This window comes from Panicum virgatum, chromosome 2N (assembly GCF_016808335.1).
Source record: "Panicum virgatum strain AP13 chromosome 2N, P.virgatum_v5, whole genome shotgun sequence".
In the NCBI taxonomy this organism is placed as follows: Eukaryota; Viridiplantae; Streptophyta; class Magnoliopsida; order Poales; family Poaceae; genus Panicum; species Panicum virgatum.
Genome location: NC_053146.1, coordinates 11,309,056 through 11,451,186, shown reverse-complemented (window position 1 = coordinate 11,451,186; position 142,131 = coordinate 11,309,056). Strand labels below are relative to the sequence as shown.

General features: G+C 46.9%; 7 protein-coding genes, 1 long non-coding RNA gene and 3 pseudogenes across 10 annotated transcripts; 5 read left to right on the top strand and 6 right to left on the bottom strand.

The window, feature by feature from the left end:
* Window positions 1-23,995: 23,995 nt before the first annotated feature.
* LOC120662389 lies at window positions 23,996-39,286 on the bottom strand (annotated as a pseudogene).
* Window positions 39,287-43,256: 3,970 nt separating this feature from the next.
* On the bottom strand, window positions 43,257-46,054 carry LOC120658717 (protein LURP-one-related 15-like). The gene is made up of 3 exons (XM_039936944.1): window positions 45,731-46,054; window positions 43,786-44,001; window positions 43,257-43,672 (listed from the first exon to the last, which is right to left on the bottom strand). Exons 1-3 carry the CDS (start codon window positions 45,977-45,979, stop codon window positions 43,538-43,540), a joined length of 600 nt encoding a protein of 199 aa, XP_039792878.1. The 5' UTR covers window positions 45,980-46,054; the 3' UTR covers window positions 43,257-43,537.
* A 3,903-nt stretch (window positions 46,055-49,957) lies between these two features.
* On the bottom strand, window positions 49,958-58,536 carry LOC120658716 (annotated as a pseudogene).
* A 6,091-nt stretch (window positions 58,537-64,627) lies between these two features.
* On the top strand, window positions 64,628-67,715 carry LOC120659734 (amino acid transporter ANT1-like). Its single transcript, XM_039937959.1, has 3 exons — window positions 64,628-65,103; window positions 65,958-66,602; window positions 66,999-67,715. Exons 1-3 carry the CDS (start codon window positions 64,885-64,887, stop codon window positions 67,389-67,391), a joined length of 1,257 nt encoding a protein of 418 aa, XP_039793893.1. The 5' UTR covers window positions 64,628-64,884; the 3' UTR covers window positions 67,392-67,715.
* Window positions 67,716-74,256: 6,541 nt separating this feature from the next.
* Window positions 74,257-76,498, top strand: LOC120659733. Its single transcript, XM_039937957.1, has 2 exons — window positions 74,257-75,616; window positions 75,711-76,498. Exons 1-2 carry the CDS (start codon window positions 74,742-74,744, stop codon window positions 76,282-76,284), a joined length of 1,449 nt encoding a protein of 482 aa, XP_039793891.1. The 5' UTR covers window positions 74,257-74,741; the 3' UTR covers window positions 76,285-76,498.
* Window positions 76,499-79,516: 3,018 nt separating this feature from the next.
* Window positions 79,517-83,679, top strand: LOC120659732 (cadmium/zinc-transporting ATPase HMA3-like). The gene is made up of 6 exons (XM_039937956.1): window positions 79,517-80,181; window positions 80,277-80,891; window positions 80,988-81,125; window positions 81,240-81,567; window positions 82,234-82,436; window positions 82,535-83,679. Exons 1-6 carry the CDS (start codon window positions 79,890-79,892, stop codon window positions 83,377-83,379), a joined length of 2,421 nt encoding a protein of 806 aa, XP_039793890.1. The 5' UTR covers window positions 79,517-79,889; the 3' UTR covers window positions 83,380-83,679.
* An 11,752-nt stretch (window positions 83,680-95,431) lies between these two features.
* On the top strand, window positions 95,432-98,687 carry LOC120659731 (annotated as a pseudogene).
* Window positions 98,688-100,273: 1,586 nt separating this feature from the next.
* Window positions 100,274-105,174, bottom strand: LOC120659730 (zinc transporter 8-like). Its single transcript, XM_039937955.1, has 3 exons — window positions 104,399-105,174; window positions 103,847-103,996; window positions 100,274-100,713 (listed from the first exon to the last, which is right to left on the bottom strand). Exons 1-3 carry the CDS (start codon window positions 105,104-105,106, stop codon window positions 100,408-100,410), a joined length of 1,164 nt encoding a protein of 387 aa, XP_039793889.1. The 5' UTR covers window positions 105,107-105,174; the 3' UTR covers window positions 100,274-100,407.
* Window positions 105,175-116,803: 11,629 nt separating this feature from the next.
* LOC120659729 (cytochrome b5 domain-containing protein RLF-like) lies at window positions 116,804-120,834 on the bottom strand. 2 transcript variants are annotated; one of them, XM_039937953.1, is made up of 6 exons: window positions 120,693-120,834; window positions 120,342-120,414; window positions 119,316-119,664; window positions 117,697-117,831; window positions 117,503-117,553; window positions 116,804-117,147 (listed from the first exon to the last, which is right to left on the bottom strand). In XM_039937953.1, the coding sequence occupies exons 2-6, from the start codon at window positions 120,378-120,380 to the stop codon at window positions 116,987-116,989; spliced, it is 735 nt and encodes a 244-aa protein (XP_039793887.1). In that variant the 5' UTR covers window positions 120,381-120,414; window positions 120,693-120,834; the 3' UTR covers window positions 116,804-116,986. The 2 variants fall into 2 exon arrangements, with proteins under 2 accessions (XP_039793887.1, XP_039793888.1); XM_039937954.1 differs by having other exon boundaries at window positions 116,838-117,224.
* Window positions 120,835-121,589: 755 nt separating this feature from the next.
* On the top strand, window positions 121,590-123,582 carry LOC120659728. Its single transcript, XR_005669154.1, has 3 exons — window positions 121,590-121,662; window positions 121,740-121,849; window positions 123,272-123,582. It is a non-coding gene; the product is annotated as an uncharacterized LOC120659728 (long non-coding RNA).
* A 4,663-nt stretch (window positions 123,583-128,245) lies between these two features.
* On the bottom strand, window positions 128,246-132,323 carry LOC120659727 (PHD finger protein ALFIN-LIKE 2-like). Of its 2 annotated transcripts, XM_039937952.1 has the most exons (5): window positions 132,139-132,323; window positions 131,979-132,011; window positions 131,650-131,872; window positions 129,149-129,269; window positions 128,247-128,861 (listed from the first exon to the last, which is right to left on the bottom strand). In XM_039937952.1, exons 1-5 carry the CDS (start codon window positions 132,239-132,241, stop codon window positions 128,616-128,618), a joined length of 726 nt encoding a protein of 241 aa, XP_039793886.1. In that variant the 5' UTR covers window positions 132,242-132,323; the 3' UTR covers window positions 128,247-128,615. The 2 variants fall into 2 exon arrangements, with proteins under 2 accessions (XP_039793885.1, XP_039793886.1); XM_039937951.1 differs by having other exon boundaries at window positions 128,246-128,861; window positions 131,650-132,011; window positions 132,139-132,294.
* Between the last annotated feature and the right edge of the window lie 9,808 nt (window positions 132,324-142,131).

The following is a 142,131-nucleotide window of genomic DNA, read 5'->3' as shown; positions in this document are numbered from 1 at the left end:
TCAAGAAGGAGCGAGGAGGCCTAGTCAAGAGGGTCGGGGAGTTCGTGATGCCATCGTTCAAGTTAAACCAAGACAAGGTCGAGGTACTTCCTAATGATCCCTCTGAATTAGTTAGGCAATTCTCTCTCATGGTAGATTCGAAAATATCTGCTGCGCAAGTAGCTTCGGGAGAGACTCTTGCTGGGCTTAATGATGAAATTGCAGCGCTCAAAAAAGGTAAAACTGTCGAGGGTGGCGCTCAATTCACGGAATCAAATTCGGCTAGCACATCTTTTACCCAAGATCAATTCTATGGGATGCCACCGAACTCGTTTCCAGGGCAATCTCCATTGCCGTCTAGTGTTCATGCGCCACCGGTCCCACCGGTCACCTCGACCGGTCAGACCGGTGCAGGCGGTCAGACCGGTAACTCGACCGGTCAGACCGGTATGACAGGACAGCAACTAGTGTCCTCTGTACTGTACACGTCTAACCCTAGTTCGGCCGTCCCTAGCCGAACTAATGAGATGGTGATGTATACAGGGCCTCATGCTACGTCACAGCAGGGATCTGGACCTCATCGAGGGCCGATTTCTAACACTAACATGGCTTACTCCGGTCCTACCATGCAACGTGTTTCATCTTCTCTGAATACTTCAGCCAGTGGTGCTTATCAGGCCGATTTTAGTAGATTTAAAGAAGATTTAGCCGGTTACTTAAATCTAAACTTGGGATTGATATGGGTGGGTCGCGTTTATATCAAAAGCCATATCCTCCTGAGTTTGATTTTATTTCATATCCTGTTGGTTGGCGTATTCTCGAGTTTGTCAAATTCAATGGTGAAGATTCTCGTACGACTTGGGAGCATGTTAGCCAATATGTCTCGCAATTGGGATAAGCGGGTCTTAATGATGCCTTGCGGGTTCGTTTGTTTTCTTTGTCTTTGACTAGAACCGCTTTCTCTTGGTTTTCCTCACTTGCGCCGGGATCTATTTTAAATTGGAATCAATTAGAGCGCAAATTTCATGATCACTTCTATAGTGGGGAAGTCGAAGTTCGATTGCTAGACTTGACATCGATTAAACAAACTCGAGATGAAACAGTTTTGGATTACTTTCAAAAATTTAAAGCTTTGAAAAATCGGTGTTTTAATTCATCTCTTTCAGGAAAGGATTTGGCGGATTTAGCGTTTAATGGCTTGCGTTCTTACTTGAAGGAAAAAACTTGAAGGTTTTGATTATATTACGGTTAATCATTTGCAAATGCGAGCTATTGGCACCGAATTTAAGTATAAAAATCTTAAAAATACTTTCAAGCCTCATCAGTCCAACACATATGTTCTTGATCCTGATTCGGATGGTTTGGACGATGATAGTAAGGAAGTATATGCCGCTGAATTTGTTTGGCAGGCAAAGGCCAAACCCGGTTCGGTCCCGTCTCTCAAGCCGATTCAAAAGAATCGGCAAGAGGAGCCGAAATTTACTTTTGATGTTTCTAAGTGTGATCGGATTTTTGATGAATTGCTTAAGAATGGTAACATCCGATTGTAACATGCTATCCCATCTCCCGACGAACTTAGACGTCATGCATATTGTAAGTGGCATAACTCTACATCTCATGCTACTAATGATTGTAATGTTTTTCATCGACAGGTACAATCGGCCATTAATGAAGGACGATTGGTACTTTCTGAGATGTAAATTGACAAAGCTCCTTTCCCTGTTCATACACTGGAATTGAACAATCCAAAGGTGCTCATTCGGCCGGAACAAGCCGAAGGAGCTAAGGGGAAGCATGTTGTCATCGGTGATCCAAGACCGATGGATACAAGTGATAAAATCCTTGCTCGTGAAGTTGTCAAAGAAAAAACTGATGATGGCAAGGATACTTTGAAGATCATTGTCAGAAATCCCAGACTTGGGGGGCAAGGAAGCTCTCCACCAGAAAATCGGTCTGCTGATCAGGCATGACCGGTCAGACCGGTGTCTGCGACCGGCCAGACCGGTCCGACCGGTCATACCGGTTCTTCCAACCGGTCATACCGCCCTGGTGACCGTCCCCGGACCTTCAAGCCAAAACGACCGGAAGTGGGTACTTGGAAGACCAACGAAGTGAAGGTGCAGGGAAGAACTGCTAATCAGAAGCCCACCTTCAACCAGTTGTTGAACAAGTACACAAAGGCCGTTCAAAACGATCGGCCGTTAAAAAAGAGACCGCGTTCACCACCGCGTCAAGATCGTCCAGTGTCCCCAAGGAGGGAATCCGGCAGGCGCAGAGGTGATGTTATCACGTTATATCCTCCTCAGAAGATGTATGCTACCATGTCGTGGATGCCACCAGCTTCAAATGCAGCAAATCCGGCATGGGAGCATGAGGGGATATGGATGCAGTGTTTCCTGATGCCTTATCCTCCACATTATCAAGGGGAAAGCTCCAAGATGCCAGTTCATGACCGATTGGGACCACACCAATCCGGTCCAGTGCAGCAGGTTGCACCGGTCAGACCGGTACACACTGACCGGTCAGACCGGTCTCATCAGAAGCCGGGTCAAGCTCTTGTTCCAAGGTTTGAGTATCGCGTCAAAGAAAAGAGGGGGAGCAGAAGACCGTGGTTGATTCAGAAAAGCCCAAAGCCGATGTTATTCAAATCAGTGAAATCGAAGTGCCCATAAGAGATACGGGCAAGAGACCAATGGATGTAGATACATCGGTTGATGTTCCTTCACAAAAGCCTGTCATGTCCAATGATCATGAGGCCGGTAGCAGCAAGGGTGCAGCGGATAAGTACCATCAGCCTAGATGGTGCCCTTCGGGATTAACTCATACTCAAAAAAGAAAATTGCAGCGCCTCCGCAACAAAGAAAAGAAGGAACAGGAGAAGGAGAAGATGAGGGACGAGGAATTCAACAGATACAGGCCTATATTCCCTCAAAGCAAGGTGTGGAAAGCTAAGACAGCTGACCAGCCAGACAGATTGGTCGGACCGCCACAGCTGACCGGTCAGACAGGTCAAGAGGACCGGTCAGACCGCTCTGATTAACCGGTCAGACCAGTCGAGTCCAGTGCAGGGGCAACAGCCAAATCGGTGCCGCCCGTTTCGGTTCCTTCTGTTGATGAAGCCCCAGCAGTTCCTCCGACAGCTAAAGACGAGGAATTGGTAGACTACGAAGTGTCTCCAGAGCGCACCAATATGGAGATCAATGTGGTACACTTATCTTCGGATTACTTCGTGGTTCCGGAGGAGGATTTGGCTCATCTTCAGTTCGGGCCCCGTGAAGCTGTGTTCCAGAATCCAAGCGAGAAAGGCAATCATTTGAAGGCTCTTTATATGAGGAGACACATCAACGGGAAGCCAGTGACTCGCATGCTAATAGATGGTGGGGCCATTGTAAATCTTATGCCCTACTCGCTGTACACAAAGCTCGGTGGCCAAGACGAAGACCTGATCAAGACGAACATGACCGTCAGTGGTGTTGGAGGGAGCGAGCCCCTTAGCGCCAAAGGAGTTGCTTCCATGGAGCTCACCATTGGAAGTAAGACGCTTGCTACAGCTTTCTTCATCGCGGAGGTGCAAGGTAACTACAATTTGATTCTTGGGAGGGATTGGATTCATGCAAATCAGTGTGTTCCTTCTACCTTGCATCAGTTTCTTGTTCAGTGGATCGGCGATGAGGTTGAGATTGTCCATGGGGACCCTTCATCCTTTGTTGCTTTAGCCGAATCGGATTCCATTAGTGCACACGACAACGTCAAGTGTTTATCGGTCGTGCACCTGTCCGATTATGATTTGATCAGTTGCACTAAGGATGGTTTTGTTTCTACTGTACTAAAGCCGATGGATAATCGGCTAAATCATTTAATGTAAATCAGATGAGTACGACAGAAGCTCCAGAAGAGACCAGTCGGACCGCCCGTGCCGACCGGTCAGACCGGTCCTGTCCTGTTCGGCGCACAGGGCCGACCGGTCAGACCGGACACCCCTACCGGTCAGACCGGTCCAATGCAGAGTGGCTGCAGCAGAGGCTAGATCAATATCGGGCGCGCACGAACGATATGTGTGAAGCCATTGAAGATTCTGATGATCTAGATAAGCTGGGTCAAGGGTTTACATCGGCCGATCCTTTAGATATTGGTGATGGAACTATTCCTAGGCTGACTTTTGTAAACAAAAATTTATCGGATGAATATAAAGCCGATTTGGTTAATTTATTGAAGGAATATGTTGATTGTTTTGCTTGGGAGTATCATGAAATGCCTGGTTTGAGTCGTGATCTTGTTGAGCATCGTTTACCAATTAAAGCCGGTTTTAGACCATATAAACAACCAGTTAGGCGTTTCAATACCATTATTTATGACCGAATTAAAACTGAAATTAATCATTTACTTGATGCTGGATTTATTCGGTCTTGTCGTTATGCTGATTGGATCTCTAATATTGTGCCTGTTGAGAAAAAGGATTCGGGGAAAATTAGAGTGTGCATTGATTTTAGAGATCTTAATAAAGCTACTCCCAAAGATGAATATCCTATGCCTATAGCCGATATGTTGATTAATGAGGCTTCCGGACATCATGTCATTAGTTTTCTTGATGGTAACGCCGGTTACAATCAAATATTCATGGCCGAAGAAGATATATCTAAAACGGCCTTTAGATGTCCGGGATTTGTCGGCTTATTTGAGTGGGTGGTTATGACTTTTGGTTTGAAAAATGCGGGTGCTACTTATCAAAGAGCTATGAATTTAATCTTTCATGATTTGATTGGTGTCATCTTGGAAGTGTACATTGATGATATTGTCATTAAATCGGCCGGTTTAGATCATCATTTAGCCGATTTGAGACTTGCTCTTGAGAGGATGCGCCGGTATGGTTTAAAGATGAATCCACTCAAATGTGCTTTTGGTGTATCGGCTGGAAAGTTTCTTGGCTTCATTATTCATGAGAAGGGAATAGAGATTGATCCTAAGAGAGTTGAAGCCATGAAGAAGGTTGAAGCCCCTACATGCAAGAAAGATTTACAGAAGTTCTTGGGCAAGGTAAATTTCTTGAGAAGATTTATATCTAACTTGTCCGGGAAGATTGACGCTTTTACTCCTATTCTTCGGTTAAAAGATGAAACCGAATTTACTTGGGGGGCAAAACAGCAAGAAGCATTTGAGAAGATCAAGATTTATTTGTCTTCACCACCCGTACTCAAAGCACCTAGGAGAGGGGTACCTTTCAGACTTTATGTGGCTGCTGAAGATAATGTTATTGGGGCTGTTTTGACTCAAGAGACCGAAGGGAAGGAATATATTGTTACATATTTAAGCCGACGACTTATTGATGCGGAGACGAGGTATACATTTATTGAAAAGTTATGTTTGTCTCTTTATTAAGCTTGTACCAAATTGAGACATTATCTATTATCTAATACTTGCATAGTAGTATGTCAAACCGATGTGATCAAACATATGTTACAGAAACCGATTTTGAGTGGTAGAATCGGTAAATGGGCTTATGCTTTGGTTGAGTATGATTTGTCTTGTGAACCTTTAAAATCTATGAGAGACCAAATTGTAGCCGATTTTATTGTTAAGCATCGGATTAATGACAAGCATGATTTAGAAGTCGGCTATATTACTTGCACACCGTGGAAGTTGTACTTTGATGGATCGGTTTGTGATGATGGTCAAGGGATTGGTGCTGTTCTTATTTCTCCGAATGGTGCTGTTTTTGAATTTTCAAACCGATTGGAAGAAGAGTGCACAAATAACCAAGTTGAATATGAGGCTCTTCTATTTGGCTTGGAATTCTTGCAATCCATGGGCGTGAAGCATGTTGAAGTCTTTGGAGATTCTCTTCAGGTGGTGCAGCAAGTATCTAAGGTATGCCAGTGTTATAATGGTTCTCTAAATGCATATCTTGATAAATGCCTCGATATTATTTCTTCTTTCGATGAATTTATTATCAAACATATTCCGAGGGAGGAGAATGGAAAGGCAAATACTCTGGCGTAACAAGCATCTGGCTCTAATGTTACGAAAAAATATTTCAACATTCGCAAGCCGATACAAACGAAAGCCGAGTGTCTGGTTCTGGACGCACCGGTCCGACCGGTCAGCGAAACCGGTCTGACCGCCCAGACCGGTCAAACCGGTCCCTGGACCGGTCTGACCGGTGATGCTATTGTTGGTTCTAATTCGGCCAAAAAAGATGATTTAATTGTCTCGGCCAAAGCCCAGGATTGGAGAGTTCCTCTTATGTCGTATTTGAGAAATCCTGGTCGTGGCGCAGAGAGGAATATTCGGCGTTTGGCTTTCAAGTATGTTTTAATTGACGATGAACTTTATCGTCGGACTGCCGAAGATTTGCTCCTCAAATGTTTAGACTCGGATCAGGCTCGAGTTGCTATGGGTGAGGTTCATGAAGATATTTGTGGTACTCACCAATCGGCTCGAGCTGGTTTCTATTGGCCCACTATGATGTCCGATTGTTTTAGATACTATAAAGGGTGTGAAGAATGTCAGCGATTTGGTGATTTGCAATTGGTGCCTGCTGCGTTGATGCATCCTATTATTAAACCATGGTCGTTCCGAGGTTGGGGGTTGGATTTCATTGGACAAATTAATCCTCCATCTTCAAAGGGGCATCGTTTCATGTTGGTTGCTACAGATTATTTCACTAAATGGACCGAAGCGGTTCCTTTGAAGAATATGACGCATAAAGAGGTAATTGAGTTTATTACTGATCATATTATTCATAGATTCGGCATTCCACAAACTTTGACGACGGATCAATGTACTTCATTTATATCAAAAGAGGTGCGTGCCTTTGCCGAATCTTACAAGATTAAATTGCTCAATTCATCTCCATACTATGCTCAGGCCAATGGGTAGGCTGAGTCTAGTAATAAGATTTTGATCAAACTTGTTAAGAAGAAGATAGAAGAAAATCCTAGGAGGTGGCATGAAGTGTTATCCGAAGCATTATGGGCTCATCGTATATCTAGACATGGTGATACTAAGGTTACTCCTTTTGAGCTTGTGTATGGTCAAGAGGCCGTTTTACCCGTTGAGGTGAATCTGGACGCATATAGATTAGCAAAACAAAATGATCTCTCCGCTGTTGATTATCATGATATGATGATGGATAATATTGATGAGGTGACCGACAAGCGTTTGAAGGCTTTGAAGGAAATTGAGAAGGACAAGCTTCGGGTGGCTAGAGCTTACAACAAGAAGGTAAAACTTAAATCTTTTCAGGTTAGAGATCTAGTTTGGAAGACAATTTTGCCTCTTGGGATGAAAAGCAACAAGTTTGGCAAATGGTCGCCAAGTTGGGAGGGTCCCTATAAGATTATCAAGGTTATCTAGAGGGTCCCTATAAGATTATCAAGGTTATCTCCGGTAATTCATATATGATGGAGACGGTGCAAGGTGAGCGTTTACCTAGAGCTATCAACGGGAGGTACTTGAAGAAATTTTATCCTAGCATATGGCAAAGTGCATGAAGATAAAGACGGTCGGTATTATATATCGCCCTTAGTTTTGTTTTAGGACTTGTATGCTCTGTGTAAAACATGTACATCAGGATAGTTCTTACTTTTTGGCTTGTGAAACTCACCAAAAAGCAAGGGGGCATATGTTGACAGGCAAATTTGGCATATGCTGAGGCCGACCGGTCAGACCGATCGGGTCTGTACAGTCCGAGTAGAATTAGGTTTTTTGTAAAGAGTGCTCATGTAATCCTACTCGTGAAGGGGTACGTCTTCCCCGGCCTATAAATATAAAGGATAAGGCCGATTGAGGTTATTCCCAATCGAATCAATACAAAAAATCGCATTACTTTTATCTCTCAAACCCTAGCCTTTTCCAACCCTAGATTGCTTTCTTCCTTCGTCCCGGCGGCGTTTGAAGACGTTCTGAGTGGCCTGCCGACCTCAGAGCAACCCTATGATCACGAGCTCCGACGGGGTCCCTCCCGAGCTCGCTATTCTAGGTTTCCAGCGAGCTCCTGCCTGCACCGGTCAGACCGGTCAGCGAAACCGGTCAGACCGGTCCGCCCAAGATTTCGCGGGTGTTGATCGTTTTGACGATCGTTCGTGCGTTCTAGCGCACTCGAGTGTGTTGGCGCGATTCTGTGTCAACACTGTGTACTTGCTTATGCTTTGGTCGTCGATCAGTCTCTTTCACCCGTGTGAATCTCGTGTAGCATCACAGCAAGAGCCGCGACGAACACGTAGTCGACGTTCGGGGACACGGTGACACTGATCCTGTCCTTCCCGAGCAGTACGCCCGCGGCAGAAATCTGACGGCGCATCTGCACACACGCATCACCAGATGATGCATTCATCATCACTGACGGAAAAAAAAAGTTCTCCAAACCAGATCATAAACAGGAGAAAAGATTCTTGGACTGTTCTCACCTGAGCAATTTTGGTGTTGGAGCTGCCAAGATAAACGTCGCAAGACCTGTCGTCGTAGCTGCACTTCATCTTGAGATCACAGGCGGCCTGCCGTGCCGTGTTTGGGGCCAGGAACACACCCACCTGCGTCCTCACCAGGAAGGCTGCAGATCTCCTGGCGGTGAAGAGCAGGTCCCTCGCGTCCGAGCTGGCCCCTCTGAATGCTTCCCATCCGTTCTGCAAGTTCAATGCCTGAGCCTGACAGATGCAGACCGTACCAAGTACCTGAATCAGCTAAAGATCGATTCGAGATTGATATGAGTGGTGATGCGATACCTTGCCTTTCTCTGCACGGTGAGGAGGGGCCAGCCGGCGACGTCGGCGAGGACGAAGCGGTGGAGGAACCGGGGGAGGGGGACGTCCACTCGCAGCACGACGGCGCCGCCGGCGTCGGTCCAATGGCGCCGCTGCCATTGGGATCAGCCGAGATCCTCCGGCGAACGGCGATGTGGTGTTGGGTGTTTGCTCTCGCGGTGCGCGGTTTGGGGCGTCCTGGGAGAGGGGGGGTTTTTTTTCTTGGGAGATACGTGAAGGAAATTGTTGGATTGCCCGCAAGAAATAAAAAAAATGTGGATGATGAATAAGGTTTCGGAGTTTGAAGTTCTGGTTTTTGCTACGTCATGCGGCTAGCTTTCTGACTTGTCAAAATAGCCGACTTTCTCACTTTGGGCCATTCGTGACAGTTTTATTGACCAATTTTCTCCAAGAGTTCCGAGTCCTCCTCCCTAATTACTCTCTCTGCCTTAAAATATAAAATGTGGCCTGACTTGGTATTACGCTCTCAAAAACAAAGACTTTTTTGGTCAAAGATCAAACCTCAATCTTGAACGCTGGAGTTGAGACAAAATGTTTATTTCCCTTTTCTCTTTTTGTCAAATCAAGATTTTATCTGCTTAGCTACGTACCTTCAAAGCAGTGACACATGTCAACCACTAGATTAGTAGATTATGAAGATGTTTCAAAGTACTACATTCGGATTTCATGTTCCTAGAAGTTTTCATTTCTTTTCCATGTCAATGGCGAAATGAACTCTACTGCTGGCAACATGTCTACTTGCTTTTTGCACTTCGCCAAATTTGGGTGCAAAGACTGACTTCTGTGAGCGCTGTGCGCCAACTTTAGTAAATAACTGGATTTTGTGCCTTGGAACTATACAAAATGAAGGTGAACAAGTATACTGCTCAACTGCTCAAGGCAGCCTGCCACACACAAATTACTAAAACATAATTATCAGTGGCTGGAACCGAAACAGAGAATATGAGGAGGCGAAAGTGATTTGCAATTGCAAGCTTGGAATCAGAGGCTTGGAGAAGAAGCAATCAATATAGAGCTATTGGGTCTAGCTTACTTCTAAATTATCCATATTTGTAAATTAATTTAAAATAACCTAAAATATTGCTATTGGATCTAGTTTACTGAGGACCATTGGCGGTCAACCCCGGATGATGAGTGATTAATAGCGTTGAGTGAATTTGATGTCTCTTGGCTCGTGATATGTAGGCGCAGAATGTGACGTAGCGGTCGACGGATGGGGTAAAGATCAAGCGAAAAGTTCGTGTCGATGAACCAAGAGCGGTCGAACGCGAGTAGATTTGGACTGAGGGACCCGAAGAATCCGGGTGAAGTAACGGGCGATCCATGTGGTGAGAGTGCATGGACGGACGAAGATGGCGTCGGTCAAGTGAAGCGACAGAGGCGTTACAGGCTTAGCGGTGACTAGACATGCGTTGACATTGTGAAGGTCACGTGGCGGTCTAGTGAATATGGACGGTTTATGTGGTTTGAGCCTCAAAACCACCATGTAGATAGTTTTTCGATTTGTGGCTCAAAACTAGGGGAGCGCCTGGTGCAGCCTGATGGTGGAAATGGAGGACACGTGGTGCTATCACGAAGGTTGCATCGAGGCGAAGCATAGGCGGCGTGTCCGTCGGATGCTTCTACAAAAGGACCATTTTGCCCCTATGTGAGTGTGTATCGTAGTTATTAGCGTAGAGGTATTCTCGCCATTTGCCAGAGATCTTATATGGATAGGCTTGTTTAGTTGGAGGGTATCTCTCTAACCCTAGCTTCATTTTCTTCTCAATTTTTTCTTATTTTCGGATTAGAGTTTGTGCTAATATTTTGCTTGTGCTCGACTCGGGTTTTTGGGGGCGAACGAACACTTTCGAGGTCAGTGCACAGCGGCAGCATCCAGGTGCGACTCGGCACGCTTGGACAGCAGCGACCGGGGTGCACAGCAGCGCGGCGACAGCAACAAACAAATGTTAGGAGTCACACATGTGACTAGCAGTTAAATCATCACACTAGGTGGAATAATTTTTTATTGCTGGAACAATTGAAAATTTATTCCGAACAAAAAAATTGTTCCAGCAACAAATCCAATTGATCCGTACATATAGGCCGGTTTGTTGGGCTGGTTTTAGGCCTAAAACACGGAATCCTGAAGGGTGGGCTTGGATATTAGAGTTTAGAGGCAGGTCCACTTGGGGTCACACGTGTGACTCGTGCAAGACCCGCAGCAACGGGGGCTCTTATACATCTTGTGGAAGATGGTTAAGCAACTCACCTACAAAACTCGCCAAGACCCAGTTAATGGTACATTGAACATTACATATGAAAAGAATGTTCAAGCAGCATTTCAAAAATGTTGAAACAATATTTTGAAAATGTTGAAACAATATTTTGGAAATATTGAAATATTTTCAAAATGTTGAAACAACCTTCTTCTCCGTTCTCGCGGCGCGCACGGCTGGCACCAATGTTAACCTAAATGTTAAACGGTAAACGATCGGTCACCCACCGTTTAGCAAATAGTCGGAATACACGGCCTTTTAACAGTCGAAATGATTTTACACGACTATTCGGCCTACACGGCTACTAATCAAATAGCGTTTACACACCATGTAAACGGTGTAAATAGCCGTGTCAGCGAACATTGGCTGGCATAGACGGCCGCGGCGCTGCGGGGCACGCCAACCGGCCGACCGACCGTGGGAGAGGTGGCAGCGCGGGAAGAGCCGTAGCATCGGCGGCGCAGGGCAGGGGAGCGCTGGAGCAGGGCGATGCGCGTGGCGGAGCAACCGCGGCGGGTGCAAGGCCGACAGCGGCGAGGGCCTGCGCTGGGCGGCGGCGGGGCACGACAGAGGTGATGCGAGGGGGAGAGGGTGAGGGTTAGAGTTTGAGGATGTTGATCCAAAAATTATAGGTGATAAATTATAGGTGATTGTGCGAATCTCAAACGTTGGAAAAATCTTTCAAAAGATGTATGATTGGCCCGCGGCAACACCCACCTCGCATCGCATAGCGCCTGAGCCAGCTCTCAGCTAGCTAAGTAGCACGGCCCAAGTGGAGCGGTCCGTGCGGCTCATGAGCAACCCAGGTGAGCGGGCGCTTTTTTCTTTTTTATATTTTTAAAAAATAAAAATTTCAAAAATATATGTCCGTTTTGAAATATTTCAAAAATACCCCTGGTCGCTCCCTCATAGGACGACAGGCCTTAAGTGTATTTTTTTTCTTCAAATTCGCAACGATGTCCTTGGAAAAAAAGGGGGCCTGTCGCCCGTTGGGGGGGCGACAGGGTCCCCTCCCCTATACACCCTGGCCGCCATATGCCGCCATTCCCTTTGTCATTTGAGCCAAAAAATCGGGAAAAAATAGAGGGGTGAGGAGAAGAAAAATGACGAAGCTCTGCCGAATTGCGTACTTGTGATCTACCGGTAACTTCCGTATGAATCCATTGATATTGTATAACAATTAAATTTAATTAGCGGATTAGCTAAATTAGATTTCGTGCTTTAGAACACTCGTTTAGTATTACAATTTTAGTAGTATCATGCGAAAAAAATCGCAAGAACTTCCCTTATTTCACGAGCATTATGGAACCCACAAACATAATAAGTTTACATCAATAGTATGTATAGAAATAAATGACAAGTAAACTAGCACAATCATAAACATCGGATACAAATAAGCGGTCCACAGCTATCTCATTACAAATAAACATCAGAGATACAAACATCAGATATATCTAACCACCCCAGTCATCAGTGCTGTGTATCATTATCAATTCCCATAAATCACTTTCTACCTCCCAATTAACAAGAGACTGGACGGTGATCACATGTGTCAACGGATCAACACGGAACCCACGCTGCAGCCACTTACATATGGAACCAAAACTCGTTTCCAGAGGTTTATCTATGACGCTAGATGTGCACTTAAAGGCAGAAAGATCTACTCCATTTGGCCCATACAAAATATTGTAGTCACCATAAAATACTTGAAACTGCATCTTGCTCGACATATCTTTATATCACAGAATACTTATCGAGTTATACTCTTTACTTCACTATCTTATTCAATAATCCGTAAAAACTAAGTATGGAATTCAACTACAACGTATAAGTATTCATAACTACGTGATGACACTCAAATTCTATACTGCATATGCCAAATTCTATTCTAAATCGTAATTAATTTATAAACGCGTCTCTAATAGTACTGCAATTGTAATAATAAATGCGTAGTACTAATTTTCTAAACTAAAAACTAAAATATCATTAAACTCCTACTTAAATGGTTCTACTATAGCACTAATTAAATTAAATTACTCACCCCTACTTAAATTACTCCTACTTAAATGTGTAGTACTTAAATAAAAAATTATATAGACTAAATGTATTAACCTGCAGATCACAAGTGCTGAATCCGGCATGGCTTCGCCGCTTCCCTTCTCCTCACCTCTCTTTTTTCTGAATTTTTGGTGGAATTTTCGGGCTCAAATGAGAATGGAAGGGGGGGTTGGAGCTTATATAGGGGGCGGTGCCCCGGTCGCCCGTGGGGGGGGCGACAGGCCCCCCTGCCGCGCCCGTGGGCCGGGCCCAGCAGTCGCCCGTGGGGGGGCGACAGGCCCCCTTTTTTTTTCCAGGGACATCGTTGCAAATTTGAAGAAAAAAATTACACTTAAGACCTGTCGCCCTATGGGGGCGACCGGGGGTATTTTTGAAATATTTCAAAACGGACATATATTTTTGAAATTTTTATTATTTAAAAATATAAAAAAGAAAAAATTCCGGTGAGCGGCTGGCGAGCTCGCGCGGTCCAGCGCGCAGACGTCCGGCCCAGCGCAGTCCAGCGCGGCCCAAGGAGCGATCCGGTGGGGGCGCAAGCGCCACGCCAGCCCACGCCACCTTTCAGGTTCCCAGGCCCAAGATGCGCGTGCGCACAGGCGGCCCAGGAAGGCAGCGCAGGGGAACCTGGCCGACGGGGTGCTGCCGGCCCAAGGCAGAGCAAGCGGACCAGCCCGGTGAGAATTTTCCTTTTCCTACTAGAAAGGCTGGCGCGGCTTTGCCGTGCCCTCTCTTGGAGCTAGTGAATGATGTTCATGACCTTGATACGTGGTCATTGGAGCCGGCAAAGCCTTGGAAATCTGCATAGGTCTCTTGACCTTGAGTTGCTAGTGGTACAACTGGCATTCTTCTGACTGCTGTAATTCTAGGTGGGGCAATGATTTGTACAACTTAAACCATTAGTACAATAAGAAATTTTATTATGCTACCATAGCATAGGAGATTTAGGTATGAACATTCAAAGGAAGGAAAATTTTGTTTTAGAAGCTGAATACAATAGCTACATCTGAGCTGCCTCCAAGCAAAGTCATGTTCATTTGTTTAAGATTACAGACCGCTGGATAATTGCATGCAAGTTTGTCTATGCATGGGTCACCGTCATCACCAAACTGATGACCGAACTCTTTGACCTGAAAGCTGCAAAAGAATTTAACTGGTTGTTGCGTCTGCTCCATAGTTCATCATTGATCACCAATAGAAGCAAGAGTGACAAATTTGTCAGTTGTCACACCTGAAACGCATCTTACTTACTTTGTATTCGATAATTACAAATCATTAAATAGTTAGTAATTAGAGAATTTATTGGTCATCCTGAGTCTTCTCTTTAAATCGAGGACAATTTCATGGCTAAGTACATGGTGCCTTCCTTCTGGAAGAGCTAATTTGTTCCCCCAAGGCTTGCTCTTCTTGGGACATCTTCTACTTCCACTGTAGATTTTAACTCATCTCAAGACATGTCACAATTGATGAAACACGATTTGCATTTGAACATGGAAAGTTTCTGGATCTGAATAAAATACAATTTCACGGATTCATACCAAACAACTGTGTAAACATATGAAATCAACTTCCGCCATTACATATAGTATATGCTATAATGGCATCCTTCTAGGATTAATATTAAGTAAATCATCTAGTATCAAGCAGATCAGGCAACATTCATACAAATGTGCAGATCAACAAGTAGCACCTGGTAATGAACTGACAAAGAATTGCTGCATCCGTCACATGAGGCCGAATATTGATGGAACCCAGGCCAAGGATCAGGCACCAATCTCACGAATTTCAGAGATCAACGAAGAACACTCATGAACTCTGAACTCACTCTGTACTCGAGAGAACAGAGGAACACAGAAAGCGCTTTTTGGGTGCAGTCTAACCGAGCTGCTTTTCTCATTATATATCTCAACAAAGCTTACAACCGAAGGAAGCAAAAGAATCCAGAACGAGTGAAACACGGACGACATGCGCCACTCAGCTCCCATGCTGTCAGAACCCATGCTGTCTCTGTTCTTGAACAGAGCACACTGCTCACACAAAAGCAGAGGAGACTTTTCTCTAACTAGCACACACAAGTCAAAGCTAGATTACAAGTTAACTACTCCCCGATCATGTGCCAACAGTCATGCCATCCCACGACCGCACATTACGGATCAAAACGCACGCACCTACGCACTCTTCTGCCCTGAAGACTCGGGCCTGGTGCTTATCCGAATAAAACTGAAGATGCTATTCTCTGAAAACGCCTTTCCAAACAAAACGGCTTCCCGCCTCTTGCTTCTGCACTTTCTGAACATTCAGACAAACATCGGCTTGAACATTCAGAGGCCGCCAACATCAAGATTAATCCAACATACTCCTCCTTAATCTTGGTGTGGCTCAAAATCACGTACACCCATCAAGTGTCGCATGGTTGCTAGCTTCACCACCGGCAACGCTTTAGTTAGAGCATCTGCTCGCTGATCTTCAGACCTGACGAACTCAACTACTATCTCACCCTTCTCCACACATTCTCTGATAAAGTGGTACTTAGTGTCAATGTGTTTGCTCCTCCCATGGAACACCGGGTTCTTCATCAAAGCAATGGCTGATTTGTTATCCACAAACACAGTGATTGGCTTGGGTTCTCTGCAGGTAACCTCTGCAATCAAATTTCTTAGCCATTTGGCCTGACAAGCTGCAGCTGCTGCTGCCATGAACTCTGCCTCACAGGAAGACAGAGCAACTGTCTTTTGCTTCTGAGAACACCATGTAATCAAACTGCCATTGAGAAAGAAGGCCATCCCCCTAGTGCTCCTCCTGTCATTCACATCTCCTGCCAAGTCACTATCTGAAAATCCAAAGATTTCTTCTTCCTTCTGCTGTTTTGGGTAGAACAAACCATAGTGTGTTGTTCCCTTCACATAACGCAGAATATGCTTGACAACTTTCAGGTGTGCTATGGTAGGTTTCTCCATGAACCTACTTGCAACTCCCACTGAGAATGACAGGTCTGGTCTTGTATGCAGTAAGTATCTCAGGCAACCAATTACCCTTCTGTACTCAGTGTCATCCACTGTTTCACCTTCAGCATCCTTGTGGAGTTGCATCCTTGGCTCCATTGGAGTCTTAACTGAGTTACAGTCAGTCATGCCAAACTGAGTAAGTATCTTACTTGCATAACCTGTTTGCTTAAGACTGATCCCAGTACTCTGCTGTTCTACCTCAATGCCAAGGTAGTAAGTGAGTAATCCTAGATCACTCATCTCAAACTCATGCATCATCTGGTGCTTAAAAGCTCCAATCTGCTCTGTGTTGGCACCTGTGACAATTAGATCATCAACATAAACACCCACAATGATTCCATTACTGCTGTCTCCCCTCATGTAGACTGCTGGCTCTTGTGAGCATTTCTGAAAATTTAGAGACTTCAAACTTTTGTCAAGTCTTGTATTCCATGCCCTTGGTGCTTGTCTAAGCCCATACAAAGCTTTACTAAGCTTGTACACTTTGTCTTTCATGCCTTTTACCCTGAATCCCTCAGGTTGTGAAACATACACCTCCTCTTTCAAGTCACCATGCAGAAAAGCTGACTTAACATCCAAATGGTGAATCTGCCAACCTCGATTTGCAGCCAAAGCTAACAATAATCTCACTGTGTCTAATCTAGCCACAGGTGCAAAGACCTCATCAAAGTCCACTCCATGTTTTTGCACATAACCCTTTGCTACAAGTCGAGCTTTATGCTTTAGCACTTCACCATTTGAGTCTCTTTTCAGCTTGTACACCCACTTTAATCCAATAGGTCTGTGGCCAGCTGGGAGTGTAGTGAGTGTCCATGTTTGATTCTTTTCAATGGACTGAATTTCCTTCTCCATTGCATCCTGCCAAGCCTTCTGCCCAGCTGCCTCTGCATAACTGAATGGTTCATCAGTTTCAGCAAAGAAGGCATCCTCATCATCACCATCAAAGTTCAATTCAACTGTTGGTGCTTCCCTGAGAATATCTGAAAGCCTCCTGTACCTTGCTGGAGCTTCATCTGTGCTGGACTGACTGGAAGGTGATGCACCTTGTGCTGACTGCACTCCACTTGGCTGATTGCTTATTGGGTCCAAGTGTGTTGCTGAGCCACTCAATGCAGGTGATAAACCAGCACCTGTTGGTACTGGCGTGACTGAAATTGCACCTTCAGGTGACCCCTCAGCAGCTGCTTCAATAATCACTGGTGCTTCTTCTTGCACTGTTGCCCTCTGGCCATGCCCAACTGCACCTCCAATAGTGCCATCTCCACTGCCTCCAGGTGACTCAGCATAGAACCAATCCTCAACCATGAACTCATCAGGTTCAGGCTCACCTCCTCCAGCATTCCATTGCCACTGTAATTTTTCTTCAAACACCACATCACGGCTTACAACCAGTCTTGCTCTCTGTGGATCAAATAAACGATGTGCTTTGCTCCCTTCCTCCACTCCTAGGTACACCATAGGCTGACTTCTTGCATCCAACTTCTTCAGATGAGAGCCCACTGTCCTCACATGTGCAGTGCACCCAAAGACTCTCAAATGTGCCAAATGAGGCTTCCTCCCCTTCCAAGCTTCAAACGGGGTCTGATCGCCCATTGCTTTTGTTGGCAATCGGTTCAACAAATAGACAGTATGCCTCACTGCCTCTCCCCAGAACTTGGCTGGCACATTCATTGACTTGAGTAGAGACCGAGCCATTTCCATGACAGTGCGGTTTCTTCGCTCAACAACACCGTTCTGCTGTGGTGTATACGGTGCTGTACATTGCCTTGTGATCCCAGCTGCAATACACACCTCAGCGAACTCTGATGACAGGAATTCACCACCTCGATCTGTGCGAAGCACCTTGATCCGGCGATCACACTCATTTTCTGCTAATGCTTTGAATCTGACAAAAGCCGAGCAGGCCTGATCCTTTGTCTTGAGTGTGTAGATCCACATCCACCTGGTACAATCATCAACAATTAACAGAAAGTACTTGTTGCCTGCAATTGTCGAAGGAGTGATCGGCCCACACAAATCTGCATGTAGCAGTTGAAGTGGCTCATCAGCTCGGTAGTCTGTTACTGCAGGAAAAGGCATCCTTGCCTGCTTTGCCACTAAACAACCGTGGCACACTTTGTTAGGATGAGAAATGAGTGGTACCCCAGCAGCCATTTTCTTCTCTGCCAACTTCTTTACTGACTGAAAATTAACATGCCCCAACCGTGCATGCCAGAGCCAAGCCGGGTCTTCCATTTCAGCCAGCAAGCAAACAGGTGATCCCAATCTCAGTTGTATTTGGTAGAGACGATTCTCAGAGTGCTGAACCCTCATAATGAGTTGCCATGGTTCCTTCTGAAACACCTCCAACTTCTCCTCATCCATCACAACCTTGTGACCACACTCGGTCAACTGCCCAAGGCTGAGTAGATTACTACAAAGACTGGGTATGAAATACACCTGATGAAGTAGCCACTGCCCACCATTCTTACAGGCAAAAAGAATTGAGCCCTTTCCTTTGATGTGCACTCTGGAGCCATCACCAAATCGCACACTGCCTGTGATGCTCTCATCAAGCTCGAGAAAATTCCCTTTGTCTCCAGTCATATGGTTACTTGCACCATTGTCAAGATACCATCCGCCTGCATCATACACATCTTGCTTCACCTGATGCAGTTCAGGACTGAACTTTTCTTCATTTAGGAACACTGCTTCCTGCCTGTCATGGTGCTCCTCCTCCAGCACTGCAAGCATCAGTGCTGGCTCTGCACCTTTAGTTTCTGCCATGTGAGCTTCGGCTTTCTTCTTCAGCTCTTTACACTGATTGGCGTAATGGCCGTATTCTTTGCAATTGAAACACTTTATGTGGCTTTTGTCTCGTTGTTTACCTCCTGTGTTCCTGCCACCCTGATGCTCACCACGACCACCCCGGCCGCGCCCTCTTCCACGGTAGCCGCGTCCACGACCGCGTCCACCTCCATCAGAACCGCTTTGCTTGCCGGAGCTCTCGCCGCCCTCCTTCTTGTGCTGACCATCCGCGAGGAGAAGATGCCCATCGCCTGCAGCACCGCCTCCACCGCCAGCCGACACGCCACGAGTGCGCTCGTCGTAGGCCTTCAACCGGCCCACCGCCTCCTCAAACTGCATAGTTTTGAGGTCACAAAACTGCTCCATCCCGGCGATGCAGTGGATGAATCGCACGGGGACAGAGTCAAGCAGCTTCTTCACCAAAGCCGCATTCTCCCATTCTCCAAGGTGCCGCCGAGATTGCTATAACGCACCGCCATCCCGGCGATGCGCCCGGCGAGCTGATCCAGCGACTCACCGTCCTTCATGCGCATGGCGTCGAACTCGCCCTTCAAGGTCTGTAACCGTGCCTCCTTCACTCGATCGGCGCCGACGAACCTCGTCTTGAGGCTCTCCCACACCTCTTGCGCCGTCTTCTTCCCGGCAACCTCCATGAGAAGATCCTCCGGGAGTGCCTGAAGCAGACACGACCTCGCCTTCTTGTTTTTCTTCACGTCGATCGCCAACCCCGCCTCCGGTTCAATCGCCTCCCACACATCCTCCGCATCGAGCATGGCCTGCATCCTGATCGACCACGCCGTGTAGTTCGACCAGTTGAGCTGCGGGTACTGGAACGGCACACCACCGCCTCCTCCGCCGCCGCCGCTGCTTCCGCCTGTGCTGCTTCCGCCGGCGCCTCCTGCCGTGACGACCGACATGGGATGGAACTGAGGATACTTTGGCATAAACCTGAGGCTCTGGTACCAAATGATGGAACCCAGGCCAAGGATCAGGCACCAATCTCATGAATTTCAGAGATCAACGAAGAACACTCATGAACTCTGAACTCACTCTGTACTCGAGAGAACAGAGGAACACAGAAAGCGTTTTTTGGGTGCAGTCTCTAACCGAGCTGCTTTTCTCATTATATATCTCAACAAAGCTTACAACCGAAGGAAGCAAAAGAATCCAGAACGAGTGAAACACGGACGACATGCGCCACTCAGCTCCCATGCCGTCAGAACCCATGCTGTCTCTGTTCTTGAACAGAGCACACTGCTCACACAAAAGCAGAGGAGACTTTTCTCTAACTAGCACACACAAGTCAAAGCTAGATTACAAGTTAACTACTCCCCGATCATGTGCCAACAGTCGGGCCATCCCATGACCGCACATTACGGATCAAAACGCACGCACCTACGCACTCTTCTGCCCTAAAGACTCGGGCCTGGTGCTTATCCGAATAAAACTGAAGATGCTATTCTCTGAAAACGCCTTTCCAAACAAAACGGCTTCCCGCCTCTTGCTTCTGCACTTTCTGAACATTCAGACAAACATCGGCTTGAACATTCAGAGGCCGCCAACATCAAGATTAATCCAACAAATATACTAAAAACTGAAATGTCTAGTGACACCAGCAGTTTAGCAATTTGTTTTTACCATGTATACATCATGAAAATGAAAGATATTGCCATTGGTTGCTACCACTCTTTGATTCAGAACTGTTTGGTTACCTATGGCAAACTGATTGTTTTGTTGCAATTCTGTTATATTAGTTGATATGATTATTTTAGATAGCTCTTTAAATTAAATATATATTTCAAGGAATAAATTATTGAAATACTATTTGATCTAGTTGAGTCCTATGGAAAACTGTGGTGGCAGCCTCTAGCTAAATTTACACAAGACAATGTTGGTATTTGATCTAGTTTGTATTTCAGTAATTTATTCCTTGAAATATATATAGTTCATATGTATGTCAGGCATGCTTCCCTTCAATATTATCTAATTTTTATTGTTGTTTGTTGTATCCTAAGTATGCTAACTTGGCATGCCTGTTTTGTTTTTGAACTGAGGCAGCAACTTCAATTTATTGGTTAGCCAGTGATAATGTCATGTGGTATTGTGTTTGTGGCCAACCATAGCACCACAGTGCCGAGCCTGACATTTGCGGCATTGTTGGATACTCAAATTTAAAGGGAAAAGGATATCTGCAATTTGCTTGCAACAAATCGGAGGAGGAATAAATTATATATGGAGATGGAGGATTGAAGATTTGAAGCACACTGTTTGTACTTGTCGGCTCAAGCATTTGGGATAATGATGGAGCACACATTAGCATGATTGAGTTGGGGAGTCAGCGGCTTGGGAAGGGAGGAGCAGCATCGATGTCTGGCTCATAGTCATACACATCCACTCATGGTGCCGGCGTATGTACTCATATATTCAGATAAACAAGAAGAGGCAAGCAGCGGCATCCGATGCTTACCATATCCACGGGCTTCATGCTGGCTGGAGGTCGACTGTTGGTGAGCGAGTCGGGGTTAGGCCGACGGCAAGGTAGCCGATGGGAAAGCCTGGTGGAGGTCTAGCCCACGCCCGCACCGGGGTCGCCGTGGCTGCTGGGGTCCCCGCCCGTGCCGTGATGGCCGGGACTGGAGCGGCCGCCGGCCGGGTTCGACGTGCACGCACCTCGTATGCGCCAGGGTTGCCGGGGACGCTGGAGCCATCACCCGCGCGGCCGCGTCGGGATGGCTGAGAACGCAGCGCCTGCGGTGGCGATGCCGCGCCGAGAGGACTGAGGAGGGAGGGGGGGTCAGGGCGACGACAGTTGTTTATCTCAGGCACATGGACTTCCATTTGATCGACGGCAGCTGAAAATTTTGATGTCGTGGCCCAATGACATCTTGCGGAATAACCCAGATTTCGATTCTTAAAGATAAGATAAGGGACCGTTTAATTCCCAAACTGAAATTTTTTGGACGTCAAATCAACTGTTTGACCAGATGTCGGGATGGTTTTTCGAACACTAATTAAAAAACTAATTTCAGAACTCACCTAGAAACCGCGAGACGAATATTTTGAGGTCTTTGACCGCATCATTAACACATGTGGGTTACTGTAGCACTTATAGCTAATCATGCACTAATTAGGCTTAAAAGATTCATCTTGTCGTGTACATCCAAACTGTGCAATTAGTTTTGTTGTTTACCTATATTTAATACTCTATACATGTGTCTAAAGGGAGAGGCAAAAAAATTTGGTCAAAAAATTTTGGGAACTAAACGGCCCCTAAGATATGCATACCTGTTGCAGAAAGCTGGGATCACTTTGATCTCGGTAAGTGGCCGGCGGAGAGGCGTGAAAGGGTCGCCGGTTGGCACGGCAATGTGAAGCAGATGGCGAATGCGTACGTGACGGCGGGGTTGGCGTCGCAGGCCCCTTCGACGAAGACGACGGCGGGGTTGGCGTGACCGCCGGCTGCGTCACCTGCGATGAGATCAAATGTATGGGCCCTCGTCACCAGCGAAGAAATTTCTGTGTGGATTCATGGGCATGTTTGGTTTATAGCGTGCTATTGAATAGTGATATTTTGATTGTTAATTACAGTGTCAAATAATATCAGCTTACAAAACCAACTTTAGAACCCCCGCGCTAGTGACCGTGAAGAATCTAATAAGCTCTTTGACCGCGTAATTAGAGGATGGCTACTGTAGCATCACTGTAGCAAATTATTGATTAATAACCGTCATTAGATTCGTCGTGAAAAGTTACACCCATCCCTGAAAAAGTTTTGCAAATAAACTTCATTCAGTATACTATGCATGTAAGATTCTTTTGTAGAATGGAATAGCACGGAAATAAACAAAGGCCAAAAAGTGCGTTAATGGTGCGGTCTTGTGGTAGGCGAAGTGTATCTGAGATTTGTGGAAGAACTGTGGTGGAAAAGGATACCGGACCAACGGAAGATATTTAGCTTGTGTTCCAGCTTGCCGTCGGCATGGCTCGTTCTGCGCTCGAAAAATTTCTAGCGATTCAGAAGAGGAAGGGTCGTGAGTTTCCTTGCTGGAGTACTAAGCGCGTTCAGGAAGATTCTTGTCTCCCATATGTGCGTTCAGGAAGCTAACCTATATACGCTAGCTTTTCTCCAGCCGTTGGTTCAGAATCCAATGGACTAAAATTGTTGTAGACGTGGCGCTACGTGGGATCAATTTTCACCCTAGTGCAGGGTCAGGTTTCGTCTATTAAAGAAGATTAGATTCTTCTAACGTTTGGTTAATTTCTGTTGTAGTTCTTTAATTATTTAATTAGCATTTAATCTTGCTAATAGTTTTAAATCCTTGCTTGGTTAGTTAAATAATTTTAATTAGTTTTTGGTTCTTGCTAATATTAGTTAACCCTTGCTAGCTTAATTAAAAATGCTTTGATTAATGCTTTTTATTGGAGAGTCCTGATACTTTTTCGATAAATTGTTGCCTTAATTTTTGGTTAATATTTGCTTCCGTTTTGCGTCAAGATTTTCTTAAGTGTTCTTAGGGTGAGCTTATCACGAGTTGGCGAGTGTCATCTTAGCGATTAGAAGATTAGAAGAGAGATATTTAGGTACTGAATTGAAGTTGGTTTTTTGGAGATATTTTTATTGGCTTCCATTCATTTTTTTCTGGTCGTCCGTTCTGGTCCAACACTTACTTTTAAATTGAAGGGACAGAGGGGCTTTCGTGCTTGAGAGCCTTGGCTAAACACGTGCTCCAACTGAGAAATGTAGATGAGCGATATTGCTCTAGCGCTTTAGTTCTGATAATTAAATCTTTTCAATATATAATTGAATCTTTTAATACGAGAACAATTCTTTAGTGAAGATTGCTAGCACTTATGGGCCCAGGTTGAGGGGCTAGTTTTAAAAGTGCCTCCTGAAAAGTTTCATATTCAGATTTCATAACTCCATCTAACAGAGATTTCTGTCTAAACCTCTTGTGATTGGCTAACGTTAGAACTTTTTCCAATATGAAGGTGTGAATTGAATAACGAATCACCCAGGCAGCAAAGCATCTGCCTTTGTATATTCAAGCAGTAAGGAAACCAGCATTGGAGCAAGCAGTTACTGAATAATGACCAACCAAATCTAGAATATGCATCGAGGTAAATCAGCAATTAATTCAGCATAATTAGTAAATGAGTTTGAACTAATTAATCTTTGTCGAATTGTTCTCCACATGCAATCCTGGATCAAATTACACTAATAAAAAAAAGAAACAATACGCAACTCGATGCATGAAAGCTTGGATCACCCTGGGCTCTTCAATCATTTTTATCCGTGTGAAGCTCCTGTAGAATCACAACAAGAGCTGAAATGAACACGTAGTCAACATTTGGAAACACGGTAAGACTGTAGTGGTCTGTTCCCATCACCACGCTTGTGGCAGTATGCTGACGGTGCATCTGCAGAACCAGATGGTACACGTTAAACAAACTTAGCTTTCTAACAAGTCTTCTTCAAGCATAATCAGAAGTATTTCTGTACTCACTTGAGTGTGACCGAATCGCCAAATTAAAATTCTAATTAAGCGTAATGGCCGTCATTTGAACACATCGGGCTCATTAGCTTAACGGCTTAATTTGGCGATCCTTTCTCAACCCACGTCCCGATCGAAACATCACCGATAGTCCCACGCGAAGGTGGGCGCAGATGGTACAAGCACAACACATAATTGAAAATACAACAAAAATATATAATACCTTTGTTGACGCCTTTCAGGATCAACACACGAACCAACTCGCTGCGGCGCGAAGAGGCAGCTCGCTGCAGCGCCTCCTGCGTAGACCGGTCCCTTGGAGCGGTCAGACCGGTCGCCGCCGGCAGAACGGTGACGAAGCCTACGAACGTTAGCCCGGGAAGACCCGTTGGGGCAGGCGCACGTAGGGTTGTTCTAGGGTCGGTAGGCCACCTAGAACGCCCTCAATCGACGTAGAGACGACGGAGGAACAACAAATAGTAGATTGGAAAAACTAGGGCAAGAGAAAAGTAAAAAGATAAACATTGTATTGATTTGATCGATTGGATACCCTAATCGGCCGTGACCCTTTATATTTATAGGGTGGGGTGGACTTATCCCGCAAAAAATCCTATTACAGATCTAAATCTACAAAGAGTTCTAGTTGTACTCGGATTCCAGGTAGACCGGTCTGACCGGTCAGACCCACCGGTCAGACCGGTCGGTGTTGCCAGACCGGCTACATGGTCCAGACCGGTCAGACCGCTCAAAATCACCGGTCAGACCGGTCTGTTCGACCAGTGCCAATTTTGGTAGTCAACATATGCCCCCCTGTTTTTTGGTGATGCTGGCATGCCAAAAAACAAGCCTCTGGACTAAAATTGTCTAAGGACGATGATAAATATGCATCGGCCATATTTTGTTCTAAGGGCGATAAATTCTATCGGCCATATCGTGCTTCTTTTTCAAGCTGGTGACGAAACAACTTGCTTAGGCCTCCATACCTGCTTCATGGTCGCCGACCTTGCTGGTACAACCTCCACTTGCTGTTCCATAGACTCCTTCTTGCGCATCCACTGCAGCCTTCTCTTTTGGGTGTGAGAAAAGCCTGAAGGGCACCACCTCGGCTGTAAATACTTGTCGTCTTGTTTTATATCTTTCTCACCCTCCTTGCTGCAATCAGGTTTGCTTTTGACCAGATTATTGCTAGCAACAATCGGTCTTTTAGAGGTACCATAACTTGGATATATAGAAGAATATTGAATAAAATATAGATGCATATACATTCTATTATAATCCATAGGTGTGTAATAGTAAGGATACGACCAGAACCATGGAGCAATCGGCCCACCAAATGAATATGGCGCAAAAACATTATTACCTTACTGCACATGAGAAGCCGATTGCTCACGATGCTCCGATGATGGATTTGTATCTTTAGCTTGATCTGGTCGCTTCTTCTGTTTCTGAGTAGCTCCTTTCTCCTCATACTTGGGCAAGAGTTGATTGAAACTCCGTCTCTTCTTTTTGTTGTTTCTGGAATTTTTTTTAGAAATTCCAGATGGACCGGTCGGACCGGTCTCCAGACCGGTCAAACCGATCTGAGCAGATCTGGCATCCTTCTTCTGTTCTTGCCCCCCGAGCGCTGAATTCTTCGATGAATCTTCAAGGACCTTCTTTGCTGGAGCTTCCTGATGAGATTTCGAAGGCTCAGACCTTTCTTCACCGATAATTATATTTTTTTCCTTTTGTTGACTCGGCTTGATTTGACCGAATTAACACTTTAGGATTACTCAATTCAAGCACATGTGTATGCGCAGGGAAAGGATTCTGATCCACCTGCATTTGTGGAACAATTATTCGGCCTTCGTTAACAGCCGATTGAATTTGCCTTCGAAGCACATTGCAATCATTAGTCGCATGAGAGAAAGTATTATGAAATTTGCAATAAGCTTGCCGCTTTAATTCTTCAAGCGGCGGTATGACATGCGACATCTTGATGTACCCATTCTTATATAATTCATCAAATATCCCCTCACATTTGGATACATCAAAAGTAAATCTTTCTTGCCGATCTTCATGAATCGGCTTAAGAGAACCGCAAACGCAAGGTTTATCATTAGAGGACCAAACAAATTCAGCGGTATAAACATCTTTACCTTCATCGTCCGAACAATTGGAATCACACCCGAGCACATAAACAGGACGATTAGGTTTTTCATTGGACTTTTGAGAATCTCTAGCTTCTTTAGCTCGGCTTTCATTAGCCAGAGCCTTTTGTAAGACTTGACTAACATCTAGAAATTCTTGTCCCTCTATCTTTGCTTTATGAAAATCAAGTAAACCAGCAAAAGCTAGATCAGCTAAATCTCTATCAGAAATTGTTAAACTATAACATCGGTTTCTAGTATCTCTAAATTTTCTAATATACTCAGAAACACCTTCATGTATCTTTTGCTTAACCGATGTGAGATGTGACAATTTCAATTCAGTTTCACCACTAAAGAAATAATCATGAAATTTTTGCTCTAAATCAGCAAAAGTGAAAACTGAATTGGGTGGCAATGAAATAAACCATGTAAATGCAGCACCCGATAGAGACAAAGGAAATAACCTCAATTTGTAAATATCATTAGTGCTAGCTTCACCACATTGTATAATAAATTGACATATATGCTCCAATGTAGTTCTACTATCATCACCAGTGAATTTAACAAATTCAGAAATTTTAAACCCTTGAGGATATACAACATAATCGTAATTCTCAGGGTATGGCCTTTGATAAGATCGGCATTTGGCTTTAGGCTCTATACCAAAAGTTTGCCGAAATATCTTAATCACCTCCTCTTTGATACTACCTGATCCAACATCATCGGCGTTAAGATGATTTGTGATCGGTGTAGTATTAGATTGAGCAAAGTTCGGCGGTGTGGAATGTCGCAACGAACTTGCTGCCCCATATGGCACATTGGCATGAGGTGATGCATTATAATTAATTCGGCTTTGCTGATTAGCCGAATTAGTCACAATAGCATTATTAGTTGGAATTATCGAACCACGAATTGTCTTATCGGTATTAGATGTAGATGCATTACTACCGACAGACTTCATACCAAGATGTATTTCAATTCGGCTAAAACGGTCATCAAACATATCATGCATATTTTGACCAATAAACTCCAACTTATTATTCACATGAGAAGAAACAGCATCATCTATAGCATTACCTATTTCAGAATTAAGGACAGGCTGCTTATTCTCATCGAAATTTATCTCAAACTGTGAAGCATCGAAGCTGGCATCCGTCATGACCTTCCCTTGTCGGTCGAAGGAGAAGTGCGAGATGTACTGCTTCATGGTTTCTTCCTCCAGCTTCTGTATCTCCTTCTCCTTCTCCTCTCTGATCTTCTTCTGGATGTCATTGAGAGCCTTCTGTTGTTCGGCCGAAAGTTGCTGAACAGTCGGCCTTTGGATGTTGGCGGCATCAACATCGCTAGGTTTAGGAATTTTACCGGATATGGCAGCCGATTGATTCTTTCCCCAGCGGAGTCGCCAAAAAATATGTTGACGCCTTTCGGGATCAACACATGAACGCACTCGAACGTGCGGCGCGAAGAGGCAGCTCGCTGCAGCGCCTCCTGTGTAGACCGGTCAGACCGGTCCCTTGGAGCGGTCAGACCGGTCGCCGCCGGCAGAACAGTGACGAAGCCTACGAATGTTAGCCCGGGAAGACCCGTCGGGGCAGGCGCACGTAGGGTTGTTCTATGGTCGGTAGGTCACCTAGAACGCCCTCAATCGACGTAGAGACGACGGAGGAACAGCAAATAGTAGATTGGAAAAGCTAGGGCAAGAGAAAAGTAAAAAGATAAAAGTTGTATTGATTTGATCGATTGGATACCCTAATTGGCCGTGACCCTTTATATTTATACGGTGGGGTGGACTTATTCAGCAAGAAATCCTATTACAGATCTAAATCTACAAAGAGTTCTAGTTGAACACGGATTCCAGGTAGACCGGTCTGACCGGTCAGACCCACCGGTCAGACCGGTCAGTGTTGCCAGACCGGCTACATGATCCAGACCGGTCAGACCGCTCAAAAGCAACGGTTAGACCGCTCAAATGCACCGGTCAGACCGGTCTGTTCGACCAGTGCCTACATTAAGTTTTACAAACCAAGTGCGAATAAATACATAATTTACAAACTTTGCATTACTGAAATCCGGGTTCATCTAGAGGAAAGGGGGTCTACGACAAACAAAAGTGTGCCCTAGGGAGATCCCTAACTAAGCGTCTGGCTCCACAACCTCCCATCCCTCTACATCCCGGCTGATGAACTTGGCGTAGCAGGGACAGAAGTCTACGTCTGCGTGTCCTGAAATAATTGTGGCAACAAACCCTGAGTATTCTAATACTCAGCAAGGCTTACGCGACCAGTGGGTATAACTTAGCCCACATATCTAGACATGCAAGGCTTTTGGCTGGGGGTTATTTTGCAGAAAACAGCGACTAAAGTTATTCCTCACTTTCCTTATTTTAGCCCAAGTTCTATATAGATTAACATAGTCTAATATTTGCATAACCAAATCTAGAGCAAACATAGTGGAACAAAAAGTAATAATTTCATATGTTCATCAATCTGGGTATAACTATATATTCCATCTCAACACTACGGTGCGACGCAGTGACCAAGGTGCCCATATCCGAGAGCGACTGACGGCGAATCGATTCGATTTAACCTTGCAAGGTGGACCTAACCAACACGGCACGCAAAAGCCCCGTCGGACCCCACGCACCAACCTTTCCCCTCCCTGCCTCGAACTAAAGGAACCAGCCCAACGACATATGGTCAGCCGAGCTCAATGTGAGACCACCAAAAGTAAACATATGCATCCCAATTCTCCGCGACTACTCGACTCGCCCCACTCGACTCGCCCCAGGAGTTGGGTGCGGGTTCCTGTACTTTTGAAGTAAAGCAGTACTCGGCTTACCGGTTTCGACTACCTCCTACTCCCGGCATGCGGTTAGTACCGTTTAAACATGATCAGCAGGGCCAACAACGGCTCGGTCCTTAACCGACACAGGCAGAACTACACTTCTCCCGCCCGGTCTCAGATTCTATTATTTCTTTCATTCCAAGACCTTCATCCAACAAAAATTAGTAACTCGTATCTAGAAACATAAAAAGGATCCTAATCTCGCGAGTAACCAAGAATTACTCGACTTCTACTGAGCCCTATCTATCATAGCATTTCTATCGCCCTATACATACTAGTACAACTTAAGGACACCTAGGGTTCATGCAACTAATGTTTCAAATAACTCCTAAACGTAATGCATAAGTAACAAATACACATATATAGGTGTCATAATTTAAATTAATAGGATGTGCACCGGGGCTTGCCTTGCGCCTGTTGCTCAACACTAGGATCAACCGGGCCTTGGGTCGGGTGCTCACACCTCTCCTCCTGGGCTTGCGTCGGCTGCTCCTGCGGTGCCGCAATCATCTCAAATACGGCGCCCTCAGCTGCGAATGCTACACGTATGCATATGAAATAAATGAGTGCAACTCAATGATGTAACTATTTTACTTTAACTGGAACGCCCTGCGGACTGTCCGCTCCCAAGTGGCGGACCGTCCGCCGTACTATTCTACCGACCCACCAGAGACACAACGTCTCTGGAACAATTTCTAATTCTACCTGCGGACTGTCCGGCCCCCCTTGGCGGACCGTCCGCAGTTCACGTATTCAATCCACCAGAGACGGCAATGTCTCTGGACAAAAATCCCAAACTCTACTGCGGACTGTTCGCGCCCAAGTGGCGGACTGTCCGCAGTTCATACATGCGAACTCCCACCAGAGACATCGTCTCTGGACGAACCTCAAGCTTCAACGGCGGACCGTCCACTCCCCTATAGCGGACTGTCCGCAATTTAACTCTGCTAACTACCAGAGATTACATCGCCTCTGGACGAAACGTAATCTGACCGGCGGATTGTCCGCGCCTCCCAGGCGGACTGTCCGCGATACCTAACTTCTGACCCGCGCCGCAAGCGACAGCAAGTGCAGCGACTACGGCGGCGGCTGTTCACCGGCGCCGGCGACTCACCACGGAAAGGGAAAAAAGACCGGGAAGCACAAGGAACTCACCACGAATCCATTCCCGCGGTCGGTTCGAGTGGAGGACGACCGGAGAAGCGGATCGACGTGGAGCAAAGCTTCAAGCACCTCCAATGGTGACCGGTGGTGGTGGGGGATGATTCCGGCCGTAAGAAGCCAGTCTAGGGGTTGGGAAAGGTGGAGGAGATGCCGAGGAAGGTTCCCGCGCGAGGAATCGAGGTTTGGTGGCCAGAGGAGGGAGATCGACGGAAGAGGGACGACGACGGTGCGAGAGCTCGAGCTCCGCTCGGCTCTAGACGAAGTGAGGAGGAAGAGAGGAATGACGGGTGGGTCCCACATCCATCCAGATAAATATCTGGTCGATGCCTGGTGGACTGTCCGCCGATCCCGCACGGACTGTCTGCGAGGTAGGTGTTACAATCCTACCCCCTAAAAGAAATCTCGTCCCGAGATTTAGTGAATGGCTAAAGGGAGTGTTAGAAATTGGTGTGTACCTTGATAGGCTTGTAGCAATTCCGGGCATTTAGTCTGAACAAATTCTTCCGTCTCCCAAGTAGCTTCCCGCTCGGAGTGATTACTCCATTGAACCTTATAGAAGTCACTGGTCTGATTCCGAGTGACCCTAGTCTTGTGATCCACAATTTTGATTGGGTACTCCGGATAGACAAGATCGGGCTCCAGTTGCAATTTTTCTATATCAATCACCTTTTCTGGAACACGAAGGCATTTCCGGAGCTGAGAGACATGGAAAATATTGTGAACCGCGGATATTTGGGCAGGAAGTTCCAGGCGACATGCTACCGGCCCACACCGCTCAATGATAGGAAAAGGCCCAACATAGCGAGGGGCGAGCTTTCCCTTCACTCCGAATCGCTGGACTCCTTTCATTGGAGATACCCACAAATATACATGGTCTCCCACTTGGAAGGTGACGGATTGACGTTTCTTGTCCGCATAATTTTTCTGTCGAGACTGGGCTATTTTCAAATTATCTTGTATGAATCGGACTTGTTCTTCTGCCTCATTGACCATCTCAGGGCCGAACACGCTTCTTTCCGCGGCTTCTGACCAATTCACTGGAGTTCTACACCTCCGCTCATACAACGCCTCAAAAGGAGCCATCTTGATGCTTTCCTGATAACTGTTGTTATAAGAGAATTCCGCTAGAGGTAGGCATTCATCCCATTTCTTGTTATAAGAGAGCACACAGGCTCTAAGCATATCTTCCAAAATTTAGTTGATTTGCTCAGTTTGACCATCGGTCTGAGGATGATAGGCTGAGCTGCGAATAAGTTGAGTACCCAGAGATGCATGCAACTATTCCCAGAAACGGGCAACAAACTGTGTGCCTCTGTCGGAAATAATTGTCTTGGGTACACCATGAAGACTCACAATCCGAGCCATATATAGCTTAGCATATTGATGGGAGGAATAACGTGTCTTGACTAGAAGAAAATGAGCGGACTTAGTGAGGCGGTCGACGATAACCCAAACAGAATTATATCCCTTCGACGTGGGAGGCAAACCAATGATGAAATCCATACTAATATCCTCCCACTTCTACGAAGGAATATACAAAGGCTGTAGCATACCAGCAGGTTTGAGATGACTTGCCTTGACTCTTCGGCAGATATCACACTCGGACACGTATCTGGCGACCTCACGTTTCATCCTGGGCCACCAGAACCATTGCCTGAGATCTTGATACATTTTGTTACTGCCCGGGTGAATTGAATACCTAGAAAGGTGAGCCTCATCAAGAATTTGTTTCCGGAGCTCAAAGTTCTTAGGTACTACTAACCGATCTTTAAACCAAAGAACCCCCTCACTGTCTTGATGGAAGCATTGCACCTGAGGATCATCCTCATTGAGCCGTTGCCTGATCTTATTCATGCCCACATCATTCTTCTGAGCAGCAATAATCTGATCTCGAAGTGCAGGTGCGAGGGTAATATTGGCAAGTGTGCCCTCAGACACAATAGCCAAGTTCATCTTCTCCATCTCTTGGCACAAGGTTTCATGCAGAACTGTAGCGGACACACAGCTACAACTTGCCTTGCGACTTAAGGCATCGGCTACAACGTTAGCCTTGCCCGGGTGATAATGAATCTCCAAATCATAATCTTTGATCAATTCTAACCACCGTCTCTGGCACAAATTCAGCTCGCTCTGGGTAAAAATATACTTGAGACTCTTGTGGTCTGAGTATATGTGCACTGGATTTCCCAGAAGGTAATGGCGCCAAATCTTTAATGCATGCACCACTGCTGCTAATTCCAGACCATGAGTAGCATAATTCTCTTCATGCCGTCTGAGGGCTCTAGAGGCATAGGCAATCACTCGCTGATCCTGCATAAGGACGCAGCCTAGACCCGTACCTGATGCATTACAACAAGTATTAATGGCCGAATAATATCCGGCGAAGACAAACAGGGATGAGAATACAGCCGAGACCCGTACCTGATGCATCACAATACACATCAAAAGGCCGGTTAATATCTGGCTGAGCAAGGACAGGGGCAGACGTCAGAAGCCTTCTCAAAGTCCGAAAGGCCTGCTCACATTTGTCGTCCCAACTAAATCTCACCCCTTTCTTGAGTAACTCAGTCATGGGCCTAGCAATTTGAGAGAACTCCGGTACAAACCAACGATAATAGCCTGCTAGCCCAAGGAAACTCCGGATCTCTGAAACAGACTCTGGAGTATTCTAATTCAGGACATCCAGAATCTTGCTAGGATCAACAGAAATCCCCTTGTCTGAGATAATGTGGTCCAAGAACTGGACTTCCTTGAGCCAGAAATCACATTTACTGAATTTGGCGTATAGCTTGTGCTCCCGCAGGCGCTGAAGCACAATGCGGAGATGCTCTGCATGTTCTTCTTCATTCTTGGAAAATATCAGAATGTCGTCAATGAAAATCACGACGAACTTATCTAGATCAGGCATGAACACCGAGTTCATGAGATACATGAAATGAGCAGGGGCATTTGTTAGCCTGAAAGACATGACCAGATATTCAAAAAGTTTGTATCTGGTGGAAAAAGCCGTCTTAGGAATATCCTCAGCTCTAATCTTTATCTGATAATAGCCCGAGCGGAGATCAATTTTTAAAAATACCTTGGCCCCGAATAGCTGATCAAACAGAATGTCAATCCGGGGAAGGGGATATTTATTTTTGATTGTGACGGCATTCAAAAGCCTATAGTCCACACACAACCTGAGGCTTTCATCTTTCTTTTTCACAAAGAGTGCAGAACAGCCCCAAGGTGACGTGCTAGGACGAATATAGCCCTTATCCAGCAATTCCTGCAATTGTTTCTTTAACTCCGTCAGCTCATTGGGTGGCATCCGGTAAGGCCTCCTAGAAATCAGTGCCGTATCCGGTTGCAATTCAATGGTAAACTCCACGTCACGATCAGGCGGCATTCCAGGTAAATCATTCGGAATGACGTCCGGATATTCACACACCACTAGTATATCTTCTAGCTTCTTACCCTCAACCTGATTCACCGTAGGTGTCAAAGACATATGGTCTTTCAAATGTAAAGGCATACACCCATGAATGGACGATTTGATGTGCACAGATTATGAGGTCGTGTCCAGACTAACTCCCTGACCCTCCATCTAGTTCATACCCAATATAATATCTATCCTTTGGGTTGGTAACATTATCAAGGCCGTAGGAAAAATTTCTCCTTGCAATTGTAGGGGTACTTGCTTGACAAATTGATTGGTGATTAACTTTTCCCCAGGTGAGTGAATATGGTACAGCTTGGGCATGCTTTCTATTTTTAATCCTAGTCTAACAACACACCCCTTGCTAATAAAGGTATGAGACGCCCCGAAATCAAATAATAATGTAACAGGTTGTTCATTTACTAAGAACGTACCCGCCATCACTGGAGCTCCCTCAGGAATACCCTCGAGGGTGGTGTAGTGCACTTGCCCCGGCTTGAAGTGAGCCACTTGCTGCTTCTAGTTCTGCTGGCTCGACTGCTGGCCTTGCTTAGGCGGCATTGGGCAGTTGCGAGCGAAGTGTCCCGATTGCCCACAGTTGTAACAAGGGAACAAATTGGGGCGCACCCCCGGCTGCTGCACCCAGGCTTTCTGCTCATTCTACTGAGGGCCAGGAGGCCTGACCGTCTCCTGTGGCTTAGTGTACTGAGGTGCCCGATAACTCCACTGCTGCTGTGGCTGGTGCTGAAAAGGAGCTCGCTGTGGGCTCGACTACACCAGGCGGAACCTCTAAGGAGCACTGCTAGAAGACCCCACAGCCGATGACTTTCTCTTCTTTTCTGCTTTATGAGCTAGATGGGCATCCTCTTGAATGATAGCCCCATTAACTAGCTCACTAAAAGTGTTGAACTTGAACATTGCCAGGCGATCCTGGAGCTTGCTGCTAAGCCCTTGCCTGAAACACGCCTGCTTCTTTTCATCAGTATCCACATGATAACCGGCGTACTGTGAGAGTGTGTTGAAGTTCTGGGCATATTGCATCACATTGTTGTTGCCCTGCTTTAGGGCCAAAAACTCAGTGAGCTTCCTGCGAATGACCCCTACAGGAATATGGTGTGCTCTAAAAGCTTCCTTGAACTCATTCCAAGAAAACCGGGTGCCAGCAGGAAACATAGCCACGTGGTTGTCCCACCACGTACGTGCGAGGCCCCTGAGCTGCTGTGCTGCAAATGACGCCTTGTCATTGTCATTGTAGGGGTACAGCGTGAACTTGGACTCTATGGTCTTAAGCCAGCTGTCGGCCTCCAACGGATCGTCGGCCTTATGAAACAGTGGCGGCCGGGTCCCCAGGAACTCCTGGTATCCAGGAACAGGTGCCTGGTGGTGAGGCTAAGGCCGCAGCGCTCTGCCCTGCTGCACGAGCTCACGAAGGAGTGCGGTCTGCTCGTCGCGCCCGGTGAGCATGGCTGTAATGGCCTGGGCCAACTCAGGAGGGTTCGGTGGTTCTCCCATTCTGCATTCAACCATGACGAGGTTAGTTCCATCATTCAGATAAATTAAGACAAAACCGATAGCAACTAATCCTTTCTATTCATGGCACAATGCAGAATGTAGAGCTTCAAAACAATTCTGAATGATTCTTGCAGGCGGGGCCAGGCGATCCATCGGCGCAACCAGTCGGTCTGACCGATCTGCCCTGGTCCAGCCGAAAATGGTATGGCGGACCGTCTGCAGTACATGGGCGGACTGTCCCCCGTACCAAAATCCAGCTAACCGGACCGTCCGCTGTGATTGGGCGGACCGTCTGCTGTACAAAATGTCCACCCAACTCAGTTTTACAAACCAAGTGCGAATAAATACATAATTTACAAACTTTGCATTACTGAAATCCGGGTTCATCTAGAGGAAAGGGGGCCTACGACTAACAAAAGTGTGCCCTAGAGAGATCCCTAACTAAACGTCTGGCTCCACAACCTCCCATCCCTCTGCATCCCGGCGGATGAACTTGGCGCAGCAGGGATAGAAGTCTACGTCTGCGTATCCTGAAATAATTGTGGCAACAAACCCTGAGTATTCTAATACTCAGCAAGGCTTACCCAACCAGTGGGTATAACTTAGCCCACATATCTAGACATTCAAGGCTTTTGGCTGGGGGTTATTTTGCAGAAAACAGCGACTAAAGTTATTCCTCACTTTCCTTATTTTAGCCCAAGTTCTATATAGATTAACATAGTCTAATATTTGCATAACCAAATCTAGAGCAAATATAGTGGAACAAAAAGTAATAATTTCATATGTTCATCAATCTGGGTATAACTATATATTCCATCTCAACACTACGCTGCGACGCAGTGACCAAGGTGCCCATATCCGAGAGTGACTGACGGCGAATCGATTCGATTTAACCTTGCAAGGTGGACCTAACCAACACGGCACACAAAAGCCCCGTCGGACCCCACGCACCAACCTTTCCCCTCCCCGCCTCGAACTACAGGAACCAGCCCAACGACATATGGTCAGCCGAGCTCAATGTGAGACCACCAAAAGTAAACATATGCATCACAATTCTCCGCGACTACTCGACTCGCCCCAGGAGTTGGGTGCAGGTTCCTGTACTTTCGAAGTAAAGCAGTACTCGGCTTACCGGTTTCGACTACCTCCTACTCCCGGCATGCGGTTAGTACCGTTCAAACATGATCAGCAGGGTCAACAACGGCTCGGTCCTTAACCGACACAGGCGGAACTACACTTCTCCCGCCCGGTCTCAGATTCTATCCTTTCTTTCATTCCAAGACCTTCATCCAACAAAAATTAGTAACTCATATCTAGAAACATAAAAAGGATCCTAATCTCGCGAGTAACCAAGAATTACTCGACTTCTACCGAGCCCTATCTAGCATATCATTTCTATCGCCCTATACATACTAGTACAATTTAAGGACACCTAGGGTTCATGCAACTAATATTTCAAACAACTCCTAAACGTAATGCATAAGTAACAAATACACATATATAGGTGTCATAATTTAAATTAATAGGATGTGCACCGGGGCTTGCCTTGCGACTGTTGCTCAACACTAGGATCAACCGGGCCTTGGGCCGGGTGCTCACACCTCTCCTCCTGGGCTTGCGTCGGCTGCTCCTGCGGTGCCGCAATCACCTCAAATACGGCGCCCTCAGCTGCAGATGCTACACGTATGCATATGAAATAAATGAGTGCAACTCAATGATGTAACTATTTTAATTTAACTAGAATGCCCAGCGGACTGTCCGCTCCCAAGCGGCGGACCGTCCGCCGTACTATTCTACCGACCCACCAAAGACACAACGTCTCTGGAACAATTTCTAATTCTACCTGTGGACTGTCCGGCCCCCCTTGGCGGACCGTCCGCAGTTCACGTATTCAATCCACCAGAGACGGCAATGTCTCTGGACAAAAATCCCAAACTCTACTGCGGACTGTTCGCGCCCAAGTGGCGGACTGTCCGCAGTTCATTCATGCGAACTCCCACCATAGACACCGTCTCTGGACAAACCTCAAGCTTCAACGGCGGACCGTCCGCTCCCCTATAGCGGACTGTCCGCAATTTAACTCTGCTAACTACCAGAGACAACATCGTCTCTGGACGAAACGTAATATGGCCAGCGGACTGTCCGCGCCTCCCAGGCGGACCGTCCGCGATACCTAACTTCTAACCCGCGCCGCAAGTGACAGCAAGTGCAGCGACTATGGCGGCGGCCGTTCACCGGCGCCGGCGACTCACCACGGAAAGGGAAAAAAGACCGGGAAGCACAAGGAACTCACCACGAATCCATTCCCGCGGTCGGTTCGAGTGGAGGACGACCGGAGAAGCGGATCGACGTGGAGCAAAGCTTCAAGCACCTCCAATGGTGACCGATGGTGGTGGGGGATGATTCCGGCCGTAAGAAGCTGGTCTAGGGGTTGGGAAAGGTGGAGGAGGTGCCGAGGAAGGTTCCCGCGCGAGGAATCGAGGTTTGGTGGCCAGAGGAGGGAGATCGACGGAAGAGGGACGACGACGGTGCGAGAGCTCGAGCTCCGCTCGGCTCTGGACGAAGTGAGGAGGAAGAGAGGAATGACGGGTGGGTCCCACATCCATCCAGATAAATATCTGGTCGATGCCTGGCGGACTGTCCGCCGATCCCGCGCGGACTGTCCGTGAGGCAGGTGTTACATTGAGCAATTAAGGTGTTGGTATTACCAAGGTAGAAAGAACAAGCTCTCTCATTGAAGCTACCATTCATCTTGAAGTCGCAGACCTCATGTGAAGTGTTCGAAGCCAAGTAGATATACATCTCTGTTTTAAACGGTTGGATGATTGAAGATTTCTTGACGGTGAAGAGCAAATCACTTGATTTTGTGCTGTCCCCTCTGTACACTTACCAATTAACAGAGACAGTTGAAATATAGTGTTGTGCTGACAAATTAATTCAGAATTAGGAATCTCCTGAGAAGGAAAAACAAATAAAACTATCTGAAATGATTAAGCGAGGACCTTAGCAATGGGTTTTTACTCTCGTCCGCTATATTCACTACTACAATAAATATTTTCTAAGGCGGTCAAAAACCATTAACAGAGATGGTCAACCCCAACCTCTTCTCAGAAAACATTACAGTAAATGAGGTATTTTCTGAGACAGTTACCTGGCCGCCTCAGTTAATTGAATAGAAAAAATAAAAAAAGGAAAGCCTGCCTAAAGGCCCGCATTAACAGAGACGGTTATTTTTTCTGACCGCTTCAGAGGTGCTAAAAAATGGTCGCAGTAAATTATTTTTTGTAGCAGTGATTTTTGCATATATTCACCAACAATGCGCCACTTTACATGCTTCATCGGCGCTGGGAGCTCACATGGTGCGTTTGGGACCTAGAATAGATCTCTTCAAATAGTTTGGGATCCAAATATGCATTTTAAGAGTTTGGAATCCACCTGACACAACACTATAAATTTGGAGACCCGAGCTGCATTTTTACTCTATCTTTTTAATCCTTCTTTCTATAGCTAGGGATCCATCTCCATGGATCTACTCCCATCAAGCGAATCTACGAAGTGATCGGAAGAGTAGAGAGATACATGGATGGCCTTCTGATTAAATTGCTGTCTACCTTCTCGCGCATGCAGAGGAGGGGATTGCCGCAGGCGTCGAAGAAGGTGCGGCGGTTGTGGATGCTGATGAAGGCGCCTTTGACCGTGATCACGACGGCGCCGTTGGCGTCGGTGATGAGGAAGTCGCCCTCCCGGAGGCCGATCTGCTCCTGCACGTTCAGCTGCACCACGTAGGGCGCGCAGAAATGCGGCGCCACCACCGGCAACCGGCCGACAAGGCCTCCGCTGGGCTGCGGCGGCGGAGGCGCTGGGAACGGCGGCGGTGCCGCCATCGAGATCTCACCGGCCGGTTCAAAGCAGGCAGTGCTCTCGCTTGGTCGCCGTCTCGTTCTCGTTCTCGCCGTACGTGCAAGGATCAACGAGCTTTCTGCGACAGCGATCGCTATGGGGTCTTCTCTTATATTCGTTTTCCAAATATAGGGCTTTGCATTGGTGGCTCACCACCACCAAGTGAGCTGATCCACAGTTTTAACATTTTCGTGATACATAGATCAATCTAACGTGATGTGTGTGCAGTGTGGTTAACTATTTTTTTCTGCACCTTCACATGAAGCCTTGAGGAAAAACAAGTTTGGTAAAAGGCATGTAAAACTAGTTCCATATAGCTTGGGGAAAACAAGCCTGAAACGGTTTCAGTATCTGCTCCTTTTTCTCAAGGTCTGCTAGCTCAATCTCTAAAAGGCATTTTATAGAGGTTTGTACTGTATTTAAAAAATCTATAATCACTACCGGAGACCACGAGTTCGCCGTGTGCCCGAGGCACACGGCGAAGACCCGTAGGCACACGGCGAAGACTTCGCCGATGGTGGCCGACGGTAAAGCGCCGACGGCAGCCACGGGGACGGCAAAGACCTTGTTTGCCGTGTGCCACACTCAAGACTTTAGGGCCAGTACGCGTGCAATAGCATCGAACTGAGAAACATTGGTATGCTGGTGAAGTGGTTTCTGTGCCGCAAACAACATGTCGTAATACTGCTTTGCCGTAGGCTCTGGCGGTTCCTCTCTAGGTCCTTCTTCGAAGTGTTCTTCATGAAAGTCAGCTAACATGTCTGCGCAACCGGCATCAGCATCATAAACATCGATGCGTTGTCTGACTACCTCTTCTCTCGCACGATGGGCTTCACCATGGCAGATCCACCGGGTATAGTTTTCCAAAAACCCATTTGTGATAATATGTTTACCCATAGTGAGTTGTGATTGCTGTATCCTATTTTGACAGTTGGTGCATGGACACGGCATTCTACTCTGTCCTCTATCAAATGCCTTTTCCAAAAAGTCATTGACCTTTAGAGCAAACTCAATATACTCTTGTTCGCTCTGCCAGCCCTTGTACATCCACTCACGGTCATCCATCCTTTAACATACGAGCGAGAAATTTAAAAATCGATTTCATATACACGATATCTAACAAACTCTAATATGTGAAGATAGGTCCTAATCCCACCCGAGGATGCGTAGATATGGTTGGTTTCCATGATCCACTCCTAGCCGAGACAGAATTTCGGCAGCACCTCCCCGCTGCTCTCCAAATACACGTCCTGTCAAGAAGATTGTGTATCCGGAGAACAACAGGGAGGTGATGCCGAAACTCTGGCACGGATCGGAGTTGACCATGAAAACTAACCATATCTACGCATCCTTGGGCTGTCCAAATGACGTGGACAATTCGAAACACATACGGTTCCATATATGCAAAGAGCTGCATATTTCGAACCGTATCTCTTTCGAACAGGAGACGACTAAGTTACGTGATCTATGGGCTTATGCCGCTCACCTATGGGCTTATGCATAACACGGAAAGAGAGGTTGCTTATGCCGCTCACCTATGGGCTTGACGACGTGCGCGGCGTGGCCTCCTTTTCCTTGTCCTCCTCTCTCCTCCATCAATTACAACATAAGTATAGGTCAAATTGTCCAATCTAATTCCATCAATTACAACATAAGTATAGGTCAAATTTTCAATGTCATGACTAAAAAAAAAATTAACACCCGACGCTTACTCAAGCAGTATGAAATCCATTTAGATTTAGCATCCAAAGACAATGGTAGCGTGAGCTTGCTGGCCTCACAAATGGTCCCTGGAGTAAAGAATTTGATATTGAACTTAGATATAAACCTAAATTGTAAGTCACTATCCTTGAATTATATTTCAATCACATCCACTATATTGATCATCTTTAATTGTATTTGCCTTGTTACAAAGCAAAGTGGCGATAGATAACTGTCTTTGTAGTTTGTACTTAAATACTTGCTAAGCACAACGAAAGATGACAGGACAAATAGTTCTCTCTGAAATATGTTCTCAATTCAAAATCCATTTTCCTACTGGAGCTTATGACTCTGAGTTTCAGCGTTTCGTCTTCTGCTTAACCAGCACATGGTAAATTTTATCCTAGCAAATCCAGGAAAAAAAACACATACAGAGCGCTAGAATGAATGCCTAAATAAGACTTTGGACCTATCGATTCCAGCCTAAAAAAGGCAAGCCATGCCACGGGACTATTTACTGCAAGCTTTAGAGTGTGATTCTGATAGTGGCAATACCGAGCACAGCCATCAGTGGAAATAATCATAACGCATAGCAAAATGTAGTAGTGGATTAAATTAGTCTCACAGATAATGAGGAAATTTCATTTAGATTAATCAATGGAAATTAGAATATCCAGGTTCAATTATTCAGTAATTGAATTCATAAAACAAATTTAGTTCAGAAAACAATGGGGAGAGAGATTGATGCGTACCTCCTCACGGACGGTGGCGTGCCAGTACGAGAGCCTGGGCCTGGCGGTGCTGGACCTCCTCGCGGGATGGCGTGGCAGGAGGGGCTGGAGATGGCGCCGGAGGTCAGGCGCAGGAGACGGCGGCGGGCGACACGGGACCTCCTCGCGCGGGCTCCAGCAGCGACGGCGAGCGGTGCGGGACCTCCAGCAGGGCCGGCTCCTGCAGGTCGACGGCGAGTGCGGTGGGGCGGGGACGGGGAGGGAGAGCCGGGGCGGGGTGGGGCTCGGGCGGCGACGGGGCGGGCCCGCGCCGGCGAGGCAGAGCCGGGGCAGGGCCGCGGGGGCGGCGCGGCGCCGGGGCGGAGGGGCGGGGCGGCTGCGGGACGGCGCTACTCGTCACGCAACGGCGGCGGGGCGGGGCCGGGCCGGCGCGGAGGGGCGGCGGCGTGGCGGCGGTGGGGAGCGAGTGAGAGAGAGTTGAGAGAGAGCTGAGAGAGAGAGCGAGAGTGAGCCAGAGAGCTAATAAGTGCGCAGGAGTTCGCCGTGTGTCTGATCTAGGACACATGGCAAATATTTTTTTCTTTTTTTTGTTTTCAAATTCATCTTTGCCGCGTGCCACAGATCTTGGCACACAACAAACATATAAACTTCGCCGTGTGCCTAAACCTGGACACACTGCAAAGACTGGAAAATGAATTTCTGTTATTTCATGTAGTCAACTAATTTGTTTTCAAAACATGTTTCACTAAATTTAATGAAATGTATATTGAAAAATATTACCAAACTCTCTAAACATTGCATATGAAATGCTTCTTTAAAAAATTTTCATTATTTTATGCATATATAGCTCAATTTCATTATTTTCATATGAAATGCCTAACGGAGGCACACGGCAAAATATGACGGCGTTGACCGGCCGTGAACGTCGGGCCACGTGGCGCTTTCTTTGCCATGTGCCGGTTTGTGGCAAACGGCAAAGAAATAGGTTTGCCGTGTGCTGAGGTTAGGGCACACGGCGAAGCCTCCTTTCGCCGTGTGCTTTGTTTTGGCCGTGTGTTCTGTATTTGACCCACGGCAAAAAGCTCTATTCGCCGTGTGCCCGATGATTTGCGCACGGCGAACTCTTAGGCACACGGCGAGTTACCAGTTTCTCGTAGTGAATGTACTTATTGGATGCATGCATGTTTGATGATTACATTCAATTCCTATCATCCAGGCATATACTACTACTACAGAATGACACTCATCCCAAATGTCTCGTGTTACGATCCGATGGTGATAGGTCCTATCATCCAGTGCTGACGATTTTTTTTTCTAACATGCAGCAGCGCAACGCCATCCTATCACCGCCGATCCTAACCCAACCGATGACCGAACCGGTAGTGATGCTGTTTTCGACCCCAAGGTTATGGGGTTCTGTACTAGTGTACATCTTGAAAGGGAGATATATAATTTGAGATAATAGTATTTAAGTATCGAAAAGAAAACTCGACGTGTCTCTTTTTGGTTAGCAATATTCAACTATTCAAAAGCTTGAATCAAACAAGCATATGCATTTCAGAAAGCAATCACATGAAAGTGCTCTGTTTTCTTACAATTTCTTTTTCGAACCAAGGATAGTGCTCTATTATTGAAAAGCAAATCAATATACAATACTGTGTGCATCATCAGCATACACGAAACGAAGTTCAGTAGCTGATCTCACTAGCATAATTTGGAGAAATTTGCACATAACAACTTGTGATAACATATGACAGGCGTCGAACTCGATGGAAGCTTGCTGGTATAGGTGTGTGTGGATCATCAGTAGTTTCGATCCCTGCTGTGGACCTCATCCAGAACCACCACAAGAGCCGCGACGAACACATGGTCAACGCCCGGGACATTGAACGTGTCCTTTCCCAGCAGCACATTGGAGGCAGTGTACTTCCGGCTAATCTGCAGCAGCACCAAACGGCCAACAGGTTGGCTACAGTTACTATGCTAACTGCTATCTGAATATTCTGCAAAAACTCCCAAACCAAAGCGTGGTTGTTAGAAGTAGAGCTCACCTGAGCGATCATGGTGTCAGAGTCGCCGAGGTAGAAGACGAAGTAGCTGCCCTTGATCTTGAAGTCGCAGGCCTGCTTCGCGGTGTTCCCGGCCAAGAAGACATCCATCTCCGTCCTCAGCTGCAGGAGCGTCGACCTCTTCACGGTGAAGAGCAGGTCGCTCGCGCTCGAGCTGTCACCTCTGAACACCTCCCATGTGTTGTGCATACTAAGTATCTGGTAATGATGATGATCTGTAGTCAGGTCTCAGATGATGTTGGATTTGCTCACTCATTCTACTTATTAGTAAGCAGATCATGCCCCCCAAAAAAAGGAAACGAAGAAGAGAAATGGATGGCTGATCGATCTTGGTCGGTGTTGTAACGAACATGGCCCCATTTAGGCCATTTCGAGTGATTTTGGTGATTGAGTGACAACGCAATTAATAGGACTAATAGGTTTGCAAGATCATATTTGTAGGATTTGTTAGGTCCCTTGGATGAAGTCCAAACCACCGACGAGACGTCCAATTCACCGTCGAGACGTCCAAACCACCATCGAGACGTCCAACTCAACGTCGAGGCGTCCAAACCACCGTCGAGACACAAGTCGCAGGGAAAAAGTAGAGATAGAATATATTTGAAGTGTCCAAATGACCGCTGCGACGAGTTGGACAAATGCAACAAGAAAACAGAAAAAACACAGTGAGATCGGACTATCCGACGGGTCGTCGGACTATCCGACAACCCCACCGTCGGACTAACCGACGCAGGTCGTCGGACTAATTCTGACAGGATACAGGACTCAGTGCAGAAACTTCTGTGCAACCGGATGATCCGACGTGTGAAGACAAGAAGCGTCGGACTAATCGTCGGAGTATTCTGCAGAGAGCATGTTTGGGGATCAAGGCGTTCTCTTCAGGACCGGTTGATCCGACGCACCGTCGGACTAATGCGCCAGACTAATGACGTCAGCATTACAGGCGGAGAAGAAGAAAACTCTTCAGGACCGGATGATCCGACGCCCCATCGGAGTAACGCCTCGGACTATCCAGTGCCTGCTACGTCAGTTGTCAGAAGCTCAACGGATACATCAGTGCTCAGAGAGACCGGATGATCCGACGCCCTACGCAGAAAAAGAATTAACTGCTCTAAACGACTAGTTCAACTTGGAGGGCTATATATATGGGTTCCCCGGTCATTTGAAGTTTGCTGGAGTTCAGAGAAGACCCACACACATCCAAGAACATCTCCAAGCCAACTAAAGAGTAAATTGATCACATCCTTAGGTTTAGTGCTAGTTTAGTTCTTGAGTGAGTGAGTGAGTAAGGTTTGTGCCTTGTGCCTTGGTTCTGTGAGAGGACCACCTCTTGTACTCGGTGTGCTGGCCCCTTGGAGTCTTGGTGGCTCGCCGGCAACGTCTTCGACCCTCCGGCTTGGTGTGCAGCGGCGACAACACTCTTTGTGTGGGGGATGTGGAGACCCCATTCTTAATGGAGAAGCTTCTTAGTTGAACCCGGGGCCAAGGTGACCGTGGTGACTTTCAAGCCTTGGTGGCAACGTAAGGAGAGACCCGGAAGAGACTTGGTGGCTGAGAAGTGATACTCTTGATAGAGTGCTTTAACAACGTGGATGTAGGTGTGGTTTAGTGCCTAGCCGAACCAGAGGATAAATCTCGTGTCAAGAGTTTGCTCTCTCTCATCTCTATTTAAATTTCCGCATTTACTTATTGCAATCTATATGTGCCTTACTTAGAGTAGTATCTTGCAAGGTTTGGCTATAAGTTATATAACTCTTTTGGGATGAGGGTTTCTACATTAGATGAACACTAGTTGCACATCTAGATAGCATATTTTAGATTAATTTATATGAAAAATAGTTGGAGCGTGAGGTTAAGTTTTTAGTTTGTCTAATTCACCCCTCCCCTCTTAGGCTACGAGCATCCGATTTCTTTCAAGTGTGCTTACCTTCTCGTGCATGGAGAGGATGGGCTGCCCGGCGGCGTCGAGGAGCACGCGGCGGTTGCGGACGCTCCAGACGCTGCCCTTGAACTGCAGCACGACGGCGCCGTTGGAGTCGGTGACGGTGAAGTCGCCGCCGCTGAGACTCGCGACTTTCTTGGTCACCGTCAGCGGCACCACGTCCGGCGCGCAGAACTGCGGCGACACCACCACCACCGGCGGCTGAAGAGGTTCGTAGCCGAAGGGTGACGCCATGGATCGCCGCTGGTAGGCCTCCTTGACGCCGGTGCTGGGAGCTGATCGCTTGCTCGATGGACTTGATGATCGGCGGGCACATTGGTTCCTATGCTATCCTTGCAGACCTGCTGTCGTTGGAGTTTATATAACAGTCGAGTTGACAAGAGGACGTATAGCCGCGTACTGGGCTACTGGCTGTGGACCGTTGACTGTGGAAAAATCTTCTGTGGTGGGGCCCACGAAGCATAAATAATTGGAGTGCAGAACAGGTCAAGGCATAATCTATTGTCACCACAAATCAAGTATTTTAGATTTTTTTCTCTTGAAAAGTTAATACTTATAGTTTAATACGGGCAACATCAAGTTTTGAATGATGCATGGGAATTTTGAATAAAGCTATTTTCTTTGGCAACAATGTGCATTCTTAGTGTCCTTGATATTTTCTTGTTGTCTATCATTGGAGTACACAGATCCTTGATATTATTAAGAGGGTGGGGGTGGGGGGTTGCTGCCAAATTAACAATTTTGATTGAATGTGAGTTATATTGGCAGTTGAATGACGAATTGGAATTTTAATGTTTTCTGCCTTTTGGGATTATCAATATTGTGTAATGGACTTGTAACCTCCCACAAATAACAATTATTTAAGTAGTCATATTAAACCGAGAAAAGTAGCCTAGTTTTGATTTTGTCAATTTCCCTATTGAATGTTTCAAATAGTTGGAGGCAGATTGGAAGTGGATGGATAGGGTGGCGGTAATCAATTAGGGCAAGTTTGGGAGAAGGGGAGACGGGAACCCAATGAAGGCAACCCTCTAGGGAGATTTTTCCATACATATTTCTTTCCCTGGGGAGCCTCTTCCCCCGGGGGGTTTGTTTCCTTATACCATTTTGGGAAATAGGGAGGAGATATTCAGAAAATAATAATTTTTTCGAAAATTTCAGGAAAAGAACAGAAAATATCAATAATAGAACATCTCATAATTGTCAATGCAAGCATCCTCACAAGATGACGAAGGACTAGAAAATGTCTCTCTTCAATAAACAAATACTAGAGTAGTCGAGACACGCACGCACACGGAGACAGGGGCAACTGAGTGAATGTAAGGAACATGCCCCATTTGGTCATTGTTTATCATTTTAGTAATTGAGTGATACCACAATTAATGGGACTAATGAGTTTGTCAAGTGAATATTTCTAGATCCCAGGGATGAAATAAAAGGCCAAGCAAAACAAAACACGAAGAAAGAACTCAAAAAAATATCGAATTGGACGAGTTCTACACAAAACAATTGCACCGATCTAACCGGTGACTAAGCACCGGTCTAACCGGTAGGCTCCAGATACAACGGTGCCCTATCACCGGTGCAATGCCCAGCCAAGTGAAGAAGTCTAAGCAGCACCGGTTGAACCGGTGGTGTCAAGTTGAGGCATCGGTGTAAGCACCATACTATCCTTCAAAGACGATGTCAAGCAAGGAAGAGCAGTTTCTTCAGCACCGGATGAACCGATGGGACACCGGAGCAAGACAGATCCCTTCAGGACCGGTTGAATCAGTGCACCACTGGTACAACTCACCGGCCTAACCGGTGACAGCCAAGTCAGCTGTCAGGGAAGCCAACGGCTAGTGCCAAGACGTGAGTGACCGGTTACACTGGTGCTCTATCACCGGTCTAACTGGTGCCCTACGCAGAAAAAGCCCAACGGCTAGTAACGGCTCTATGGACTTGGTGGGCTATATATATGCCATCCCCCGGGTATTTGAAGATTGCTGGAGTTCAGGAACATCACAGCCACATCCAAAAACATCTCCAAGTCATCCAAGAGCTTAGTGATTATATATTTAGTCCTTAGCACACATTTGAAAGTGTTGTGAAAGGTTAGCTCTTTAGAGAGTGAGAGAGCAAGGCTTTGTACCCTTGTACTGTGGTTCTTTAGTGAACCAAAAGAAGAACTCGGTGCGCCAACCCCTTGGAGCCGTGTTGGCTCATTGGCAACATCAACGACCCTCCGACTTGGTGTGAAGCGGCGTCGACATCTTTGTGCGGGGGGCGTGGAGACCTCCACCTTCTTGGTGAAGCTCCTTAGTGAAAAATGGGATCAAGGTGACCGTGATTGTGTTCACGGAAGAGACTTGATTACCGTGAAGCGATACTCTTAATGAGTGCTTCGACAACGTGGATGTAGGTGTGCCTTTGTGGCTAACCGAACCACGGGATAAACACCCACGTCGAGAGTTTACTTCCTCCTATCCCGCTCTTTACGTTTCCACATTTTATACTAGCTTCTTTGTGTGCCTTTACTTTCGTAGAGTAGTATCTTGATAGGAAAGACTATAGGTTGCTAAACTCTTTTGGGATATGGGTTTCACACTAGCAAAATCATAGTTGCATATATAGATAGCATGTTTTAGTTTAATATTGTGCAAATTGTTTGGAACCATAGGTTAAGATTTTAAGTGGCCTAATTCACCTCCTCCCCCTCTTAGGTTAGAGCATCCGATCCGAGCTTTCATTGAACCACAGAAGTTAAAACATCAGGATGATGTACGTCTTTCCACAATCAACGGTGGTCCATATATAATCCACGTGCTTTATAATTTTTTTTTAGAATCACACAGTACAACGAAGACGTCCACAACACGCACGCACACTCACTCCCTATGAACACACGTACGCAAACTCTACCCCTATGAGCACCTCCAAAGGACTGAGCACCGGCAGATCTGGAGATTCCCAAGGTCACCACTGGCGTCTCGTTGTCGACGGAAACATCGCTTACCATTTAAAGCATAACACTGGTAAATTCTAGAAAAATTCCAGAAAAAAATGTGAGTGCCAGAATTTAAACCCTGGTGGGTAGCGTCCCACTGGACCGTCCTACTATTGTACTACAAGCCAATTTGCACGCGCTTCATAAATGGAACGAAACGAGACGCCGATTCGGGCTCATTCAATTCGCGTGCCTTTCATTCGCTCATGGCGTGGGACGACAAGGCTCGATCATACAGCCTTTCCTTCGTCAACATCAGGTGCGGTGGACGCTAGCTACTTGTTACGGAAAGATCGTCAACACGCAGCCACAGGATCCACACGTACATGCTGCCGCCGTACGTCGGGCATCGGCAACAGTGAAGTCGCCGGCTGGCTAGCCTTCTTTGGGGTTCTCGGCCGTGTGCCGCGCGCCACCGTGGGCGTGTTCTCCTCCCATGTTGCATAGCTTCTCTCTGCCCGTGCCGCACTCGATTTTCTCTGGTCTTGCTCGCCGCGTTTGCTATGCATGTGTGGATATATCCTCTAGCTAGAGAAATGCAATGCATGTGCGTACTAGACCCGCAGCACGACGGCGCCGTTGGCGTCGGTGACGGTGAAGTCGCCGTCGGAGAGGCTGATGGCCTTCTTGGTCACCGTCAGCGGCACCACGTACGGCGCGCAGAACTGCGGGGACACCACCGCCACCGCCGCGGCCGCCGGCGCCGGAGGAGGGGCTCCGTAGCCGTAGGGCGCCGCCATCGGATCAAGGTCGCCGCTCCTCTCCAGCGGCGGTGGCTTAGCTTGCTCGGTGGATTCGATGATTCGATCGGCACCGGTGATGAGCAGCTAGCTTGCGCGTGCCGTCGTACTCTAGTTGACTTGTCGGAGTCCAACGCGCCCGCGGTTTATCTTTGCCCACGCCGCCGACAAAAGGTGGTGGAGATAGCAAAGGAACCGCGGCGTCTGTGGGCCCACCGAACTGATGCCAGAATGTCAGATATTTTTGGATTTAGCATTATAATTTAATTTGTATTAAAATGGCAAATCTTTGTTTTCTAAACAGTAAAAGAAGAATTTTGTATGAAAACGGTAAAACGTTGTTTTTTTTATTTGATTAAAATGGTAAGAGGATTTTGAAGGAAAACAAGGACATTGCATGACATCATCCCACGATGAGCACACACCCATTGTTAACATAACACAGTTGAACAACTCATTTCAGTGACACAATCATACATGCAACAATGAACCACATAACACTACTGGTAATAACAAGGAACGTTGTGGCAATATCATCAAGGCCATTGCTTGCTTGATCGAACTCGATGGAAGCTTGTGATGGGTGTGCATGGTCGACCGTTAGTCGAATCGCTCCCTATGAATCTCATCTAGGATCACAACAAGAGCCGCGATGAACACGTAGTCAACATGAGGGAACACGGTGACAATGAAGGTGTCCTTCCCGAGCAGCACGTTTGAGGCCGTGTACTTGCGGTTGATCTGCAGCACCGAATAAAATCACTGATAAATATTTATAAATTTCCATCAAGTATAGAGAAGATTAGAAGTCAACAGAGCAAAAGTTTGCACAGACTTGAGCGATCATGGCGTCGGAGTTGCCGAGGTAGAAGCCGCATGATCTCTCGAAGTAGCTACCCTTGATCTTGAAGTCGCAGGCTTGCTGCGCGGTGTTCCCGGCCAGGAAGACATCCACATCGGTCTTCAGCTGGAACACTGAAGCTTTCTTCACAGTGAAGAGCAGATCGCTTGTGTTCGTGCTGTCCCCCCTGAACACTTCCCATCTGTTGACTGTTGTGCATGCTAAATACCTGATAAAAGTGCACCGTTACTTTTTTTTTCGAGAATGGGGGGGGGGGGGGCGAGTTGCCCCACCTTTTCATTGATCGAAGAAACTTGGCACAGGGCCAAAGCAGAGGTTTAAGGGGGGAGCACATGTTTGTCCAGACTGGACAAGCTGCTCCAAAAAAGGAAAAGAATGGCGAGCCATTAGGGCACTCAAAACATGAGAGCGCCAGGTACATAGGTGTAGTTTAAGAGTAGGATCACGGAAGCGGTGCGACCATGTGTCAATGTCAGTCGCAATAAGCCGGAGATTCGCCGCCGTAGAGGTTTGCAGGGACCTGAAAACTACATCATTGCGGCGGTTCCAGATACGCCACAGGATAATAAGAAGTACATCATCCCAAACGCCAGCCGCAAGGTGCTGGGGGTAATGGCACATCCAAGGGGAGGCAGTCGTAGCCAGGGATTTTTTTACCGACCGTTGAGTACGAACCGCCGGCGCCCGGTTCCGGCTAACCGGTCCGGTTTGACCGGTTAGCCAGTAAAAATCGGTTAAACTCATATTTGAATTCAAAACCCGCAGTTATACCGGTTTCGAACGGCTAACCGGCCGGTTAGACCGGTTTACCGGTCCGGTTTGACCGGTTACCGGTCGGTTTGAGTGGTAACCGGTCAGTTTGAGCGGTAACTGACCAAATTCAATTTTTTTTAGTTTAAATTCAAATGCCCGCAAAGTATACTAAATGAATGTTTGTATAATATGTTTTAGCCTAAATGAACCCTCCAACCCTTTTTTGTACTACTTTTACATTGTATTTGTATACTTTTGTATGCACGTTTTTTTTTTAACTTCAAATGCTCGCAAAGTATACTAAATGAACGAATATTTGAAAAAATTTGACACCATTAGATTCGTCGCAACTTGAAGTATTTTTAAGAATTTTTTGGGATTTTTCCATTTTTTGGAATTCAAATTTAAAATTTGAATTTGGCCCGGTTTCTAACCGCCCGGATCCGGAACCGGGCCGGGCCGGTTAGACCGGTAACCGCGGTAACCGGTCCGGTTCCGAGCGGTTTTTTTAACCCTGGTCGTAGCACCCGTCATCCCTATGGAGAGCACCAACCAAATGTCTAGGGCACTGCCGCACTTCTAGAAGAGATGTTCTGCAGATTCAGTCGGGGTCGAGCAGGAAGGGCAGGATGCGTCTTTGTCATGCAGAATGTGCTTGTAGAGGAGGTTGGCTCGAGTCGGCAGCCGGTCGTTGCAGAACAGCCAAGCGAAGAACTTCACCTTGGATGGAATCTTTGTCGCCCAAATACGCTCACCATTGGCATCGAGTTCTCTAGCTGCAGCCAGGTACCTGTAAGCAGAAGAAGAAAAGGTCGCGTCTTCGCGATCCCAGGTCATGACATGTGCATCCGTTTCAGCAGTGAGAGTTAGGCCAGCAATGAGCCCCCTCAGGGAGGCGAGTTCAAGGCTAGCCACAGTACTGAGCCGTGGTCGAAGCTTGAGGTTCAGGGATGGTTGAAGAGCAGAAGCCACAGAGTAAAAAGGACGGACCACATGGGAGAAGAGAGCAGGGAAATGGAGGAAGAGTGGACCATCAGGGAGCCAATTGTCAAACCAGAAAGAGGTGGAGGTGCCGTTACCCACGAGAACACGGGTAAACGCACGGTATCGCTGGAGCTCGGCAACCACGAGGTGTCGGAGGAAGGAGTCATCTGGGAGACCATCCCCAAGGTCACAGTTGATGTCACGAAGAATCCAGTCGCGCCACGGTAAAGGATCTGAGAGGTGGAGCTTGTGGACAAATTTGAGAAGCAAACAATGATTTTGGGTAGCTAATTCTTTAATTCCGAGCCCACCTTCAATCTTAGGCAGGCAAACTTTGTCCCAAGCGATAAGGCAACGAGCACCCGAGCAGGTTTCCTCGCTGGTCCAGAGGAAGGCGCGGCGACGGCGGTCAATGGCATCAATGATGCCTTTTGGGAGTAGCAGGGAGGACATCCAGTAGATAGGGAGGCTGCTAAGGACATCATTGATGAGCACGAGTCGGCCACCAGTGGGAAGCAATTTTCTTTTCCATCCTGCGAGGTACTTGTCGCATTTCGCAATAAGCGGATGGAAATCAGCATTGCGCAGTTTGGTAGGTGAGAGGGGGAGCCCAAGATAGGGCTGAGGGAAGGAGGATATTGGGCAGCCTAGGATGTCAGCAACGGCAGTGAAGTCGCTCTCGTCCATGTGCATGGGAATGAAAGTGGACTTGTGGTAATTAATGTGCCGCCCAGTGGCAGCGGCAAAGTCATCAAGGACACCCTTGAGGATAGAAGCAGCAGGAGGACTACCACGGAGAAGAATCAGTGTATCGTCTGCGTACTGAAGGACAGGACAGGGAAGGGAGGGAACGAGCGGATGATTTAGCACGGCTGATTTGGCAGCAATGAGTTTTTTTTTAAAACATCAGCTACTATGATGAAGAGGTATGGTGAGAGTGGGTCGCCTTGACGGAGGCCACGTTTGCACTTGAACCAACGGCCAGGGATATTGTTCAAAAGAATTGAGGTGCGACCAGTGGAGAGGAGTGAGTTGATCCAAAGATGCCAACGATCGTCAAAGCCGCGGATTTGAAGGATTTTGTCGAGGCTCTCCCAACAAATTGAGTCGAAAGCTTTTTGGAAATCGAGTTTGAGAACAATGGTGGGGGATTTGCGATGGTGGCAACAGCTAAGAAGCTCGGCGGCATACACAAAGTTTTCGAAGATGCAACGCCCTTTGATAAAACCTGTCTGATTAGGGCCGACGAGGAGGGGGACAAAAGGTTGCAGTCTGTTAGTGAGAACTTTTGCAAAGGATTTCACAAGAGTGGTTTGGAGTGAGATTGGACGGAAGTTTGCAGCTGAGCGGGCCCCATCTTTTTTGGGGAGGAGGATGTTTGATGATTATTTATGCTAAAAATATAATAATAATAATGTGTGACAAAGTATGTACACACATTATGTATTTGATGAGTTATTTTGAAAGCCCACATACATGTTAGCAAGGTTGAGCATATGACATATGGGCCCGGTGGTTGTAACGGCCCAGGGTTTTAAATAGCCAATTTAGGGTAATTAGAATCAAATTATGCATCATGTGCTTGAATTGCTTGAAAAAGGATCTTTTTGTAAATATAAAGGTTATATGTGTAATTATGATTTTATGCAAGGTCCTTTCTTTAGTTATGTTGAATAGGTTGCGTAATTTTAACTTTTGTGGAGGGTGTTTTTGCAAAATTCAGTGCATTTATTGCATGGCAGCAAACTTTGCTTTTAAATCTAAATTTGAAGTGAAATTGCTTTGAAAAAGACAAAATTCCTGGAATTCAAAATCCCTCTTATGTTTTAAAAATTAGCTCTTGAATCTTTGATCAAATAAATTTTTGCACAACATCAAAGTTGTAGATCTTGAAAAATTGAACAACTTTCATGTTGGGCACTTTTTCATTTGAGCTCTATTTTAAAAGTTATCGCTAGTTTACAGAATGGTCCCTGGAGTTTTTGGAAATTTCGTTTGGGTCCTTTTCCCCTTCCTCCAGCTCCTCTGCTCTCTCCCGCCGCCGACCGACGGCGCCACGCCGCGCGCCGCCGCTCTGGGCCGGCCGTAGGCCAACTCCATCTTCGCCTTCGCTTCACGTGGCACTTCCACATGCTTCTGGACCCATCCCCCTCGTGCTGGTACCTCCTCCACTTGCCACGCGCCCGCGCCGAGCTTCGCGCGGCTGCCACGGTGCCACCTCGCCGCCGCCAGTGCCGTGCGCCGCCCGCCCGCCGTGGAGGGCCGCCCCCACGCCACCTCCTGCTTGCCTGGTAGCTTCTACGCGTCGCGCTGCACCTTCACCGCCCTCCTTTGCCTTGAGCTGGAGCCTCCATCTCGCGCCACGCGCCCAGTGAGGCCACCGCCGGCCGCCACCGCAATCCGCCGTGGCTAGCCCGACGCAGTGCTCCAACCCCTCTCCTCTCGTGCGCATCAAAACCAGGAGGACCCCCTCCTTCTTTTCCCTTCGCGCTTTTGCCAGTTCCTCCACCCCACGCCCCGGAACGCCGCCGCCGTTCCACCGAACGCCGGCGAGCCTCAAGCCCGCCGTCGAGCCGCGCCTCCACAGCCGCTCCGCCCAAATCGACCCCACATCTAGCTTCGCCTCGACCCCGCGAAGCTCACCCACCCCTCCTCCTCGCCCAGTCCTCACCGGAGCGCCGCCTCCGCCGTCCTCCTCCGCCGCCGGAGCAACTGCTCCGCGGGGAACATCCAATCCGACCACCCCGAGCCCCAAGAAGACCACCATTGGGTTCGCCTTGGCCTGCTCTCCATTTCCCCCAACCCCACCCTCGCCGCCGGTGACTCCTCTCGCCGGTTTTGGCCGGTCAACCACCGCCCCTCTGCTCTGACCCGGCCGAGGACCTCGGGTGAGAAGAATCAAAAACTCAGGGGGTTATGTGAATAGGGTGTGACTCATTTGAATAGTGCCACTAAGGACTCCTTTGTAATATTTGCAGTAAACTTTGAAATTCCATAGAAAATCGTAGGAAATTCAGAAAAATGTAAAATTGGATGTTTTGGAATCCTTGAGAGTATATCTTTGCAGTAGAATCATAATACGTTAGGCTGTTGTTGAAAGTTTTTGCTGTACAAGTTGTTTTGTGTCACTAGCTTCATAAAGACTAGTTATTTAATCTTTTTCTTATCTGATGATTAAAAGCTTGTCTTGCAGTGAAACTTTTATGGTAGTTTACTCATGTAACACTTGTTTTTCTATAAAAATTTTATGATCAAGTTCTTTGGTGTAGCTATTTATTTGATTAAATCCTTGTTTAGTAGGCTTTAATTATGGTAAATAGTTTCTGTTCATAATAAATCATGAAAATATTTCTGCATGTTCTTCTTGATTATCTTATCTTGTCCAGGAAGTTTGAGCCTCAGTTCATGGCTAGAACAGGAGCTAAAAATGAATATTGATAATCTGTTGTTCTGTTTTGTTTATTTTCTCATAATTAATTCTCTGTAGATAAAATCATGAAAATTTCACAGTAGCTAGTCCTTTTCTGTGTCAACCTCCTGTTAAATTTTGAGCTTCTACTTTTCTCTAGTTTGACCTGTATAATTCAAGCTTGATCTAGGTGTTATTTGAATGAAAGAATTGTTGTGATTAATTGGCTACATGTCTTGGCATGATTTTTGCAGGGTAGCTTAGTCTGTTAATTTTATGTTTAGGGTAATTGTTGCTAAATTTATTGCTATTTTTGATCTGAGTTGTTTATTTAATTAGCAAACCTTGAGTTAAATGCTATAGGAATCAACCACCACTCATTTTATGAAGTTAGTATAACTTGCTTGTGCTGTTGATCATGATGCCTTGTGTAGTTAAATTTGTTATTTAACTACTCTATAAACGATTGCCCATGTATGTTTATAATGTTGTTCTTGCATTACATATAGACACGACTGCCTTATCGGACGGAACGTACGAGCTGATCCCGGAATCTGTCGGAGGTGATCTCGAAGCTCAAGCGAACACTGCTGAACTAACTGAAGCCCCGAACCAAAGTTCGGAAGAGCCTAGAGCTGAAATAGTTAGCAACTACCGAGAAGGCAAGCCCCGGACATAACCTATATTTCAAATTATTATCATTTACTGTTATTATTTACTTGTGCATTTACAGTTCTTAGGATTTGAATTGAAACCCTAGATGCATGATCCTAGGAACCTATGTACTGAACACTAGACTCGAGATCGACTACTTGCTAAGCTTATAGGACCGGTAAAAGTCGAGTGATTGCCTGTCACTCGCGAGCTTTATAGGAATTGTTTGTTTACTTCTGTTATCAATATAAGGACGACGGACGGGGTTGTGATCGATATCATGACTTTATGTGAGACCCCGTCTGTGTTGATGAACTTGCTAAGGTCGCGGGGTGTGGTAGCGGTGGTTAAGTTTTTGAAAGTACTAGCCACATGCCGTAAATATGGTACGCGGCAAGCCTAGTAGCCGATTGGACCGGGGAGTGGATATACCTTTCACTCTCTCTTTAGAGATAGGTTTTTAAATGTTATTGTTGATCAACACTACTGACTTCAAGGGACAAGGGTGGACCGGGCACGGGTGGACCTTGGAGCCCTGTAGTCGGGGAGAGTGACCCTATCCACAAGCCGGAAAGAAAGGTCAACGGTTGCTTAGAAGTGACTCGACGGTGCTTCAAGCGTGTGTGCTAGGTTATCCTTGTAAGGTTGAATTTCGATTCAGAATCGTCCGCCTCGCACGATGAAATGAGACTGCTTGATCCCTTTGCCACACAGAGTAATAAGAGCAACAATATTATTTATTAATCTTGATGTTTGCTTAGTTTTCTACCATGTTTGGATAGTAGTTGCTTACATAGAATGGTTAATCTACTAGAATCTTGAAGGCTAAAACTTGAAAGTAAGGATCTACTCTTTATTGCTTTTCAGCAAAAAGGAAAACCAGAGCCTCACAATCCTTGCATAGTCTAGCTATAGTGGGCTACTTATACCCGTTGACGGTTAAGTCTTGCTGAGTATTAGAATACTCAGCCTTGCTGTTGATACTCTTTTTCAGGTATGAGTCTTGAGGACCAGGTCGCTAGTTTGACCTATCCCTGCTCTTTGCCTCCTGGCTGGTCTGTAGAGTGGGATTCGTCTTCGGCCGGCAATGACCATGACGAGTGATACCTTGCTTGGGCTAGCTTGGTATACTTTTGCGACGTGTTGTAGCCATCGTTGTCTCTTTCCGCTACTTTCAAACTCTGAAGTTAAAGTTATGGTTTGTATAACTGCTTTTTTAAAGTTTGTACTTGTAATAATATTTTAGAACTGGTTTGTAATCATTTTATGCCTGTGTTGCAAAACTTGTGGTTGTAATATCTCTGGACTCGCCTTCGTGCGGGGTATGCTTGTTCGATCCGAGAACCGGTGGTTGTATCGGGACGTTACCCGACAGACCAAGAATTGTTCCGTTTGAAGTGCGTTTGAGCTAGTGTTGTCTTTATGGTGATGCCCTGCGCACTTGAGCCGGGATAATTCAGGTGGTTCTGCCACAGTGGTTAAGGCCTTGGCTGAGCTCTTGCGAGAACACCAAGATTTGAATTATTTAGTCTTCAGTTGTTAGAGATATGGCTTCTAGAAGGAGAGACTAAAAAACAGATCAAAACAATATGAGAGCTGGTTCATCCGCTGGCCCACTTGTCATTGATCATTTAAATTCCCACGAGGTGTGTACGTTCAATTAGTTTAGATACAGGAGATAGAGTCATGCGCTGTTTGGGGATATATTTGAGTTGTTTTTATCGTATCTCCATTAGAGATAAAGATACGCACGCTGGAGATAGAATCCAATTAGTGTAAACAAGCTCCTACACGGGCTGCAGCTCTATCTCAACAAATACGTGCAGAGTCCGGCTGATTTAGTAATCAAGCTGGCCCACCTGTCATTGCGTATAGGAGTCAAATCAAGTGTGTATCATACGGCGGCTGGTCAGTTTGATTTACTTAGATACTTTGAGATAAAGATATGCTTGTGCTTGCCGTTAGTAGAGATAAAAGCCTTGGAGATAAAGATGAGCACGTAACAGATAGAGGCTAGTTCTCTTTAAACGTTTGCTTGCCGGGGGTCAAAGTCCCGGCCTCTCTGTCCATGGGCTTGCTTATTATTACCTTCTCCCGCATGGAGGCTAACTCTATCCATGGGCTTGCTTATTATTACCTTCTCCCGCATGGAGACGAGGGGCTGGCCGGCGGCGTCGCGGAGGACGCGGCGGTCGTGGATGCTGAAGACGGCGCCCTTGACCCGGAGCATCTCGGCGCCGTTGGCGTCGGTGACGACGAAGTCGCCGCCGGAGAGGCTGATGGCTTTCTTGACCACCGTCAGCGGCACCGCGTGCGGCGCGCAGAACTGCGGGGACACCGCCGCCGCCGCCGCGCCGGCGCCGGCGCCTCGGGCGGAGCTCCGTCGTAGGGCGCCGCCATTGGGATCGATCGCCGCTAGCTCGACCGAATCCTCGATCGCCTTGGTGCCGCCTGTGCAGCAGCCCTCGCTTGGTATCTGGGGCGGTTCGATCGGCTGGGCTGCACACGCTATCGCTGTCCTTGCAGTAGCAGCAGAGATGGCAACTTGAGCTGGCCGTTGTGGATGGGGTCTGGACGATCTCAATGGCCATTGGTTTGGTTTACTCCACTCTATTAACACTTTGACGGTTAATTACGGTATCAAATAAAATCAGTTTATAAAACTAATTTCAGAACCCCCATGCTATGAACCTTGAAGATTGTAATGAGGTATTTGACCACGTGATTTGAGGATAGTTACTGTAACATCACTGTAGCTAACCATCGATTAATTACTGTCATTAGATTTGTCGCGAAAAGTTATATCCATTCCTGAAGAAGTTTTACAAATAGACTTCATTTGGTCCTTCATGTGGAGGCTAGGCTAGAATATCCATTCTAGAATGCTAGAACGGGAACCAAACGGTGCTAATTTATAGACAAGATAAAGAACTACACGCTAGAGCACGCGGTACGGAACTTTCGTGTCGCCTGCGGTATAAAAAGGTACCATGTTCTGCTGCTGGACCAACCAAACAGCAGGTTAACTGTTAATCAAATCCATGTTTCTAATAATTAATGATAGTGTGTTTCCATGCAAATTCTTGTGATTAGTTTATAACCGTGAGACGACTTGCCTGCTGACAGCATGGGCAGCAGCATCACAGTAATGAATATGGTTACATTTAGACCATTTCAAGTGATTTTAGTGATCGATTGACAACATAATCATGAAACTAATAAGTTTGTCAAATAAATCATATTAGGTCCTAAGAATGAATACAAAGCCCTAGCAAAACAAAGATCAAAGAAAGAACTCAAAGGAATGATGAATTGGTTGAGTTTCACATTAAATAGTAGCACCGGTTAAATTGATGCATTAAATTAGTGCCCAAAACTTAATCTAATGATATGGACTTCTGCATATTCTTGTAGAGAATTTTATAAGATTTTCATAGAGTCCAAGATCATCAAAATCGGAGTTCGGAACAAAAAGTTATGATCAAAACATGAATAAACTGATTTCTGTGAGGCACCGAAAATTCCGATGACCTAGCACCGGACCTTCCGATGGTAATCGGATCTTCGGATGCTCAAAACATGATCTAATAAGATGGACTCCTGGATATTTTTGTAGAGAATTTCATAAACTTTCCACAAAGTACAAGATCATCGAAAATCGGAGTTCGGAGTTGAGAGTTATGATCAAAATACGAAACACCATGAAGCTGATTTCTGTAAGAGATTGGAAGTTCCAATGCCGATAGAAAAGGCATTGAACCAATGCACCAGAGTATTGTCCAGAGAGCATGTTTTTTTTGCTCCAGAGAGTTTCTTTAGCACCGGAAAGTCCGATGCCACCACCGAAACTTCCGATGGTACCATAATTTAGTTCCAGAACTTGTCAGAAAGGACCAACGTCTAGTTCAAACTATTAGTGACCGGAAGTTCCGATGACCCCACCAATGGAACATCCGATGGCTACACAGAAAAGGGGATAACGGTTACAAACAGTTAGTTCGACTTGGTGGGCTATTTAAGCGCCTCACCCCGATCATTTTGGAGTTGCTGGAGTTCAGAGAAGTCCCACACACATCCAAGAACACCTCCAAGCCAATCCAAGTGCTTAGTGAGCTTTGTAAGTGTTAGTACTAGATTAGCTCTTAAGTGGGTGCGTGAGCAAGGTGTTGTGCCTTGTGCTGTGGTTCTAAAGTGAACCAACACTTGTACTTGGTGTGCCGGCCCCTTGGAGCTTTGGTGGCTCGTCGGCAATGTTTTCGACCCTCCGGCTTGGTGTGGAGCGGCAACGACATCTTTGTGCGGGGGATTCGGAGACCCCCATCCTTCGTGGAGAAGCTCCTTAGTGGAACCCGGGGCCAAGGTGATCGTGATGACTTGCAAGCTTTGGTGGCGACGCAAGAAGAGACCCGGGAGAGACTTGGTGGCCGAGAAGCGATACTCTTCGTGAGTGCTTCAACAACGTGGAGTAGAAGTGGTTTAGTGCCTAACCGAACCACAGAATAAATCTCACATCAAGAGTTTGCATTCTCTCATCCCTAATTAAGCTTTTGCATTTTATAATTGCAACTTGTTTGTCTTATTTTTTTTAGAGTAGTATCTTGATATAATTGGATATAGGTTGCATAACTCTTTTGGGATGAGGGTTTTCACACTAGTTGCACATCTAGATAGTATGTTTTAGTTTAATTTATGTGCAAATTAGTTGGAGTATGAGATTAAGATTTTTAGTTAGCCTAATTTACCCCTCCTCCTTTTAGGCTACGAGCATCGGATTTCTTTCCATCACTAGTTCAGTACTGTGCGTGTTGGTGTTGGGAGGTATGATTCCTTTCAATCACTAGTTCAGTACTGTGCGTGTTGGTGTTGGGGAGGTGGTGCCTGTTGGCGGTGTAGCTAATGCTAATATTAGTATCAGGTAACGGTATATTTGGGATGGACTTTCTAGTAGTGGGTTCCTATAGGAAAAAACGCGTACCGGATGTAGAATGTATTAGCAGAACCTCGTTGAGGAATCTTAAGGAATATCGTGTATCACTGCTACTATTCTCTTGCGTAGTAATTGTGGTCAGGGTGTCTAGCTATTAGTATGATTTTTGTGTGTTTTCGGATTACCAATCTGAACCTATGGTACTCTTGCTGTAATTTCTACGTAAAGCTCCTTTACCGGCTCGGTGGACTTACGTACGGTAGTGGATTAGGTATAGTTCGATTCTTAATCATACCCTCACGCGTAAACACGTGTGATTAACAATGTTTTAAATAGCGGGCTAAGCCTCTTAGCTGTTGGTCTCTGAAAAAGCTAAGAGCAGCTATAGCCCGGCTATAGCCGCAGCTAAGCCATTTAGCGGAACCGTAAAAACATTCAAGGACTTGATCACATGACATAACAATTGACATGTCATCAACTCATATCAGTCATCAGTTCATCACACCTACATCTGACCATCATATGAGTACATCACAAATTCATAATTCACAAGGGCGATACACTACAAAATAACTGATCATCAGACCGCCACCACCAATAAGGCAACAACACAGTTCACAGGAATACATCCCAGCCATTACTAGAAAATGGCTCTAGTCCAAGACACTTAACAACATGAAGTTTATCAGGAGTTCAGGACACTAGACACAGGGTGATAGAGGCAATAATGCACTCTACTACTGTTTGGAATTTGAGGAGCCCGCGCTTGATTTTGGGCTCGCGGGCTGATTTAGCTGCCGCTAAAAGCAATCCCATTTAGTGGATATAGCCGGCTAATCGCGGCTATTAGCCGTCAAGCTAACAATGTGGCTAAAAATGTGATCTCCTAGCGGCAACGCTGCCCAGCAGCAGCTATATCCGGCTATATCTTCAGCTATAGCCGGCTATTTAAATCATTGGTGATTAACTTTTATTTTTTTATGTATATGAATAGAATTAATGGAAGTTATCAAACATCTATCAACTTTGACACGTAACAATGAGTACAAGTACATTTCGATAAGATCTGCCCGGGCAGCAACCAAAATTGCGTACAATCGACTACTATATATTGTTGTTGCAATAATGGGGATACCGCTATGTTCCCCTGACTGCTCCATCATTCCGTCTTTGACCAACTCTACTATTAGACCAGCATGGTTGTTTCCTTTTCAGATTTTATAGTTTAGCTTATGGTTGAAAGAAAATATGATAAAAGATCGTCGTGACATGATGCCTACATAATTTGAAATAAGCTATCTTGGGTCCAACTTGTTAGATTATTTTATGATCCATATGATGTGTTTTTACCATGTTAATTAGTTCTCGAACCATAGGTATGATTGTATAATCTATGAGGCGTACAAACAATTTTTTAGTATAGTATATATATCATTTTAAATTTTGATTTCTTTATTTCACGGTGATGACCGTTTTTATGTGGAAACCTATTCTCAGTCGTTTACCGCAACTTGTAATTAGGACGGACGGCCAAGAAAAAGCAGCCGATTTTTCTGCATGCGTCCACGTGGTGAAATGAATAAGATCAGCTTTTTCATCAGCAATTGATTTACGTGCGAATTCACAAAGATTAGCACTTGAAGTTTCAACACGGGATGAGAGCAAGAAAGCTCCTGGCCAAAAAAAAAAAGAAAAAAAAAAGAAAGGAATGCAAGCAGGCAAGCACTCATTTTGTGCCACGCACGCTACTTGGGCCGGCATGCGTTGCTGCGTTTTCCCGTTTGGGCCGTCGTAAGTAAACGCACAAATGGAGGGCCCGGCCCGCCCGCGCAAGTAAATTGAGGTTGGGTTGTACTATTGAAACGTGGAAAAAAGTCCATTTTACAACATTCAACTGTTGCGCTCGTTCGATTTTCAACCTCGATATACAAAACCAGGAATCCTGCAACCTCAAAGTATCAAAATCGTTTGTTTTTCACCCTTCTCTGGTTTCCAGGGCGGTTTGCGCTGACGTCAAAGCAGTTTTTCTTTTTTTTTCTCTCTCTCTCTACAAATTTAATAGCAAGGGAAAAATAGTTAAATGGGTCTAAAAATTTTGAATTTTTTTAGAGAGGTAGATTAGGTGATAGGGAATCTATTTTAACTATTGTTTTAGTTGGAACTCAAAAAATTTTGAAATATAAATATTTGAATATGGGTAAAATTTAAAATTTATTGAATTTTTAGGGCATCAATATGTGCTCCAAAATTTATCAAATTTTAAACCTAAGGTTCATATTAAATTTAGTTTACCATGTTAATTTATTGACTGATCGAGCTCGTCAGGATGCCATATTAAGTGATGTGCCCCCGGATTGCCATGCCACTGTTGGTGCGTGCCCGCTCCAACAACCGATGGTCCTTGTCTCGCCACGGATCACTTCTTCGCCATCCACGAGTCCCGACGTGGATGATTACTTTAACACAGCTTTTACGAGAATTTTTGTCATTCGAATATATCCCGTTCCCGGGGAGATATTTTTTATTAGAGGATCCAAGTCCTAGGATGATGTCTATGGCATTAAATATACTGTCACATAGGACTTTTTGCTCATGTGGCACCATAATAAATTAGAGAGAGTGGAAAGAGAAAGAAATTGGGTCTCATGCAAAACACAGTGTCCACACGCAAACCTAGTGTTAATACGCAAACCAATACGCTAGACACCACATGTTGTGCATTTGGAGTGAGGTAGTGTCTTCATAATAAATAGAGAATAAATATGATAGGTGGAGAAAAAAAAGAGTTTAATAGAATTCCACACTAAGAAATTATGGGTTATAGAGTGTAGTTTCTAAAGGTGATAACTTGACGATATGACAGCATAGATACTACTCATGGATACTATGGGTTGGAATTGACCTTAATTTCTGAAACCTTTGTAGAACACGTGTAATTTTTTAACGGTTCAACTTCTTGTAGAAAACACATCAAAAAAATAGTACAAACATGTATTCGCCTCGTTTGGTTGGGTGAAAGGCATTCGTTGGGTTGGGAATGGCCGGTGAAAAGCACCTTCTTTTTGTAATTAGAACAGTGACTACCAGCTGGTACTTCCCATCAGCCCAGTCCAGATTAAATTTGGTGTATATATGACTTGTTTAAAACAACTCAACAGCTTTTTATAGGACTTTTTTCCTAATAAGACTCACATATACAGCCGTCAAAGACCTAATGTTCGAGCAAGTTATTAAGAAACTTTGTTTACAAACAGGGGTCCTTGATAATAGAATTAATATGAATGCCTGATATATATGCCTAGTCTGATCGCTAGAGATTCTCTCTGAACCGTACGAATTCATGTATGGTTGGATCCTCCCCCAAATTTAACGAACTTTTGGGCCTTGGGTGGTGTGTGATCTCGTCGAGCTTGTGTTGTGGTTAGTAGCAGTGAATATTGATTATAAGATTAAAAGAATACGAGTACATCTATTCTTAGTAGGTCCGATGAAGAGTCGAAGACTGACAGAGAGTGGAAGACGAGTAGTACAAGTAACGAAGAGAAAACCAAAGGGAGAAGAAGAAAAAAAAGGAAAAGAGGCTGGCGAATCTGGAGCACCGACCAATCCAGACAGCACCCGCACCGCCACGGCGGCGGCTGTCCGTTTCTTTCCCGGCGCCAGCTTCCTCTTCGTTGCCCCTCACCTTCCCTACCACGTGCGCCCAACGCTGGCACGAATCCAGAATCCAATTTCGCCACGTGAAGCTCAGTGCTCAGCGCTCACTGCTCGCCTCGCCGGCCTCCCTCCCGAGCCCGCGTGTTCCCCCGGCCGCGCCGGGGATGGCGGCGGCGGCGGCGCCGCTGCTGCTGGCGCAGGAGGACGGGAGGGCGAGACGCGGCGGGGCGACGTCGGCGCAGACGCTGGGGAACGTGGTGGTATCCATCGTCGGCACCGGCGTGCTCGGCCTCCCCTACGCCTTCCTCGCCGCCGGGTGGCTCGCGGGCTCCGTCGGCGTCGCCGCCGCCGGCTCCGCCACGCTCTACTGCATGCTCCTACTCGTCAGTACTCCCTCCCAATCCCATCTCTCCCTCCTCTCCTCACTCTGCTTTCTGCTCCCGAGCGCAGTACAGTGCAGTGCAGAGTCCTCTTCCCCGTGATTGAACTCTGCTTTTGTATGCAGTTCGTTCGTCTTCTTACAGATCCGAATCGCTCGTAAAAATAAAATTTGACTAAGGTCGACACAGCACTGCTGTTGCTACTGTGTCCAGATTCCCCATGCTGAGGGGTAAGAGAAGGAAAACAAAACTGGCTCAGTGTTTTCACTTGAATTCTCGATGCTGCAGTAGAAGTTTCAGACTCTGAAATATAAGTGCTTGGTGTAGCAAGCAGTACACATTTCAGACTCTGGTTTACGGGTGGTAGGTACAGTAACAAAGCTGCGGTAGTACTTGTGTACCGGCAAATTGGCAATTTCTGATTGCATATGATTTTTAAAGAAACTGAATGCAGAGGACGAGCTTCCATTATTGTTTCTCATTTCCCACCATACTAGGATTCTGCGTCCTACAAAAGAAAGAAGAATCTACTGAAAGTCAACAGACTACTAAGACTTTGCAGAGCAATAGCAAAAAAATGGTTTTGCAATTGACCAGCTATTGGCTCCATTTTAAATTTGACTGCCAAAATCCAACGATTTTCTGACAGAGAAGAAAATTGCTTTCAACCTAGCCAAAAACAATAGTTCTTTTCACTTTCATCTGTTTAGATTTTAATTGGACTTCACTTGAGAACCTTGTTGGTGCTGCTCACATTTGACAGCATAGTTATGATTGTGACTTAGATAAATCAAAGAAGATTTATTTATGAATCGAACAACTTTGGATTCATTACTTGCTTTCTGTTTAATTTGAAGGTGGACTGCAGGGATAAACTCGATGAGGACCAACCTGAAGAGTGCTGTCAGGGTCACTATACATATGGGGATTTGGGTGAAAGGTGCTTTGGGACTATAGGTCGATGCTTGACAGAAATCCTCATCCTTGTTTCGCAGGCCGGTGGTTCTGTAGCGTACCTAATATTCATTGGCCAAAATCTTCACTCCATATTCAGCCAGTTGATGTCCCCAGCTGGCTTCATCTTTGCCATCCTTCTGCCTGTGCAGATCGCACTCTCCTTCATCCGTTCACTGCCTTCTCTTTCTCCATTCAGTATATTTGCAGATGTGTGCAACGTCCTTGCCATGGCAATTGTGATCAAAGAGGATCTTCAACTCTTTGATCATCCCTTTGCAAGTAGAACTGCTTTTAATGGGCTTTGGGCAGTGCCATTCACCTTTGGGGTTGCAGTCTTCTGTTTTGAAGGATTCAGCATGACCCTTGCACTGGAAGCTTCAATGGCTGAGCGGAGAAAGTTCCGCCGGGTACTTTCTCAAGCACTTGCTGCCATTATAACCGTGTATGTGTGTTTTGGAGTGTGTGGGTACTTGGCCTATGGTGATGCCACCAAAGACATCATAACACTCAATCTTCCAAACAATTGGACATCAGTTGCAGTTAAGGTTAGTGCAGTTTTCATTAGTTTGCTGCTTCAGTTCTTCTTGTTGCTTACTTACGCATGCAGTTTGATTTGAAAATGCAAGATAATAATTTGATATTTTAATATATAAGATCTGATCTTGTAAGTCATCAATTATGCACATGATCTGTTTGTTCAAAAAAAAATTATGCATATGACCTCCTACTGACAAAATGTGAAACGAGTCAGTGCCACACAGGACACAGACAAGGATGAATATGCGTAGTAATTTGAACTGTCTTGAAATTTCATGACCGATTGGCTTTGCGTAGCATTCGTATTCGCCATCGACGAGAATAATCTTTTCACACAGGAATTAGATGAAAATCGATATTGAATCACATCTTTTTTTTCTTAACAATCTGAAATCAATTGACAGGTTGGCCTATGCGTCGCGCTGGTGTTCACGTTCCCAGTTATGATGCACCCGATCCATGAGATTGTGGAGACAAGATTCAGATCAAGTGGATGCTTTCAGAAGCTCTCCCACAATGTACCTGGAGCTGAGTGGCTAGGCCTGCACTCAAGCCGCATCCTCGTGGTGGCCATCCTGACTGTTGTGGCATCCTTCATCCCTGCTTTTGGGGCGTTCATCTCATTCGTCGGAAGCACGATGTGCGCGCTTCTCTCCTTCGTGCTGCCTGCTCTCTTCCATCTCAGCATTGTAGGCTCGTCAATGTCCTTATGGAGGCGGGCGATGGACTATGTCATTCTTCTCTTTGGTCTGGCTTTTGCCGGGTACGGTCTTGTCTCTGCTCTGTCCTCACATTAGACAATGGTCCAAATGGCCAAGATGTGCAGATCAGGATTTGAACCCTAGACACTAAAGGAAGTCATCAGCAACTGACAAATCTGGATCTTGGGATGGCATGAGACAAATGGAGATGGCTCCGAAATTCATAGCATTTTATATAATATACAGATGATGCTGGGATCAAGGCTATGATGGGTTGTATTGTAGCTTAGATGTATCTGTCTTTTCTGCATGTGGCCCCCTTTAGCCAATCTCCATATGTTTAACTGGCAAGTGCACATGGGTTGTAAATGGTTTATAAACAAGAGCATATTTGAATTGATTTCGACTTGATTTGCTACAGTTCTGGTGTTTTTGACCGGGTTTGTTGGGACGTCTCTGTAACTTAGGTCGATCCTAGAGACAGGATTTCCTAAGTTTTGTTGATTCCTCTAAAAAGAGATAATAAGTATATGCAAAACATAGCTACACTTACGTCTATCCCGTAAAAATGCAACTCTCGCTTCCGAGGAATCAAACAATTTTAAATTGATCAAATTTATATTAAATTTTCCGATGAGTCATGTAATATATTTTTGTACTAAATTTGTTTAGAGTTATAAATATAATTAGTTTTTTATACAAATTTTGTTAAATTTGAATTGTTTCACTTCTCGAAAAAAGAATCGCATTCTTCAAGTTGGCATAACAGCACAGGGATCAGGATCACCGGAGCGACGACCCGGCAGGAAGGACGGGAGCGTCGGAGCGGCGTCGACCTGGCCGTTGGCGTGATGGGGGTCCGGTTTACCAGGTAGCTGGTTGTTGTTTTTTTCCATTTTATTAATTTCTTTATCTCCAAAAATTTAACGGCTTAGATTTATCTGATTACCTCCTAATAAGAAAATTAATCAGAGTACCATAGCAGCCAGCTCCCTGATGTTTCCTTTCTAGGTACTCTGGAGTGGTGACCATGGTGGATGAGCCAAAGTTCACAAGTTTTTTATAGAAATCCTGAAAACAGAAACCTGGCATTCGTGCGTCTTTGATCAAACTGAAATGCTATCTTTGAGGAACGGATTCCTGATATCAAGCCCTTCCTCCGCCCGGCGGATCCGCGGATCGGATGCCCTCACTCAGTCCTTCACCAGCACGCGCGTGCACAATAAATTCTGTGCGATCGATCTGCCTCGCCGACGTGCCCGGGAATGGCGACCCCTGACGCGAGGTGCACGATGCCGGCCGCCGACGGTGAGCCCAACTGGACGCAGCTTCCCCCGGAGCTCCTGGACCGGATCGCCCGGAAGACCCGCGACGACGTGACCGCCGGCGTCACCCTGTTCCGCTCGGTCTGGCGGGCATGGCGCGCCGCCGCCCGCGACGCGCCGCGGCTCCTGCTCCCGGCCCCGCAGGGCGGCGCGGGCGCGGCCCCGCCGCGCGCCGGCTCCGACTACGCGCTCGTGTTCCCGCTGGCGCGCGGGTGGTCCGCCGTCGTCAACGTCCGCGACACGTCCTGCCGCCTCTCCCACCTCGCCACCGGCGCCACCGCCGCCCTGCCCAGCCTCACCGCCGTCCGCGCCACGCCCACGTCCCGCGTCGTCCACACCGGCTACGAGCACTTCGACGCGCCCGCCGCCGCCCCGGAGGCGCCCGCCGCCGCGCGCGTGCCGCGGCGCCGGCGGAGTTTCCTCCTGAAGCTCAGGTTCCGGCTCCGCGCGGCGACGGCCGTCGCCGGCCACGGGTGGCCTCGCTCTCGCCGGCGGCGATCGCGCTGGCAGGTTGGCATGGACCCCGCGTGGGCGAAGAGCCTCCGCCGTCCCGCCCCGAAGCGGAGTCCATGCCCGGAGAGCAAGATCCAGGTCCAGTCGCAGCAATACACCTACTTTTACATCGACACCCACCTCCAGTTCTCCGGCACCATCCGCTTCGGCGTCCACGCCGCCGCGCCGCCGGGGGGTGCCGCCGACGGCACGCTGATCCTGATGTACCACCCGGTGCACGGGCAGACGGGGCTGGTGTTCTGCCGGCCGGGCGACGCCGCCTGGACGAAGCTGGACAACACCGTCGTCGAGGACGACGAGGACGCCTACAACGGCGCGTCCCTGTTCAGCTTCGCCGACTTCGCCTACCTCGACGGCAGGATCTTCGCGCTGGACATCAACGGCGGCACGGCCGTGTTCGACGCCGCGACGCTCGACGTGCTCGACGTCGTGGACGTGCCGCCGGGGACGACCAACTTCGCCACCAAGATGTGGGGCTGCCGCCATCCCCAAGGCGACAGGAACCAGCGGGACTACCTCCACCTCGTGGCGCTGCCGAGCAAGCTGCTCTGCGTCAGGGTCCGTGTGAGGTCCATGTCCGCCGCCGGGCCGGAGGGCTTCGACGTCTTCGAGCTGGCGCAGGACCGCCACGACGGCCTCGCGTGGCGCGAGCTGGTCGTCGGTCTCGACGGCATCGGCGGCGGCGACTACGACCTGTTCCTCGACGGCCACCACGCCACCTTCCACGGCGGCGGCGGCGGTGGCAGGATTTACTACGTGCACGACCTGAAAATCGGAGCTAGTACGGCGGCGGCGTACTGCTACAGCATGAAGGATGAGACTCTGGAGTGCGTCTACAGGCCACCGGAGAAGAGCGACGGCGAATACTCTACTAATCCCAGTTGGTTCGTCCCATAGACGATTGCATGAGCATGAAGCTGGTAGCACCTAGTATTTTTATTGCTTTCTGAAAAAAAGAGAATTTTTTTTAGATATCATGCCATCTTGAATTTCGCTTAAGCATTTGTTTAGGTCCTGTAATAGCCCAGCACAAAGGCTTGTTGGGCCAAAATAGGCCTTGTGCACATGTGTGTGCAAGGTGCTAGGGAGAGCAACTTTAGTCCAATATTTAGTAAGGCAAGATGAACTAGACCAGCTTAAATAGGTGGCGTGAGGAAAGCTAATTAACTCCGGTTGCAACCTTTTGCGCGAAGCGAGGACAAAAGCGCAAGAGAGTTAATTAGCAGGTGTGGTCCATTCAATGTGTAGAGTGAATCTTAGCCATTTTTCTAGGCCAGGTTGTTACATTTGGTATCAGAGCCAACTTTCGCTGTGTCACGGGCGCATATGGGTCAGATGCGCGGGCATGGTGCGCATGACGTGTGGACCCGAGTGGTCACGGTATGGCACATGCGCTGGCACTGGACGTACGGACGTGGCCAGAAAAGTCGATCCTGAACCTGTGTGATATTCGGGTAAGCTGGTTCGATAGCTCGACGAGGACGTCGAGTCCTTAGGGTGGGTGTATTGTAACAGCCCAGCTCAAATGCCTGTTGGGCCAAAATAGGCCTTGTGCACATGTGTGTGCAAGGTGCTAGGGAGAGCAACTTTAGTCCCATATTTGGTAAGGCAAGAGGAGCTAGACCAGCTTAAATAGGTGGCTTGAGGAAAGCTAGTTAACTCCGGTTGCAAATTTTTGCGCGAAACGAGGATGAAAACGCAAGAGAGTTAATTAGCAGGTGTGGTCCATTCAACGTGTAGAGTGGATCTCAGCGTTTTCCTAGACCAGGTTGTTACATTTGGTATGAACTCTCCTTTTTTTTATGTTTCAAGAAGACAAAGAGAAGAAAAAATCTTGCTGCTGTCTCCTTTTCAAACAAATGTTCATGGCTGAAGGACGATTTCTATTGTCTTGGGAGTAGACCACCCGACCTGATAAACTCGACTCAACCCGCCTGAAAAAACCCGACCCGATCAAGTGACGGATCGGGTACGAGCTGAAATTTTGACTCGAAACTAAAAAACCTAAGGCTCCGTTTGGATGTCGACATTGAGAGCCTTGGCATTGAATTGAGTTCAATACCAAATCAGGCCAAGTATTGAAATGAGTTCAATACCAAAGTAATTGTTTGGATGTCCATGACATTGGTAGATGGAATTGAACTGGGAGCGAATGCCAATTCATGTTTGGATGTGCTTATGCAAAATTGAGAATTGACCATCCTCATCCTCTCTCCACTGATCCTTCTCGTGCCGGATTGCTTTGGTGCGGGGGCGGCGGCGCTCGCCGCCAGTGGCGGAGCTGAGCAAAGTAGGGGGTGCTGGGGAGTGGAGCGGGACGCGGCGGAGGGGCGCGGTGGAGCGGCGTGGGGCGCTGAGGGGCTGAACAGAGCGGCACGGCCGCAGAGGGCGCGTCGGCGAGGAAGGAGGAGGGGGCTGCGCCGGCGAGGAAGGAGGAGGAGGGGGCCGCGCCGGCGAGGAAGGAGGAGGTGGGGGCCGCGCCGGAGAGGAAGGAGGAGGAGGGGGCCGTGCCGGAGAGGAAGGAGGAGGAGGGGGCCGCACCGGCGAGGAAGGAGAAGGAGGGGGACCGTGCCGGCGATGAAGGAGGAGGCGGGGGGTACGGCCGCAGCCGGCGAAGGAGGGCCGAGGGGCACGGCAGAGTGAGGGACGCGGGAGAGTAGAGCAGTGGAGGGAGGGCGCGGGGAGCGGAGCAGAGTGGAGGAGGAGGGAGGGGCACGGCGGAGCAAGCGGCACGAGGAGCAGAGCGGTGGAGGAACGTGGGGGGAAGAAGAAGAGCGTGAATGCCTCCCAATACATAGCAGAATGGGTCAGAATCGAGTGAGAGGGAGGAACTGCACGCTCAATGCCAAGCGGTATTGGAGGAGATTTCCAATGCCAATTCTACAGATATCCAAACAGCTGATATTAGGTCCCCACAATACCAATTCCAAATTCTAGCCTCTAATGTCTACGTCCAAATCCTACCTAATAGAATCCGAAAATTACACAAAAAAATGCGGGCCAACTCGACCCGACCCAACTATGTCACGGGTAGCCCGCGGGTCAATATTTTTTTATCCGACCTGACCCGATGGATGATCAGCCCTAGTCGGGAGCGCTTATAAACAACGACTAAAACTTGTTTCCATGGCAAATTTGGGGTTTGTAGTAAAAATAACTTGTTGAAATCTCTATTTTGTAGTCTCTATTCAAATTCAAACCAAAATGATTCTTAAATTCCGGCGTAAAGTTTTCCAACTGAAACAGTTATATATAAACGTTGGCCTCTAGCCTCTGCCCCGAGTCCGCCGCGGTCCGCGGCCGATCCCCACTGTCCTCCCTTCCTTCGGCGCCCCCATCTGCTCGTCCCCCACCATGACCATGGCTGCCCCTCCAAGCGTGCCTCCAGTGAGCTCCAGCATGACCCCTTTGCCCCAGCCCCGCAGCCACAGGCCACAGCAACCCTTCTCCCCGCCCTCCCACAGGGCACAGCCAATCTGCTCGACGAAATGTGTGTAAGGGCTCACGATCGTCTCCCCTGGACTGGCACCATGCCCAAGCGAGATGGACCCAATGAAAAACGTCCGAAGTAGGGTGGGACGTCCGTCCTGAGATGCAGCCTCCCAGCACGCAAACGATTCGGGTTTGTGCACACTCAGCTTATTACCTCTGCACAGATTGTTCAGCATATGCAAATGTGAAATGCATAATGTTGTTTAGTAGTTTCATCAGTGGCATTTCTTTTAACCAAAAAAGTAAATGCCTTTCGCCTGCTATAAGCCCAACATGGCAATGTGACCGAATGGTAACACATTGCAGTACTTTGGATGCCTATTCTAGCTGGGTTGTTTCCTACTGCCCAATATCCATCTTTCTCCCCCTTTTCTTTTCGATAATTTGCTATAAATGCAAGTCCCGTGAAAGTAACTTATAATTATATATTTATATTTTTGAAAGAAAGATGGAAGAAGTGCTATTCTGTCAAGTGATTGAAGGGATTAAGAACATCACATTTCCTTAGGCAAAAGGGAAAAATCAGAGCAGGCTTCATTCTCACTAGAAGTTTAGACAGGTTTAAGGCATTGAGAAGCTCCAATATTAGCTTTTGGGCTCTGGATCAAGTCAGGCTAACAAGCCCAGACAAGTTAACTTAAGTTTTCCTAGTTCAGACAGTGTGTATCATGCTTTTTCCTGCACAGGTTTTTTTTTATATAATCTAGGAACTACTTAACAAGCACAACCAGTTTCTAAAATTTGTGCGGATAGTGTGTTTCTATTGAAATGATGATAAAAAAGACTTGTTTGATTGATCATTGTTTGTTTGCCATTGATTTGGCCTGTTGACGAATTGTCTGGCCTATTCAGAACCGTAACTTCTCTGTCTCTCTTTCTAACCATGATTATACCCCTTTTGTTCTATGCTGATGGATACATGTCTGGTCCTTGCACCTACAGTTTTCTTGTTGGATCGACATACACGATGGTAGCTCATCAGCATATGGAAAACAACCAGACTTGTCACATCAAAATTATATTAGTGGATTTAATATTCAATGTACTTCTACACCATTGTGTTTTAATCTCAAACATATAATTATTACAATTGCAGATCAAAGGCCATGTATATCAGAGACAGCATCGATGCCTGAAATGACAGGTAAAGAGAAATAAGGGGCGTGCCCCTCCTGTTTCATCAAAAAAAAAACAGACAGAAATAAGGGGAGTATAATTGTCCTTACATACAAGGGATTATAGATTATACCTTCCATCAAGAAAAGGATGCTGTAGAAAACCAAACGAGTTAGAACTTTACCTGGTCTGACCTCATGATGCATACATCAACCCACTTTACTATAATGTCCTTATCAGCTACATGTGCTCCCGTTTTCAGGCCATCTAATTGGTATCATTTTTTAGCATAGTTTAGTGAAGGCATAACACCTACGGAAATGAAGGTTGGCGACTTGGCATGATAAATTCTATGTTTGGTGGGCTACCAAGGAGTTTTACTTGCGTGATGGTCTCTAAGGCATCCATCCATCAGTTCAGCAAAAAGCTGTAAACTGAGGCATAAGGAACATGGAAATGGATAAGCTTTGACGGAGGAATCTTGTTCTGATCTCAATGCATGGAAAAGGTAAGAGGATACCGTACACCTAATTGCATGGTTCAAAACTGATTTTCTGTGTTTATAGATGCTTTAAAATGTCATCTTCATGCAGAGCATTTTGTTCTCTTCCAAAAGTTTTCTGAATTTTCTATAGTTACATCAGCCAGAAATAGAAGTTTCACTTTGGAGACACATACCTTCAATAACCTGAAAAAAATAATATTTCCACCACATTTTCACTTGCAAAAGGGTCATATTTTCACACTATAGCATGCACTAGCTATCGGAGAAGAATTGACGGCATATTTTGGATAGGCACCATTAGCATGCAAGCTTCCTTTGCAGTCCTCATCCATACACTGATTCGACACATTATCTAGAGGAAGCCTCTGCAATCTTAGAAAAATTTGAGTTTTAGTTGTTCTCAACTTGCTTTTATTGATCCCAAAGAGATCGACGTCAGCACTTGATGTTAGGTTATTCTCACTTTGGCGCCTATATGTAGTTCTCAGACAGACAATGGGGAATCCAGAGAGCCATAGCTCTTCTTCAGCCATGGCTTCTGGGTGCGTTCCTGACATCTGGCAGTGGATCAAAAGACTGCCAGAGCAGTGGAGAGGAGGGTCATACTCTCTTCAGATTTGCAACTCTCCATCCATGAATCAATCTCTGAATCTTGTGGTCAGCAAGCATTCTGAAAGCCAACCACTCAACCTGTCTTTCTCCATTTGCACCGAATTGCATGATCCGATCTCACTCTGGAGCTCCAATTATTCTACACTGAGATCTGCTCCTACCACGAGTCTCTCTGCCATTTTCTTGCATGATATCATATGTGGGGTTGTCAGGTACGGACCTTACTCTAACAGCCGGTCACTCTTCAGGCTGCCAAATGTGCAGATATCTGAAGACTCCGGCAAGACCTTCAACTTGGCCTTCTTCACTCTTGCAATCCTGGTCTCCATCTACGAAGCTCCATCAAACCTCCGTCATGAGTTCATCAAGAATATCAGTGCGCAACTGATGCGTGATGAGATGCGGTATGCAGCCAAGAAGCTGATGCTCATGCTGGGGTCCAACGCCGAGGAGCTGTGGATGCGGTCGGTGAACCTCGGCGTCACCAACTGGACCATGGAGGGTCTCCGGTCCGGTGACGGATCACCGTCGCCTTTCACGGTGTTCTCCTACGCTCTTTTTGCGAGCAGGCTGTGGAAGGTCCAGGTGTACTGCCCTGTTGTGGCCATGATCATGGAGCACCCCTCACGTCAGACCAAAGATGAGAAGCTGCTGTTCTCACTGAACTACCAACAGCTTGAGGGCGTGATCCAGTTCGTGTACAGAGTCACCATCAAGGAGAACTGGATCGACGTCATCGTCAAAGTCGACAAATTAAGGTCTCTCCTTCACTCAATTGAACTCGCCATTGATTCTTGAGCACAATCAAAACTTGTCGTCGTATCACATGATTGTGGGTTGTTGCTGCTGCAGGTGTGACCTGGTCCAGCTGGTGTCCGAGACTCTGATGGCGAGGCAGGGGTACGGCTCTGACGAGAAGCACTGCCCCTCGCGCGTGTCCCTGCAGCTCACCCCCATGGCGCAGCCGGACATCCTCTCCGTCTCCGTGACGCCGGCGTCCATCGGCAGCGGCGTCTCCACCCACGAGGCGGTGCACCTGAGGCCCTGGAAGTTCGAGCGCGCGGTGCACGGCAACACGGCGTCGCTGGGCTGGTTCCTCCACGACGGCGCCGGCGGCCGGGAGGTGTTCTCCGGCGAGCCGCGCGGGCTGCGGCTGCCCCGGCCGCGGTCGTGGCTCCGGGACCGGTACACCAGCCCGGGCCGGCCCTCCACGCGGTGCGGCGGGGCGATCTTCGCCGGCGACGAGTACGGCGAGGGCGTGTGCTGGCGGATGCGCCCGGCGGCGGCCGGGAAGACCGTGGAGTGGGAGGTGCGGGCGACGGTGTGGGTGACGTACTGGCCCAACAAGAAGCGGACGCCGCCGCTGCACACGGAGACGAGGATGCTCGAGGTCAGGGAGCTGCTGCAGCTCACCGTAGCAGAGTAGGCAAAACATTTCAACCATTTGACTGGGTTGGATCGATCAATAAAGGAGAAGGAAACAACGAGTGATGGTAGTCTAGGCCGTGATTTTCTAGCATCTGAATTCTGAAATGTAACTCTAAGAATGTGCCAAGATTACAGTTGAAAACCGACTTATTCAAACAGTGCTGGTTTCCGCAAGGTTTGGAAGTTGAAGACTGAAAAGACTTCCTTTTTGAAAGATTAGAAAAGGGTTGTTTTTGAGGTTAGTTGACTGATAAAACGAAATTACCAGCTGAAGGATTGGTTGGAGACTTGGAGTGCCGTCGAGTGAAACTTGATTGAAAATCAGCATCTTCCGGACTGGAACAAAAGTGAAAACGACGTGACGTCCTTTTGAATAGGCAAAAGTCTATTTTACCTCCTCCAACTATCACCAAAGTTTGGTTTTCCTCCTACAACTATAAAACCGGGTATTTCACCTCCCTCAACTTTTCAAACCATCCATTTTACCTCCCTCGAGCGGTTTTGAAGGCTGTTTGCTACAGTAACCGTAGTTTTGTCTTTTCTTTTTTTAAAAAATTTTCAATTGAATCTTTGAAAAATCATAGTAAATCACAAAAAAATCATAAAATAGAAAATCCAATTTTGTTGGACTCCACATGAGTAGATATACGCAGTGAATATATTATATGGTATACTTTAGTACAATTTTTTTACTGTAACTTTAGATATATACTTTTCTGTAATTAATTTATAGCTACAGTTTTCGTCGTCCCATTATGGTGAAATTTTTATGGTGAGCTAATCATTATATGATTGAGCTGTAGTAAAAATTTTATGATTATTAGATCATGTTTGACTGATCTATAGATTTATCTATATAAACTAGATAAATCTATAGAAAAATCTAGACGAATCTATAGATAAATCTATAACTCAGTCATACATGATCTAATAATCATAAATTTTTTACTATAGCTCAATCATATAATGATTAGCCCACCATAAAAATTTCACCATAATGGGACGACGAAAACTGTAGCTATAAATTAATTACAGAAAAGTATATATCTAAAGTTACAGTAAAAAAATTGTACTAAAGTATACCATATAATATATTCACTGTGTATATCTACTCATGTGGAGTCTAACAAAATTGGATTTTCTATTTTATGATTTTTTTGTGATTTACTATGATTTTTCAAAGATTCAACTGAAATTTTTTTAAAAAAGAAAAAGACAAAACTATGGTTACTGTAGCAACAGCCTTCAAAACCGCTCGAGGGAGGTAAAATGGATGGTTTGAAAAGTTGAGGGAGGTGAAATACCCGGTTTTATAGTTGTAGGAGGAAAACTAAACTTTGGTGATAGTTGGAGGAGGTAAAATAGACTTTTGCCTTTTGAATACTAGTAAAAAGCGCCGTCTCATTTTGAACATTCTATCCTAACAATCCCGAGGGTACAATTGGAATTAAGCATCCTCAGTTTGGGAAGCAACGGATTTTCCATTTGATTTTCTTTTGTTGCACGCAATTGCATCATATGCGTGTGTGCGCTCGTCCAAATAACTTCTACAAGTATGAGCTCTCGGCCTAAAGTCCTAAACATACTCCTCTTCTTTTTTTGACACCCTATTGGAGGACGCGCATGAACCGGTTCCTCTGCAGTAACTGCAGAGGGACTCGATCACTGATGTGTGGGGTCAGGTCCATGCGTTAGTGACCGGCCTGCAGAGGAGACTCATCCACGTGGATGAGGCTAGGATTGCAACGCAAGTCGGACCCCACCCAACACTCGCTATGCTTTGGTCTTCTGCCTTCGGAGATGGATGGCCATGGCACCAACCATGCAATTCAAATCACGTTTAGCAAAGCGTGATAGTATAGGTCTTGTTTGGCCATTCTACAAAACTCGCACGCATGTTTCCCGAAAAGAAAATCTCGCATGCATGAAGTACTAAATGAAGCCTATTTGTATAATCTTTTTAGGGATGGGTGTAACTTTTCGCGACGAATCTAATGACGGTAATTAATCGATTATTAGCTACAGTGATGCTACAGTAACCATCCTCTAATCACGCGGTCAAAGGCCTTATTATATTCTTCATGGTCACTAGCGCGGGGGTTCTGAAGTTGGTTTTGTAAACTGGCTTTGTTTGATACCGTAATTAGCGGTCAAAATGTCACTATTCATTAGCACGCTACTGTCCTAGCGCGAACCAAACGAGGCCATATAGTACATATAGCATTTAACTATAAAACCCCAGGAGCAATATACAAGCATATTTACTAGTATCCGGGAGCAATATACAAGCATATTTACTAGTATCCGTTGATACGCAAACATTACAACTTTGATGGTGGTGAAAAAACTACTCCCTCTATTCCGACCAAAATGACCTACAATTTGGAATAATTTGAAACAGAAGGAGCACGGATGAAGCTATATGTCGGTCAAAGTGGGCTATGGTCCCCCTTTCTCCATGCTAGCCTCACTGCATATCTCTTTGTCGGAACTGCTGCAACTAACAATATAAAGAAGATCAATATGGGAAATGGCATATCCATGGAAGGAAGAGTGAGCTTAAGTACTCCATACTGGTTGTCGGATAAGGAAGCACCTCGCTCTCCTCCAATTTCTATCCATGGATGGGAGTTCCAAAGATAGAAGAAGAAGAGCCTATGTGCTCATTTGGACTAAATTGATTGAAAAAGTAAAACGAACAATCGTATATGGAAAGTAAAGAGTGAAAGAGTACTTGAGCTATTGAACCAGTTCAGCCTACCATGTACTCAAGCCCCATCTAATAAGCTATATCTTAATTCTGAATTCTTCAGCATCAAATTAATCAAAGTTGTGTGTAAGTAGGAGTTGAGGTGAGGCTGCTAGCATTACTGTGATTATTGTAGCACTGGCCTCCTCTTGGGTTCAATCCTAGCTCCACCACTGGGAGGGAGGATGAGTTTCGATGATCAACTGCATCTGTTATAAATGACAATCTTATCTATACTATAGGGAACCAAAATAATTGAAATATTTTTTAACAAGATTAATCTATCCATTTTTCTCACAAAACACTTTCTGGTGGCTCACATGCTAGGTGAAATGGTTTGACAGTGCTTTGACAGATAGAAAAAACAGGACGAAGGATAACGATTCTACCGCTTTGACTACTTTTTTCACCCGATTTTTTCGTAACCCGCCTGTATACCCACCTCCAGTCCCCGCCCGACAATCACGCCGCCTCCTCCCTCGCCACGCGCCTCCCCCCGCCGCTGCCTCCCCCTCGCGGCAGCGCCACCCCGCGGCCCCACCGTGGCACCTGCCTCCGGGACAGCAGCGCCAGCGACCCCCTCGAGCTTCTACAGCGAGGGCCAATCCGGCAGCTCGTTGACACGGCCGCGAAAGCTCCAATCTTTTGTGGCCGCCGTCGTCATCGCTGTCGCTGCCGCCGCGGTCCTGTTGCGTGCTCCCCGGCTCCACCTCCAGAATAACTACCTCGGCAGGCTCTGTCGTCGTTGACTTCCAGCCGAGCTGTGAGCTCTCGCTGCTCCTGCTGTTCCTGTCCTTCGATTCCGTCCCTCGCGCCGGCCAGGAGGGAGCGCGTAGGTGAGGTGGGCGCCGGCGATGGTGGGTGGTGCCGGGAGGCCGCCGGGGGCGCCGGAGGCCGCCGAGCTCGGGGAGAGGCTGCTCCCGCTGCCGTCGCCGGGGAGCGGAGACGCTGACGGCGGCGGGAGGAGGAGGGGGAAGTGGGAGAAGACCTACCTGGACGTGCTGGGCGTGTGCTGCTCCGCGGAGGCGGCCCTCGTCGAGCGCCTCCTGTCGCCGATCGACGGCGTGAGGGCGGTCACTGTTGTCGTCCCCTCCCGCACCGTCGTCGTCGAGCACGACCCCGCCGCCGTCTCCCACACCCACATCGGTAACCGACTCCTCCTCCACCACCACCTCCTCCGCCGCCGCCTCAGTAATCACCATGCCTCTGAGCTGATCCCGCCACCGCCTGCCCGGAATCAGTGAAGGCTCTCAACAAGGCCGGCCTGGAGGCCTCGGTGCGCGCGTACGGCGGCGGCAGCGGGTTCGCCGGCCGGTGGCCCAGCCCGTACGTCCTCGCCAGCGGCGCCCTCCTCCTCGCGTCCTCCCTCGCGCCGCTCCTGCCCCCGCTGCGCTGGCTGGCCCTGGCGGCGGCCTGCGCCGGCGCGCCGACGGTGCTGCGCAGAGCGTTCGCCGCGGCCACCAGGCTCGCCCTCGACATCAACGTGCTCATGGTCGTCGCCGTGGCCGGCGCCGCCGCGCTCGGGGACTACACGGAGGCCGGCGCCATCGTCTTCCTCTTCACCGCCGCCGAGTGGCTCGAGACGCTGGCGTGCGCCAGGGCCGGCGCCGGGATGTCGTCGCTGATGAGCACGGTCCCGCCGAGGGTCGTGCTCGCAGCGACGGGGGAGGTCGTCGGCCTGCGCGACGTCGAGGTAGGCGCCGTCGTCGCGGTCAGGGCAGGGGAGGTCGTGCCGGTCGACGGCGTGGTCGTCGACGGGCAGAGCGAGGTCGACGAGAGCAGCCTCACCGGCGAGTCCTTCCCGGTGCCAAAGCAGCCGCCGGCGGAGGTCTGGGCCGGCACCATGAACCTGGACGGTAAAAAAGCTGCATTTTTTTTCAGTTACATTCAGAAGACAACGATCGCAAAAATGTTCAGGTGGTGATCATAATCCAGAGACTGTGACGCTGCAGGTTACATTGCCGTGAGGACAACTGCTCTAGCCGAGAACTCCACGGTGGCCAGGATGGAGAGGCTGGTGGAGGCGGCGCAGAACAGCCGGTCCAAGACGCAGCGGCTCATCGATTCTTGCTCAAAGTACTACACGCCCGGTACGCGACACTGTCACCTTCCTGCCGCTAAACGTCTTAGCCGGCAATTTAAAACCTTGCTGAAAATATACAGTTCACAGCAAATTCAGTAGAAAAACTTTGTTCTTTTTGCAGCCGTGGTTGCTCTTGCAGCAAGTGTGGCTCTTGTCCCCCTGGTTCTGGGAGCACAGGACATGAGAAAATGGTTTCAGCTGGCTTTGGTGCTGCTGGTGAGCGCGTGCCCGTGCGCGCTGGTCCTGTCGACGCCGGTCGCCACCTTCTGCGCGCTCCTGAGGGCGGCGAGGATGGGGTTTCTCATCAAGGGAGGGGACATTCTTGAATCCTTGGGCGGGATCAGGGTTGCGGCATTCGACAAGACGGGAACTATCACCAAGGGGGAGTTCAGCATCGATGGATTCCATGTGGTTCGGGACAAGGTTGAAATGAACCAGCTTCTCTACTGGTATGATTGATGCATGATTTACTTCTCAAAATTTCTTTTTGGTTTTCTTTCAAAAAAAATTCTTTTTGGGGATGTTAATAAAAAAAATGATTTTATAATTATATCGCACATTTTACTATTACTAATTGGAGGCTTCTTTCAAGCCTTCACATGAAACCACCTAGGATCTTAGATGGACACTCTACAAAAATAGAGAAATTCTAAAAATTTTCAAAAAATCAGAAACATCCGGCTATCAATCCGACAACTCTAATTATAATGGTCATTGGATCTATTATCTTTCCTAATAAATTACCCACCTCTGCCATTATAAAAATAGTCTAAAGTAACCCCCTAAATATGTATCTAAATTACCCACATGCCATTATAAAACATAATGCAAATAACCCCCTAAATTTTCATATAAATTATCCAATTATGTCATTATTAAAAGTTAAAGTAACACCTAAATCTAAATCTAAATTAGGAGCACGGTTGATTGGCTAGTGTTGTTGAATTAGAGGGTTCCAACTGAAAGAACAGAGACAATGCCAAAGGATATATACTTTGCACCTGTAATGAGCATGTTTGGCCCAATTCTTATAAGTTTGACAACTTGATCACTGCTCAGTTCAGTTTAAGTGAAATTCGATGCTGAATTTTTTTGGATGTAACTTTCTGTTGTAGGGTATCTAGCATTGAGAGCAAATCAAGCCACCCAATGGCAGCTGCACTTGTTGAGTACGCTCAGTCCAAATCCGTCCAGCCAAACCCGGAGAAAGTCGCTGAATTTCGCATCTATCCCGGGGAGGGCATCTATGGCGAGATCAACGGAAGACATGTCTACATTGGAAACAGAAGGATCATGGCAAGGTCCTCATGCCAAACAGGTGAGCCATCACACAAACAGGTTCAGAAAATGAGCTTCCTCCACAGATTCTTGGACATTCTGAACTTCCTGATATTCTCAACTCTGCTTCACATACAGTTTCAGGAATCGATGATGGTGTCAATGCCGCATCGATCGGTTTTGTGGTCTGCGACGGGGATCTCGTGGGGGCTTTCTCCCTCTCCGACGACTGCCGGACGGGCGCGGCGGAGGCGATCCGGGAGCTGAGATCAATGGGCATCAAGACGGTGATGCTGACGGGGGACAGCAGGTCGGCGGCCATGCGCGCGCAGGAGCAGCTAGGGGGCGCCATGGAGGAGCTCCACTCCGAGCTTCTCCCGGCGGACAAGGTCGGGCTTGTCGGCGACCTCAAGGCGAGGGTCGGGCCGGCGCTGATGGTCGGCGACGGCCTGAACGACGCCCCCGCGCTGGCCGTGGCGGACGTGGGCGTCGCCATGGGCCTGTCCGGCTCCGCGGCCGCCATGGAGACCAGCCACGCGGCGCTGATGTCCGGCGACCTCCTCAGGGTGCCCGCGGCCGTCCGGCTCGGCCGGCACGCCCGCCGGACCATCGCCGCCAACGTGGCCGCCTCCGTGGCCGCGAAGGCCGCCGTCGCCGCGCTGGCCGTCGCGTGGCGCCCCGTTCTGTGGGCGGCCGTTCTCGCCGACGTCGGGACGTGCCTGCTCGTCGTCCTCCACAGCATGACGGTGCTGAGGGAGCCGGGGACGACCGCGCGGAGGGGCGGCGGGAAGGAGGACGGGGCGTGCCGCGCCACGGCGAGGTCGCTGACCATGAGGTCCCAGCTCGCCGGAGCACTAAACACGGCAACCGCAGGTGGCCAAACTAATGGCTGCCGTTGCTGTCAGAAGCCAGCAAGCAGGCCGTTTGAGCAAGCGCACTCGGTTGTGATCGACATACCGGCGGCATCATCTGCTGCGCTATGAATCACCGATACTTTCTCTAGCCCTGCCGTACCCGTATCCGATACACCGATACGTATCCAATACGCGTATCGGGACGTATCGGATAATAATAAATAATAAAATTACAAATAAATAAATATATTCTCGATACTTGTCCGATACTTGCCGATACGCGTATCGGGACCTTTTTAGGCTTGTTTTCCTTTTGTTATATGATGCATTAATGTAGTAGTATTTTAGTCTTTCGAAAATACTACTTATTATGTTTGTGCTACGTTGATATTCTCAAACTTAATTCTATATATATCTCATTCTCTCCCATATACAATTGTTTATATATTTAGATAATTATTAATATATATTTTTTATATATTAGCCGTATCGGTGTATCCTTGGTTTTTGAAGGATGTTGTACCGACGTATCGGCGTACCCGTATCGCGTATGGGTGATACATAGCTGCCGGGCACCAAGATCTCCAGATTCCTCACAAAGGGCGACTCCGAGGCGATCTCTGTCTCCGGCGGTGATTCCATCAGTCCTCTTCCGCTCCGGCGGCCAGGCCGGCGCCGGAGGGGGATATGGATTGTGGAATCGCCGAGCGGTTGTAAATAGACTAGGTAGGTCTCTTCCTAGGTCTAGGTTGTGCTCGCCGTTGTACCAAGAGCTTGGGTTTGCTTGCCGGCGGTCACCGGTGTAGCTAGGTTGGCCGGAAGTGGTAGTTGGTGGGTGCTACTTCGTCGGCAAATAAGGATCTGCTCCGACGGGTCGGTAGGCAGGTGCATCTTCCTCCTTTCCACTTCAATGTCTTTGGAGAGGACCTTTTGTCTCCACTGCTTCTTCTCCAGCATCTGAGGAGGCTAGTGCTGCCTCAACGGCAGCGATGGCGGCGTGAGTTGTTTTCTCCTGCTTTCTTGCGAAAGGGTGGGAGACCGCTGCATCCCCGTTGGGGTGCTTGTCCGTGTTGCTGCTGTCGCTGCCAATGGGGGACTGCTCTTCCGGTCGCCGGGTCTTCCACCGGCGATGGTGGATCTCAGCTTATCTTCTGCTCCATGGTGTGCGGATGGCCGATATGCTTTCAACGGAACCGATGCTTCTGGGAGCAGGGGCGGGCCCAATGTAATTCAAGGGTATTCAAGTGAATACCCATGATTTTTAGCAAACAAATTTGTACGTGTAGTATATCATATATATATAGTTTAAAAAACAAAAATTTCACTGTATATAGCCTATCATTTCTCCTTCTCTCACCCGATCCAATAAAAATAGCAAGTCCACCTCCCCCATCCCTCTCACAATCAGATGACTTACATAGCCCTCACGGCCAACAACTGAAACTTTGCTTAATCGAGCTAAGAGCAACTCCAATAGCTTGATTTTCCCCTTTCCCCTCTCTCATCATATAGGGAAATCCCCTTTTCTATTTTCAACTTATAGGGGAGAAGTGCTCCAGCAGCTAGATTTTTTCCTTTCCCCTTTCCCTCCTCCTGTCACATGGGGTCAACCTGTCATTCACATCTTCTCTTTCTTTCCCCTCCCCCTGATCCCCTCCCCTCCTCTCCCCCACCCCGAGCTAACCCCCGCAGCCGGCGATGACCTCGGCGGTGCTCCCCCCTTTGTTTCCGCGCGCTGCTGGCAAAGGCAAAGCGGTGGTTCCTGATTGCTTGGTCGCTCCCTCCGCTCCGCGTGTTGCGCCTGCACGTCTTCGACCCTCCGGCTTGGTGTGGAGCGGCGACGACAAGCTTTGTGCGGGGGACGTGGAGACCCCCTTACTTGGTAGAGAAGCTTCTTAGTGGAACCCGGGGCCAAGGTGACCATGAGTGTTCATGGAAGAGACTTGGTGGCCGACAAGTAATACTCTTTGTGAGTGCTTCAACAATGTGGATGTAGGTGTGCCTTTGTGGCTAACCGAATCACGGGATAAATCCTCGTGTCACAAGAGTTTGCATTCTCTCATTCCTCTTTAAGCTTCTGTATTTACTTATTGTAATCCTTATTTGTCTTTACTTTATAGAGTAGAATCTTGATAGGATTGGCTATAGGTTGCATAACTCTTTTGGCTAGTTTAATTTATATGCAAGTAGTTGGAGTTTGAGGTTAAGGTTTTTAGTTTGCCTAATTCACCCCCTCCCCCTCTTAGGCTACGAGCACCCGATTCCTTTCAATTGGTATCAGAGCCGGGACTCACATCTCTCACAAAGAAAGCCAATTCCATTGGCAATTTGTGTTACTGGCTCATAGGATCGGTATTAGGCTTCACCGCCTAGTGAGTTAGCTCATCGGGGAAGGGATGGATTCTTTAGGACCTCCTCCACGGTTCGATGGCACGAGCTTCTAACGATGAAAGATTTTAATGGAATCGCATCTCCAAACTAAGGGCCTAAATATTTGGAGAGTAACTAGTGAAGGCATGAAAAGCAAAGGTCAACAAGAGAAACAATTTGATGCTATTACAAAATGTGTAATCTTAAGTTCTCTTGATGATAAAATTTTTAATCGTGTGTTTGCTTGTGAAAATGTTAAGGATCTTTGGAAAACTATCAAGGAGAAACATGAGGGCACAAAGGATGTGGCAAATGAAAGATATCATATTCTCATTGATAGACTAAATAGCTTCAAGTAATTTAATCATGAAAATGCCGAATCTATGTACTCACGGTTGAATGTTCTTGTGAATGAGATTAACTCTTTAGAGGTGAAGAAGATTGATGACTTGGAGCTCATTCGCAAGATCCTTCACTCTCTCCGAAGGCCGGACTATGATTTGGTGACAACCATTCTTTATGAGAAAGAGCTCACAACAATGACACCAAATAAAGTCCTCAACAAGGTGACTGCCCATGAGCTTCGCAACGACATCAAGCCAAGAGCCTCACCTTCTTCACCAACTCATAGCGCTCTCACAAGCAAGCAAGAAAGGTTGTTGAAGAAGATGGCAATCAAGCAAAGCAAGTGAAGAGGAAGAAAGCCAATGCTCCTCAAGTGATGAAGATATCATGTCCCCCAAGCTTTTCAAGCAAGTGAAAATCATGAACAAGAGCTTGAAGAAAATCAATTCAATGGGGTACATGGTTTTCCTCAAAGATGGGCCTCACCACCAACATATGAAGGTTGAGAGGAGATTCAAGAAGAAGAAAGAGAAGAAGCCCAAGAAAGAAGCCCTTGTTGTTCTTGGTGAATGGACAAGTGGTGGTGAAGAATCAAGCTCAAGCTCAAGTGATGAGTCAAACAAGACCTTCACCACCAGCTTCAACACGAGCACGGCTTCATCATCCAACATATGCCTTATGACTAAAGATATGAAAAGCGATGTAAGTGATGATGACTCCGACTCTCCTTCCTATGAAGAACTTCTTGACTTAGTACATGAGCACCAAAGAGTAATTAAGAAACAATCTAAAAAATGTGATGCTCTTAATGATCTTAATGCTACCCTTACTACAAATTATGATAATTTGATGTGCAAATTTTAATTGCTTAGCAAGGAACAAGAAGAGCTCAAATTAAAAATTGAGAGTATCACTAAAGAAATTAATGACTCTTTGGAAACTTCTAACTCTTGCAACAAGAAATGCCTTGAGAATATTTTTGTAGAATCATGTGATGACCTCATAGCAAAGGAAAATGATGAGCTCAAGCAAGAGGTAGAGAGGCTCATGAAGGACTTGGCTAGATTGAAGGGCAAAGATATAGAGAGCAATGTCCAACCTTCTCAAGATAACCGTGAAGACATGGTGAAGAAGCTTGAGAAGTGGTCCACCGTGACTTGCTCAAAGTGCCATCAAGAAGGCCCCAAGTCCAACAAGTGCTCTCAACCAAAGAAGAAGCTTCCGGATGAGAAGAACAAGAAAAAAATCATAATCAAGAGTTCTCTCATCTACACCAAGCCCAACCGGAAGAACAAGAGCAAAAGCACCACCTATATGATCAAGAAGAAGGACAATGGCAAAGTGGTTGCTCACAAGGTTGGGAAGAAGGATTGGAGTTGGAACCGCTCCATTTGGGTGCCCAAGGAAGTCATCACCAATATGAAGGGGCCTCAAATGGTGTGGGTTCCAAAAGACACTTGAAGCCCAAGGATCGGCTACGGGAGATTTGGAGGCTTAGCTTACAAGATGATGAGAAGGTTCATGCCAAAGAAGCTAAACTCATAATTTGGACATTTGGTGTCCAAATCCCCCACAAGGTAATGGTAGCTAAATTTTAATTCATGCATCATGTAGCTCCATTACTCTTGCTAGGTTGTTTGCATGCTTTGCACCTCCTAGTATTATATATGGTGGGTTGCTTGTGTCATGATCTAACCCATGAGCAATCTACATGGTTTGATAAGTGTGTAGAAAGCTACACAAATATCACTCTTCATGGTACTTGGACTTTATGAGGTATGTATTTCATTTTTGTACCATGAACACAAGCTATAGGGTAAACTTCCCGTTGTTTTCGTGAACAATGTGCATACTTTTACTTGGTGATTCAAACACTAAATGCACACATTTAGAGGGAGTTCATCTTATGGTTTGTGATTTTGGAGACTAACGCGTTTGCAAGTTTATCTTTTGTAGTCTCTTTCCAGAATTAACACTCTAAGAGAATGTTGTTCACGCTCAATGTGAATTAACAACTCTCTAAGTAGTGATTAGATAAAGAAGTGTGTTTTCATGCATATTGAGCCATGCTCTATTGAACTTAAATTTCAATATCTAAGTTCATAGGCTATGTGCTCATACATTTTTTCACCTTAGTGTACCCAAGTGGCTCTCACTCTTCTTCTTTCATGTGGTACAACCAAGGTAACTAAGTGACCCCCGGAGGTATGCAAGGTTCTAACTCTTTCAATTGGAATCTTTGTCAATTCTTTGATTATTTAGAGCTACCTCCATGTATGATATGATCTAAACTTTCTTGGTCTAAATACCTAGTTGTGCAATTGATTTTCACATTATTATTTTGTGCACATACTTGTAGAAAGCTTAGCTCATGTCATGCAAGTTTCATATTTTGTGATCCACCTTAGTAATCATAAAGTGGTATCTTCATCGATATCATGCACATGGATCATAACTCATGGATCTAACTCCCTAGGCTACTAACTTTTTTCTTTGAGCTATATTGTGTTTGCAAGGCTTTTTAGGTGATTTGATTCCAAAGGGGGAGAAGTATGGATCAAAGCAAGTATCTCCCAAACGGAGAGGAATGTCTTCCAAAGGGGGAGAAATAGCAAGTGGATCAAATCGACATTTGAGGGAGAAGCAAAAGGGAAAAATCATGGATTAAGGGGGAGTCCAAGTCGACATTGGATGGTGGTAAGCATCCAAGCAAGTGTAAGTGGTTCAATTTGTCAATTTTTGCAAATTTATGGTTGCTTTGATTGTGTTGTCATCAATCACCAAAAAGGGGGAGATTGTAATGAACATGGCCCCATTTAGCCCATTTCGAGTGATTTTGGTGATCGTATGACAACGCAATCAATGAGACTAATGTGTGGGTCAAGTGTATCTCATCAGGTCCCTAGAATGAAGTAAAAAGCCCTAGTGAAGCAAAACACGAAAAAAGAACTCAAAGAAACACTGAATTGGATGAGTTCTGCAGAACACAGTATGGTCGGATTATCCAAATTTACTGGGTCGGATAAACATGTCAAAGAAGACGAATTATCCGACACAGTCAAAGAAGGGTCGGACTAATGCTCGGATGATGTACTAGAGAGCATGTCAAGGCGCATCATAAAAAGTCTTCAGGGTCGGATGATCCGACGCGTGACACTTGAAGCGTCGGAGTAATGGTCGGATGAATGATTAGAGAAGGTGTTTGGAGTTCAGAGTTTGCCCTGTTGCACCGGATGATCTGACGCCTAATTACAAGAAGGTCGGATAAACACGTTGGACAAATGACGTCAGCAGTTGGTTTGAAAGTTAACGGCTTCCAGGGGAATATCAGTGGGGTCGGATTATCCAACGCTACCTGGTCGGATTATCCGACGCCTTGCGTATAAAAAGGCAACGGCTACTCAACGGCTAATTTGAGTTGGTGGCCTATATAAGCGACTCTCTCTGGTCATTTGAAGCTTGCTGGAGTTCAGTGAAGACCTAGACACATTGAAGAACATTTCCAAGCCAACCCAAGAGCAAAGTGATCAAATTCTTTAGGCTTAGCTCATCCTTGTAAGTGAGAGTGCTAGGATAGCTCATGAGTGAGTGTAGTAGCAAGGTGTTGTACCTTGTGGTTGGTTCTTGAGTGAGCCAACAAGAAGATCTCGGTGAGCCGGCCATCCTTGGAGTCTTGGTGACTTGCCGGCACGTCTTCGACCCTCCGGCTTGGTGTGGAGCGGCGACAACAAGCTTTGTGCGGGGGACGTGGAGACCCTCCTTTCTTGGTGGAGAAGCTTCTTAGTGGAACCCGGGGCCAAGGTGACCGTGAGTGTTCACGGAAGAGACTTGGTGGGCGAGAAACAATGCTCTTTGTGAGTGCTTCAACAATGTGGATATAGATGTGCCTTTGTGGCTAACCGAACCACGAGATAAATGCTCGTGTCACAAGAGTTTGCATTCTCTCATCCCTCTTTAACCTTCCGTATTTACTTATTGCAATCCTTGTTTGCCTTTAATTTTTAGAGTAGAATCTTGATAGGATTGGCTATAGGTTGCATAATTCTTTTGGGATGAGGGTTTTCACACTAGTTGCACATCTAGATAGCATGATCTTAGTTTAATTTATGTGCAAGTAGTTGGAGTTTGAGATTAAAATTTTTAGTTTGCCTAATTCACCTCTTAAACTACGAGCACCTACTTCTACATCGACACCCACCTCCAGTTCTCCGGCACCATCCGCTTCGGCGTCCACGCCGCCGCGCCGCCGGGGGGGGGGGGGGGGGGGGCGGGGGGCGCCGCCGCTGACGGCATGCTGATCCTGATGTACCAGTACCACCCAGTGCACGGGCAGACGGGGCTGGTGTTCTGTCGGCCGGGCGACGCCGCCTGGACGAAGCTGGACAACACCGTCGTTGAGGACGACGAGGACGTTTACAACGGCGCGTCCCTGTTCAGTTTCGCCGACTTCGCCTGTCTCGACGGCAGGATCTTCGCGCTGGACATCGACGGCAGCACGGCCGTGTTCGACGCCGTGACGCTCGACGTGCCGCCGGGGACGACCAACTTCGCCACCAAGATGTGGGGCTGCCGCCATCCCCAAGGCGACAGGAACCAGCGGGACTACCTCCACCTCGTGGCGCTGCCGAGCAAGCTGCTCTGCGTCAGGGTCCGTGTGAGGTCCATGTCCGCCGCCGGGCCGGAGGGTTTTGACGTCTTCGAGCTGGTGCAGGACCTCCACGACGGCCTCGCGTGGCGCGAGCTGCTCGTCGGTCTCGACGGCATCGGCGGCGGCGACTACGACCTGTTCCTCGACGGCCACCACGCCACCTTCCACAGCGGCGGCGGCGGTGGCAGGATTTACTACGTGCACGACCTGAAAATCGGAGCTAGTACGGCGGCGGCGTACTGCTACAGCATGAAGGACGAGACTTTGGAGTGTGTCTACAGGCCACCGGAGAAGAGCGACGGCGAATACTCTACTAATCCCAGTTGGTTCGTCCCATAGACGATTGCATGAGCATGAAGCTGCATGGTAGCACCTAGTATTTTTATTATGTTGCTTTCTGAAAAAAAGTGAATTTTTTGGATATGTCATCTTGAATTCCGCTTAAGCATTTGTTTAGGTCCTGTGTGAACTCTCTCTTTTTTTAATGTTTCAAGAAGACAAGGAGAAGAAAAATCTTGCTACTGTCTCCTTTTCAAACAAATATTCCTGGCTGAAGGATGATTTCTGCTGTCTCAGGAGCGCTTATAAACAACAATAAAAATTGTTTCCATGTCCTATTAGAAGCTGCATAGACCCTTCCTGTTAGAAGTGAACAAGAATTCGCCAAGTTGCTTGATGTTTCTCTGTCACATAAAAATGTTAACTTGTTGTGCTGGAACGTCCGTGAACTTAATGCGGCGGCAAGATGAGCGATTGTTCGTACACAACTGCAGTACAACTGAGTACACAGTGTCTCACAGGCGTTTATTGCCCAAAGGAGGATCGTGATAAATTAGCTTTCTTAGAAGAGATTAAGGGCTTTCGACAAATCGTGAAAGTTGAATGGCTAGTAGTAGGTGATTTTAATGTGATTTATAAAGCGAAAGATAAAAGCAATGACAGATTAAACAGGCTTATGATGAGCAATTTCAGACAAACCATTGATGAGGCCCAGCTCATGGAGATCGATCTCCGAGGCAGAAAGTTTACTTGGAGTAATGAACAAAACAACCCTACTTTCACGAGAATTGATCGCATATTTGGGACACCTGAGTGGCATCTCATGTTTCCGAACATTGATTTGCAGCCACTACCGACAATGGGATCCGACCATTGCCCTTTATTTCTTACCGGTGATATTGCTAAACAAACTTACAAGGGATTCCGATTTGAGTCCTTTTGGGTTAACATGCCTAGATTTAGAGAGGTAATTGAGGATACATGGACGCAACCAGTCAACACGCAAGATGCCATCCTACGCATGCATGCCAAATTATTACGGACAGCTAAGGCCCTCAAGATTTGGAGAAGACAAAACTTGGGCAATTTGTTACTTAGGTTGGAGATTGTTAAGGAGATCCTGAAGTTTTTGGACGTGGTACAAGAACAAAGGATTCTCACGTCAGAAGAGTTGAAATTCCGTAGATTCCTGAAAGCCAAATCAGTTAACCTCGCGGCCATTCTGAGATCACGTGCTAGACAACATTCTAGGCTCTGGATACGAAAGGGAGATGCCTGCACTAGGCTTCGCTTGGCTTGTCAGCCAACCATCCAGCAGTACTATTTTCTCATACTAAATCAGCACCAGCTACCAGTTAACAGGCAGTCAGCAATACTATTCTCTCATAACAAATTAGTACCAGCCATCAGCCAGCCAAACAAACACAGCATAAACATTGGCCTCTTGCCCCTGCCGCGAGTCCGCGTGTTCCGCGGCCGATCCCCACCGTCCTCACTTCCTTCGACGTCCCCATCTGCCTGGTTCCCTCCCCCCATGACCTGGCTGCCCCTCCGAGCGTGCCTCCAGTGAACTCCAGCATGACCCCTTTGCCCCAGCCCCGCAGCCACAGGCCACAGCGCCCCTTCTCCCCGCCCTCCCACAGGGCGCAGCCAGTCTGCTCGACGAAATGCGTGTAAGGGCTCACGATCGTCTCCCCTGAACGGGCACCATGCCCGAGCGAGATGAACCCAATGAGAAACGACTGAAGTAGGGTGGGACGTCCGTCCAGAGATGCAGCCTCCCAGCACGCAAATGATTCGGGTTTGTGCACGCTCAGCTTATTACCTCTGCCCAGATTGTTCAGCATATGCAAATGTGAAATGCATAGTGTTGTTTAGTAATTTCATCAGTGGCGTTTTTCTTAACCAAAAAAGTAAATGCCTTTCGCCTGCTATAAGCCCAACATAGCAATGTGACCGAATGGTAACACATTGCAGTACTTTGGATGCCTATTCTAGCTGGGTTGTTTCCTACTGCCCAATAGCAAAATGTTACCGGCCATATCCATCTTTCTCCCCCCTTTTCTTTTCGATACTCTGCTGTAATCGCGATGCAAGTCCCATGAAAGTAACTTATAATTATATATTTATATTTTTGAAAGAAAGATGGAAGAAGTACTATTCTGTCAAGTGACTGAAGGGATTAAGAACATCACACTTCCTCAGGCAAAAGGGAAAAACAGAGCAGGCTTCATTCTCACTAGAAGTTTAGACAGGCTTAAGGCATTGAGAAGCTCCAATATTAGCTTCTGGGCTCTGGATCAAGTCAGGCTAACAAGCCCAGACAAGTTAAGTTTTTCCTAGTTCGGACTCTGTGTATCATGCTTTTTCCTGCACAGGTTTTTTTTTTCTTATAATCTAGGAACTACTTAACAAGCACAACCAGGTTTTTTTCTTATAATCTGGGCACATGTCTGGTCCTTGCACCTACAGTTTTCTTATTGGATCGACATACACGATGGTAGCTTATCAGTATATGGAAAACAACCAGACTTATCACATCGAAATTATATTAGTGGATTTAATATTCAATGTACTTATACATTATTGTGTTTTAATTTCAAACATATAATTATTACAATTGCAGATCAAAAGGCCCATGTATATCGCAGACAGCATAGATGCCTGAAATGACAGGTAAAGAGAAATAAGGGGCATGTCCCTCCTGTTTCATAAAAAAAAACAGAGAGAAATAAGGGGAGTATAATTGTCCTTACAAACAAGGGATTATAGGGATTATAGATTATACCTTCCATCAAGAAAAGGATGCCGTAGAAGACCAAACGAGTTAGAACTTTCCCTGGTCTGACCTCATAATCCATACATCAACCCACTTTTTTTCGAGCAATATCGGGGGGCAAGACACAGGGTTCACCTACTGAATTATATTGATCGAAGAACACAGGGTTCAGTACAAAGTTGGGACCTGGCATTCCAGGCCGAGAGATACAGGAGCGTTGAAAGGAGTAGGGAGTGGAGCTATCGAGTACAGGTTTACAGTACAATTTCGAGCGGATCCAATCCTTCCAAAGGTCGATGGCGGGGGAGAGGCGGCTGTATCTGCAGGACCAAGCTTCAAGGCCATGGAGAACACAGCGGAGAACATCCCTAGTAGGACGGTTATCGCGAGGCAGGGGTACGGCTCCGACGAGAAGCACTGCCCCTCGCGCGTGTCCCTGCAGCTGACCCCCATGGCGCAGCCGGACATCCTCTCCGTCTCCGTGAGCCGGTCGCCGGACAACCCGGTCCACGAGGTCAGCCTGGACCTGGGCGCGTCGCGGGGCGTGACGCCGGCGTCCATCGGCAGCGGCGTCTCCACCCACGAGGCGGTGCACCTGAGGCCCTGGAAGTTCGAGCGCGCGGTGCACGGCAACACGGCGTCGCTGGGCTGGTTCCTCCACGACGGCGCCGGCGGCCGGGAGGTGTTCTCCGGCGAGCCGCGCGGGCTGCGGCTGCCCCGGCCGCGGTCGTGGCTCCGGGACTGGCAGTGGCGGAACTAGCATTGAGTTGAACCCCGGGTTGAGTTTTAAATATAGTTGTGACAAAAACCAGACGTCGACAAACTCATAGTTCAAAAGATACACGAGAACATAATGGAAGTTCAAAAGATACACGAGAACATAATGGAAAGATAGAAAACATACAACAAGTGTCATCGCGAAATCGTATATTTATTCTTCTTCAGCAATTTTTTGAGCTTCTTCAGCAATTTTTTGGGCCGAACCCCGGGCCATGGCACGGGTGGCCCGGGGTGTACATCCGCCACTGGGGACTGGTACACCAGCCCGGGCCGGCCCTCCACGCGGTGCGGCGGGGCGATCTTCGCCGGCGACGAGTACGGCGAGGGCGAGGGCGTGTGCTGGCGGATGCACCCAGCGGCGGCCGGGAAGACCGTGGAGTGGGAGGTGCGGGCGACGGTGTGGGGGACGACAATGCTGTGCTCGTAGAGAAGACGGCAGCCGTGCTAGTGTGAAGACAGCCTGCTGCAGCAATGGAGGAGGTGCGTGTGATTCTCCTAAGAAGACAGGGCAAGGTTGCAGCAGGGATGCGATGTGTTTGCTCTGGTGGTACACGAGATATCTCAACTCTGAACTGCAAGTGAAAAACTGACCTGTTCTTGGGTTCTAGCAACAACTGCAAAATCTAACCGGGTGCACGTCCATGTGTGTTCAAATCGACTAGGCAGGTTGACTTTTTTTTTAAAAAAAAAGTATAGTAGAGATGCAGACGCTCATATTTTGTGTAGTCAATTTGTACAAATGATACTTCTTTATTCAGAAATGTTCTCAAATATAAAGAAGTGTACAAGTTCAGAAATGTTCAGAAATGTTAAAGGTGAAGCAAATCAGAAGGGTCTCGTGAAAGAAAAGCGCCCAAAATAGGAGAACAAGAGGAAAGAAGCTGAAATCGCGGGGCCCACCCACGCCAAGTATAAAGGAGCAGCCGGCAAGCTAAATATTTGGCTGGCCCCGCGGGCGCACGTCGTTTCGCGTTTCCGAGATGCCGGGACCGGCCGTGGAGGCGGCGGCGGCCAGGGGCGGAGGCCACGACGGCGGCCGCGGGAAGGTGGCCGCGTGGGAGAAGACGTACCTGGATGTCCTCGGCGTCTGCTGCACCGCCGAGGTCGCGCTCGTCGAGCGCCTCCTGTCGCCGATCGACGGCGTGCGGGCGGTCACCGTCGTCGTCCCCTCCCGCACCGTCATCGTCGAGCACGACGCCGCCGCCGTCTCCAACCTCCACATTGGTAACCTATATAATCCTCTTGTTCTCGGTCGCCTCGCTCGATCGAATTCTTTCCACAAACGGATGGGAGTCAATTCTCGCTCGCCCTTTCCGGATCAGTGAAGGTCCTCAACAAGGCGGGCCTCGAGGCCTCGATCCGAGCCTACGCCGGCACCGGCGGCGGCGGCAGGTGGCCCGGCCCGTTCATCGTCGCCTGCGGCGCCCTGCTCGCCGCGTCCTTGTTCGCGCCGCTCCTGCCCGCGCTGCGGTGGCTGGCGCTGGCGGCGGCCTGCGTCGGCTCCCAGCCGATGCTGCTCCGGGCGCTCGCCGCGGCGGGAAACCTCACCATGGACATCAACATCCTCATGCTCATCGCGGTGGCCGGCGCCGTCGCGCTCGGCAACTACACGGAGGCCGGCGCCATCGTCTTCCTCTTCACCGTCGCCGAGTGGCTCGAGACCCTGGCGTGCGCCAAGGCCAGCGCCGGGATGCTGTCGCTCGTGTCCGCGGTCCCCAAGCACGCGGTGCTCGCCGAGACGGGCCAGGTCGTCGGCATGCGCGACGTCAGCGTGGGCACCGTCGTCGCGGTCAAGACCGGCGAGGTGGTCCCGGTCGTCGGCGGGCAGAGCGAGGTCGACGAGAGCAGCCTCACCGGCGAGTCCTTCCCCGTGCCAAAGCAGCCGCGGTCCGAGGTCTGGGCCGGCACCATCAACCTCGACGGTAAAAAAACAGCTACATTTCTCACACACCTCCGACTGTCTACGTGTGTGAAATCCATTTGTTTCTTTTTTTTTCAAAATTATACAGTACAATTCAGATACTCACAACATACGCATTCAACAATATTTATATGAACTTCTTCATACATGTGGTGATCAGAATGAAAATCTGTTACATTGCAGGCTACATTTCGGTGAGGACAACAGCTCTGGCCGAGAACTCGATGGTGGCGAGGATGGAGAGGCTGGTGGAGGTGGCGCAGAGCAGCCGGTCCAAGACGCAGCGGCTCATCGACGCGTGCGCAAAGTACTACACCCCTGGTACGCCGGCACGGTCACCTCCCGAGACGATCCCGGTCTCAAGACGTAGAATTGGCAGCAATTCAGCAGAAGCAGTGCACGTTCTTTTGCAGCCTGAAGCAATGGTTCCAGCTGTCCCTGGTGCTGCTGGTGAGCGCGTGCCCGTGCGCGCTGGTCCTGTCGACGCCGGTGGCCACCTTCTGCGCGCTCCTCCGGGCGGCGAGGATGGGGCTGCTCATCAAGGGAGGCGGCGTTCTTGAGTCGCTGGGCGAGGTCAGGGTCGCGGCGTTCGACAAGACCGGGACGATCACCAGGGGGGAGTTCAGCATCGGTGACTTCCATGTGGTTGGGAACAAGGTTGAAATGGATCAGCTCCTTTACTGGTACAAGAATTTGGCCTCTTTGAATTCAGTATGACCTGACAATTTTACTGCTTTTTATGAACAAATAACGTGATGCTAGTCTGACGTGTCATTTGTTTAACTATTTAGTTTGAAAGAATATATATAATTGATGACATGTTACTAGTGTTTGGGCAGACTACTGCATGTATTGCTGAAGGTACTGAGTAATAAGTAGTATTTTCTTCTCTCAGGGTATCCAGCATGGAGAGCAAATCAAGCCATCCAATGGCTGCTGCACTTGTTGAGTACTCTCAGACCAAATCCATCCGGCCGGAGCCGGAGAAGGTGACTGAATTCCACGTCTACCATGGCGAGGTCATCTACGGCGTGATCAGTGGTAAACACATCTACATCGGAAACAGAAAGATCATGGCAAGGTCCTCGTGTCAAGCACGTAAGGAAACAAATTCGGAAGAATTTGCATTGAGATCATGCTTGAACTGGCTTCTGACATGATGAAATTTGTTGAACCATATATACACAAGCTGTCCAAGAAATGGGTGATCACAAAGGTGTGTCCATTGGCCACGTGATCTGCGACGGCGATTTCGTCGGGCTGTTTTCGCTCTCCGACGACTGCAGAACCGGGGCGGCGAAGGCGATCAAGGAGCTGAGATCCATGGGGATCAAGTCGCTGATGCTCACCGGGGGCAGCGCGGCCGCGGCCAGGCACGCGCAGGAGCAGCTCGGCGGCGCCATGGAGGAGCTCCGAGCTCCACTCGGAGCTCCTCCCGGAGGACAAGGTCCGGCTCGTCACGGAGCTCAGGGCGAGCGCCGGGGCCACGCTGATGGTCGGCGACGGCATGAACGACGCCCCGGCGCTGGCCATGGCGGACGTGGGGCTCGCCATGGGCCTGTCCGGGTCTGCCGCGGCCGTGGAGACCAGCCACGCCACGCTCATGTCCGGCGACATCCTCCGGGTCCCCAAGGCCGTGCGGCTCGGGCGGCGCACCCGCCGGACCATCGCCGCGAACGTGGCCTTCTCCGTCGGCGCCAAGGCCGCCGTGCTCGCGCTCGCCGTCGCGTGGCGGCCCGTGCTATGGGTGGCCGTGCTCGCCGACGTCGGGACGTGCCTGCTCGTCGTGCTGCACAGCATGCTGCTGCTCAGGGACGCCGCCGCGGCGGGGCGGCCGTGCTGCGGCGGGGCGGCCAGGCCCAAGCCGTGCTGCGCGACGGCGAGGTCCCAGCTCGCCGGAGCGCCAAGCAGGGGCCAGGTGACCACGGCTGCCACCGCTGCCAGAAGCAGTGCAAGCCGCCCGAGCACTCAGTGGTGATCACCATACCCACGCAAGCCGTCGCCGAGCACAGGAAGGAGGCGAGTGGTCACGCGGCGGCGGCGGGGGAGGGCGCGGGGAGATGCTGCGGCGGCGCCGCCGCCGGCGATCTGCGCGCCGCACGGCAACGGCGAAGATGAGGTGTGCGTCATCATTAGCGCGAGGACGCCCGGCTGTAGTAGCAAGGCGAGGAGTAGGTGCGGCTCGCCTAGGGATGCGGGCTGCAAGGATGCTGCAGGGTGTTGCTCCGGCGGTAAAGAGAGCGTCTCATCACCCCTCGTCTGCTGACATTTTTGGGATCGACAGCTGGGACGATATATGTATATATGTTGTATTTATGTATATATATGTATATATGTAAGTAGGTTGTTCTCATATAGAGTGCACATAGAAAATGTCGTTGAGACTGACTGCGGTCCGCTAAACCGTCCGGTACGCCATTTTCTAGTAGCACTTTAGAGGAAAATCCTCCGCGGCGGGTATTGCAACGCTGTCCGCTATCGTTGCGGACGAGCCGCCGTCCGGGATTCCCAGGGGAGAAGCGAAGCGTCCGATATCCCCTACCAAGACCGGCAGCCCCAACCACCCCAGCTCTCTCGCCATGCTCGGAACCGCCTTCGCCCCGCCGTTGCTCGACCGCCGCCTCCACCCAGCCGCGGGGCCGCCCGGAGCTCGAGCAGCAGCAAGGATGCCGCCGCAGGAGGAGCCGTTGGAGCTGCTGCTGCCGCGCGTGCACCACGGCCCACGCGCCCCACCCCGGCCAGATCCGCCCGAGCTCGGCGCGGAGAGGCGGAGGCGTCCACGAGCCGGCCGGCCGAGCGAGGAGGCGTGGCAAGGAGGCGGCGGAGAGGGAGGGAGGGGGAAGGAGGAGGAAGGAGGGGCGCCGACTTACTGAGTTCAAGGTCCCTAGTGCGCCACAGCCTCCACCGTCGCCGCCGGCCAACCCAGCCCCGCGGAGGAGGAGCCGCTCGGGCAGATCGAGGCTGGGCTCACGCATATCGAGGTTCCTCCGCTCGGCCGTCAGGATTCTCCGCCCATGGCTGCCACTGAAGAGGAGGTAGGCGCGGCGGGTCCGGCGGGGAGGAGCGGCAGCGATGAGCTCAGCCTGGCCTGCACGCCGCGCGCCCCGTGGTGGCCCGTCTCGCCATGGTACGGGGAGCTCGGCCACCGGGGACAAGCCTGACGCGGGCAGGAGGCCTGCCGCCTGGGAGGAGGAAGGCCGACGCGGGAGGGCCGCCGGGGAGGGAGGCCGCAGGAGGCCCACCGCCGGTTTTGGTAGAGAGAAGTGAGGAGAGAGACAAAGGGGGGAGGCGACGGAATGGGTGGGTCGGTGGGTGGGGATAAAATATAAAATAGTGTATGACATGTGGATCCTCCATATTGGTACTTGGTATAGAGGATGAATTATAGAGTATGATGGGTGCGGGAGAACTGGATATAGAGTAGAGAATATCGATGATTAGGACAAAATATTCCTTTTAGAGGATAGATTTAGAGTATGACGAGAGTGCAGATAGATTTGGGAGTTGTGGGAGATTGTTATGACGAGTCATTGCCAGGCTTTGTGTTTGCATGAACTGGGCTGTGTTTAGTTCCAAAATTTCTCTCTCCAAACTTCACTATTCACCTATCACATCAAATCTTTACTTCATGCATGGAGCATTAAATGTAGGTAAATAAAAAAAACTAATTGCATAGTTTTGATGTACACGACGAGACGAATCTTTTGAGCCTAATTAGATCATGATAGGACAACAATTACCACAAACAAACGAAAAGTGCTACAGTGCGCTACAGTGTCCGATGTGACACTTTTTACCATAATTTTACGCATCTAAACACAGCCCCTGATGAAAAAGTATCTGAAGTGTTCAGTTAGAAGGTGACATGTGCAAACAAATCATTGCTGCAATAGAGGGAGAGTTGAAGCTCTCTCAGTACGGTAGTTAGCTTAGGATGAGATTATTGGCAAACTGCAAAAGCAACTCTACGTCCTCTTTCCTTTGCTGCAAGAATTAGTTCCTCTGTTGTACATAGAACAAGAACTGATGTGATGACTAGGCCCACTTGGCCAGCATGGACATGAGCCCGGCGCCGACGAGCATGGACACGTTGATGCCGAGCTGGAGCTTGCCCCTGCTTTGCACCTTGGGGTTCATGAAGTCCTCGGCGAGGAGGTCGACGAGCGCCATGTAGACCAGGATCCCCGCCGCGACCGAATTGAGGATGCCCTCCACGATGAGCGCCGTCGGGCTGTTCTCGTTGTAGACCGACGAGATCCCAATGCCGACGAGGATGCCCACCGGCGTCGTCAGGCAGAAGAAGAGAACCATGGTCACGATTGACCGGAGCTTGAACTTCGCCTATGTAACAACAACAAGTTAAGGACAAAAGTCAAATAACTAGAAAAAAATCTGAAGAGGAACCCAGCTAGTATCGTCTCTGCAATATAAGAGGCAAATTTTATATACCAAAATTTAGCTTGTAGATGCCCATGTATGTTAGAGTATCGATTAAGAACCTGTTTGGTTCATGGGACTAATATATTAGTTCTTGCACTTGAGTCCCTAAGAATCTAAACAGAAGAGACCAAGGTGGTGTTTGGTTGTCAAAAGTCCCTAAACTAGTTTTAGTTGTCCCTGTACTAAAAACTTTAGTCCCTACCTATTTGGTTCCAGGAACTAAAAGAGACTAAATGTCATTAAATGAGTGCACAAAGTATCATATTATCCCTAATCTGCATGCATCTAAGAGGTGGGGACCGGGGGTAGGGGGTGGAATAATAGCCCTCATGTAGGCTTTTAGTCCCAAAAAAACTCCTCAAGAGTGACTTCTGATTCTTTAGCCCCAACTAGCACTTTAGCCTCAAAAAATTCCTCCTGTTTAGTTTTTTAGGGACTAAAGTACCAGGAACTTTTGCATAAGTCCAATGAACCAAACACCTTTTTAGGGCAGTCCCAACCCAGCTGACTAGGATATTTTTTTGTAATTAATAGGACTGCCACATAAGTATTTTAGTGATGTGGCAAGATAATTAAAGAAGAGAGAGAAGGAAATCGTTTCTTGATCGAGAAACCGTGTCGACCCGCGCAACGAGGAGCGAAGAAACCACCAGTTCCGCGCTGGGACAAGCAACCCGTTTCCACCTGTGTGGGGGCCCATGCAGTCACGGGACTTAGCGGAGAGACCGAGAGAGAGAGAGAGTAGCAGAAAAAAATAGAGTAGCAGAGGATGGATTGGCTGTAATTTCTTCTGGGCCCACATCAAGAAACGTAGCGTTGGGCGGATTAGTGTCTAGCTACAGTTTCTAGCTGATTTGACAGCCGTAGAAATCGGGCTAAGGTTTTTGGGTTGGGACTAAAAGTGCATGTTGTGACTAAACTCCATTAGGGCATGTACAATAGTACAGACAGCTGCCATCTGTAAGTACATTGAACACCGCATACAGACGGTAAAAAAACAACTTGTACAATAGATTGTCTATTTGACTGTCTTTAAACTATTTAATGAATATTTGTATCTATGATTTAGTCTAAATGAGATCTTTGTATGCACTTTTGTTGTTTCTTTGAAATAATTGAGATCAATCAAAACAAGATGAACATAAAAAAATTAAAAATAACACATAAAAAGAAAACCACTACCCCACCCACGAGCCTATAGTATTTTGCAGCTCAATCTTATCTCTTCTCGGTCTGGAACATGCGTCGTCCTCCAGTGAGCCTCTCGAACTCTCACCTCGACCTTTCATTCTCATCCACTCATCGTTGACTCGGCGCACAGCATGGAGGCCAGCTTATCCGCTCATCGTTAAGTTCTTCTTTCTCTCCTACGCTGCGCTCTTCTGTTGCTGTGCCTCTGCCAACAGGGCGACGATGGCCGCCACATTCCCGCCGGCTGGATCCTCCTGATGTGCCGCTCGCCGGGGCCTCCTCTCGGCGCCTCCCCTTCGCTGCGCCGTCTCGTTGCCTAGTCAGCCTCACCGTGGAGGAGCTTGTCGCAGCCATCGGAGAAACCGGCGAGGTGCTCGGCGCCGAGGGAGAGCCGGAGAGGGTCACAGCCAGGCAAGCATCACGTTCCTCTCGATTTGTTGGCATTTTCGATTCTCCGTGCCAAGAACCAGCCACCACGCAAGATCCATAGAAACCGTTGCTTGATGGAGACGAGGTGTACAACGGGTTTCCCATCGACGGTTTGGTCTGGGAGCCCGAGCCCTCGCCGTCGCCTCGCGAGACGACGGAACGGCCGTCTCCAAGCTGCAGCGAGGGTCTTTTTGCAAAAGTGTCGGCTCACAGACGGCTTGAGGACGACCGTTGTACATGCCCTTAGACCCTCTTGAAGGTACTTATTAGGACTAAAGGCCTACTAAAGCCTTACTTGTCTAGCCGCTACCCCTACTAAAGGGTATGGAGCTGGATACAAGCAGGGATAACATGGTCTTTTATACAATTCAATTAATGACCTTTAATCACTTATTCCAAACAGGAAAGGATAAAGTTTTTAGTGAAGAGATTAAAATTAGTCTTGGAACTAAAGGAACCAAACAGAGTCTAAGAAGAAGGGGGCATAGGCCCCCTGCATACGCCTTGCAGATTGTTGAATTAAGCTAACTCATTCCCCATTTTCACTTTATTTATTTGGAAAAATATTGTGCGTGGTTCATCCAATTGAATTTGTATAACGTACGCCTTGCAGATTGTTGAATTAAGGGGCCATTTAGTTCCCAAAAATTTTCATCCAAAAATTTTCACCTCCCCTTTAAACACATGTATGAAGCACTAGATGTAACTAAATAACAAAACTAATTAAACAGTTTGGATGTACACGACGAGACGAATTTTTTAAGCCTAATTAGCGCATGATTAGCCATAAGTGCTACAGTAACCCACATTTGCTAATGATGCGGTCAAAGGTCTCAAAAGATTTGTCTCGCGGTTTCCAAGTGAGTTCTGAAATTAATTTTTTAATTAATGTCCGAAAAACCCTCCCGACATCTGGTCAAACTATTGACGTGACACTTGGACCAAAAATTTTCACCAACTAAACATCCCCTAAGTTAACTCATTCCCCATTTTCACTTTATTTACTTGGAAAAATATTGTGCGTGGTTCATCCAATTGAATTTGTATAACTTTTTTGGAACAAATTAAAGTACAGACCATAACTGTCATGCCTGTTTGACTACAAGCAGGTACCAGTAGGCATAAACTGATGATGTTCATATCATGCTTTAGTGCGATCGGCCTCTTGATCGCCTCTCATTTCAAATGCCCAAGTCAAATCATGATGGCATTTTGGACTCCATCCAGGAATGAAGAGCTCACTCAGCCACTTTTCAACCAAAAAGAAAAGCAACTGCTCTTTATATATCTGGTTGAGTTATTCTACCTCTAGTACGGAAAATTGTATCTAGGTGTGATATTTTTTTTTCTTTCATGCATCCGTCACTTGGTGTAAGTCTTCAATCTTTTCTTTTTCTTATATGAGATAAAGTACCTGAACGATGCAGCCACCGAGGCCCATTCCCTCGAACATTTGGTGGAAGCTCAAGGCGACCACCAGGGGTTTGATGGTGCTCGGTTCCTCCGATGCGCCGAGGGAGATGCCGATGATCACCGAGTGCACCACGATCCCAAGCTCCAACACCTAAAGAATCAAACCATCATTGTTGATCAAAAACTATAAGCAAGCAGTAGATCAAAAACTATAAGCAAGTAGTATGACCACAGTTGATTGTTTTTCTTTCAAGTGTTTGTTTCAAAGTTTCAAGTCATTCTTGGGCGCTATGTGAATCTTTTTTAGATCAAGGATACATGAATCTTTTTTAGATCAAACTGAATTCTAACCATCACTGAATACGTGCCACATTTTAGATTTTAGAGAACATATACGTAGCTTTCAATGAATCTAACTTTTTTCTCTCTCTGCTTGTTTTTTTATATAAAAACTCCCCTAGTGTTCATCGCTATTAAAACACAGCTGTTACGCTTAGAGGAGACCGTATGCGTGCGTTATGCAACTCACGATTAACTGGAAGGAATTAATTACCTGGGCGATGACACGGTGGCGCAGCGCGTGCTCCTTGTCGCCCTCGCCGCCGCCGACGGCGGCCACGAGCGCCGTGGAGCCGTGCGCGTGGCCGTGCGTCGCGTGCGTGTGCATGTGCACGTGGCCCTCGCGATCGTCGCTCCCTCCGGCGTGCGGCGCCGCGGCCGTCGCCTGCTGCTGCTGCTGCTGCTTCTCCTCGTCCCCGACGGCGGCGGCGGCGGCGGTGGCGCTGTCCTTGAAGTGGAGGCGCGTGAAGTAGCCCGTGGCGACGGTGTCGACGACGAGCGTGCCGATGGCGCCGACCATGGCGCCGAACCCCGCGAATGGGAAGTCCTTCCACGGCCCCCCCGCGGGGAGGCACTCGGAGGTGAGCTTCTCGAAGGCGTCGGGGAGGATGTGGATGAACCCCGTGGCGAGGATGACCCCCGCGGCGAACGCCTTGACGAGGAAGAACACGTCGCCGTCGGCCCGCAGCGCCGGCACGCGGCGGCCCAGCACGGGCAGGCAGCACCCCAGCGCGCCGCACACGAGGATGGAGAAGAACGCCGCGATCTTGAGCGCCCTGGCCCGCGCTCGGTCGCCCGGCGCACCCGCGCCGTCGGCCCCGCACCCGCCGCCGCCGCCGTCGGCGCGCGCGGCGGGCGCGAGCAGCAGCAGCAGCAGCGCCGCGGCGGCGGCGAGGACGAGCACGGCGCGCGGTGGCCTCATTGCCGCGGATCGACGGTGGGCGACGAGCCGATGCCGGCGATGAAGAACACCACGAGGAGGAGGTACAAGAAGAGAGAGCTCGAAGCCGGAGCGACGTGGCTCTATATAGGAGAGGGAGGAGGCGGACGCCTTGTATTTATTAGGGTTTAATTTCTGGGTTAATTGGGGATTTGGAGAAGAAAACGACTGTGACATGATGACGACACGCACGGGAATTGACCGTGCCGCCGAGCTCACGGACCGTAGTTTCCTCGGGTAATTCGGAGGTGTTTACCCGAAGATGTCGACATTTATTTTTCACCCTCTCGAGAAAGAGAAGAAAGGTTTTGGTAGCCCTGTAGGCAGGGGCGGAGGGCCTGTTATGGCGGACTATGGCGCTCGCCATACCTTGATTTTACCTAAAATATATACTCCATACACTTTAGCTTTCCATGCTTGCAATCTCTGGCCAACCAGCCATGGCGGCTTTCGTATATCTGAGTCAAGCAACGGCGAGATGCTGGAGAAAGAAGACGACGCTAGCGAACCGTTTGGGCTGTCGCTGATCCTATGGGCTGAAGTGTATGATTACGTGGGCTGCTAACAAGGCCACAGGCACGGAATAATGGAGCACAGCCTGTAGATGGCCCAGGTCGCTAGCATTTAGATGCGCAACGGTCTCACTCGTCGTAAAAAAATCATGCTTCAAAGTTCAACCTTCAACGCAGTGGTGGGCGGGCGCACAATGGCATGATTATGAGAGGCACGGTCATGCGGAGCCAGCAGCTAGCGCAGTTCATCGATGGAGGAGGCGGAGCGTGTGCAGCCGCAAAGGATGGCTTCGTGTTGCGTACGGAGTGATGGAGCAGCCCATGGACACACAGCGAGACTACAATATTGACATACCTCGATTTTTCCGCGTCCTCCGCCGCTGCCTGTAGGCGTGTGGAAATTTCATCCATGATCCCTCTCCGGTGTGAATACTGTTGTGTCTCGAAAGGGCCCCGCCAGCTGACTTTCTGTAGATAGATTTCTACTAATAATTCAGTCTGCTGACTGCTGCTGGCTTTATAGTACCACGTCACTTGCAACTAGGGTTCAAAACGGTCGGGATAAATCTTATTCCATTCCGCTCCAATTTCTACATCTTACCCGTTCGTTTTCGTATTTTCGGACAAAATCGAAATTAGTACGAAATACGAGATATCAAATTCAAAAATGGGACAGAAACTGTTTGGCTTGTATCCCAATTGTTTCCATATTTCCTGTATTTTATCGGGATATCCCGTTTTTACTAATTCGGTATATATCATTTTTACTACTATGTGTATAGTTGTGGCTATGAATTTGTTATATCTTCTAAGTATGGGCTTATGAGTTGCGACTATATACTGTACTACTATATGTGTGGCTGTAAATTTGTTTGTGAGGTTATAAATTATTATCATGGTTTACATTTACTTGTGTTATTATCATTTGTCTATTGTTTTCATGTACTCATGCCGGGTTTGTTGGATGATTGGGTACCATACGGGTTAGTGTATTTCCATTTTGATTTTCCGTAGACCGTTCGTTTTTTTACATATATCCTTTCGAATTGGTTCGTTTTCGATATCCCGTAAGTTCGTATTCATTTTCGTGTTCGATCATTCCATTTTCAATCTCATTTTCGTATTCTATACCTATTGCTAAAGCAAGTAAGGTTTCCACCTCAAATTTTAGTTCCGTCTGTCTTGTATCATTGACAGATGAGCCTTAGTCCATCCCGTATGCGAGTCTGACTAGCTTTTTATCAATCGAAATTCTAATTGGAACCCAGACAAATCAGTCGGAATCATAATCGAAACCCGGACAAATCAATCGGAATCCCAATCAGATCCCAGAAAATCAATGCCTCGCATGGCCTATACATGAAGTGAACGAACATAAAGTTGGTGATATTATGTAGATCTATTGTATTACCCGTAGTACTATGTTAGTAAAATGTAAAAGTGAAAACGGTAACGAGGTTATCGCGACCATTTTCAGCCCTACTTACAGCCCAACTCACAGCTAACTTATATAATGATTTATTATTGATATAGGCTCCATCATTAATATATGACCACCTCATCCCCTCACAAAGTAGAAACTATGTCTTAGCTGGTTCCAAGATTACATCCCACTTCTCCTCTCTCTCCACCTCAGCATTAATGTGATGTGGCACTCCATACAGCATACTTATACCTTCCACAGCGTATGCCTTGAGTGATGCTTGGAATGGAGAGAGAACATTTAAACATCACTTCCACCATTGCAACACACGGTGCCATCACCTCAAAAATTAGGAGCGATGCAAGAACATTCACTGATACCTTATTGAATCAAAAAGAAAAAGGAGGAGAGAGACAATGCAAGTGTGAGATGTTGAGATGGTCAGACTCTTGACACAAGTGGTAGCTTTTTGGTATTTTGTTTATCTAGCACCGGTGCTCACACTACAACACATCAAAAGTGATGTCAGTAATCCCATGTGGATCCCCATTTTTTTTTCTAGCACTACTCTACATTGTGGAGGGTCTTAGATGGTCTTCTAGAGCAAGTATTATAAGATACAGTCAGCAGGATAAATGCAGTTCCATGTCAGTAGAATCTGAGGTGGTGGAGTGAGAATAAAAGAGAGAGAATGGTGAAACGCCGGACTGCACACATGGATCAAGAAAGAAATCGCCCGCTTTCAGCCGGCAACTAGCGCTAAGTTGATTTTTTGCATGGACCTTTCTGCATGCCATTAAATGCTTGTAGCCAACTCTTAGCCAATCTAGTATACTAGCTGAATATGTTATTAGCTGTAAATGACATGGCAGTTTCATTTAGCCAGCCGCCGGCTGGCTTATTAGCCATGCTCTAAGCATGTATCTCAGAAAAAATGAGTATGCAGAAATAACCTATTTCATATGTTCACACTGGATAATATAAGTTTAATTTTGTATAACCCTCTTTTGGAAATAAAAATTGTTATCACCCCTTACCAAAGAATGCATGAACAAGACGGATTATTGTCCCACAGAATCTAAACTAATATGCTTCATATATGGTTATTAGTGTTGAAGATGTCGTCAGGGATAGTTTATCTCATATAGTTCTGATTTGGGGCTATATCTCAGTATAGACTCATCCATGATAAATCATTATCTCAATGGCTCAGGACAGATGCCGTGCAACCATATGGTTAAAGCTTATCTCACTATTTTAGTGTAGATTCTAGCAGCTCGCAAATTCTTTATCCTTTGAAAACTCAATTTGATTCACCTTATTTGTTTGCAAAAGGCGTATTTTTGAAAACAAACTCCAATCCGCGCAGCAGGTGGCGGAAAGGGTAAAAGAGGATCTTGTACTTTACAAGAGGGCATTTTTAGTAACACACCCTTTTAGTAGAGGGTTCATCATCATCATGGATCCGCATACGCACCACCACCCCACCCCCAAGAGCTAGGGGGCCAGAGGGGCTTGAGTCCTCTTGCCCCATGCTGGATCCGCTCCAAGCAAATTGCTTCTACTTACTCATTCGTCACTCGAATTCTCTTGTATGATTACACTCCACTATCATTGTTGACCATTACTCTAGTACTTAATCAAAACTGATTCATCATATGATGACTATTGCGACTACTACGTTCCATAAGCAAGCAAGCAGGGTATGGTTTTCCTTCATTTGGTCCTTATTGGAATCAACACCAAACACTACAAAAAATCTGTTGATCCATGACGATTGAATTTCGTCACAGATCACTGAAAAACCGTCACAAAATAGTATCTATGACGATCTCAAATAACGTCATGTATTGAGCGTCACAGATCACACCTCGTGACGTTCCTTAAATTTTCGTCATAGATTATTTGATCCATGACGTTTTAAAATCGTCATGGTATGTCTCCGGGCCCCCTGAAGCCCAAACCAAGCCCGTTTTCTATGACGAAAATTAACGTCACGAACAGTATAATTTTCGTCACAGATTCAATTACCATGTCACACATTGATGACATGGAGGATGACGTGTCTGCTGACATGGTGATGACATGGATGACAGTGATGACATGTAAATTGACGTGGACGATGACATGACTGCTGACATGGAAAGTGAGGCTGACGTGGCAATCGACGCGGCAGATGACGTGGCTGCTGACATCAGCAACACAGCCCATGAGTTGATGGGCCGAATTCAAAGTGGGCCACCAAGTTGGGCCTGATTTCAGGCCTAGATTAATTATCAACTCGCAAAATTTCAGCCCAATATTAATAATCAACTAACAAGATTTCAGCCCAAAATTATTAATCAAAACAAGATTAATCCAAAATTCACATCACAGCCATAATAACAAGATTTATCCAGAATTCACATGACAACTCAGCAAAACAATAACATTCCAGAATCCACATGCTCAGCAAAAAGATAGTTCCATTTGTCCAGAGTCTAGAGTTCAAGCCATACAGTTTTCCAAGGCAACAAAATTAACCAGCAACAACAAAATATAGTATTCATCAAGATAACTCAGCAAAATATGAAGGCCACCCAAAAGCTACCAGATCAGACCACCATATGCTCAGCTTTGTTCATTTTGGCTTAGCAGCATCTCAATTTTCTTCTCCAACTCAGCTTGCTTCTTCCGGTTCTCCTCTTGGTCTTTGATCCTTACTTGTTCTGTTCCCTGGACTTGATTTTTCAAACCATCCATTTCTTCACGCTGGTTGTTGACGATCGACTGAAGCTCAGAATTGGTTCTTTTCTCCACCTCCAATTCTGCTTGAACATTTTGTAGTGTAGTCCTTCGCTTTGCAACCTGGATGCCCACATTCCAAAGGAAGTGATTGGTTTTTGTGTTTTGATGAAGCACAGCACCTACAACTTGGGTTGCAGACTTGGGTTGTCCATCTTCTGTTGGTGCAGCCAACTGATTTTCCATTTGTGTCTAGCAAAGATGAAAGTAGCAAACAATAGAAAACTGGTTTATGATCACAAGATATTAGAAAATAAGCATCTCTGAAAAGCACAATTAGATGTTGTCTTACAATAGCAGATTGTACAATAGGCGTGTATCCTTTCTTTTTGTTGCTGTAGTGGCGCATCTTAAACAAATCAACAGCTCATAAATTGTTTGACACCATCCATGTATTCTAGAGAAAATAATTTACCACGCACCCAACTTCGATCCATCTAGACAAGCATTGCATAAAAAACCCCAATTAACAAATCTGCTTGAATCCATAAGCTACTATCAACACAGCCAAGAAAAAAATTGATATACCTTTGGATGCCGGCCGGTGCTCACGCGAGGAAGAAGGGGAAAGACGAGACGGGTGCCCACCAATCGATGATTCCAGCGTGTCCAAGCTATTGAAGGCCGCCGTGCCGGAGGGGACGAGCCGTGGCGGCGAGCCGCGCCGAAGGGGAGGAGACGCAGTGGAGGGCCTCCAGCCGCGGAGGGGAGGGCGCACCGGAGGGGAAGAGCCGCGGAGAGGAGGCCGCGCCGGAGGGGAGTGCGCGCCGGAGGGGAGGAGCCTCGACGGCGGCGCCGGTCACGTAGGATGCAGCGGCGGCGCAGGTGCCGCGGGATGCAGCGCTGCACCTGGCCGGACTCGCGGCATGACTCATGGGATGTCACTTTTTTATTTGGCTGCTATGCAACAACACTACAAATAAAATATTGGTCTAAACACAACCACAAGCAATCAAGTGGCGTGGTGGTAAGCATCTTCACTGCCTGGCCACAGGTCGCAAGGCGGATTTTTTTGATTTTACTAGCGCTGCGCAAGTGCCGCTACTGACCTGGCTCCCAAGTGGGCCCCACTCAGCAGACCACGTGTGCGCTGACTAGGCTGCCACGTAAGCATCAAATAAGAGAAGAAAAAACTTGAATTAAAAATGAAAATGTCAAAACATATAGTTAAAATAGCTATGATGATTTTTATGACATTAATGTTAAAATGTCATGTTTTGTGGGCTAAATTATGACGAATTCAATAAAACGTCATATTTTGTGGGCTCAATTATGACGAATTCAATAAAATGTCATAAAGTTCTGGGCCTAGGGTCCATACTTTCAAATCCGTCATAGATTGTGTGCAATTGTGACGCTCCATTAAAATGTCATAAAATTTTCGTCATAGATCACCACATTTCTTGTAGTGAAGGTGGACTCCAATGGCGGTCTCTTTGGTGGAGACATAAAAGTATTGGACATATCGAACCTCCACAAACCATTGAGCCAGAAGTAGCAGAAAGCACCAAAAGCAAGTTCTAGGGTTAGATTAATACTAAGATGGATTTGGGTTTATTTGCAAATTATGGATCCTAGAGTTGCAATTGAGTTTTGCAAGTTATATATTTTGTTGTAGTTCAGTCTTCTGCCAAATGATTTCACCGTTGAAGATTTTCGATAAGGCAACAGTTGATGGGCATAGCCAAGCGAGCAATGCACTCTTTTTTTTTTCTAAATCAATTCTACGCACATAATGTAGCTCTTAAGTCTTAACAACACATCCTTATGAACCCTTCTAATTGCTAGATAATTGTTCCAGCCAATAATTTGTGAAATGATAGGAAGAAAAGATATTTATAGATTACTCGGACTTTTTTTCGGCCCACCTCTACTATAAGATCGACATAATCCTGTAATAATGAAAACTGAAATGGCATGCAGTGCAGTGCAGAGCTTCAATACGAAGAAAATTTCTGAACTGAGTTTGGTACATTATTTTTAAGTAAGAAATCTTTTTTGCAAGTGAAGAGAGTGCTTTATTATCTAGCAGGTCCTGAAAGCTGTTGCTGATACAGTTGTGGGCTCACCGTGGGAAGCGGGAAGACTCCTTTTTCTTACACTGCTGGGCAAATAACCTAGTTATGGTGCTACCACATTCTCTCTTAAATCACGCCCCCCCCCCCCTCCTCTTCCAAAATGATTTTATGCACAACCTCTCTCCTCGCATCAATAAAATTGTTCAGGCTGGCTCCTAACCCGTCGTAGTTTTCCCAAAAAAAAAGGACAAAACGCACGCATGTGCTTGCCTCACCCAAACTGCAGAGTATTCCTTCCAGCTAACAAAGCCAACTCGTCATTTCTTCAAATAAGGAACCCTTTTGTTTTCGAGTATATTTTTTGAACCGAAAAGAGAGTGCTTTATTAACTAGGAGGGGGAGTTTTACATCCACTATAAGAATGAGGGACGAAACGCACGCAGCTGCTTGCCTCATCCAAACTGCAGAGTGTGTATTCCTTCCAGCTAACAAAGCCAAACTGCAGAGTGTGCTTTACTGCTTTATTTGCAACTTGATTGCTTTCTCCTGGCTTGAACTATCCTCCATAGATCCATGGAGCACCGAGGACAGTTCTAGCTTTCCCTTCAGCAATGGCGAAGCCAAAGTCTCATGTCTGATTTATCCATCTTCCTGCTTCTTAGGGCATTAACAATGCAACTCGGGCGCAATCTGACTCCATTACGATTGGTTCATCACACCATTGGGTTGCAAACCGGCGAATGCCTCCTCCTTCAGCCGCCCCTGCGCATCTGAACACACGGTACGCGCCATGGCCGTGAAGCAAGACCAGTGAGCCAGTGCAATCGCGTGCGACGACGCCAAGTCGCCAACCCCAGCAGCCCCAGAATCTGTCAGAAAAAGAACCATCAGAGAATCTTGGCGCCCGTCGTCGTCATCCTCAAACGACTCGATGGAGCCGAGTTATGCCCCGTCCTTTTGCCCATGTCTTTTTCCTGCGTTTTTTTTCCATTTTCTTGTGGAGGACAGTATTAATTAATTAACCTAACCTAGTCTAGGGCGTTGTTAGTCGCCGGTGAGCCAGGGAGAGCTGGCTCCCATGGCCCTGTTGGCTCCGCCGGCGGACGGCGACCGGGGGGGCATGTCGCCAGAGTGTCGACACTTCTTTCTTGCGCCCCTCGTCGCTATAGCTTTGCCCAAAGTTGTATACTTTCAGTAAAATCAATGGCTCTGTTTGGATGCATGTGTTATTTAGTAACACACTCCAAATAATCCCAAATAACATTTGAGAGCCAAACATATGTGTTATTTGGCATTAACACATCTCAAAACTCTAACCCCTCCAAGAGGTAATTATTGTGTTACTTTTGGTGGGCCTCACTGAAAAAAGAGAGAGCATTGGTTCTTTAAGCACCATTAAATGCTAAATAACATTTGGATCCGAACTAGTAAGTGTTAAGGGTTATTTGGAGGGTTAAAAACTAACACTAACACTTACAATAGGATCCAAACACGGCCAATGTAGTGCTAGTGCTTAGTATTTGTATATATATAAATACACGAAAGCGCAGGCGATAAGTGTATCTGGCAGCGACGTCCTGCTGGACGCGAGCTCAGAGTCGACATCAAGCATTCAAGTAGGCCTCGTTTGGTTTGTGCTGTGCTAGTGAATAGTGACATTTTGACCGCTAATTACAGTGTCAAACAAAGCTATTTTACAAAACCAACTTCAGAACCTCCGCGCTAATGACCTGAAGAATCTAATGAGACCTTTGACCGCGCAATTAGAGGATAGTTACTGTAGCATCACTGTAGCAAGTCGTCGATTAATTACCGTCATTAGATTCAGCATCACTGTAGCAAGCCGTCGATTAATTACCGTCATTAGATTCAGCATCACTGTAGCAAGCCGTCGATTAATTACCGTCATTAGATTCAGCATCACTGTAGCAAGCCGTCGATTAATTACCGTCATTAGATTCGTCGCGAAAAGCTACTCATCCCGGAAAAAAGTTTTGCAAATAGATTTCATTTAGTACACCATGCCTTCGAGATTTTTTTTTGTAGAATAGAATATAATGGAATAGAATGTAAGCGGCAGCGCACGCAGACGCAAGACGCAGTGAAACTTGACCGACGACTTGGGTCTTGTCCGCAGGACGACCAACACGGCCATGGGTCTTGTCCAACTCGATCACTTGTGTCTGACCACATGTGTTCCTTTTTTTTTGGCCCAAACATATGCAGGATTGTAGAAAGAACATGTCCGTGTTACTCTCTCCGTCTTAAATTATTAGTTATTTTGGATTTTCTATTTAGAACGGAAAAAGTAGTATGTTACCGGTCAATTGTAAAGGCCTGTCAGGTTTTTTTTCTCCATAGGACTTGTGCGTGACAAAAGTAAATAAAACGATTTGGGGATATCAACTGGATGTGATTTTTATTGGTAGAACCATGTTAAAAATGCATGTTGGATTAGAAAATGAAGTATTGAGTCCAGGAGTGTTGAGGACACATATATTTCTTAGAAAATATATGTGAAAAAATAGAAATAGTTGGAACGAACAATATAGTGGAAAAAAATGTTGCATCTTCGAAAGAACTGTTGTGCCGTTCCATAAAATAAAGCTGGACCGAAATAAAAAATATTGAGAAAACATATATTGCATAGAGGAAATGTTGAGTTGTCAAAAGTTGCACGGAGAAATATTTGTTGGAAAGGGAAATATTAGTTGGAAAGGGAAAATAATAGTAATTTATTTCTCGACCGTTCAAAAGTTCAATTTGTTGTCTGGTTGGGGAAAAGTTGGTAGGCTTTCCTTGGTTTCGGAAAAGCAGGCACTGAAGAAGAAGTAGCAGCCAGCCATGTCCAAGGTTGAAGATGCCACCAAGCATTGGCCTCTCTTTCTTTCCACCAACGCCTTCCGCAGACTCCCAAGCGCTCCAAATTCTGAAGCATCTTTAACATCGCCATTGACCATAAAGCAGAAAGCTAACAGAGCAAAAGATACGGCGATTGCACGGCACTCCGTAGGCCTTAAAAGTGAATTAAAAAGACAAGAGCATAAAAATGCCACTTAGGATGGATTAGATTTTTTGCAAAGAAGATCGAGTGGACCAACGGCTCAGCAGCAACGGGGGGAAAGCACGAAAGAACGATGGACGACGGCGTTTCTGTGGCCACTTTCACCCTTTTTTTTCATTTGCTTTTAGCATCTGGTTCCACTTTGAAGTCATGTTTGAAAGCTCTAACGTGACAAGGAGATCAATGTATAACGCACGCCAGACGTGAAATATAACAGATTACCATTGGTAAAAGTACATTTCACAGTATCTAATGAAATATAACAGATTACCATTGGTAAAAGTACATTTCATCAGTATCTTAACGGATAATTGTCGACTTTTCATGCGTTACATCTGTGTGTTTGACGGCAAGTGCATTCAGGGGAGGGATTATATTAGAGTTGCCTGATTTTTCTTTTGTCTAATCAGGCAACGAATCTCGATCGTTCGATCTTCATCTAATATCTCAGTTGGCTCCATCCGATCCTCATTCCTCCTGGTTTCCATCCGACGGCACACTGTCACGCTTGATCACCAACCCTACACCTGGCAACTTGGTTACCATACCCGCTCGCAACCGCAACCGGCCCCTCCCTCTTGCCACCTCAGCGGCCCGGCCCACCCTCGAGCTGCCACCGGCCCACCACCACCGCAACCGGTCCTTCCCCTCCTCCAACCCATCCTTTTTTTAAGCACAGCGAATCCATTTCTTTTCCTCGTTAATATCGAAACTCTAATCTCTGCACCTCCATTAGCGGCTTTATGTGTCCTTTGGTGGCTAAGGCCTGTTTGGTAGAGCTCCTGTCACCTTTGATAGAAGTTACTTAAGAGTATTTTATATGATGCTTTAAGTTTTAAGGAGAAATTGATTATGTGCAGGAAGTGAATTAAGAGAATCTAGTTTTTTTCAGCTCCTAGAATCATGCTAGAATCACTTCACTGCTGAAGTTGCTTTGGAAGCTCTACGAAACAAACCCATAGATTAAGATCCCTCTTACCATAGTCGTCAAACATAGGGGCTTTTTTTTATCTATGTTGAATATCTTGACCATGGGGGCATCTCAATGAGTCATGGTTGCTTGAAAGTGTTACGTGTGTAAGGTGTAGGTTTTGGAGCCCAAGTGATTTATGATCTTGAAAGAGGCTTTATTATCCTTAATTATTCACTTTGTCCCCTTGGTCCATTTATCAAATTTTATTTGAAGTTACTCCTATGAATTATTTCACGGACCATATACAAGCTAAGTTTAAGTTTAAATTTTGTAGTGTGATAAAGAACATGGTACCCTACGTTATAAAAAAACTTCAGGATTTGCACTTTTTTAGGAACTGCCAATGTTTTGTTAATAGAGCACGAGAATACATTGAAAAACTCTTTCAGAAAAAAATACAGACCAAGGAAGAGGAAGACTTCCCCACACCCCAGCCCACACACGCACATCCACTGTCTTGCTATATTGGCTTTTAAAAGAAACCTTTCTTTTCCAGCTCATTGCAGTCTAACTTCCCCTTCTACCATCCAAATTGCTCGCCACTTTTGTGCCAATGCAAATCTCCTTTCAATGCTGTCCACTCAATATAGTTTGACCATTAAAAATTGTAGATTAAATTTTTTTAAAAAAAGAACGTACCCAGTGCCGTAGGCTTCCCGCACTGTGCGGGGTCTGAGGAAAAAAATAAATAAAAATTGTAGATTAAATTTTAAAATATACAAATAAAAAATCAATAAAAACTTAAATGAAACAGAAAGAATAATAAAAATCATAAAAATCTTGAATAATAAAAATCATAAAAATCTTGAGCACTTTTTGACAAATTCAACTTCCAGGTGAGAAACATGAATTTGAAAATTCCAATGCATATTATAATGCTATAAAAAGGTTATAACACAAGCATATGAAAACCACTTGTTTTGTTTATAGACATGATCATGCAACCACAATAACTTCAATTCTGCAGGAGCAAGGGCTTGGCCAATGGCCTCATTCTGACTGTTTGTTGCAATTTACCTCGCATCTCATTAACATACCAGTATATCCCTGGATTTTCTCACATCTACAAGGACGAACAGACACTAAGCTTATTTCTTTCTCTTTCTTTTTTGAACGAAATGAATTATTGTACTCTCATTGTGATACAATAGAACATTTACATTCTTTAATTCATCGACTAGTGTGCCTAATACAAATAGTCCAGTAGTGCAGAAGTGGTAAAATGCCACAATGGCGTGAACCTTGAGATCTACTCGTTGGGGTCAAGGAATCCGACAAGGCACTTCTCCAAAAGGAACTCTGCATTTACCCAAGCATGGTATTTATCTATAGCAAAGTCAAGAAGTCATCAAGAATTATAAACCTCTGCACAATCACAATAATGAGACAACTAATGATCAGAATCATCAGCAGGTCAATCACCAAGAGATTGACGAGATAAGGCTGCAAAAGCGTCACAGTGATCATGTGACAAAACATAATGTGTCGTTTCTATTCCATGCCTTTCGGTAACACATCAACTTGCATGAGAAGAATTGTGTTGCAGTGTGAATACACAACAAGTAACAAGATATTTTCAGAAAAAAAAAACAATAGAAGGATACTGAACAAAGCAGTGCAGTCCTTTCCAGCAGCTTTCATAAGCATATCAACTCCTGCAAACAAATGCCAAAATATGATGCAAGGTAGCAAAAAATTTATCATGATACGAAACTTTGAAGGAACAACTGAAAAGGCTTTAAAGTGGAAGCAGCAGTTCTGAAACTCAACAGAATAACTCTGCATGATCTAAGATTACCTCCAGGATGAAATTTCATGTATGGAGCAATATTATAAACACGGCCTTTGAGAACTGTCCAAATGCAATCTCCAGTTTTATGCTGCTTAACTTCTTCCAAAGAAATTAACCTTCGATTTGACTGCCCCTTGAGCCCTATAAAAGAAAGAAAAGCATATTTTTTGTTGCATCAACTATCTGTACGATCAATTGAGGGGCAAAACACACATTAAGCAGGTAAGGAAAGATGAGAAAACATGAACTCAAAATTCAGTGTAAGTACATAGTTCTAGTCAATCTCAGACTGAGATAGAGGTTTACCGTTTACAAGATCTCAAAACATATCAAGCACCGGCGGAGCTACATGTCGGCAAACATGGGCTGTGCCCCCCCCCCCTGCCCCCAAATGAAATCACATAGCATCATTTCAAGTTTAATTGGTTCAGTGATTTTCCTTCTTGGTTAGAGTATTCAGAGAGCAACCACCGAGCATATTGTCTTCTTTGCTTCATTTCCAGTAAGAATATAAAGAGAAGAAGCGGTTCTGATGTCTTCGCAGTACAAGATTTTGGAACACTTGAATGATAGATTGCTTCGGTTGCTTCTCACTCTATTAGTTTCAACAAGGAGCATTGAGTGTGCTTTTTCTACCTTGAAGATCATCAAAATAGGACTGCACGATACGATGAAAGACAAATTTCTTTACAACAGCTTGCTAGCATATATGTTTATAAGTTAAGCAAAATGCCCCCCCCCCCCCCCCCCCTACGGCTCATTTCTAGCTCTATCAAGCTAATTTTTAAAAGGTTTTGCATCATGGTGTAAACATTGTCTAGCTGCCTATCATGAAGACACTCTGATACTGATAACAGCATCTTGGTCTTCACATAAGTACTCAACAGCCAACTTGTATCAGAAAAATCATCAAGTTAAGACATGTAAGTCTTATTATGACCACATAAATTACAAAATAAAAAAATCCTATTAATTTGTAGCTAAAGCCATTATCATTAAGAAACTTATCATTGTGCCCTCACGCAAAACAACAGGCTCATCCCTTATGAACCTGATTGACTTATCGTGCTACAAAACTGAAACATAAATATGGAGCTAGTATTCAGAAGAGCCATCAGCCACCCAGATTATGAATAGTCCTATGAGGCTAGGACTGATGCAAAGTGTTACCAAGGCATAAAGGCTACAGTAGGCAGTGTTAAATTAGAAAAGGAAATTTCTTCAAAGGAAAATGGCTAATATAAACATTAAAAAGTTAAAGGTTCTCAACTTAGATAATGTGAACTATGCAGCAAGGTAAGCATTGAGTTTCTCAAGCTGGCAATATTTCTTTTATACTGATAGAACCCCACAGAGGACCTAACAAGTCAGCACAAAATACAGAACCTTTATCTCAGACAAAAATACACAGCAGAAAAACATGGCACAGTAACTTAAATCGCTACAGAATGCAGAAGTTTTCAACTAGTATAATTATGACTGCTTCACTGTCATTCCCGGATCCCCACGACAGGTCCTTTGAGAGGCATCAATTATGAAGCAGCATCAACCACTCTGTAGTAACCAGATAAATCCAAGTACCAAAGATCATCAAACAGCACCCACTAAAGTCTGTAACAACTTACCAGCTAGATCAGGATGTGTTCGTGTCAGCTTTAACCAATCCATTTGGCTATAGCCCTTCTCGAAAGGAACCTTTTTCCGTACTGCAGGTTTCTTCGATGAAGGTTTTGCCTGTGACGACACATTTGATTCTGCTCCACCACTTGTTTGTGTAATTGGTTCTTTCATGTTGCTGTCTTGTATTGAAACACTAGCACTGTTACCAGACCTATCTTTATCTGAGTCATTGGCTTTCAAGCCATCACTCTTTGCAGTTTTCGCACGATCAACATGAACATCCTCGAGCGACATACTTGCCACAGGAATGGCTTTAGGAGATCCTAATTGTCCGTCATTTTCTTCAGAACTAACCTGAAAGGATATAACACAAAAGTTTAGACGCCATACCAGAAAAAGTAAACCATTAGCAAGAAAATTTACCACCTACTAACCCAAAAAAGGACAATGAAGTGAGTGCCGATGAAGATACACTAGGTAATTAGCTAATTAACCCAATCCTACAACATCAGCAACTGAGACAAAAACAACTAAGAGCAACTGTTTTGATGCATGCATCATGAATTCATGATAATAGCATCAAGGCATACATTTCCATACAGCAAAGAGAAGGCAAAAACAATCAGAGCCCCTCACCCATCCTGTTTCTTATTTCCTCCGCTTGACTTGTTCAAATAGTATACAGAAATGTAACCTATGCACTTGTACTGGTTTCAGAAATGAACATATATTGGTGAAACCAAATCCTTGGCTCCATGCTTATTGCGGATTATCAAAGCAAGCGACACGATTTAAGCCTTATGGTTATTAATTTTTGTGTGGAAACAAATATCGGACATATTATCTATTGTATTAGAACTAAGTGATGTTTTCATGTTTACAAAACTCTTTATGAACCCCACAAAGTACGCAGTTGAGCTTTGAGCAGAAAACTTTTGGGAGCAGGGAAAAAAACTGATAAGTAATGTAATGGTACAAAGCAGTAGAACAGCAAACATAAAAGCACTGACACAAACGACCACCACGCCTACCTTGCAGAAGGTGAAGTCAGATGAATCGCCATCAGCCATCTCAGAGCCTTCCGAACAACACTCCAAATATACCCTGGTTCATGTTCACAAGGCAGGGTGTGTAAAATACTAGGTGGTTTCAGAAACCCCAACCAAATTTAGGACATACAGATTCACGGTTGCATAGCAATAGCTGACAAACCGCAAGAGCCTGTTACTGTTCAGGTGGCCTGTTTTTTTTTACTGCTACTATTACCCCCACCCCGCCGTCCAGCAATGGAATTCGCAACAAACAGGTGAATTTGAGTATCCAACCAAGAGGAGTAGATTCGGAATGCACTGATCGGAGCAAGCTAGGTTAGGGCGCCGTACCAAGAAAGCCGATCCGATTCCTGGCGGGTCTCCACTTGGCGGCAGCAAAGTAGAGGGGCGGAGGGGAAGGCGAGGAGGCGACTTCCTCCGAGGTGGGCGCCGCGCCGCGCTTCTGTGGAAGGCGGCCTGGACCCAGACGGCGCGCGCGCCGGGCGCTGGGAGCGGGGGCTCGATGTAGGCCGTAGGCGTGGGAGCTTGGGATGAACAGGCCCCGAGCCGGCGGGGAGGAGGGAGAGAAGCGTCACCGGTGGCCCCGCTGTAGCCGTCCCCGCTGCAGGGGAAGGGGAGAAGATCAGAAGATGGAGGAGGGAGCTCCGACTGGTTTGGTAGGGGGGCAATTCACTCAATGGCATTAAAATTTTAGCCAATTTCTTGATTGTCATTGACCCCACATGTCATAGACACAAAAAAAACTCTTCAATGCCATTTAGTGTCAATTCCCTCAATGCCATTAAGCCCTAGTTTGGAAGCCACAATCCCCGCCGGGTTCCCTGCGGTTTCCCGGGCCCGAAAAACCCGAGGGGTAAGCTCCCCTGGGCTACCTGTCAAGGCGTTTGGTAGCCCATCAGACGCGGAATCGCGGCCCGCTTCGCTGCGTTTTCCACACGGAAGAAATCCGCGAGGCATGAGGCCGGGAGCGTTTTCCCCGTTCCTCGACCCCTCGCGGCTCTCGACGCCGCCAGCTTCGCTCGCGAGTCACGACGCATCATGGGCGAGACCGCCGCCGCCACCGCCTCCCATGCGACCTCCCCCTCCGCCGTCGTGTCCTCAAGCGAGACCGCCAACACGACGCTAGCACCTGCGCCTTCACAGGTTAGTCCGCCTCCGCCCGCATCTCCTCCCCCAAGTTCGATGCGAATGAGATCCCCGGCGCCGTTGCCGTGGATCCACCCCCCCCCCCCCCCCCGCCCCCCTGCTGCGTCGCCTCTGCTGCGCCTCTTTCGCGATCCAGTCCCTCTGCCTCTACTTGGTGAGTCCAGCACCTTCGCTTCCGCCAGCATCTCCTTGCCACTATGGTTTCTCCTCACCTCACACCAATTCTTGTAGATATTGGGGAGGAAGAGCTGCAGACCTGCAGCCACGAGCGGAGGACGGCCTGAGAGATTGGGTCCTAGGCGTGGGCGTTGACTTGTTACTAATTCACCATCTGTGCCATGGTAAAGATTGCTTCAAGATTGAAATGCATTGTCTTCTTTGGTTTTTACTGCACCTGTGCTGGTTCCTCTTTATGATCCCTAAATCTGACTAGATTTAATTTTTGTATTCATGTTCCTGAGTAGTATGGGCAACTTAGCATCTACCATAGTGCATCATCAAAGCGTATGGAGTAGTTAGGGGTCGATTTCTTTGTGCGGAATAAATTCAGACATGAAAAGAACAGATATATGGAGTCAGCACATCATGTTTTGACATTGATTTTATTTGTGCAGAATTAATTATTGAAATCAAAACAGACATGACCTCCATTTGAAACATAACAACAAGCAGGAAAGAGTTCTACATGTAAACCAAATCGAGGCAATTGATGAATTCTGCTCTAGTAGAGTAGTTTAGGTGCTGCATAAAGAGTATCTGGAACTCAAAGATAGAAGTAACTTTGCATGCAGATTTCTAGTTAATTGCATTGGTAATTCAGTTACTTGTGGATTTTTGACAAAGGCTTTTACATGGTTTGGTTGCTTATGATAATTGGAATTCTAGTTGTCCAAAATTGCATCTGATTGCAATTTAGTTATGTAGCTCTAGGTGTGAAAATTATCTTCCATTCAGGCTAAGATTAAGGGCACAGCCAGACTTTTCTTTTCCTCTATATTTTGTACTGCCAGATCTGTTAAGAAAATGAGCTATTGCACAGAAGTGCTGGTTTTACCTGTTGTAAATATGCTCTGTTGTAGCTGAAGATCTGCCACCCAGTTATTTACATCATAATATTTTTCTTTTGTTAATATTGTGAACTAAGCTTACTTGTGAGCTTCCCTGCTAGGTCTATCAATATGTGATAGTTTGTTGGGTGCACTACCTTAAAGGGCTATTGATTATTTGATATTTTTGTCAATTGAATTATTTCCTATTTACATAGTATTAAAGCTGCTATACCAGTTGAAGAATATTTAGCAAGTCAGTTAGCATGTCTGAAAAACTAATGTGATAGTCTCTCTTTTTTCCCTTCTGTTTCTTTTAGTAGCTACAGCATGAATAATGACTCCGTGGATGCAACTATTTCAGAGTTATAACAACTGTGGTAAATCACATCTACTTACCTATCAGAATGGTCTGCTCAATACTTGAAAAATATGGGAATCATGGTAACTCAGTACTTAGCTATGCACATATAGAAGCTGAATCGTAATATATGCATAGGAATCATGGTAGCATCTCATACCCAGTACTTAGCCTTTTTTTATGTCTGTTCTATTAGCCTTTTCTTAGCTTGATATTTTTTGAGCTTATTTGTGCTATTTGATTGTTATTTTTTTTAGCAAAGCCCAAGGCAAGACAGATATGTCATGAGCTTTTCTTATAAAAGTTGTTCTGTCAACATAGTTATATCTTAACATTATCTAATTGTTCAAGTTCAGATTGGGAGTAGCCAGATTGGTGATTATGAAGATTAACTTTGGAGGACCAGTTTCTTTGTGTTTGATGCAAAGCACTTGGTGGAAGCAACCTGAAAAGCCCAGTTTCCTTGTTCTGTGTTGTTTACATCTTTACGCTGGGAACGTAAAAAGGAAAGTGAAGCGGCAAGGCTATTGTGAATCTTGTGAAAAGAGTTAGTCATAATGTTTATTAGTGTCAAAATTCTTAGTGATCCATTTTATTTTTATTATATGTTGGATGTGTGAATGGAGATGACCTGTGATGTGATGATGAGTGGATTTGCTTGGTTGGATATATTAGATGGTACTTAAATTAAACTTTTGCAGACTTAGCTATACCAAATAATTCCTCACAGTTGATGTGTTGATTCAGATCTTCCCATGTTACTCACTTTGTTGATTCAGATCTTCGCATGTTATTCACCTCTTAAGTTACATGCATTTTGTGATTGTTCGAAACATACATATTGCATATCTCCCTTTGGATTATTGAAAATGGTAGGAATATAATTTTTGGTCGACCCCCCTCTCCCTGGGGAAAACCGTTCCAAAGAGCAGCAGGGAAATTCTCCCATTCGGGGATAATATCCCCTAGGGTGGAGGGGGAACGAGTAAGCCCAGAAAATTCCCCGTGAGGGACTTCCTTCCCTGGGTTAATTAGTAGTTGCTGCCAAACTAGCCCTAAAATTTTAGCCAATTCCTTGATTGCCATTGACCCCACATGTCATAGACACAAAAAAATCTCTTCAATGCCATTTAGTGGCATTCAAGGGATTGACGAAAATTTCAATGACATTCAGGGAATTAACTCGTTGGTAGGGACTAGGGAGGGAGGGGACGAAGTGGAGGAACAAGATGGTAAATAATAAAATAATAATATACATCTTTTGCCGCAAGTGTCAAACTTCCGCCATATACGATTCATTCGTCATCCGTGATGCAGTTCACACTTTGAATTTTTCTACGGTGTTGATTCCAATTAATACATTTTTTTCCAAATATAAGAATATAGTCATATACACCTTTTTTGCATAAAAAATATCGTTGTGTGTTGTTTGGTATTCTACGACTAGTTTGAGAGAGAGAAAAAATAATAATAGAGCAACTAACATTTTTTTTTGCGAGGAGAGCAACCAACATTTTGATGGATGGTACGATTCATTCGTCATCCGTGATGCAGTTCACACTTTGAATTTTTCTACGGTGTTGATTCCAATTAATACATTTTTTTCCAAATAAGAATATAGTCATATACACCTTTTTTGCATAAAAAATATCGTTGTGTGTTGTTTGGTATTCTACGACTAGTTTGAGAGAAAAAAAATAATAATAATAATAGAGCAACTATTTTTTTTTTGCGAGGAGAGCAATCAACATTTTGATGGATGGTACACGGAGCGGAGATGGTAGACGGTAGTATAAGTACGAGTTAACATTCGCTCTGTTCGCTTGGCTGTGGCTGGTGCTGATTTATTATGAGAGAACAGTGCTGCTGACTGGCTGGTAGTTGGTGGCTAATACTGATTTAGTCTGAGAGAACAGTACTACTGGTTGGTTGGCTGACAAGCCAAACAAACAGAGCGATTGTTAACATTGTGCACACAGATCAATCAGTTCACATCACATTGTAGTATTGTACTATATCATAACTAGCTTGTATATGTAGCACTAGTGAGCAAGCTACATAAGGTTTGGAAAGCATGACACACACAATCTATATTTTAGTTTCGAACTCTGAATATTCAATGACCGATAATCAGCGTCTGACCCTACTTGAGTTATTTTGTTTTTTTTTTCGCGTAGCTGTTTGAGATATGCCCCAGCAGTGCAAACGAATAAGCGTGTTTTTAGGGTGGATTGTTAGAAGGGCGAGAATATTTTTAGAAAAGAGGGTAAAATTTTTGTACTCGTATACATAGGTCAACAAGTTTGGCAAAGCATGGCCAACAAACAAGGCATTGTATCCAAGAGCTTTTGTAACCTACAAAGTTGTATACGATGGTTTTAAGAGGATCAAAATCCATTTTAGTTTGTTCGCCTATTATGTTGAAGTGAGGAAATCATTGACCTTGGATTTATCGGTGTAATTAAATAGTGGAGCGGAGCCGGGTATGCGATATAGTAGATGTTTTTTTTCTTGTTAAATTTCTTTATTCTTTATCACTACTAGCTGCCGAGTGGCAGATCCGACTCTGTTCGCTTGGCTTGCAGTGTCAGCAGTGATTTTTTTTCACGCCAAATTAACACTAGCCACTAGCCACAGCCAAATGAACGGAGTCGATGGATTTTTAAAAAATGGCGCTGCTAGCACCTGGACGCTCAATTGGTCCATCGCAATATAAATTAGTATAGAAAATAAATATCTGCAACATAGACAATCACTGTTTGCAACATAAAAAATATGGTGAAAAAGTTGTTAGTCACCCATTGATGGTGGGAAAAAAACACTGCTACAATATCTGTTTCGTGTTGCATAGAAAATTTCAATTCTCATTAAAAATGCAACATCCACTTTGCAACATATGTATAAAAATATATGTAACATCGTAATATTTAGATCAACTTTAACAACATTCATATAAAACAATTACTTCTTATAAAATATCTCAAACATTTGAAACATATGCTTACACCATGAAGCAAATCTAGCTGCTAGATCCAACTAGCAAGCGCGCCGACAAGCTGCTAGATCCAACTAGCAAGCGCGCCAACAAGCTCCCCGCTTGGCCTTCTACCTCTGCGATGCACCTCTGCCCGCGCCGCCTCAGCGCACGTCTCGGCCCGTCCATGTGCTGCCTCCTACCGCCAATCACTTTGTTTTTTTAATGTGGCTAGTGGCTAGTGTTGATTTGTTACGAGAGAAAAGTACTATTAGCCGGCTGGTGACTGGTGAATATTTCACACGGCAGAACGCGGGCGGTCAAATCGGCCGCCAATATTTTGCCAGCCAACATCCAAACACACTCTAAATGCATCAAATAGATTCAATATTTTTCATCGAGGAAACAAGTTGAACATCGGTAGTTACAATAGATGGATACATAAGTCATATCTAACGAATTCATAGGGAAATATTGAGAATTCCAAAAAAACTAATAAAACTTAAATTTGCGCTATTTTATTATCTCCACAACCATTGACGAAGTGGTTGCGGGTCACCGCCCGGCGGCTGCGGGTCGCCGTCACGGTGCCGCCGTCGGTGGCAGGAGCTAAGAACGTGACTCGCTTCAGCAGCGGGGAATTCGGGGACTTCATGGATGCCGGCTGCCGGACGATCGAGCAAGGCTCGAGAACAAGAACTCAACTGCGCATCTGTTCACCATGGCTTTGCTTATGAAGGCTCAATGCCGGACGGAGCTCGACGCCGCTTTTTTATTTTTATATTTTTTAAAAATATTTTTTATAGAAATATATTTTCGATTTCCGCCCAGCAAGAGGGCGGCAGGGGGCCTACCGCCGACAGAGAGGCGGTAGGGGCCTACATATAAATAATTATATTTTTTTTTCGCGGAAGGCTCTGGCGGGAGCCTGCCGCCCCTCTGCTGGGCGGCAGCCACCAGCCGCCCGGTGGAGGGGCGGCAGACAGCCCGCCCGCCCGGTGGGGGGCAGCAGGCTCCCCCCAATATAAAAGCTGAGCCCCTTCCATCGCACCCTCATTTCCTGCCCACGAGATCCAGAGAGGGGAGAGGGAGAGGGGAGAGGGAGAGAGGAGGGGTGATGGAGCTAATTCCACCGGCGAAGCCCTGACGGATTTTGGCCCTCAGATACATCTTACAGCATTCTAGCAGGTATCCCTTTACATCTTGTGTTGTAATACCTCGAAACAATGTGAAATCTTTAAACTCTAATAATTTGGACAACACCATCTCTATCGTACCATCCGCTAATGGATCCAACTTCTTACTGATTACAAGATGTGTCATGATCTCAAGAATTATACTAGATTTTTTTCGGTCCATGAAAATCCAACAGAATTGGAGGCAGCCATTGCCTTATGCTGCAATAGCAATAAGGTACTGTCATTCTAAGTTTACTATTCTATATTTCATTATCTAAAAACTAAATCTATTCTAATTTATAATTATTTTAGAAACAAGTCTATAATAGTTGAGAAATATTAGTTACCTGCGGTTCGGATTCAAAATCCGGCAGAGCTTCACCGGTGGAATTACCTCACTCACCCCTCCTCTCTCCCTCTCCCCTCTCTGGATCTCGTGGACAGAAAATGAGGGTGCGAGGGAAGGAGCTCAGCTTTTATATTTGGGGGGAGCCTGCCGCCCGCCCGGCAGGGGAGCGGCAGGCTTCCGCTAGGGGGCTCTGTGCAAAAAAATTTATGTTTATTTACATGTAGATCCCTACCGGGCGGTAGGGATATGAAACTGTAAAATATGAAATCAAAAATATATTTCTGTAAAAACATTTTAAAAAAATATAAAAATAAAAAAGCCGCGAGCTCGACCGGATCGGACAGTGCATATACTCGAGTCGGAACTGGAATGTGGTTTGTTCTACCTTCGGAAACGGGAAACCTTTCCGGTTCAAACCTGTTGATTTGGAGACGGAACAGCTTTTTTAAAAAAAATAAAAGGAGAGACGGAAGAGCTTTGGCTCGGGGGAATTATTAATAAGTAATAACTTTTTTGCTCCTTTCAAAAAACTTTTGATAAAGGCTAAAACCTTTTTTTTACTAAATCTTGAAGTTGAGCGCCACGTGTCAGGACATGAGGGTGTCGGTGTGACCATGGGTTATGCATAAAACCATAGAAAAATAAGAGTAGGTATGCACAGCGCGAGATGATTGCTATTTTTAAACGGCAGGCATTTCGATAATAAATTGAACTAAATTTAAACAGGTTTTGGGTGTAAAGAGTGCTAGTTTTGACATCCACTTATCGTGAAAACTTAAGACAGACAGAATAAAAGGGACAGAATGGCAAAAAAAATGTACAAGGAAACAAGCCGAAACTAATCAGTTTTACAAATCCTCAGATGCGCACTACAAGGAGTGACAAATCTCATTTTTCGCCACGACCATCCTAATGGTCGAATCCACAACACAGATTACCGAATGGAAGCAAATATCACACCAACCAAGATGGCATCAACAAATGATTTCTCAAGACTAAATGGCCAGTATCCACATGTCCATGAAACAAGCGCAAAAGCAAAACCACCAGTCTATTAGATCCAACTATCCTGTGTGTCTTTTTCCAGCATCTAACACAACACAATGCCTATGGCAATTCACATCTACAGCCAAATTGTAGAGGGTTTGTTTGGTTGATCAGCTGAGTCAGCAATGGGAGGCCACAGCTCCAAGGTTTTATTACCTGCTTTTCTTGGAGCAATCAGGGCACTTGTACTGCTTTATCTGATCCGCTTTCGCCGGTGTTATCCTCACGCACTTGCCGTGGAACCACCGCTCACAAATGTCACATCCGATCCAGAACTCGTTCGAGTTGTACAAACCGCCGCAAGTGCCACAGAGGGTTTCGCTGTGCTCTTCGTCATCCTCGTACCCATCTTCAACAGCCGTGGATCTCGAGTTCTTTATCTTGCCATCATTTGATCGCTGCATAACAAAGTAAAATGCCCCTGGTTATTAAAACGACGTTTTCACGACGTGAAAACGACGTTTTCACGAGAAAACGTTCTCGTGAAACGGACGTTTAAACGTTAAAACGTCCGTTTAAACTTTAAAACGTCCATCGTTTCATTAAAATCTACCCTCCATTCGTTTCGTCGTTTTATCGTTTTAATAAGCCTGAAAATGCCAGTCTCTGTAATAGCTCAAAGGCAGACGGTTGGATAATGATTTGACAAAGAACAAACAGATTAATAGGGTTGTCAACATGGTACCTTTGTTGAGTGCCTGGATTTGCCGCTGTTATCAGCACCAGACTTATTCTCCCTTTGCTTCCGGTCAACCATTGTTTCATAAACAGATGGATGATCACTGATCATGTTAAATAAGCGCTTCCTGACAAACAAAGAATAATATAATGAGTGCGAGGAAAAAAAAAGAGTCAAGATGTCCAATAGTGATGTCCATAAACCATGCTCACTGCATTCTCTAGAAAAGAGGTGGTGGATGCTGTTGCAGTAAATTCAAAACAGAAGGAGAATCAAGGACACTAACTACTTCACATTCGGAGTGAACCATAACTTCTTATTGTCACCTTAACAAGGGTTTGTTAAGAATATCCTAAAGGGGTCACGACCTGAAAAGAATTACAGTGCCGTATGATACCTGTCCCCTTGTAGTAGTAGAATCGTTATTGATACTTTTATACTAGTGTCACCACTTCTCTTTTTTATTACTATATTGCTACCTCCTTTTATTATCATCACTTTCCTCTATTTTGTGACACGTAGGATTTCATCTCCAGCGGCTTTGTTGTTGTATGATAATTAACCTGAATTGTGTAAACAGAGAGATTGCTTCTAATGTATAAAAGTGAAAACTGAAATGACCTTACAAAGCAACTACCACAGAAGATTTTTTAACATTGTATGGAGGATGATCTTTAGCAAGATAGTATTACAATTTCACAAGACAGTCTGGAAATTATCCTATATAAAATACCCCTTCATCCACAAAGTGATGGACAAAAGCATAGAAACCATGTATTTAACACAATGAAATAGTCCCAACAGCAAGCATGCCGACAGCATCGGTGGGAAAACACTTCAAGAAACAATTTAGCAAAGCATCGCCACTAAGACTTCAAATGCCCAAGAAAGCATCACGTTCACTTAAAGCACAACAAGTGGATAGTGGGCATTCAGTAAACTATTTTGGCTTAAGTAACATAAAACAAAAATACGAAGAAAATAGGATGACTTCACCCTGGCAATTGATTAGCCCTATACGGTAAAAGGAACTAGCACAAAACAAAAGGAAACCAGTTTTAAAAAATAAGGACAGAGTCAAAGCCAGGCAGAAATTGTACGAGAACTTCATTCATAAAGCACCTAAGTAAATTGATGAAGTGACCGGCGAATTGGCAGCCAAAGCTCAGCAAACCAACCAAACCTATATCTCTATGATGAACAAAGATTATAAATCTTGCAATCAGTGTTCTAAAAAACGTTTTTAAACGTCGTTTAATCTTGATTAAACGCTGAACGGTGGCCAAGCGTTGCGTTTAATCACAGTGTCGTTTAATCACAACACACGTTTAATCATGTTCAATCTACGTTTAATCACAAAAAACTCTAAACCATAGGCAAGCGTTCGCCTAGCGTCTAGCGTTTTTTAGAACCTTGCTTGCAATGGGCATGAAAGTCAGCCATTCAAGTAGGTCAACAACCCAAAAGATACTGCATTTGCAGGGATTTGTATGGTACACCGAACTAATAAAATTTAAGTTAGGAGACTTGGAAAACTATATGACTAAATACAGCAAAGACAGATAAAAATGGACATTTCCAATAGCTTTCACAATATCCGATTAGCCTGAGAAATTCAAATTGGTTGTATGTGCATAAGAAAACTGGTATGCTTTTAATGGTTATTAAGATGTTCAGATTTCAAGACCTGGCTGTACCAACCAGTTTGGTCCCAGAAAGCTCAGTCTGTTTTGACATAGTTCGCTTTAAACAAGAAAATTTAAATGAGAGTTGATCAAAGTGGCGCATCCAAGTATAAACTCATTTGTAGTGCAACACCTTAAAACCTGACATTCGAAATGGTGAAATGATAAATTCCCCCTACTGAAAATATGCACCCTCAGTGAAACTCCAAACGCAAACAACATGGAAAGCTGAAGATTACAGACCAACTTGTAACATTCAACTGGGCTATGATTCGTCCAAGACTCCAAGTATACTAATTCAAAAATGTAGGGTAGCACGGCCAATCGCTATCTTCATACTACAATCAGAACGCAAATCTGAAAAGCAGAAATGGATGGGTATCCAAAAGATCTAAGTTTCAGAAGCATTCGACAGGGAACTTCCAAATGCCTTTTCCATCAACGAAGAAACATTTGTACATTGTGGCCACGGTAGGGAACCAAGGAACAGAGCATGTAAAGAGAATAAAGAAAACACAGTGGTAAACATGGCCCCATTCAGAGCAGAAAGATAAGGGAAAAGGTGGGGCGAAGCGAAGGAAGCACAAGAACCATGTGGGCACACACACATGCCTCAGGTGCGGTGAAATAAAATAAGCAATCCATCAACCCCACGCGCACAGGCGCAGCATCACGCAGACAAGACAAGAATCGAATTCGACGGTTACCGGAACCAAATTCTTCAGACCGAGACGGTCAATTTAACACACAGAGCGAAAAGGGGGCGGTGCGCTCCCTCTTCCAATTCCGGATGGAGGGGCCGGGGCGGGCGTAGCCAAGTACCTGTCGTTGCCGTTGAGGCGGGCGGCATAGAAGTAGGCGACGGAGATGAGCCAGGCGTCGGAGTGGACGGCGACGAGCGAGAGCCAGTCGCGGCGCTTCATGCCGTCCCTGGCGAAGTTGATCCCCAGCGCGGGCTCCGGCATCTCCGGGGGCACCTCCTCCGCCGGCAGCGCCACCTCCCAGCCCCCGTTCGGGAGCCCGTACAGGCACAGGTTCTCCTTCTCTGCAGCCCAACCAGGCAGAGAGCTGAGCCAATCAAACCCCAACCAATGGACGGCGGAGACACCGCCAATCCAGGAGTCCGAGCCCCAGATCCGATCCGGTCGTACCTGGGTCGCACAAGCCGTAGAACTCGTCCACATCTGCAAGCACAGCCAAGCAACGGGAGCCGCACGGGGTGAGACGCGAGATCCGGAGGAGAGGCCAGGCCGCGCGCGAGAACGGCCGGGGGAGAGGGAGAGGGAGGTGGGGGGCGTGCCCTCGGCGTACCGGAGGTGAGCGCGCGGACGAGGCCGCCGCGGCGGGCGGTGTAGTCCCTGTAGATTTCCCCGACGCTGCGGGGTGCGGAGGAGACGGGGGCGGCCGCCTCCATCGGCTGCGGCGGGGCGGTGTCGGCGGCGCCTGCGGTTGGGGAGCGAGGCGAGAGGGGGTTCCGGGTCAGGCCGGCGGTCTGACACCGGGCCGGGATTTAAGGCGAGGGCAGGGCGGTGGGCCCAGTCCACGGATGGAGCGGCCGGTGGGGCCCGCCGGTCGGTGAGCGGGTTCCCGGGTTCACGTGGAGGGCGCGGGCCCAGGAGGGGTACAGGAGGGTGAGGGGCTGCGCGGTGGGGTGGGGCTTGACGGTTAGGCTGACCTGGCGCTGGCGAGGGTGGTCGGGATCTTCTGTGCGGGGACATGGAGTAATTGTTCTTAAAAAAAGGACATAATAGCATTTGAGCAATTTTTTTAATAATATGTATCTGTATTTCTAGATAAGGAAAACATATATGAAGATGTAGAAATATGGACACGTACATAAAGGATACAAAGACAGGTGTCCCAGCCAAACTTCACGAAGGACCCCAAAAAAGATAAAAATTACATCCATGCCCCTAGATCCTTCGAGAACCACCAAAAATAAAAAAGAACATAATGAAGGACCATGAGCCTTTGAGCAAGTTGCCTCCACTGCTCCCACGTGCGTGGGTCCTACCATGTACTAACTCTCCTTCACATCGAGTAGATGCTGCGCCCAACACTTGCAGCGAGCCATGCGGCAGGAGCAGTGCTCATTTTTTTTACCTTTTTTCTTTTATTTCTCCTTCCAAAAAGTTGGTGCAACGAATACATAACTCTCTCTCCGCTCGGGCCGCCCCCCCTCGCAGGCGGCTCCAGCGGCCTACTCACTCCGCCGCCGCTCCTTTCCTCACCCTCCCTCCTTCACCTCGCCGCTGCCGGAGAGGACGCCGGATGTCCGTGCGGGCCTCGAGGAGGGCAGCTGCGAGGCTCCCCCCCCACGGTGGCGTGTGGGATCTCGTGTGGGCGGTGGCCCTGGGCCTCAGATCCGGCGCCGCCCTGGCCGGATCAAGGGGACAGCGGGGCGGGGGCCGCCGGTTGTGGGTGGAAGGGCGGCTGTCGGCGCAGGATGGCGGCGGCTTGGCGTGCACGGGCGGCGGCGGTGGTTTGGCGAGCACGGTGTGCACGCATGCGTGCAGACCGCGGGCTGCGCTGGCAGCCGCTGCGCACGTGGTGGCTCCTGTGGCGGCGGTGGCCGGTGTGTTCACGGCCAGGGAGGTGGCCGGTGTGCACAGGGAGGTGGCGGCCAGCGGCGGCTCTGGCCGGTGCGGTGGCGCCGGCTATGGCTGTGGCCGGGACCCGCTAGGTCTGCCTGCTCCGGGCCTTGGCGGGTAGGAGCTGGTGGGGCTGGAGGTGTCCTGCGTGCGGGCATCGGGTACTCCGGCAAGATGGTGGTGCTCCTCTTCTCCTCGACGGCGTTGCTGGTCCGGCGCCGCCTTGGTGGTGGGGTCGGGGGCTGACAGGTGCTTGCTGGTGGTGCCGTGGTGGCTCCTCGGGCTGTGCCGGGCTTCTCCCGGTTGAGGTGTTGTGGTGGCGGTGGGGTGCGGGCTTCTGTCATTGGTTGAGAGCGTGCGGCAGGAATGGCGTTTTCCGGGCGAAAGCCTCCACCGTTGGTGGCAATGGTGGCGGCGCCCTCGGGGCGTCGCTTTCCTTGCTGAGGGCACCATTAAGGGTTACCATGTCCTTGCAGCACGGGGTCCCAGGGTGAAAGCCCAGTCCGCTGTAGACGTGCGACGATGGCGCCATTGGCATCGTGCCCTTCTTGGAGGCGCCGCATCTGGTGACCCGTCTCGATCTGTGGCAGCGGTGGTGGTCGGCTGGTGGTGTTGCCTTGTGCGTTGCGGCTGTAGTGGTACGCTTGGCCCATGTTGCCAGGGAGGTGCAAAGGGCCCATGGGTGTGTAGCCTTGAGTTGGCGTGCTTCGTGCAGTGGTGATCTCGGTGACGGCTGGGCGAAGGTGTTGCTCTCAGAGCAGGCTCAGGTATCCGAGTCCTTGGCAGAGGAGTGTGAGGCGGTGGGTGAGGCGAGGCCCCCACGTAGAGTGGCCAGGATCGGTGGTTTCATTCGTGCTGCGACAGGAGTGTTCTGCCGAAGCAACGCCAGAGTAGAGGGATCGACGATCGTGTGTTTGCTGCTCAATGGTGATAGCCCATGGTGGAGGAGTTCAGGTGGCCACTTAAGATTGCAGCGAGTTGCGGCTTTTGGCGTGGCACAGCGTTGGGGACGACGGCGCGGTTCGTGGGTGGCTTCTTTGGCTCCTCTCCCAGGTTGTGGTGGTGTAGTATTTTGTTGTGTGAGTTATTGCGTGCGTTGTTTATGTGGTGGTGGTGTTCGCTTCTGTAACACCCCGGGTGTTAATTACCAGTAATTAGGGTTTGTCACATACTTAGCATGATCATTAGCACTAATTCATTCATGTATAGAGACATTAAATAAATTTGTATAGCATTTTAATACATATAATGTTGAATTACTTTTAGAATGTTTCCTAGCACGAGTTTATACAATTCCACAATTAAATAATATTAAAAATGCATAAATATGAAAGATAGTAAATTTGTTTTGAATGCCAAATGACGCATTTATCATCCTGGAACAAATTTTCAAAGACAAATCAATTAAAATTTCTAATTTAAACATTTAATTACATGAAATGATAGTCGTTGTTTAATTCAAAGTAGCCATGTTTGAGCGACTTTTAAATTTATTTTGACTTAATACTAAATTTGTGACCAACATGAGAATTTTAGTCTATCTAATAAATTTTGGAGTAGATTCACGGTGGAGTGATATTTTCTTGATGGCACTGTACAGGGACAGGATATTTATCTCTATCACTCTCTCACTCTCGGAAGTCTCCACACACCAGCCAGTTCGCCTGTTCCCGAAACCTCTCGCACGCACGTTCACCCCTTTCTTCTTCCTCAAGTAGAGCCGAACCGAGCTTCTGCCGTCGGCGTTGCCCAAGCCGCTGCCTGGCCCCTGCCGTCCTTCCCGAGCTCCTTGCCACTGCCTGCCCTCTTCCCCCTCCCCACTCGCGCGCTGCGCTATCGCCAAGCCCAACTCCAGAACCGGGCCACCATTAACGAGCTCAAGCTCGAGCTCGCCCCTTTTTCCAATACTCCCCACACAAGCCACCAAAGTTCAATTCCTCGCACAGGTAGGAGTCCCACGAGCTCATCCCTCGATCCCCACACTCGGCCGGCCGAGTCCCTCGCCGGAACAGCTCTCCCCAGTGACACAGAGCCACCATAGGCGCCGCCATGGACCTCAACGTCGAACCACACCTTCCGGTCACTGTTTTCCCCGAACAACGGCTCAAATCAAACCTAGGGGATGCACTGATGCTCGTGCTTCCCTTGTTCCATCGCATTCCACGAGTTTCCGCACTCGTTCATCGCGCCGTCGCCGCCACCATGCCGCTGCTCGCCGCGGGCTGCACGCCCGCGGCTCTGCGCCGCGCTGCCGTGCGCGCCGGCTCCTCCCGGCTGCGCTAGCCACCGCGCCGCCATGCCCCGCCGCTGGACGTCCTCGCCGCCAGCGGGAGCTGCTCGCCACGCCACCGGCCATGGCCGGGTAGGATCTTCTGACTTTTATTCATTTGACAAAAACTTATAGACTACATAACAAATCAAGGAAAAATAGTAAAAATACAAAACTAGTTTTGGTAGATTGGTTACGCCTATATCTATAAGGGAAAAATATTAATTCTTGTGACATGATCTTTTTGCCCATGCAAAAATTTAAATTGTGCTTAGACTTGTTTAATTAATTTCTATAGGTCTGTTAGTCCAAAAATTATGAGATTTATGCGGTAACCTAGTTTAGCTATAAGTGATTCACTGTAAAATTTTCATATGGAGAAAACATAGTTTAGTATGTAATTATAAAATTTTCTATAGTGTATTGTACTAGGAATAAATAATATCTTTGCATACACAATTCTGTAAAAAATTATGAAAAATATGTGAATGGTGTCCTTGCAGGTTAGGTTATATTTTGTATTAATTTATACTCTAAGTCGATACTCAGGTAATTTAAATGTTCCTAGCAATTAGGGATTAAGTTTGTATCGCCGTATCAGTGTAATTTTATATATCTAATTTTGAGATAATAATCCTCCGAATCTTTAATCATGTTAAGTTGGATTACAGTTAGAGTATGGAGGGGTTAAACCATATTTTATATGCTATTATAATATTAGTTAATGACTTAATGTTAAGAGTAATGGAGTTAAATGTAATTCCGAATTCGTTCGGGCGTTGGTCAGAATTAAGGAATACTTTAAAACATAATGTATAGCAATACTTATTGTCACTATTACGGACAACCATGCGATTTTATGTAATTCATTAGTCTATTTTATGCTCGGTCAATGATCGCCTATGTATTTTTAGAAATATGCAATTGCATTAATTGGTATCTCATATGCACTCATGTAGAATCGTAGCCGAGGACGTCGTCTATAAGTTGGTCGTGAAGTCCAGAACCGGCAATGCAGGCGCAGGAAGAAGTTCGTGAAGACCCAGCCCAAGGCCGCAAGTAATATTAACCTCGCTCAGCAAAAGGCAAGCCCGGTGCATAACCCAATAATTTAAAATTATGAAATAATATATGTTTATTACTTGTGCATTACGTTTTCAGGAATTGATTGAAACCCTAGTTGCATGATCCCTAAGTTTCCTTGAATCTTATACTAGTATGTGTAGGTCGATAGCTCTGCCATGCTAAATAGGATCCGGTAGAAGTCGAGTAATTTTCTGTTACTCGCGAGAGATATAGGATGTCTTTATGATTTGATTATGGAATATTAGAATATGAAGGAAAGGAAATAAATTGGAGACCAGGCGGGAACTGTCTAGCCTGTCTGTGTCGATTGAGGACCGTATCGTTGTTGGCCCTGCTGATCATGTTTGAAATGTACTAACCGCTTGCCAGGAGTAGGAGGTAGTCGAAACCGGTAAGCCTAGTACTGCTTTGCTTCGAAAGTACAGAACTTCATTACCACCCCTTAGGGCGAGTCGGATAGTCGCGGAGAATTGGGATGTATGTATTTATTTTTGGTGGTCTCTCGTTGAGCCCGGCTGACTATATGTAGGTGGGGCGGTTCTGTAGTTCGAGGCGGGGAGGGAATGGTTGGTGCGTGTGGTCCGACGGGGCTTATATGTGCCGTGTTGGTTAGGTCCACCTTGCAAGGTTAAATCGGATATGAGCACCTTGATCTTCGAGTCACATCGTAGTAAGGAAATGAAACGAAATGATATGATATACATTGATGTTATTTAATCAATTATGTTTCCACATTGATTGTTATAGATATGCAAATCATAGATGTGTAGCAAATTTATAGCTATAATCTGGAGCTAAAATCTTGAAATTAAGGATCTACTTTTAGATGCTTTTTCTACAAAACAAACTCCCGGCCAGAAAATCCTTGCATGTCTAGATATGTGGGCTAAGTATATCCATAGACGGGTAAGTCTTGCTGAGTAGTAGTATACTCAGGGTTTGTTGTTTACCAGGATTCGATTCAGTGGGCTCCATGTGACGTCCTCACGTGTTCATAGTTATCATTTTGTTTTATTGGTTCTCCATCAAATTTCCTTCTCTCAGGTCATATTCTCTTCTCTTCGGCTGCTGTCATTTATTTTATGTAAATTCTAAATTAAAAGATGTTTTGTAAATTTTTATGTTATCTATTTCTGTGAAATTATATCATGCTGGTACCGTCTGCGCTCGCCGTTATGCGTGACTTCTGGTGTGTTTCGGTCGGCCTGTGGGTTGGGAACATGCTGTCAGGTTATATTTAATTAAGCTAATGCGCATGATGCGTTCAAATGATGACAATTACGCTTAATTAAGCCATTTAACTTGGCGGTTCTGTCACAGCTTCGGCGTGTTATGTACGAATGCTTTTTCTTCTTATATGATGCGGCAGTGCTCCTGCCTTTTATTTCAAAAAAAAAGAATACATAACTCTGTTAGACTGTCTCCAACAGCGGGGACCCAAACCAGAGACCCATTCCATAATTTGGGTCACCCACAGGAAAAGAGTCACGCCCCTAAATTTTATCTTCTCCATCAGCATGCACAAAATCCCCGGAACCCATTTCTCGACGCTGCTCCCGGCCGCCCGTCCCACGGGGTGCACAGGCGCACCTCCTCCACGGCAGCCATGGGCGCGGCCCCCACCTCCAGCCATCGGTCTGGCACCCAGGCTGGCCGCTGCCGCTGCTCAGCCCCCTACAGGGGCGCGCGGCGAGCGCCGACGCCGCGCACCATCTCCCCACCGCGAGCCCGGCCACGTCCTCCTCCACCGCCGCCTACGCCTAGTGCTGCGCGCGTTCGACGGCGAGAGCCGGCTGGAGGCCGCGAGATTCGAGCGGTGGCGGTGGGCCAAGCTGCGGGCATGAATGCCGCCGCGCTGTCCCTGCAGGCCGCAGACCTCCGCCGGCCCAGGGGCTACCCTGCCGCGCCACGCTCCCACCATTCCCGCCTGGCTGCAGCCTGCCGTGCCCCGCTCGCCACGGCGGACCCGCCTCGCCCCGCTCCCCGCTGCGCCGGCGGCTCCCCGCCTCGCCGCCGTCGTCGTCGGCCGCGCCCGTCTCGCCGCCGCTCCCCGCCTCGACGTCGTCGGCCGCGCCCCGCCTCGCCACCGCTCCGGCCTGCGCCGGCGGCTCCCCGCAGCTCCTCGCCTCACCGTCGTCGACCGAGCCCCGCCGCGGTCCCACCTGGCTGCGGCAGTGGCTCCCCGCTGTGGGCCCGCCTCCCGCGCGGCTTCAGTTTGGGTAGAGGAGAGAGAGACGCATAATTGCCTCTCCTCTCACCCGCGACGCAAATGGGTAGTTTGTTTAGGTGCCCTGTTGATTTAGATACCCAAAATACTATTCAGGACCCAAATTTGGGTTTGGGTCACGTTGTTGGAGATAGCCTTATTAGTTTTTGCTTATTTTCTGCATAATTTATTTATATAAATTTTTATTTAACTATTTTGCTTCTTTTGTATAATTTATATCAATATTTTTTTCTCTTCAAATTAGTTTTGTAACAAAGTTTGATGAACATGTTAATTATACGATGCTTCCTATACAAATTATATATATAAATTTTTATATAATTATTTTGCTTCTTTTGCATAAGTTATATCTTTCATAACTTAGATCAATATTTCTTTTCTTTTGAAAATTATCTGTTTTCACAGTTTTTTCTCTTCAAATTTGTTTTTCAACAAAGTTTGATGAACATGCTAATTATATAATTTTTCCGATAAAAGTTATATATATATATATATAATTTTATCATATAAACATATTTTTTTATACTTTAGCTATATACATTTGTTGTATAAATATTTTGCTTTTTTGTGCTATACATCTTTTTTGCTTCACATAATTTTATGTATACCAATTTATGTATATAAATTATACTTATAACAGCGGACTTGAGGAAAAGATAAAAGAGAATGGGACGCTGGGGCCACCTCCACCTGGGTGCATGCAGAATTTTACCATGTGCAGGTGCATGCTACTGAGTTACCGTGGCATGGATGCGTGCTCACGTGGTGTGCAGTAATGCGTGGTGTGCAGTAACGCGTGGGCACGCACGCAAAACAATAGAACTGCGGAAGGAAATTTGGGCTACTGCGCTCTTTCCAAAAAGGGAAAAGATATAACGTCGGAAATCGATTGTTGGATTCCTTCCTGGTCCGCGCGGGGGATTAGCAATCGCCCCTATCAAAGCGAGCCCGACCATGAAAAGCATGAGAGCATCTCCAAGAGACAAGTTAAATCTAACTGTATCTGTAAAAATAGAAAAACATTGAGAAAAAAGTGATCCAACAACTTTTTTATTTTACACTCTTTTGTATCTGACTTTGTATCATCCTCCGTGCCTTAGGCATCTTTGCAGAGCACTCCCGCTCGGCATCTCCCTCCCGCGTGCACTTCCCGCCCCTCCCGCGTGCCCCCGCCCCTCTGGTCCTCCCCTTCCCACCACCCCTCCCTGCTGGCATAGCTCGTCCCCGCAGCACCAAGGCCGCGCTGCGGGACCGCCGGAGCTCCTCCCCCGCACGCGTAGGGTGGACTCCGCGAACGGCTCGGCCCCGGTGAGCACGACAGATAGCCGGCGTTGGGCAAGGGCGTGCCCCGTCGCCGCTGTTGGGTTCTCGGCTTTCTAATCACCCAATCAGTGAGCATATACGAAGGTTAGATGACTCAAAATGGCAGAGTGTCGCCTTCGTATTAGCACGTGTCTAGTATAGATTGGTTGGGGGTATTTATACCTGCAACCTCCATTACATATTGACCGTAATGCCCTCACCTGCCTGGAATATTCGAATATTCCGGGCCGAAGGTCATTTCCTACTGGTTGGAGTGTACAAATTGGCCATCTTTTCCAAATCGTAGACGGGACGCTATCCCGAAGGTGCAAAGACCTTCGGTGGCCCCCAGCAACCTTCGGACGCCGATGTCGACCTTCGGGCTCCTGACACCTTTGGGTGTCTTCAGTGACCTTCGGCTGTTGTGGTGGCCTTCGGGTTCCTGGCACCTTCGGATGTCTTCAGTGACCTTCGGCTGCTGTAGTCTCGATCTGTCTTGTGGCTTTGGGCAACCTCCGACCTGTGGAGTGGCGATCCCCAACAATAGCCCCTCGCGGGCGAGGGCCGACTCCGACGGGCCAAACCCTCGAAGCATCGATCGCCTGCAACCAGCAAAAACGTCTCCCATCGTCGGAGGTTGGCACGAGCCGAAGGTTAGTGTTTGTACACGTGTCGCTTTTTCGTTGACCGACTCTTGCGATTCTTCTCGATTTTACCGTTGGTTCACTGTTCACTTTTACCCCCTATATAAGCGGGGGGGGGGGGGGGGGATGAGGCGTCACTTTCACGCCTCTGCTTGCTGCGAAGCTCTGGTAGTTTTTTCCATCTGCCACGTGGAGTGCTTTGATTTGTCGAGAGCTTCGTGCACTTTCCCCGCTTCGGCAATTGCAGGGAGATTTGCGACAATCTTGCGTCTCTGAGAACTTTGTAAGTTTTTTTTACGAAGTGTGTTTGTGTTTGCTAGGGATGGCTCGTGTGAGGCTCACTGCGAAAGAGATTCCCGAAGGTGCGGGTTCAACCGAAGAGAGGGATCATATGTCTGAGATCGAGGAGGATCTGGCTGACGTTGACGCAGATCCATCAGATCTGATGAAGCGAGATAAGCCAGAGTCGACCTTGAGGTTCGGCCCTTCACTGATTTCTGCAGCGTTAATTGAAGCATATGTTGAGAAGGGATATTTTCTCGAGGGTGTTTGTCGTCCGCCCCAAGGAGAGGAGACCCCGAACCCTGGGGATGACGAGTGTGTTGTCTTCCGCGACTTCTTTGTCGCTGGGCTTCGTTTGCCACTCGACCCAGCTTTTCCAAGCATTCTGGCTAGGTTTAAAGTGAAGATACATCAATTGACACCAAACGCCATCGTGCAACTTTTGAAATTTTTCTGGGCAGTCAAGACCTTTAGAGGCCCTATCTCAGTTGATGGGTTCTGCCGCTTGTATGAGCTCCATCCACAAGATCGCAAGGTCAGGATTGAGGACGAGGATGATGTGTTTAGTGCTCAGAGCAGGTGCTGCACCTTCGTGCCTCGAAGGTCTAATAAAACTTTGAAGATTGATCGAGTGGAGCTTTCTTATTGCCAAAAGAACCGGTGGGATGATGACTGAGCCCAGTACTGGTTCTATGCAAAGATTGGCTTCCCTGGTCGCAACGATCCAGCGGAGGTTTCGTACCCGCTGGCCTCGAAGATTGTTCCAGTCGAGCGCATTAGTCAGGCTGAGTTCCAGAGGTCAGGATCCGGTTATAGGGAGTGTGTGGACGCTTTCGCGTTCGCTGCTGGGCTGATTGGAGGCAGGGATTTGATTGAGGAGTTTATTTGTGCCAAGGTTTGGCC

What these genes read in the sequence shown, in the direction of transcription:
- LOC120658717 (XM_039936944.1), bottom strand. Translation starts at nt 45,979, where the DNA reads ATGGCGTCACCCTTCGGCTACGAACCTCTTCAGCCGCCGGTGGTGGTG. An exon ending in TCCTCTCCATGCACGAGAAG is followed by an intron (nt 44,002 to 45,730) that starts GTAAGCACACTT and finishes CATCATTACCAG; the next exon opens with ATACTTAGTATGCACAACAC. An exon ending in CTGACACCATGATCGCTCAG is followed by an intron (nt 43,673 to 43,785) that starts GTGAGCTCTACT and finishes GTGCTGCTGCAG; the next exon opens with ATTAGCCGGAAGTACACTGC.
- LOC120659734 (XM_039937959.1), top strand. Translation starts at nt 64,885, where the DNA reads ATGGCGGCGGCGGCGGCGCCGCTGCTGCTGGCGCAGGAGGACGGGAGG. An exon ending in TCTACTGCATGCTCCTACTC is followed by an intron (nt 65,104 to 65,957) that starts GTCAGTACTCCC and finishes TTTAATTTGAAG; the next exon opens with GTGGACTGCAGGGATAAACT. An exon ending in GGACATCAGTTGCAGTTAAG is followed by an intron (nt 66,603 to 66,998) that starts GTTAGTGCAGTT and finishes ATCAATTGACAG; the next exon opens with GTTGGCCTATGCGTCGCGCT.
- LOC120659733 (XM_039937957.1), top strand. Translation starts at nt 74,742, where the DNA reads ATGGGGAATCCAGAGAGCCATAGCTCTTCTTCAGCCATGGCTTCTGGG. An exon ending in GTCAAAGTCGACAAATTAAG is followed by an intron (nt 75,617 to 75,710) that starts GTCTCTCCTTCA and finishes TTGCTGCTGCAG; the next exon opens with GTGTGACCTGGTCCAGCTGG.
- LOC120659732 (XM_039937956.1), top strand. Translation starts at nt 79,890, where the DNA reads ATGGTGGGTGGTGCCGGGAGGCCGCCGGGGGCGCCGGAGGCCGCCGAG. An exon ending in CTCAAAGTACTACACGCCCG is followed by an intron (nt 81,126 to 81,239) that starts GTACGCGACACT and finishes TTCTTTTTGCAG; the next exon opens with CCGTGGTTGCTCTTGCAGCA. An exon ending in AAGGTCCTCATGCCAAACAG is followed by an intron (nt 82,437 to 82,534) that starts GTGAGCCATCAC and finishes CTTCACATACAG; the next exon opens with TTTCAGGAATCGATGATGGT.
- LOC120659730 (XM_039937955.1), bottom strand. Translation starts at nt 105,106, where the DNA reads ATGAGGCCACCGCGCGCCGTGCTCGTCCTCGCCGCCGCCGCGGCGCTG. An exon ending in GCCACCGTGTCATCGCCCAG is followed by an intron (nt 103,997 to 104,398) that starts GTAATTAATTCC and finishes TTGATTCTTTAG; the next exon opens with GTGTTGGAGCTTGGGATCGT. An exon ending in TCGGTGGCTGCATCGTTCAG is followed by an intron (nt 100,714 to 103,846) that starts GTACTTTATCTC and finishes GTTGTTACATAG; the next exon opens with GCGAAGTTCAAGCTCCGGTC.
- LOC120659729 (XM_039937953.1), bottom strand. Translation starts at nt 120,380, where the DNA reads ATGGCTGATGGCGATTCATCTGACTTCACCTTCTGCAAG. An exon ending in CTGACTTCACCTTCTGCAAG is followed by an intron (nt 119,665 to 120,341) that starts GTAGGCGTGGTG and finishes ATATCCTTTCAG; the next exon opens with GTTAGTTCTGAAGAAAATGA. An exon ending in CATGAAATTTCATCCTGGAG is followed by an intron (nt 117,554 to 117,696) that starts GTAATCTTAGAT and finishes ATTTGTTTGCAG; the next exon opens with GAGTTGATATGCTTATGAAA.
- LOC120659727 (XM_039937951.1), bottom strand. Translation starts at nt 132,011, where the DNA reads ATGTGGACGAGTTCTACGGCTTGTGCGACCCAGGTACGACCGGATCGG. An exon ending in CGCCTCAACGGCAACGACAG is followed by an intron (nt 129,270 to 131,649) that starts GTACTTGGCTAC and finishes TTTGTTTGTCAG; the next exon opens with GAAGCGCTTATTTAACATGA. An exon ending in AATCCAGGCACTCAACAAAG is followed by an intron (nt 128,862 to 129,148) that starts GTACCATGTTGA and finishes TTTGTTATGCAG; the next exon opens with CGATCAAATGATGGCAAGAT.